Source organism: Netta rufina (genome assembly GCF_964035555.1).
Source record: "Netta rufina genome assembly, chromosome: 1".
NCBI lineage: Eukaryota > Metazoa > Chordata > Aves > Anseriformes > Anatidae > Netta > Netta rufina.
In genome coordinates, this window is record NC_140123.1 from 191,798,255 (window position 1) to 191,904,219 (window position 105,965).

The following is a 105,965-nucleotide window of genomic DNA, read 5'->3' on the forward strand; positions in this document are numbered from 1 at the left end:
TCACTGTAGCACACCAGGCTCTCCGTGGTTGTGGCAAATGAGAGAAACTGAAGGAGCATGAAAGTCTGGTGGCCCCTTATAGCTTTCTCTACCTATGGCTGCTGAAACAGGGGGCTATTCTCCCGTGTTCTGAATGGGACTGTGTGAAACAAGCCTATGTGGAGCCTGTAAAATCTGAAATGCTCTGAATGCCTTTGTTTCTTAAGTGACGAGTTCCTCTAGTCTGCCACACTGGGGTATTTCATCTTAGCTCATGCAGGGAGGGTAGTGACAGTCGCATGAAGGTGAGGAACAAGAACAGATCCAAGAAGCAGCACATTGGTGTGCTTGCATGGGGACACCTCGGGAAACAGCTGCATCAGGACACGCTGGTCCCGCTGATGCCTACAGATGAAGAAATAGATGGAAGGCACAGATCTGGAGTCAGGCTGGGGTTTGGGAGCTCTACTTGGTGACTAAATGCTGGGTCATCTTTCCATCCATGTCTGCCCTCTCTTTACCCAATAGAGTTTTTGTGTTGGCAAATGATATCTTCCTCCATGTGAGTGGTAAGAGGAAGGATGTGAAGTAAAAACCACAATCAACCTGCCTTGGGTTCCAGCTGAGCACTCCTCTATACAAGTATTTTGCACTGATACTGACATTACCCATTTTTCCTCACTTCACTTAAAGATTAATTTTATAATTTCTAATTATAATTTTGTTACAATTCTGTCTCTGATGAGGCCAAAATTCGTAGCACCCGACTTCAGGCATTTCTTGGTAGCATCTACATTAGGACCACTGGCTTTGTTTGAAGTCAGTGCAAAGAAACAAGAAACAAGAGAAGGAGTTAGGTGTCTTCAAACAGCCCTGTTGAATCTAGTTAGGGTTAAGTAGCTGATATTCAAACACTACCATGTTTTTGCTGATAGCATTTTTTTTATTATTATTTCAAACTATCTGAATATGCTTTTATGGTCTTCTGCTAAACCACATACGAGGTGTCCCTATGCTTTGATCTCATTCTGAGCACTGAAAACTGTCATGAGAAATTTCTTCTAGAACAAAATCATAACTAGGGTTTCCTTTCAGTCATGATGTTTTTATTTTGTTCCTTCATTTTGCTGAAGGATAGCCCTGCAGAAGGTGTGCCCTTGTGCAGCGGAGCACTGCGTGACCCACCATCATCAGACCACCCTGAGCTCCACGCAGAGGCATGAGGCTTGGGCTGGCCCTTCTGTTGTTTCACAGTAAGTACAAATGTTACAGTCATTGGAGCCAATTTTGAAATATTATCATGTCATTTATGTGTCAATCCAAGATTTTTTTGGAGGACTTCTTTTACATACACAGTTAAATGCATGAGATATGGAGTCCTTGTTCCCCACTCTCCTGCCTAGGAGCTATGAGTGATGTGAGAGCTTTAAATACAAAGAAAAGATACACATTGTGATTGAATCTGAAACAGGTCCTGAAGTGGGCAATCAATGCCTGCTAACAGCTAATACATAAATAAAGAATAATAAATAAAGATAAATAAATAATTTATTAAAATAAATAAATAAATATGGATAAATAAAGGCAAGCCAACCAAACATATTTATTGTTTTATACTTAATGAGTCAAGCTTCATTGATCGCCTGAAGTATAGCCTGAGCCACAAACTGAAATCTGGATGTTGCAGCAGTTTCTACAACCATTCGTAGTAAATAATGCATATTTACTGCTGTAATTGCATTACTGCTCCTCATATCCCTGTGGGATCTTCATGTATTGATTCTATTTTTTTAACTGCACTTTTTATAACAAGTTGAGCCAAGTAAAGCTGAGCAGATAAAGCCTCCAAGGTACCCATTCCTGTTCAGGGTTTCAGGACAGAACTTGTTTAAAAGGACAAGCCCTGTAAGGGAAGTCTTGACATAATGGAAAAAAAAAAATAAATTCTTGTCAGACAAAATAAACTGAAAAAACTGACAATTATTTACAGAACTCTAAATTATGCTGATTAATTATTAATGACCATTCCATGGGTTCCAAACAGAGGGCGCTGGGACTGGATCAGGATGTTCATTGCAGATCACCAGAAAATCATAAGGACCCCTGACTTCATACCTGTACTCAGTTCCATCAGTACAACTTGGACAACTCAGCAGAAAGCAGCAGAATGAATCAGAATCTGGTCCTGCTCACAAAGCCAGAGAATCACAGAATCATTGAATGGTTTGGGATAGAAAGGACCTTAAAGCCCACCCAGTTCCAGCCCCATGCCATGGGCAGGGACACCTCCCACCAGACCAGGTTGCCCAAAGCCCCATCCAGCCTGGCCTTGAGCACCTCCAGAGATGTAGCAGCCACAGCTTCTCTGGGCAGCCTGTGCCAGGGCCTCACCACACTCATAATAAGGAATTTCTTCTTTCCTTCCTATCTAAGCTGATTGCAATGCCTGTGATTCTGCTGCAGTAGTGCTGTCTCTGGGTACACCAGGATAGGACACATCATCTGTTATTACTCCTAGCAGACTGGCATGTTTGATGAGCAATAAAGTGCAGATTATTTAAGTTTTAGCATAAATTTTCAGTATGCGTGGTATATTTTTTTATGATTTTGCAGCAGGTGTGTTCATGAACAAAGCTCTTCCAGGTTCAGAGAGGATATCACAGAATCACAGAATCACAGAATTTCTAGGTTGGAAGAGACCTCAAGATCATCGAGTCCAACCTCTGACCTAACGCTAGCAGTCCCCACTAAACCATATCCCTAAGCTCTACATCTAAACGTCTTTTGAAGACTTCCAGGGATGGTGACTCCGCCACTTCCCTGGGCAGCCTGTTCCAATGCCTCACAACCCTTTCAGTGAAGAAGTTCTTCCTAACATCTAACCTAAAACTCCCCTGGCTCAACTTAAGCCCATTCCCCCTCGTCCTGTCACCAGGCACGTGGGAGAACAGACCAACCCCCACCTCGCTACAGCCTCCCTTGAGGTACCTATAGAGAGCGATAAGGTCGCCCCTGAGCCTCCTCTTCTCCAGGCTGAACAAGCCCAGCTCCCTCAGCCGCTCCTCGTAGGACTTGTTCTCCAGGCCCCTCACCAGCTTCGTCGCCCTTCTCTGCACCCGCTCAAGCACCTCGATGTCCTTCTTGTAGCGAGGGGCCCAAAACTGAACACAGTACTCGAGGTGCGGCCTCACCAGAGCCGAGTACAGGGGGACGATCACCTCCCTAGCCCTGCTGGTCACACTGTTCCTGATACAAGCCAGGATGCCGTTGGCCTTCTTGGCCACCTGAGCACACTGCTGGCTCATATTCAGCCGACTATCCACCATCACTTCCAGGTCCTTCTCTGCCTGGCAGCTCTCCAACCATTCCTCTCCCAGCCTGTAGCTCTGCTTGGGGTTATTGCGCCCCAGGTGCAGGACCCGGCACTTGGCCTTGTTGAACTTCATGCAGTTGACCTCAGCCCATCGGTGCAGCCTATCCAGATCCTCCTGCAGAGCTTTCCTACCCTCAAGCAGATCGACACACGCACCTAACTTGGTGTCATCTGCAAACTTACTGAGGGTGCACTCGATGCCCTCGTCCAGATCATCGATGAAGATATTAAAGAGGACCGGCCCCAGCACCGAGCTGTACTTTTGTACTTTTGTACTTAATATGATTAAGTACAAAAGGAAAATAGACAAAGAATTTACTTTTCTGCTGATGTCAGAACATAACCGATTTTCTCTGCAGAGTATTGCTGAGTACATGAACTAATTTCAACTCTCTGATTTTCTTCGATGCTCAGTGCTGATAAGACCCCAGCAGGCACAGGATGACTGTGGTGCCGGGTCCTGCCACCCAGCCATTGGGGACCTCCTCCTGGGTCGCAGCAAGCAATTAACAGCCTCATCTACCTGTGGATTGAAGAACCCTCAGAAGTACTGCATTATAGGCTACCTCGAGGTTGGTTTGCTCTTCTTCTTTAGTAAACTGAGCTCTGCTTACTAACGATGTTCTTGTCTGTAAAAGAAGTTGACCAGACTGTGAAGCTTCTACTGGAGTTGTTTGAATGATCATCAGACAGCATGAAATATGCCTGGTGTGAGGCTGTGCCTTATTGCAGCACATATGGAGGGTTTGGCGAAAGCAGCACACAGCCTGCCCAGTGATGCACAGCTTCTCCAGAGGGAGAAATATCCATGAGATGCAAATGAGCACGGGGATTTCTGAGCGAGCTTTGGTCTGCCAGTCTTTCCCCGCTTGGAGATGAAGACCACAGTTTGCATGTGTGTGAGTGCTTAGCAGGATGAACGTGGTCCTTGACATGTCTTTATTGAGGGACACGTCCCATACAGTGCTGAGAGCTGAGGCAGCCTGTTCAGAGATTCGTACTGCATCCTCTCATGTTGTTTGATCTGAAGTAAGACCAACATCAATGAAAGCAAAAAAAAAAACATTTCTGGCAGATGAAAAGCTGCAGTCTTTGGCCATGTGGGTAGGTAGGTAGACACAAAATATGGGCAATTAAATGGATCCCTCTTGGGGAAGCAGCTGTGGAGACCCTGTGGGTCCATTGAACATGTTCCCACACTGTCCAGCAGAAACAGACTCCCCTACAGCACATCCTGGAGGACTTGGCCCCACTGAGCTAATAAATTCTTGCAAGCAGAAGTATTTTCACTAAATACCATCTGTAGGCTAAAGAGGAAGTTAATAAAATGCCACTTCATTTATAAGCAATTTAAAATATTTAGTTTATGACCTTCTGGCAAAATGCTGTGACACATTTACAGTGTGAAGCTCTGCCATGCTGAGATGACACCGAGCACTGCTCCAAGTTACTCTGCAAAACTTAAATATCTTTTTTCCCTTCTGAAAGGTTGTTTGAGCTGCTCTTCACTCTTTGCAGTTTTTCCCCAGGTTGTTTGAACAAATGGATCCTGGGCACTAAACTGCTGGCTGTGCTCCAAGCCTTGGTGCAGCTTGGTTGTGAGGCACAAAGAGTCATCTCTGAGACGTTGCATTTCTGGCCCTTGGCTGTACGGCTGCCTTTTTTGTCTTTTTAAGAGGAGATCAAAGAGTGATCAAAAATTAATATTTTCACTTGCCTGTACTTATCCTTTGTATTATGTAAATACAGACTCGAAAAGGAACAGCTGTTCCTGCAATACTCCCAGTGATTTAATGCTGCCTTGATACATCTTGACCCTTGGTGACTGTCTCCTGAAGACAACGAGTCACAAGTCCTGCTGCTTCCCAGAGATGTTTTTATATTCCAGCAATGCAATCTGCTGTACCAGCTCCCCTTAAACGTGCGTGCCACCTAAAGTATATAGAGAGTCCTGCTGAAATCAATTCTCTTCCCCACCAGCACACCCTTGAGCACTTTGCTGGAGGCAAGCCAGGAAGCTTCATGCCTCGCAAAGTTGAGTTCTTCCTCCCCAAATTCCCCTCCCAATGACCTGTGCCATGACAAGAGCACCGTGACGAGAGCAGTCCCGGCGTGTGGAAGTTTGTCAGGCAGCGTGGCAAGCTGCCAACAGCCCAGGCTTGGTTAGGATGTTTAATGAAAATTCAGATTGAAAAAAAAAAAAGTAGAGTTTGACTTCTTTGTGTTTGAAAAGAAGCACTTTAAATAGTTGTCAGTCTTGCTTAGAATAACGTCTCTGTTTCTAAATGTAGGTTAAGTGGGTTTTGGCCCTATGATTGCACTTTATGTCTAGAAAGGAAAAGAAAGAGAACTCGGTGCTGAGGAGGGTGTAAAGCTGCGTGCTTCAGAGGCAGATGGGATCTGGCAGACCTGCCCACGGGGACATGCACATGCTTGTCATTTGGGGCACAGAAAGGTTGTTACGGTGCAACCTTAAACATAAGTTGAATGAGTGTCATGCTGAGTGTGTCTGTATAAGCCAGAGCGTGGGTGTGCACAGTCCTGCCAAATGCTGAGATAACCGAGCTCTCCTTTCCAGAGCTTTGTAAAATGAGATGACTGAGTATTTTTTGTACTTCTGTCTTGTCTTATAAGTTGAATTTTCATCACAGGCCGCAAAGTGCAATGTCGAATGGCTAAATATGACGTATATTTATCATAATGTTTAAGTATATATTTATTGTAGTATTTAAAACATATGGATCATAGCACACCTGCAAACCTGTATCTCTTTATTCGTTTAAATGTGAATAATTCCCAGGTGATTTCATAATACATGAAAGCTGGCTACTTGGCCTACCTGATCTGGTGGGTGGCATCCTTGCTCGTGGCAGGGGGGCTGGAGTTAGATGACCTTTAAGGTCCCTTCCAACCCAAGCCATTCTGTGATACATGTGCAAACCATTCCTAGTGTTTCCCTGTAAATCCTGAGTGTGCTGGGCAGGCACCTCTGCCCCAGTCCCATCCCAGTCATTTCCAGCCTGGCCTCTGACCATTTCCAGCCACTAAAGTCAACTTTGTGCTGTCAGCCTCATCCAAGGCGCTGAATCCTTGCCTCCTCCTTCCTTCCCTGTAGGGTGCCGGGCCATGCCCAGCTCCCTGCTGCATTCCTGCTGTCACAGCTTGTGCTGGTCCACGCAGCTCAGCATGACTCATCTGCCCACCTGACATGTTCACCTTGTCACCTCTCCTCACGTCTTCCCTGTCACCCTACTGACCTCCCAGTTTTGCTTACAGAAGGCACCAGCAGTGGTTCAGTTGGTGGTGTCAGCCCAGGCCACTTACATTTACCTGGATCTAGCCTTGCTTTCCATTTGCACAATTGCACCTGGCTGCTGCTCCTGGCAACACCTCCAAGGTGCTAGGAAATATGCAAAAAAGAGAAGGGAAAAAAAAAGAAAAAGAGTGATGTAGTGAATGATCCTCTTCAAGGCTTCGTCAGTCCCTGAAGGAGCCAGTCCTCCCTTGCATCCCCTCTGTGATCTCACTCCAGGCTAGAGCCTGCAATCACATAAATACATGTGAATCCAGCTGGTCTTTAGAGTAGAGACTGAACTCATCCTTTATTCTGCTTGTTTTGTTTTCTAGGCTGAACAGAAGTGCTTTCTCTGTGATTCCAGGTACCCATACAACCCCTATACGCAGCACAACAGCCACATGATTGAAAACGTTATCACAACTTTTGAGCCTGATAGGAAAAAAAAGTGGTGGCAGTCAGAAAACGGTAAGTTTCCTTCACAAAACATTTCTGCATGAGGTTAGATTCACTTCTGTAACTGTTATCAACCATTTGGCCTTCATGAAGACCACGTGTGCTCTTTGATTCAGCAGTACAAGGTGCATTTGCCTACAAACGCATAGTGACAGAGTAGGCAAAACACAAAGACACATTTAACACAAGTAGTGCTTGCAGTGAAAAGTACTTGTATTTTAGTGAATAATTAAATAAAGCTTGGCTACCATACCAGTACCTTTATTGCCCCATGTTAATTTTGTCACAAGCTTCTTCGTAGTAGTTCGTCACACAATTGATATATTCTTACATCTTCTCTGTGAAAGCATAGTAGGAGGAATGTCATTTACTCTATCTTATTTGACATTTTGTTTGTTTGTTTGTTTGTGTTTTTTGTTTTGTTTTGTTTATCTATATCTGTTGTACTTTTGGAAAATGTCTGGTGTGGTGGCTTTGCTCACAACACTTTCAGGTCTGTCAGTATAGAAGGGTTTAACAGGTCAATTTAGCATGAAGAAAACCCCATATTTTGTATTGTTTTGCATTTCTGTCAGAAATAAGCAAATAATTTGAGTGGAATTAAGAAAAATCTAAGTGGTTACAGTAAGACATGAACCCAGAACCTTACGATCACTGTCATTTTCAGTCTGAATGGTCTGAGCAGGACCTTCAACCATCTCATGCAGCCTCTGACTCACAGCATTGTGGATCCCATTCTGGGTTTGTGCTCACAGGATGCCCCAAAGAGCAGGGCTGCTGTGTTGGAAAAGGCATCTTTAAATTCCCCAAGGAAAGCTGCCTGTGTGTTGTGCTCTTCACTTCATTTTCCTTCTCTTTTCAGGTATTGACCATGTCAGCATTCGACTGGACCTGGAAACCTTATTCCAGTTCAGCCATCTTATCCTGACCTTTAAGGTACTACACACACACCTTTTACCAGAGCTTTCATGTAATTTATACACTAATTATTTAACCACAGGAATAATTGCTTAGAGAAGCAGTGAAAGCATCATCTGTTTAGAGGTTTGTAAGAGCAGGTTAGATAAACACCTGTCAAGTATGGTTATAGTTGATCCTGCCTTAGGGGAGGCGGATAGACTGAATAGCTTCCCATTCATGTGCCTTCTGGTCCTGTTTTCTATAAATCCGAGAATTAAAGCTTAAAAAAAAAAAAAGCAACATTAAGCCCAAACATTTTAGGACATTTCTGAACTGAGGTTGCTCTTTCAAGTTTAATTCAGTCTTCTTATGCATGCCTATTATGATCCATCGAGGTGGTTACACAGTTTTTTTCTATAGAATTCCTACACTGTTAATGTAGATTTCCTTATTTAGAAAGCAATCTTCTCCCTCTACAGGAGGTTGCCCTGCCCTTTTGCTTAGAAGGTTTGTATGAGGAATCTGGCTTCTTTAGAGACTCCTGTAAGCAGCACAGTATCCCCATAGGGCACCTGCAAGATCCAAGCACAGAATTTTAGCTGCAGATGTTGGCATCCCCCAAGCAGGAATGTCAGTACAACAGCTCCTGAGATGTCTTATCAATGTCTGGTTAAGAAATTCATGAAATAATGTTTTTTTTTTGCAGACATTTCGGCCTGCAGCAATGCTGGTTGAACGCTCCACTGACTTTGGACAGACCTGGAAAGCATTTAGATATTTTGCACAAGACTGCGCAGCTTCTTTTCCCAACATCTCTCCTGGTCCAGCAAAGGGTGTGGGGGACGTCATTTGTGATTCGAGATATTCAGACATCGAGCCCTCCACTGAAGGCGAGGTATTGCTAGGAGTCTGTGTTTGAGATCATACGTGGCCAGTTTTCTGGAGCTGAGGGACTCACTTCTGTACCCATCAGATCCACTTATACAAACCCTGGGACATGAAGTGGTGTTGACTTTACTGAAGTAGGAGGGAAAGAAAACCACAGTGTTTTACTCATAGTTTCATATCCAAATGAACTCGTAAAACAACTGTGCAAGGCCTTCTAGTGGTTTATCCTGGTTTTCAAATTAATGTGAAAGTCCCTCCTCATCAGAGTTCTTCAACCTCTATGGCTGAAGGGCACACACCTAATCCTGACACATCAATCTGACAAAAAGGCTTTTTGCCTCGCAAAGCCAGGGTGAAAGAGTGAGAGTACTTGCTGAACCAGGGCCACCACCTGGTTTTAAGTTCTATGGTATCTGTGAAGTGCAATAAGTATCAAATGGGTCTCGGGTAACAGACTTTATGTCCAAAAAGAATAGCTTCCATGACTTATAGAGCTGTTTTTAATTTGTTTTTCAGGTTGTCTTAAAAGCTTTGGATCCCAGCTTTGAAATAGAAAACCCATACGTGCCATATATCCAAGGTAAGAACAGTGCAGGTTTCCTCTGAAGACACTTTGTACGCTGAGAGGGTCAAAAGCTCAGCTGGTGTAAATCAGGGATATTGAAAATTTATCCCTAAAGATTATAGGGAGACATCTGTATTAAAAAATTAAGTGGGCTGGTCTTGTCCCCTAGCCCAGCAGGCAAACAGCCCAACTCTGAACAGCTCCATGCAGCTGTGCTCTGTTTCCCTCAGGGAGGGGGTGGCCTAATCTTCACTGCCTTTTGGGAGCAGCCCCAGAGCTGTGCATGGGCCCAGGAGGCATTGGATGGGGAGACACAGCTTGGCCAGGCCAAGGCTGTGCCAGGGAAAGTGTGAATGCTATGCAGCTGTGTGCCAGGAGTGTGTCCGTGCCCCGACACTGTGTGGATTACTGGTCATGGCCAATATCATTTTAACTATTTCTTCAGTATGGGGGAATTACTGGATGTTTGATGCAAGCTGAAGATTTTGACCCACTTCATTTCCAAATGAACTTGGGCTCTTGATTTCTTTTCTTTCCCTGCAGAGCTCATTACGATGACAAACCTAAGGATCAACTTCACCAAACTCCACACCCTCGGGGATGCTCTGCTTGGAAGAAGGCACGGTGACCCCCTCAAGAAGTACTACTACGCTGTCTATGAGGTGGTTGTGCGGGGCAGCTGCTTTTGCAATGGTCACGCCAGCCACTGTGATCCCATGCAGAATCTGCGGGGTGATGCCTTCCATCAGCCTGGGATGGTATGGCATTAACACCATCTCCAACAAGGGCAGTCCCTACCTGGTATTCTGGGGGAAGGAAGGGGTGAAAGGAGGGAGGGAGAGGAAGGAAGGTCCCTGATGACCTTTGGATTGACCATTTGCATCTCTAGTGCACAGCTTCTTCCTTTAGAGCTCTGGGCCAGATAGCTCAGAAGTTGTTTCTTTGTTGGCACCGGTGTGGTGTTTCAAAAGCAACCAGGTCGTGACACGTTGAGAATAGCAGCAAAATACCAGAGCTGTAATGGTGCAAATATAACGTGGTAAGTAGCCCGCGCTGTGTGCGGACTTGACTGGCCGCTTGCTGGGTGCATTCCACTCTCCAACTGGGCTCAGGGGCTCTGCAGCAGGGAAGGAGATGCTGGCACAAAGAATGGCTGATAGTGCAAAGCTAACCCATGAAAAAAGGATTATTAAAAAAATTAGGAATGTTATTGCAAATTCTTTCTGGGAACAAGAGTGTTTTGTTTCTTTTTTATTATTATTATTTTTTATTTTTTTTTCCCCTAGAAAATATGTATTTCAGAACAGAGACATGTAGGGAGAGAGATACAGAAATAAAAAAGTTGAAGTCTCCATTGGAATCACTAGAAATCTTTTTTTTTTTTTCCTCATTGTTGCTTAGCATTTTTAAAACTGGTTAAATCTTACAGGTATTCTCCAGACCTTTTTTTCAAATAAATGAGCATTTTGTCAGCTGAGGGAGCCAAAGAGCTTTGAATTTCCATGATCTTGCTGGTGTACCTCAAGCAGATTACTACCGACTGGATTTGCAGATAAGCCTTTTAACATAGCATAAGCAGCTCAGGAGGGGCTCTATCCCTTCTTATGAATACAGATATAATTCCTGGAATGATAAAACTTGATTTAGGAGTTCTTGCTGGAGATTAGTGGCCATTTTGTAGCATTAAGACTTGCAGTAGTAGAAAAAGAAAAGATCACTTTGAATCTATTACTTAAGGTAGGCAACAGAGCCATCAGGAACACATTACTTCAGCAGACATAGAGAAAACATCATTTTGATCCACATCTGTTTCACTTGAGAGAGGAAAAGATGCTTTTATATTTCACTTCAAATTCCACAAATCTGAATAGAGTCATTATCTTCTTCTCTTCTCTTCTCTTCTTTTCTCTTCTCTTCTCTTCTCTTCTCTTCTCTTCTCTTCTCTTCTCTTCTCTTCTCTTCTCTTCTCTTCTCTTCTCTTCTCTTCTCTTCTCTTCTCTTCTCTTCTCTTCTCTTCTCTTCTCTTCTCTTCTCTTCTCTTCTCTTCTCTTCTCTTCTCTTCTCTTCTCTTCTCTTCTCTTCTCTTCTCTTCATCTTCTCCTATCTTCTCTTCTCCTTTCTTGTCATCTTATCTCTTCTCACCATACTGCAGGTCCATGGGAGATGTATCTGCCACCATAACACTGAAGGCCCATCCTGCGAAAGATGTAAAGACTTCTACAATGATGCTCCCTGGAGGCCAGCTGAAGGGGCACAAGATAACGCCTGCAAACGTAACTCAAAAACATCATTTTCCTTTTTAATTACAGGGGGGTGAGGGTGGGGTGCAGCACAGTCCCAGCACAATGGATTATGTGATGGTTTTCCATGCTTCATCTAGAAAAACAGATGGATTTGTGCATCCGTCAGTGTTGTGTAGCCCTACAGGAAGGAGAACTGTTTTACATTCCTATTTTTCATAAAAAGAAATTAAAAAAAGAAAAAGAAAAAGACAATAATGCAAAAAAGACCATTCATTGTTTAGCATAAGATCTTTCCCTTGCAAATGGAAGAAGTATTAGACAAGACTGAATTATTTATTTCCACAGTGGTGAATAATGTAGGACATGCAAGAATAATACATGAGGATCTGTAGCAAACATTCAGCTAGATCTTTCGTTGGTGGAGCAATGTTCCCCACTCCATGTCAGGCACAGACCCCTGCATGGATACTTCTCAAAGTATAAGGCCAATTCTGACTTGGGTAAGGCTCCAGCTACCCCACAGAGAAGGAGGCGATGGAGGAGGTTACCTTACCTCACTGTCTCTCCTACCTTACCCTCCCCAGGGTGCCTGTGGGGTGTTTTATGGGAGGATGCTGCCTCCTCCTTGGGGCAGCTGCTGCTCTCTGGAGGGGAGGATCCTTCCTGAGGCAGGATCGGAAGCACCCAGAGTTTCTCACAGCGTCTGGCAGCTGGTATGTCAGCCTGAAATGGTGCCACTCACGTAATGAGGTGCAGGAGCCTGCTGTCATGTTTCTCCTGGCAGCTCATTTGACTTGGTTTGACTCTAAGACATGAACACATGCCCAAGACAAGACTTTGAAATGACTCAGAGCCACCTCCTGTGCAGACTGCTAACTTCTGCAGCCAAGATATTTAATTTTCTTCACCTTTGGTCTTGCTCCCCCTTCTCTCCAACTTTTTTCCACAGTCTTGTGTTTCTTTTTTTTTTTTCCAATTTGTCCCCAATCTTAGCATCATTATATTCCTACCTAATAGGTGTAAACCCTATAAACTTTGTTGACAGCAGCAAAACAAACTTGCAATAGAAGCATCATTATTTGCACAACCTGGACTCTGTGATTTTTCGACCCCACTGTAAAGCGCAAGGCCTCGGACGCTGTAGTCTGTCTGGGACATTGAAATGATGTGAATGACAAGTAACTCAGTGTTAAAGGTAGACAGCAATGGTGCCAAGGCCAGGAACCGTGGTGCTAAATATCTCCTGTCTGTTTTTGTTTGCAGGCTGTAACTGCAATGGCCATTCTGGCAGATGCCACTTTGACATGGACGTGTACCAGGCCAGTGGTGGGGTCAGCGGCGGGGTCTGCGAGGACTGCCAGGACAACACCACGGGGCAACACTGTGACCAGTGCAAGCTTTTCTTTTACCAGGACCCACGCAAAGCCATCTCAGACCCTCACGCGTGCCTCCGTAAGCTTCCCTTTTTTAGCTTCTAGTTGCTTCTGTTGCATCCCCACACCTGAATGCTAATGTGGTTGTAAAAATGTCACCAAGCCTATAACATCCAAACCACCTTACAAAATAGCTGCATGACTCCATTCTTGAAAGAGCATTGTACCAGGAGCTGCATTGTTGCCAAACTGAGGTTTGAAATCCAGCAGGGGCACCATCTTTCCTGAATAACATCAGTATAAATATCCCTACAGTAGTGCTGTCGCTTCTGTGGTAGTAAGGGATTACAGAAGCGGTGTGAAATGGTGGAAAGAGAAGCATCTTTTACTAGGTCATATATAGAAAAAACAAGCTTTCAGGCATGCAAACCCTTCTTTGGAAAGATGAGCTAAATTCAGTATTAGCATAGGATGGGAAAAATTCTTTGAATATAATTTAATTTTAGTAATTGATTGGTGTGGAAAATCCTTAAGGAGCTAAGGGCAGGTTACAAAGGGAAGTGCTGTGGTAGATTTTAATGCTGCTGTGAGAAACAGCAAGTGCCAAAGCAGAAAATGGAATGAATCTTGAAGGCAGCATCCCCTGCTGATCCCATCCTTTCTAGTGAATAGTTCAGCCATGGCCAGCTCAGACCAGCTCTGGGGAAGTGTGGTACCCCCTGTAACTTTACCGCTTTCACAAGAACATCCTCGAGAGTACAGGGCCTGCTCCTCCCCACGTGCTCTGGACAGGGTATGGAGCAGGTGAGTGACACCTATTACTACCTAAAGCAAAAGATAAACTTCTACCAAAATGAAGACTGGAACTTTCCTCCAGAGAAAAAGTAGATCTTGGAAACCCTCTTGAAATACTTCTTGGTGTGGCTGTGCATTAACTGTGAAGCATCCAACACAGCAGACATGGACGATCATCTCTAATCTTTACAAGAACACTGAATTTTTGACAGCCTGGAGTTCTCTAATTACATTTTCATGCCTCTATCTAAATATGCCTTTTTATGTCTCTTTGCCCCTGTCTGCAGCCTGCAGCTGTGACCCAGAAGGCACGCTGCACAACGGCGTGTGCGAAAGCCGCACGGATCCTGCTCTGGGGACGGTGGCAGGTCGGTGCCCGTGCAAGGAGAACGTGGAGGGCGTCCGCTGCGACCGCTGCAGGGCGAACCACTACGGGCTGAGCAGCAGTGACCCCCTGGGCTGCCAGCGTATGTAGAGCACTGCTTTTGTTCTTCTTGCCAAAGCATTTCAAAGGGATGAAGGTATTTGAATGTACAGATGCACATGCTAACACACAGACGCTGTCCTCATTACAAAATACTCAGTTGCTGACTGTAATTTTATGTCAAGGACATGTCCCTGGTAAAGCATGTGGGAAAAGCAAGGGTTATCAGGACAGAAAATACATGAAATCACTTGCAGAACACGTAGTATTTTATAATAGATTGGGCTGTTGTTAATAGAAAGATCATTAAATATGCATTTTAATTGGGAAGGGAGGTTAAAACACATGGAAACTATTTTTTTTTGTACAAAAATCAGCACAAGAGTCATTCCTCTGAGCAAGGGTTGCTGGCAAACACATCCCATCCCTACTCAGGCATGCTGTGGGTTTGCAAGCCCATTGTGCCCAGCACATGGTCCTCAGCCACATGGAAGGACCATGCAGTGCAGATCAGCCTGCAGGAACACATGGCAAACCACCACATCAAGCTGCTGCTGGCTCTCCCTGTCCCCCCTGAGGGTCCCCACCGAGGAAGCTGCAGGGTGTCAGGACATGTCCACCCAGAGGATGGAGACTGCCTGCCATGCTGCTGCCACATCTAAAGCCAATGCCAGTCCTGCTGCGGTCACCGGAGCCAGCAGAGCTAACCAGACATTTCTCTCCCTGCAGCCTGCAGCTGTGATGCCTTTGGCACTTTGCCTTTCTCCATCTGCGACCCTGCCACCGGCGAGTGCCTCTGCCAGCAGTTCGCCACAGGCCGACGCTGTGAGAAATGCGTTGTATGTACACAAAGAGTTTTGTTGATGCTGGCTCTCCTTGCATGTGGTTGTAGAAGTCTCCTCTCCCATCCCCTGCCATCCTGTGGGCTCCGGGGTGGCATTTCATCAAAGGAGGAAATGGTATCTGTTCTGTGCATGAGACGTCATTTCTTGTGTAGTGACACTATTTGGGGAATATGAAGTCCATCTGGTTTTACCAAGGGAGTGCCTCCACCCTGGCATGGGACAGTTTGGGGGTTTGCCTTTGGTGATGTCTCCATTGTCTTCACTCTGTGTTCATGGACTGGGATCGTGCCCACAGATGAGGGAAACAGCAGGAGCTGAGTCCCTGAAAGTGTCCTTCATTCAAAGCCTGAAACTGTCCTGAGATTCATTCAAAGCCTTTCCTTAACAGACTCTGGATGGGAAAATGTGTCCTCTCTGCAGTAGGCTGTGAACTGCTGCTACCCTGACCTGCAGGGGAGGATGGGGAAGCTGTGGATTTAGCTGCTCTCAAAATATTTGTAGCCAGTATCCTCACAAAAAAAAAAAAAAAAAAAAAAAAAAAAAAAAAAAAAAAAAAACGATATCATAGTCTTTTTGTCCTGTATAAGGGAACAGTCATTGCCAAAAAAAAGTAAACAATTAGATTTACTTGAAATTAATTTTATAGTGATACACTTCCATTTTGTGTGGACACATTTGTTTCTTCTCTTTTACCTCATCCAAACATTTGTGCAATCAAATTGGACTAGGAGCAACACTCAGAAAGAAAAGGAAATGCAAGGTCAAATCCTCAGACCATCTCTGCTGTTTCCAGAACAACTTGCCTGCACAAATGCATAAATATCTGGCCCTTTTTGCAGTGTCTGTGTACCCATGCAGTCAGTAGCCCACTCAGTCAGTAGCCACTCAGTACCCATGCAATGGTAGAAGAAGCAATCTCACATGGCCAAGCACAGGCAGGCATCTCAGGAATGGTCCAGAGCATCAGTCATCCAAGTGAATAAATTATGTTGCTGTAAATAATTGCCATTTATATATATATATGTTTCACTTTCTTTTTATCTCAGGTGGGATACTGGGGTCTTGGCAAGAGCTTGTATGGCTGTTCTCCATGTGACTGTGACATTGGCGGATCCCAGAATAACTTGTGAGTTAATGTTCTTCATCAAGATTGGTCCTATTTTTAATTTTTACAAGCTCTTGGGCTAGACTTCCTAATTAGGTTAACAGAGTCTCGGTGCAAGTGGAAAAACAGTCTGTCAACATAATTTAATCACATATGAAGAGTATAAAGTCATGGTGGGATCATGGAGATTTGGTTGTGATTTTAAGTGGGATTTACCTTTTACCTTCAAAGGTAAAGGATCAGCTAGAATAAAGACTAGTTTAATATAAAATACAAACTGTAGAGTTTGAGAGAAACAGAGGCCCTAATTTCAGTAGAAATTAGTAGTTATGGGTGACATTTTTAACTTAGCTTTCTATATATTCTTCAAAGCTTCAAAAGCTATAAATATATATATATATATATGTTTTGTTTGTTTGTTTGTTTGCTTGCTTTTTTCCTAAAGCACGGCCTTGTATTCAAAATATATCAGTTTAGAGGCCAGTTTTGTTTCAGTTGGGCTGCTCCAGTCTGTCAGGCAGGGGTCTTAACTGTTAGACTTCAGACACATCCTTCTCAGACATCCTTCAGACATCCTTCTCAGACTTCAGACACAGAAGCACATAGCCCAATACCACGCATAGTCAGCAGCTCCTCAGCATGTTTGGCATGTACTTGTCAGTAAGTTAATCAAAGCTAGTGATCATTTAACATGTTAAGGAAGAGTGCAAGTACATGAAAACTACCGTATCACTCAAACCAAAGGTCCTTCTGACCTCATGTCGTGTTTCTAAAAATGTGTGAGAGGTGCTTACGAAAGGATACTGCAATAGATATAGAAACAGATATGAGAAATGGATGCAGGAATAGATGGGAATAGAGGCTCAGGGAAGAAAGGGATCTGTGCTCCTGGTTATAGGCTGGGTGGAGAAAGACAAGGCATGTCATGTCTCCTAAGTGAGGAAAAAGAAGCACTAAATAAATACGGCATTGGAAAGAGGAAACAGAGAGGGTTGTTGGTGGAAATCCTCTTCCACAATGGAAGTGGATTAAATAACTCACAATGGAAGAAATGAAACAGAGCTTAAGCAAGGGTGGAGCTGAGCAGCTCTCTTTACCAACTCTTGCCCCAGGTGCTCACCAGAGGACGGTCAGTGCCAGTGCCTTCCCAACATCGTGAGCCGCCAGTGTAATGAGCCAGCCCCAGGATACTTCTTTTTACCCCTGGATTATTACATTTATGAAGCTGAGCATGCAACGTCCCTTTCTGGCTCTGCACCCTTGGTATGTACCTGGATTTTTGGGTGTCACATGGATAATGCATCCATATGGTGGTTGATATCAAGCAAGTCCCTTGACCATCCTTAGGACATTCTTGTCTTCCATGTCTCCCATAACTGTGGCTGTTACCCAGGGACAGTCACTACAAATTAATCAAATTAATTTGATTATTTAAATTAGAAGAAAATGACTGAGTTGCCAACAGCTTGAGGAGAAGCTGTCACTAATTGTGATACTTCTGGAAAGCTCTAACAAGGGAAGAAACAAATCCCTCTCTGCGTCATTGGGCTGATTACTGCTGCCCTGTATAAAGGTACTGATGGTAGCCCTAAAGAATTTGGCATTAATTCCACAACATTTTTAGAATTATTTTTTTCGCCTCAAAACTGGGGTAGCTGTTCCCCGTGCAAAGTACAAGTCTCGCCTTGCTGGAATGTGTCCCTTCCGCTGCCTACATTTTTAATAATGTTTTTTAATTTGATGTGTTGTCCAGAAGCTATGGAGAAGGAATAATAATAAAAATGTTTATTTTCAGGTCACATCCACAAATATTTTGCTATAATCACAGCCAGTAATCATCCTACAGTCCAATAATTAAATGGAAAACAGATGTCTGCGACAAAGCTAATTTTAAGAGTGAGGGAAAAAGGTTTCCAGCAGTTGCTGGGCTGTGTTTCAGGGTTTCACCCAGCAGAGAACACAGCTTATTTTAAAATTGGGTTTTCCATTTAGTTGCTTACCAATCCTTCACAACTGTTGAGACAGTGATACCTCCTATCTCTTTACTTCTACCTGATAGGTTAAACCAACTGCTCTTCCAAGGTGTGATGTCTACTTCCAGAAGCAAGGATATGAGTTCACAATTGAAAATGGAAAGATTGTGTTAAACAGGAGCAAAAAACGAAGCGTAAGAAAAACTGGACTTGGGCAGGTAAATAGGTGCTTTGGTATTTAAGGAAAGATTACAACAAATACTAAATTGAATCTTGCAACAGGGAGAGAAAATGTCAGATCATGTGGAATTCACAGTCCTAAACATTAGTATTCTGACACAAGTGAAATCATTTTTTTTTTTTTATACAGTTTAGCTCTATTTTTTATAATTCCCACAGACAGGTTTGTTTTGCTATATTCAATGCCACTGTAGGCTCGGGTTCAATTAATTGTTTAGAAGGGAAGAGCCTCAAGAATGGTAAAATCCCCTCCACCACCACCTTTTTATTTGGTTTTGTTTGCAAGACATCTACAACATCTAAGTGTATCTAGATACTAACATGGTACCTTCTGTATGTAAATTCTCCATCATGGCAAGTCAGCTAAGTCATTTTAAGTATTGATATTTATTCATTCAGCTTAAAATGATAAATCATATACAAAATCCAGTTTAATCTGTTTAAGGTTTGCAGTGTGAATGCCTTGAGGTGCCAAATATACAGAGATGGATGGATTATTCTAGTCTTTCTCATTGCTCTTGTAGCAAAGCTATAGGAAGCTTTCCTCTATCTGTGACCCTAAACATCCTACATGTGGGAGAGTTCTTAGCATGCAGATTACAGAATCATAGAATCATCGAGGTTGGAAAAGCCCTCCAAGACCATCTGGCCCAACCACCCCCCACACCAATGCCACCACTAACCCATGTCCCCAGGCACCACGTCCAGCCTCTCCTTGAACACCCCCAGGGACGGTGACTCCACCACCTCCCTGGGCAACCCGTCCCAGTGCCTGACTGCTCTTTCTGAGCAGAAATGGCTCCTCATTGCCAGCCTGAACCTCCCCTGGCACAACTCGAGGCCATTCCCTCTGGTCCTATTGCTAGTTCAAGAGTGTGTTCAGAAAATGAGGCTGATCAGTGGCTGAAATAAATATATAATATGGCAAAAAGCATCTCCTTTCATTTTTTTCTGAGTTTGCCTGTTTGTAACTTGCAATGTTGAAAACATCAATGTGTCTTTGCAGGATGCCATTCAGCTGGGACAGGGCTCGGCTGTGGCAGTGGTTTTCAGGCAGCCCAGCGCTGGCCGGTCCGTCACATGGACAGGAGCTGGCTTTGCCCGTGTCCTCAGTGGAGCTGGGCTGAGATTTGCCATCAACAATATTCCCTTCGCCATGGACTTTGATATCGTGATCCGTTATGAGCCTGAGGTATTTGTGATGACTTATGTGTCTTGTGATGTGATAGATGCAGGGTCTGTTTTGCCAATAATAGGCAACTCCTCCTGCTCTTTATTACTAAAATGAAAATTGTTTGCCTGTTCATCCTTAACAACAGAGAAACATGCACTCTACTGACTCCCTTAACTCCTTGCACTCATACTAAAAAAAAAAAAAAAGTGTTGTCTAACATCAGTCAAATTTTCATCTTCTGGAGCTCCTCATTTGCTCTCTTTGCTTGTACTGCACTTTTGTTCATGGGTCAGACACCTGCAAAATGCCAGCTCCTTCTGGATGGGCATCTCATATTTCTATCTGAGATTTTCTGGGCAGGAGAATGTGCACAGGCAGGAGTGTGCTGATCTGTGCATACACACAAGGTATTTATCCAGGACCTTTGTAGGCATCCAGCTTCCCAGTTGCTCCAGCTGGGCTCTGAGATGTGTGAAAACTGTTGGATATTAACCAAAATCATAGAATCATTAAGGCTGGAAAAGACCTTCAAGATCATCTGTTCTTATTTTATGTCTGGACAAAATTTCTCAGTGATGAAGATATGTCTAGGGAAACCCATTAACCCAAATCTGGTTAAATCCAAGTCCATAGCCATGTGTTCAAAGACACATGCAAGTGTTTTATCCATACCAGTTATACATACATGCTTTGTTCCTTCCCTTCCCAGCTCCCTGGGACTATCCCACCACTCAAGATACTCCTTCTGTCTATTGTATTCTGCTCTTTTCCTGTCATTCTGAGGAAAACAAAACTCCCATTGACTTAAAACATGAGAATAATTTCGCAGTGGGCTCGTTTGACGTTTCTTTTTCCTTCTAAGGACTGGGTGAAACAGCTGAATCTGTAAGACTTGTGTAACAAAGTCATTTATGTTTATTATTCCTTATTAGATGTGAGGGGAGGCACACAGTGAGGGATATCTGTGGGACAACACAGTGCTGAGAAAGGAAGCAACTCCAATGGCTTTAACAGAGCTGTTTCCATTTGCACCAGCTGAAGTCCCATTTCCGCTACTGCTATTCAATTAGCCCTTGCAAATACAATCCTTTTTTCACCAATAACCTTATTTTAAATCCTATAAAGAACAAAGGGGAAACCTTTTTTCATCCCTGCTATTTGCAACCACTCAGTTGGCTTTCACAAACCATGGCAGGGAGAAAGAGGGTTTGTCAGGTATGAAAAGTGATCATAATTCTTGTCTTTTGTTTATAGACCTTAGAAGACTGGCTAGCAAGTGTCGCCGTTCAGCCCACTGGTGCTTTGTCAAGTCAACGCTGCAGAACCCAGGGCTTTTCACAGGAGCCACATGCGTTGGCTCTCCCAGCTGCAAAGAGGTCCAGCTATTCCTCTCCTTTCACTGTAGATTTCCTGTGTACAAATCCTTCGCTGAACCACTGCAGGACGTTAAATCTGTGGGAAAGCGGGGATATTGGAAACACATGTGTGGCCTTTCCTGTTGCTGCTGTACCACTGCACCAGGCAGGCCGAAGGAGGGCAGGAAGAAGCAGATGCTCCAGTCTGGCAATGGCTCGCCAGAGCTGGGAGAGCAGTCTTGGGTCCTGCTGGGGCTAATTGCTTTGGCTGAGATCCAGCTGAAGCTATTTCCATACAGGAAGGAAATACTGACCTAAAGACACTGCCATAGCCTGTTCTCAAAACCAGGTTTTCAGTTTGCACCTGTGTGAAGAACAGAGAGGAGCTGGGAGGGCAGGGAGAGCTCACAGCATCCCGGCAACTTGCCCTGTCCTGCTCTGGTGAGGGAACGAGCAGAGAACTATGCTCTGTCCGTAACTGTGCTTTGTTTCTGCTAAACAGGATTGCCCTTCTGCAAACTCCAGTCTGCCTGGAGCCAAGAACAGAGTATTCTGTGGACGTGTATTTCTCTCAGTCCTCTGCCTCTGGCCCAAAGGCTAAGTCGTTCATCTTGATTGACTCTGTAAGTAATGCTGTCATAATTCCCTCTGGACTGGATTTATACCACTTTGAAATGTGTTTGTTTGTTTGTTTTTAACATAAACTCATCCAAATATGTTTAAATCATTTATGGTGTGTTTTATCAGAAACCCAGGGAAACTTGCTCAATTACCTCCATTGGCACTCTTTCCATGCTTATATATGGAAAGACGGGATTGCATCATTTACCATTTTTATGGAGCAATGTTATAATAGCTCATCAAATCATACATGTTGTGTGTGTTAATAGCCAGAGTGTGTACCTCTAGAGGTTGCTCGTTTATTATGAGCACATTCCGCATATGCTGACAAGGTGGCGTGGTTAGGGACACACATTTTTCAATTCTTCATTCACCTATTTTTTTTTTTTAATCTATATAATATAACTGAACCTAATTAAAAAATCATGGGGATTTCGAGGTGGGTCCTGTCACTGGAGAAGTAAAATTAGTTCTGTGTTGTCCTGGGAATTATGTCCAGACATTTCCCATGTTTTCACCAAGGCAGAAACTGGGTGTTAGTTTTGGGTCTTTCTCTTGATAAAAATATTTGAAAATTCATTCCTCTAATTACTTCTGTAGAACCGGAGCTGACAAAGGCTGGCCATACTTGGACATACAGCCTCCAGATTATTTTTTCCCTATCTCAGTAACACAAGTAAAAATTTTGGCCTGCTTTTGGAGTCGTAAACATGGTACCTCTTAGCAGCAAAAACAGTTCTGAGCATATATCTGAGGTCTTATTATAATCTGACTTTTTTGTACACAGTCTCTTTTATTTGAAGAACGTGGGGAATGTCTGGACCTTCTGAATAAATGTGAATTTAGATTTAGAAATCCAGTGCTCCGGGCCCCTGTCCTTACCATGCGCACCACAGTCAGGGAATGTGGGAAATTCTGTTTTTCACTATATCTAAGCAAAAATATTTTCTTTTCCTCTTTACGCCACAGCTTGGACTTATTCCCAGAATCAGCTCTGTGGAAAACTTATGCAGTAAGAAGGATTTAGATGACTACCAAAAGTATCGCTGCATTGAAATTGCAGCAGAAGTTGGACCTCACATCCTGCCCGAGGCATGCTCACGGCTGATCGCCAGCATGTCTGCCCGCATTCACCACGGCGCCGTTGGTAAGGGGCAACCTGCACAGACACCTGCTGTGGTCAGTTGCTGTTTTTCCCTTGAGTTCATTGGGCATGTTGACTGGAGAGCTTTCAGTCCATGGTGGTGTAGGTAAGTGAAGCTGATTGGTATGGGCATGCAGGATACATCCCATTGGATCCCGAGTGTGCTGCAAACATCTGTGGGTGGTGTGGCTCTGGAATAGCCATGGATCTTGAAGCCCATCACATGTTGAGCTTGGTGGAGCAGCAGATGGAGCAGTGCTTATGTGCTTTCTGAAGAGCATTGCAATCAGAAGCAGCTTTATCAGATGCCCAAAGCAGTAACTTGGCTAATTTTTGCTACCAGAAAATAACAGGGGAGTTGTTAAGCCCTCTCTACAGATCCTGCAAGACAGCTGGATGCCCTGGTGGAGCTCCAGGCCTGATGCACACAAGTTGATGTGCTGAAACAAGTTCTCCAAGAAAACCTCAGCGGTGTCCCATTGAGAGTGCAGTGGCAGGTGGACTTTGAAGCCCCTGGCAGTATCCTGGCCCCACTGCAGGAACAGCTGCTGGGCTCTTTGGTTCAGGGAACTTCTTTGATGTTGGGCACAGAGTGACAGAGCTTCTCTGCACTTCCATTGACAGGAGTTGTTCGTCTGGATACCTTCGGTGTTCACACCCCCTGTGGAGTTAGCTTTGATCCTTGCCAAGACCTATCAGCATCTCCTTAGTTTGTGCTGTCTTTAGAAGAACAGATGCATCACTCACACATCATGCCATGTGGCCATGGCCACACAGCTACAATCTTCTCCTCAATTAAATTTGGGCTGCACTGATTCTGTGTAAACCTTCCAGTACAGCTCCCCATAGTGATGGGACTCTCACTTTGGCTTTCTAGCACTGGCATCCGAGCATCCTGGACACACATCTTCTGTGAGTTAGCAGACCACCTTTGTTCAGCAGGACAGTCCAAGCTGTCCACAAAGTAGCAGACAATGCACGGGTTCAGGCTAAGTGCTGCTTGCAGGCCGTGTCCAGTGCTGCAGCTAGAGCATGGCTGTAGGTGGTTAGTGAATCCCTGATGAGAGGTCATCAAGCTCTTCCCTTCCTGTCCTTATGTGCAAAAACTGCAAGTTTATGAGAACGGTCAGACCCCTTTGTGTTTTTTTTTTTAACCAAGCCTGGTTTGATTTTCTTTCCCACTGGCAGCATGCAAGTGCAATCCCCAAGGGTCGCTGAACGCCAGCTGCAGCAGGCTGGGGGGGCAGTGTCACTGCAAAGCCAACGTCGTGGGACGCTGCTGCGACACCTGTGCTGCAGGCAGCTACGGCTTTGGCTTCCACGGCTGCTACCGTGAGTACTTAACAGCCAGTCCAACACCAGTCCCAGCACCAGTATCATCACTAGTAACAGTATTGTGCCCTCCATGGACATCACATCCTTGTAGAGCTTTGAAGCCACTGATATGCATGACGTGATAAAAAAATTATTTCCACATATAACAAATTTGCCATCCCCATTGCTCATCCTGTCTCTGAGCAGTCTCAGTGATGGGTGGGTTGGTGGGGACATGCTGATGACACAGCTTCTCTTTGGTGTTTTCCAGCATGCGAGTGCCACCCACAAGGCTCGGTGAGCTCGCTGTGCGACCAGGTGACGGGGCAGTGCGCCTGCCGCCAGGACGTCGATGGGCAGCGCTGCAGCCGGTGCCTGCCTGGGTATTTTGGGTTTCCCCACTGCCGCCCATGCCCGTGTAATGGCTATGCAGAGCTTTGCGACACGGTGACCGGAGACTGCCTCAACTGCAGCAGGTCTACGGCTGGAAGCCGCTGTGAAAGGTAAGGTGATGGGCGGCACTGCACCACTCACCCCAAAAGCAGCTCTCTGAATTGCATATTTCTCTGAAACATGCCCTATTTGCTGGCTTGTATCATTTCCATATGACCAGCAAATTACTTCACCCATGTGTTTCCATCTCTGCTAAAAACAGTACTCCTTTTTTTCATTTATATCCTTGCAGAATTATCAGAGGGTTCAGCATGGATGTCAGAATTAAATTTGTTGGCTGGCTAGTTTGGTTTGGCTGGATTGTGCCTTATCATTCCCTTTTAAGAGGATTTCCCCATGAAGCCTGTTGAGCTTCTCTTGCGATGCATTTGGACAATGTGTCCCTTCACTATTGTGGTTGTAGATGTCAAATAGATTAAAAATGGGAGACTGAAACACTTGTTGCCCTGCACCTCCACAGGAGCTCCATTACCCAGGTCAGGGATAATTGGAAAGCCAAGACTTTTAAACTGGCTTGTATAAATATACAGAATTGTGTTCCCATTTGCCATAGTAAAGCAGATTAAAGACTGAGGATGCTTCAGAAGTGGCTCCATTGCCTGCCTGTCCGGGTAATGCCACAGCTGCCAGCACCTTGAAGCAGCCATCACCCCAGGTTTGCAGAATGTTTCAGACAGAGCATTTCTACATGTATGTCACGCCTGAAATATGCAATATTCCCTGAGTGCTCTGAATGAATATTTGCTCTTTCACCCATGCTGGGACTTTCTAATGTCATGTCAATCACTCCTTGTGTGTACATATGGCAAAATACACGTGAAAGAGGAATACACATAGTCAGAGCTAGATATGAAGAATTTTTCTGTGATTTTACAGAATCACAGAATGGTTGATTCTGTAATCTAAATGATAGTGTATATATGACATATCACACATGCTCTGCACATACAGCTAAAAGCTACCATGCAAAAATTCTGCATATCCAGCTCTTATTACATGTATTCCTCTCTCTCTTGTATTTTGCCATATACACACACAAAGAGTTAAAATTATTTCAGAGTAGGTGCAAGTTTTCAGGAATATTCCTTGAAAAGAAAACAATTTTTTTATTTTTGTTTTTGTTTTCGCCAGATCTTCAGAATGCAGCTCTGATTTTACATTTTAGACCAAGTTTGAAGCTGCATACATGTGTACCAACTAATGGGGATAGCATTACAATGGCCTGGAATCCTAAATTAATTATAGATATATATAAATTGATTCACAAGCCAGGACTGAAAGGAGCATTTGACAATTCCTGCTGCTTTGTGTTGACTGCTTTGACAGGTGCATGGATGGCTATTATGGAAACCCCCTGAACAGAGAACCCTGCCGCCCATGCATGTGCCCAGGGGCACCTACAAGCAAGAGTTTTTTTGCACGTTCCTGTTACCAGGACTCCCAGACTGCAGAATTAGTCTGCAACTGTCTCGAGGGATATTCAGGTAACAAGCAAAATAAAGACTGGTTTTGATTATATTAAAACTGATGTAAAACAAAAATGATGATCCTCTGCCCACCCTCTATTCAGAAATGACAAGTGAAATAATGGTAAAATAGGTAAGAAAAGTTAATGCCCAACTTTACTGAACTTCAGTGAGAATATCCCAAAAGTGAAATTTGTGCAGTTAGTATTCAAAAAAGGGATTCATTTATTCATATTCAGTGAAGTCATTCATTAATCTAACGTCACTCGCTGGAAACCTCCCCCTTTCCTGGGGTACCTGGTGGAGGGAACTCCAGTTGCTCATCACCTCTGAGAAACAAGCATTGGAAGCCCACATCAGAAAGATCAGGGCACCAAAAAGGAAGTGTTTCAGTGTTTGAATGGCCACTGCACTGGAGAAAGAGCCATTCTCAGCTATCTCAAATCTTTGCAGCAAACTGATGTCTCTCTTCCAGAGATACCATTGACTTAGCTTGAATTTCTGCAGCGAAAAACTGAAGTTATTTCCCTTCCCTTGGGCATTACAAAGATTTCCAGCAATGGAGCCAATGCTAAACCAATGCTGTTATATTTATTTAGGCCATGTTCCTTTATAAGTGAAGAGCAGTTTTGTCCAAGGAATCATTGTAGGGCCAAAATGATCCCTGTTGGTACTTACCCAGAGGATTGCTGTCCTTGGAAACAACTGATATCCTCAGTTCAGGACTTTCTTCCTCTTGCTCCTTCCTGGCAAGGTTCTTGTTCACCTCTGGGGCACCAGGTTCACTGTCCTTGAGACTGGGAAAGGCTCTGGTCCTGGGGACAGTGGTGAAGGAGCAAAGAGCATTTAGCCAAGGATGAGCTCGTGGACAAGGTCCCAGTGACACCAGCCTGCCCAGAAAGGCTTATGAGATGCAGCGTGGTAGCACCTTGATTGGGGGGTGGTGGTAAAGCTTTGGCATGGATGCAGACAGAACTGCAATGCCAGAAAGCAAGGACAGAATGTCCCAGAGCTCCTCTGACCTCCTGGAGATCCTCTGTTAGAGAAGGGAAGGCAGGTCTGGTGGGCTCTGCGTCACTCCAGAATAGGGCACATCCCACCTTCCTGTTACATTGGGGTGAAGGCACCAGGGAAAATCCTGCAAAATGGCCTAACTCCAACTACAGTTTTGTTCTCTACAACTTTCCAAGGAGGAGAAGTGGAGACAGAGGTGCTCATCTGTTTTCCCTCCTGTAAAGCAGCATTGGGGGAGGTTCAGACTAGACATTAGGAAATCCTTCTTTACTGAGAGGGTGGTTAGACACTGCAATGGGCTTCCTGGAGAGGTGGTTGACGCCCCATGCCTGTCCGTGTTTAACAGTCACTTGGATAGTGCTCTTAATGATAGGTTTTAACTTTGGGTCAGCCGCAAAGTAGTCTTAGAGTTGGCCTTGATTGTCTTTGTAAGTGTCTTCAAACTAAAACCTCTTCTCTTCTCTTCTCTTCTCTTCTCTTCTCTTCTCTTCTCTTCTCTTCTCTTCTCTTCTCTTCTCTTCTCTTCTCTTCTCTTCTCTTCTCTTCTCTTCTCTTCTCTTCTCTTCTCTTCTCTTCTCTTCTCTTCTCTTCTCTTCTCTTCTCTTCTCTTCTCTTCTCTTCTCTTCTCTTTTCTCTTCTCTGTGAGAGGGATGTGTTTCCGACAGATTGCCGTATGGGAGATATAATTTTAATGGATCACAGGATTAAAAGGCACCAGTCTCAAACCAATGGGTATCTTCCATTCAAAATCTGAATTCGAACAGGCAGCCTTTTATTGTTACAAATTATATGACTCGATTGAATTCTCACCAGCCAGCACATCTTTACCTTTCTCTCCGACAGGCCGGCAGTGTGATGAGTGTCCTAGTGGGTTCTACAAAAACCCAGGAAGCCCAATGGAGGGCTGTGCACCATGCCCCTGTAACAACAACATTGACATGACCGACCCAGAGTCCTGTAACAGAGTCACCGGGGAATGCATCAAGTGTTTGCACAACACCCACGGAGCACACTGCCAGTTCTGCAAACCCGGTTATTTTGGCTCAGCCCTTGCTCAGGACTGCCAAAGTAAGTGAACAACAGCACTGCAATTGCATGTTATCATTGAGAAAAGATTGAAACAAATTAGGCTATAGGGAGAAGTTAGCCCTTAGGGGGATGATAAAACTGAAGCAGGCCAATGGAGCAGTATATGAGAGTCCTGAATAAATTTCTACCCAGTGATACGTATAACTGCTAATATGGCATCTATTAAACTCTATGTTTGTCATCCAAGTCTCTCTAAATCTTATACTGAATACCACTCCTAGGAAATGACTATTTGTGAACTGAAATCAGTATTAGCTGTCAGAAAAATAAATGTGCATTCTTCCCATTCAGGAAGGAATCAAAATTAAAGGAATCAAAGATAATCAAGAGCAATGCTGAGTTAGCCAGATGATCTCTTGCTGAGCTCCCTGCCTTCCCAGTTGTTTTGATGATATTATTAGAAATAGGGACTGTTCAGGCAGTTTAATAGACTGCATGAGGACACCGTCAATAACTCAGCATTTTGAAAGGAAAGGAAAGAGTGTAAGAACACGCAGCTCATAAGTTTCTTCACAAAGTTTCTCAAAGACCATTTTCACAAATGTGGCTGATTGAGGGTCTAATTTCTACAGGCCAGAAAAACATAACTATTTTCAAGAAGCTCTTTTTTTCTGGGATTCTCTGAAATATAGTACAAACCAATTCCTCATTCATTCTTGAAAGATGTCACCCAGAAATGGTTTAGCAAGAACTTTTGGCTCCTCAGAAGGAAAGCTTCTTATGTTACTCAGCTTGCCATTAACTGGGGGTTCCCACACTGTCCAGTGCCTACTGTAAATCAGTTTTGCCTTATCCAACATATTTAACATTTCATTACAATAAGATTCAAAATTCACTACACCTTCATTTTTATGCCTGTATTAAAAATAGTAAAAGCTCCCAGTAAGTTTGCTCAAAGCCACGTTTCAAGGCCAAGCTGTGCTTTATGTACAATTCTGATTTCCCATCAGCTATAGCAGCATCTGCTGTAGTAATTGTCCTTTTTTTTCTTTCAGTCTGCACGTGCAATCTCACAGGTGTCCTCCCTGCCATGTGCCCAGGGAGGGACACAGCCTGCCTGTGTGACCCGGCCACTGGTGCTTGCCCCTGCCTGCCCAATGTGGTGGGCATGATGTGCAACCAGTGTGCACCTGGCTACTGGGACCTGGCTAGCGGAAAAGGATGTCAGCTCTGCGACTGTGAACCGAAAAACACCCAAAGCAACCAGTGCAACCAGGCAAGGAAATTATTCTGCTCTCTGGGAACTGGGATGGTGACATTTTGGCCTGGCACGGTTGGGATCTGCCCCTATGAGAATGTTTTTCTGTCTTGCACCCTGAAAACAACGAGTCTTTGGAAGTTTGCAGTTGTTGCAACCAGGCTTGGAGTCATTACATCAAACGTTCTATTCTGATATTGTGACTTCACTTGCAAGCAATTTCTCTTTGCTTGTGTGTTTTTTTGCAAAGTGGATTGTAGAAGTAGAAGAGAAAATGATATATAGGAAAAAATGCCTCATAAACATATGTACAGGGAAAGAGGAAGTCCAGGCTTGGGCCCAAGAGACTTGCATGTATTTTTTTAAGTGTTTCCTTTCGTAAAGTAGCAGCTGTTGCCATTGCATTAATCATGCATCATCAATCAGACTGCTGGGGTATCTTTTCTCACCTTTAATTCCTGTGCACTTTCTAGAGCAAGAATGTAGAAAAAATAAAACAACGCTGCAGAATAGAGAGCTAAAACTGTGGTCCCATGGAGAAAACTGCAATTTTGCTCTTGACTTCATAGCCCCAGGACCTTATGCCAAGCTCTTGCTGATATGCTTTCACATTTTCCCTTCAATATGCCTTCTGTTTGTTCTGGTTTATTTAGCGGATTTATTATTTTTCCCAGGAAATGTAGCTCTTAACATGACAGAACTACACCACTACTGCTTTTCTGAGTTATACCAGTTATCAGGGCTGTAATTCCCTGCAGTTTAATTTTGCTGCTGAATTCCAAAATAAATTTTCTAGGGCAATGTGCATAGTATACCCTGGAGGTTTTCTGTTACAGCTAATATATCATGTAGTTAAAAGCTGAAATGTTAAGCTTTTTTCAAGCAAAAATAAGACATTAATCTGTTTTGCAAAAGAAAAAAAAATCCTCTTTCAGATAATAGTCAGAGGGTGAATTCTCTAAGATCATCTATAGGCTGGACCATACAAAACTTTTCATATCAGTAAAGAAAAACCAGCTCTCCATGCCCACTTTGTTTTCACGACCTTCAGGAGGAATATGGGAAAACAACATGTATAAACCATGTTGTTTGCAGAACATATGGAAGCTCTGTTGCTGCAGTCCCCATGCAGCTGTATAACAGAGCGAAAAGGAAACCCAGCAAATAATGTCTGTCCAGTCATTCTGTGTGGTCAGCTGTTTAATCCTGACCTCTCTTTACAGCTTACAGGCCAGTGTCCATGTAAGCCTGGCTATGGTGGAAGACGTTGTGACGAATGTGAGGAAAATTACTTTGGCAATCCCCAGGTGCACTGCATTTGTAAGTATTACTACGTGGGGACAACCAGATTAGAAATTGCTTCAAAAAGAACGTTTGGCTCGTACATTCATAGAGGAGACAGGACTTATATCTAGAGAAACAGACTTTATTACATTTGAGTGTATGAGATGGATAAAATTGTTTATATTATTTATCAGTACTTTTCCCTCTGCAGTTATGACGTGAATATGGATGCAAGAGGTAAAGAAGAGATGTTAGACATGTAGTCCCCTTCACTCTAACTTGAACACTGGTTTCACCCTCTGCTGTTTAGAAATGGCCTACACTAGCTGAAGGCTGCAGAAGTGGCGTGTAGTGCAGCTCTCAACAGACAGCTCCCCAACCCAGGGAGTACCAGGGTGAAGTTTCGGGAGAGCTATATCTCACCTGACTTTAGCTGTCCCAAAGCCAGGGACCAGGTCTGAGCTCCTCTGATCAGTGTTGCTGATTTCCAGGTTGTTCAGGCTGATAAGTGTCTCCAAATAATATTTTATGTCCATTTTTTGTCGTTCAGATCGGATGTTAGGAAAACGTTCTTTACTGAGAGGTGTCACAGAGACACAATGCTAGAGGAGCAGAGCTGCACACAGTGGGGTAAACCTCCAACATGGGCAAAGGAGCAATTAGCAGTAGAATCACATCAAGAAAAAGAAACCCCATGTATCAGTGGTCTGTTCAGCAGGATAATGTTGATCCATTGATCGACATTGGTCATTAATCAATGATTAATGTTGACCCAGCCTAGCAGGCTCAAACAGCAGCAGAGAGAACCAGTTTCTGTTTGCAGTGTTGAAGCACACGATCGGGTCTCCTGTATGTGCTACTCCTGCAGAGAAGGGACAACTGTGTGTGACTTGCTGTCCCTTTCCTGCAGCATGTGCGTGTAACCTGGAGGGAACCAGCCAGCCCCAGTGCGACAAAGCCACTGGCGCGTGCAACTGCCGTGCTGGTGTCACGGGGTGGTTCTGCAACCAGTGTGGCCGTGGCTTCGAGAAAGACTTTCCTTCTTGCCGTCAGTGTCACCTGTGTTTTGATCAGTGGGACGCCGAAATTACTGCCCTCGCCCAGACTGTTCAAGGGCTAATGAGATTTGCTGCAAGTCTGGAGGATAAAGGAGGACGAATGCCCAGCTGTGACATGCGCTTCAAAGCCTTTGAAGATGCCATTTCTGAAACTGAACGAATTTTGAAGCATCCTGTTCTTTCACTGGAGGCACTCGCAGGCATCAAGGATTTTCATGGCTATGTTCAGTAAGAGTTGGCTGCTGCGTTAAAACCTCTTGGCTAAGAAAGCAATCTTCCCCCAAACTTCACCAGCCTTACCTTTCCTTACCCTTACCTTCAAATCCTGTTTCTGATCAGCACACAGATGTTGGAGTGCGAAGTCACCGTTTCCAACAGATCTGTGAACAAAATAATCTTTATATATAATATCCCCCCACCCCAGGCATGTACTTAAATGCAGGAATTTTCCAGTTCCTAAAAGATTCCTAAATAAGCCATTACAAGTAAATTTCTGGTCATTTAGAAATTTATCTCTTGTCATCTAAAATATTGTGTATCTCAATTGTAGTTTAAGAACATTTCAATCTGATTACTGACAACTGCCATTTCCCTTGTAGAGAAAAAGTTGCACAAATGGGTCCCCTTCCTAGAATGCTGCATGAATTTCCTGACCTTAATGAGAACATTGAAGATATTAGGGAAGAAGCTGACCTTGTCTACGAACTTCTGCAACAGAAAAGACATCTGCATCACAGTTTTCATTACTTGAACCTCAAAGGTAAGTCAGCCAGAAATTAACTGGAATAAGTAAACATAATTCAGGAAATTTCACAGTGTTTTGAACCATTGAACCACACATTTCGAAGATCCCTAGATTTTAGTTCCATGCAGTAGAGAAAAAAATCAAATACTAAGAACATCATTATACTAATTTCCAGACTCTCTTTTGTCGTAAAATGCCATGACTTCTAGAATCATAAATTTCAGATGCATGCACCAGGGTCATCTCAGTCAAAAATCCCATGAGTCCTGATGTTTACATCAGGATTTCAAGGCCACCCAGTTTCACATTATAGACTCACAAATCATACAGTAGATGAGCAAAAGATTTTCTTTTTCACTGCTTCTGACTCCTATTGCTCTTAGCAATACTTAAAAAATGTACAGCAATAGTTTGTTTAATTAAAGCAGAGAGTCATAGTGCAACTTCTCAGTGTTCCCATGGGAAAAATGCAGGACTTTATGTGGTAAGGAACTCGCTCTCCATCATCAAAAAATATGAAATCAGAACTGAGTTGTTTGACATTTTTTTAAATAATTACACCATCTCTGCTAATGGCAGTAATGACAGTATCACAGGCTGAATTCTGGAGAAAGATGGGAATGTATCAGTCAGGGATCTTGAGCAGATACTAGACCATCCACAACAGCAGATTTTCGGCAGTGTACACTCTGCCAAATGACCAAAGAGATGGCTGCCAAGACATGAACCCCAAGAAGACATGGTAAGCACTGCAGAAGACAGCAGCTACAGGCAGTGCACCCCCACTTTGAGTTCCTCTGTGTTTCGTTTAAGCAAGAAGAAAGTTGGACTAAAAAAGATCGAATAAAATGAAGGAAAGCTCAATGGAATGTAAAGTAAAGGGAAAGGAAGAGGGAAAAAGAGGGATTAATTAAGATTTAGGGCTCCCTGCACTGTTATGCTTGGCAGTGCCCCCAGGACCAGCTCCTCCACTCAGATCCTGCATGAGAGGTCAGCAGCTCTCCCAGGCACCAGGTCCCAATTTGATCGGGTCTTGTGCTGACTCTGAGGAAAGCAGGAAGGCAAAGAGACAATAAATCCCAATGAGATCAGTGGATGCACAGCTGAAGCATCCGCACTGCTCTCTGGTCATGTTCCAGTTCCGCTTTAGCTTTTGGCCTCCAGAGGCAGATAAACAGACCTATAAAAAGCACACAGGGGTGTGGGGAGGGGAAGACCTTGAATATAAGTTGAATTGCTGGTTGGAACCACAAATACTCATTGGTCCTGCTAACAAACGTCTAGCAGCACAGAAACTACTTTTCCCTCAAGACGACCTCATTCCCTGATGTCTGGGAGAAAGCCTCTTCCTTTCTTCATTCCAGGACCAGCAGCAAATCCTAGCAATGGCTCTGCCTGCTTTGTCCTGACCGAAGCAAGTGGGGTAGGGCAGGATGGAGGACATGCCATGTACCCCATCTGGGGCACATTTGACACTTGTGCTCCAGACACACATGGGGAATGGGCTCCTACCTACCTCTCCTTGCAGAGGATCAAGTGAAATGAGTTCAGGACTCTTCCTGAGCTCCTCATGGGCGTATACTCAGCTGCCTGACCTGGAAACGTCAATATCTAATGATGAATTAAAATCCCTGGAAAAAACAAAATGCACACGTCCTTAAAAGAAGGCTTGCAGCGTATGAAATCTCATTAAATTACCTCCTCCAGCCTTGGCCCCTGGCTTTGCAGCCACTGTGGCATGGTAGTGTGGTGAGTGTGCCTTCCTAGGCTGTTAATCAAGCTATGTTTAACGTAAAGGAACTTGGAAACTCTACAGCTCCATCACAAACCGAGCATGAAAAATGTATTTGGGCCACTTAATGAAGAGCTGAACCACTGTAAAATATTCCTGCAATGGAAATGTTGCATAGAAAACAGCCTCATGCTTAGATATGGAGTCACAGCAGCCCCTTGCCAGGTATTTCGTATTAGTATCTAACTTTAAACTGCGCGTTGTTTCCAAGAGTTACGAGATAAAACAAACAGCTCTGCTTCCACATAGTAATTAAACATTGGTCAGCTTCAGCCAAAGCAAGGCCAAGAGCTTTAGTGCCTGGTAGAAAGCAGTCAGGACTTGATGAGAGTCTTCTTACTGACTTCAACCAGTAACTGAGCCATTATCAGCACAGAGGGATGCTAGTCAATGACCTCTCATGCTTTTTCAGTGCTGACACATCAGTTCTGGCTCATTGCACATCCTTCTGCATGGGGATGTGCAGAAATCTTTGGGTTCCCTGGAGATCTGGGAAGCCTTGATAGCAGCAACTTCAAATTGTGAGTTTCACAAAAGGCCTGAGTCCTTTCTTTAGGCTAAAAAATGTTTAAAAAAAATCATTAAAAAAAAGAAAAAGAAAAAGAATATTCTCCATGCCTTTTGAGTCTCTCCTAGAGAAAAAGCTTACACTAAGTAAACAAGAAAATGCTTGTTTCTTGGCCTACAGGCTTATCGTGGAAATGCATTTTTTTTTTAGCACATCAGTCCTGCAACTGAATTTTTCCAGAGCCAAAGAAAACTCATAAATTCCCATTTGCAATCTATGTTTTGGGCTTAGTTAAGCTGACTGTTTAACTTTTGGGTACTATGCTGAACAAGGAGAGGACAAATGCTTTCCTGAGGCACAGATCCAGTGCATTTGCATCTATTTTAGAAGGCTTTATGGGTATCAATTCCTGTTTGGTAGCTGGCTGAGTAAAGGAATTAAAAATCTGCCCGAGGAAATCACAGTTCCTGTCCCTCCCTGCTGTCATCAGTGTCATCACACATCAACCACCAGTGACACAGACTTAATTATTTGTCATTCACCATTCGTCTAGAATTCAAGTAAATGCATGAATTAAATGCCACCAAAATACATTTCGTACTAACCACTATTTCTATTGCTACAGAGGCCATCAGCAACATTAGGAAACACTTTGAAATGTCATTGCTGGCAGAAGAGAAAAGCAGAGAGACAACCCCAATCATAAGATACTCGGAGTACACCAGGAACAGCACGCTCGCTGTGATGGGCCAGCAGGCCTTGAAAGGAAGCAATGTGCTGGAGCAGCTCAAGATGATCAAGATCCCTGACATCCAAAACTTAAATGAAAAGGTAAGCGCTGTGGGTTTTTAACAGGAAATAAATAAAACCAGCTTTTTTTTTTCTTTTCTTTTTTTTTTTTTTTTTGATGCTGCTATTAGTTTTTGTTTTAAAAGGGTGGTTACATGCATTTTAAATCTGGAAAAGGCCACTTTCCTGGCATGGGTGTTCAGTCACGTCAGAAACAGCTGTACCTCTCAGCTGTGGTTGCTACCACCCTTCTGGCAGCCATTGCTCCCAGGGCAGACCCACCAGGAGGGACTGTTTCAATCTCAAGCACTTTCTAATCTCAAGAGGACTTCCGTGTAAATTCTAAAAAATTAACACCAACCTCCACCATCAGTGGCTTAATCTAAGCAGAGCAACTTTGCCCTGGAGTGGACGAGGAATGTTCACTTGTCCTTTGCAGCACCTGTGGGACGGGAAGGCCAGAACCCTTCTGCTGGGCAGCAATGAATACCTGACAGCATCCATAGCCAACACTGACAGCTGGCAGAGCACATCCACCTCAACCTTTAGTCTTGACTGACATCTGTGTCAAAATACTTAGAGGCCTAGGCATGGTGCTGTGCTCTGTGAGACGTGATCTGGGTTCTTCAGAACAAACAGGATGGGTTTGGATGCCCCATGGACTGGATATGGCCAGGGGACGGTTTCAGTCCTTTTGCCATAGAGTGAAACAAACCTCTACATATAACACAAAGAGCCCACAAAATGGCTCCTGCAAGGAGGAGGTTGGAGCTGGGGGCTGCCATTGCATTCTTTGGGTCAGGGAAAGGGGTCCTGTTACAGTCCGTGAGCCTGTCTTTGGAGATATTAAACCGTGTGTTTCAGGGAAAATCCCATGCAATATTCAACGTTCACATTATGCCCAACATCCTTCCCACAGGAGGTTATTTCAGATGCCCAGAGGAGTCCTGACATGAACATCTTCTTTATTTCAGATCTGCGGGGTGCCAGGGAACCTGCCCTGTGCTGCAGCAGCCTGTGGTGGTGGCCCAAACTGCAGCGGAGCTCTTCCCCTCTCCTCCTCAGCCTTCAGGAAGGCTGAGGAGACTGCTGTCCTGTTGACCAACTTGACTACTCAGCTACAGGAACCTGAGAATCAGGTACGCATATCAAACTTATATTTGTTTAATGCAATGGGCAGAGGATGGGAAACAGGGCATTCCCCTCCAGGGAAACACCATGCATGAGCAGTGTCCTGTCTGTGAGTCCACAGTTATGCTAAAACCCTCAAAACCCAGGGAGTTTTGTGCTTCCCACAGCATTGCTGTCTTTGCAAAGTAAGCTTTTCCTCTGCTCTCCCTGGATGCTTTGTCACATTAGGGGGGAAAAGCTGTTCCTGGGAATCAGAAAAGGCCAATTTGCTTCTAGAACTTATAATCAGAGAGGGAGCTGAGGATTGGGGTCCTGCCACCTCCCTTCACAGGGATGGAGTTGGCTACATCACAGCCAGTCACCCACACTCCTTTTATAATCAGTGGAAATTGTCAGACAACTCCATCTTCATTTTCTCCATACCAGCTATATGTCTGTCGTTGCCTGAAGGTACTGGTTTTCTGTTTTATTTTTTTTCACTTTTCAAGAACAGCTGGCTTAGATTTGGATGGGTGAATTGTGGATAGCTAAATTGAGCAAAGATGTAGTAGTAAGTCCCAAATCTACAAAAACTCAGCTGCTCCTTGGACAAAGAGCAGTGAGCTGGTCATGGACTCCGTCCCAGCACAATAGATGTATCATGGGTCAGTGCCGTGAGTATTAGAGGCAGTCCCACCAAACAACTATGTCTATCAATGCCTTCCTCCTCCTCACAACTTCCAAGATCTCATGGGTCATGGTGTCCTGTGCCTATGGAAGTTGGTAGCATGAGGCTAGTGTTGTCTATAATTTTATTGGGAAAGGTTGAAATGGAGCCCTTTGTCAGTAGCCTGAGCACGGCCCACGTTTATTGCATTGATATTATTGCTCTGCATATCATTAAGCTCAATTTATACAGCTTCATTTTACTATTATGGTTGCCATTAAGGAATTATTGCAGATAATTTCAAGCTGAAGCTTTTCTGCCCCCCCTCCACCCCCCATAATGTTTATAAGGGCATCGAGTATTTGGCTGCTCCACTTTACTACAGAGGAGCACTGAAAATAACTCAAAGCATGTCCAATGCACATGTGCAAAGGAAGCAAAACAGACAAGTCCCCAGATGACAACGAAGACAGTTTGTTCTCATTAACAATCAGAGAGAACACCAGTTACAGTGATAGGCAAAAACCATTTTCCAACAGAAACATCATTCTGCTGCGGCTTTGTCCCCTCCCTGCAGGGTGTCTGGGCATCCATTTCCTCCTTCTAGAGTCCACACAACATTGCTCTGCAGCTATCAGGGGGAGAAATGAGCCATCAGGGCACACACTGAGGCCCCAAAACATGCAGGGACAGCAGTGAAGTAAAAACATCATTGTTTTTTTTGCTTCCTAAGGTAACAGTGAATCTCTTCCCTCCATCCCTGTGCATTTCCTTAAGAGTAAAGCACAGCCCCCAGCAAAGCAAAATACTGTTGCAGTTTGGTAATTAAGCTAATTACTAACTAAAGATCAGTTAAATAATCAAATATACTAATTTAATGGCAAAAATTAATTTTAAAAGACAATCATTAATTCTAGCTTTTTTACTTGTGTCATTTTAAGAGCATTTTTAGCAGCAATTCCAGTGTGAAAAGGCAAATGAAATTATATGCTTTTTCTGTACTGAATCTGATCAATGACACGGCGCAATACTGCAACAGAAAATAAGTCAGCACCTTCTTTTAGAAACAGAAGTGGTTGTCTTTTAGTTTTTTTCTAAGGCCAAAGGCCATGATGTAACAGCTTTCAGAGCTCCCAAAGTGGTCTCCTACTACAGATTTTTCAAAAGCTCGACAAGTGACTCCAGCTGAGGCTTGTATCAAAAGTACCTGTCAGAGCTCAACTTGCCAAGCAATGATATACAGCCTCCAGAAAATGGCACTGCTGTTTCTGATAGTATTTCCAGGTTGAAAGCATCAGAAAGATTGCAGAAGACACCAAGCTGAAAGGTTCACTGTTTAATGGGGAACTGGAGAGAGCTAAGAACCAGATTGAAGTTGACCAAGAAATCACAAAGGAGTTCATCAAAAAAGTGAAAGACTTCTTGATAGGTAAATATGCAAGGAAAGTTCTTTCTGACTCTTTATATATATATATATGTATATATATTTCAATGTAATGTTAACATAACAGATGGCTAGAAAGTGGTCTAGCTGCAGGCATATCAAATTTCTTGTCTACGTCCTGATCTGTGCATCTTTTTTTGATTGTGGTGTTCCTTTTTCCCAGATGATGGTATTTTGTACTAATTTTCCCATAGATTGCTATGTTCTGATTGTCATCTTTTATTAATTTACTTAATTTGAAGCAGGCAAGTAATTCCCTCGGTTCCTGGTTCATCTGAGAAAAGGTCCGCTAATGTAATTTCATACAACATATAACATCCAGGCATCTTCAATGCACCCTCAAATTGTTATTCCACCCTCTTCTTCCTGGCCCATAAATAGAGGCTCTCTGTAGGGAGCGTGGGAATTAGGACACAAATTGACAAACTGCTCCATCTTCTCCATAAAACTGTAACTTTAGGAATCAAAGGATTCTGGTAGGACTTCAGCCCTCACAAAAAAAAATAAAATAAAATAACAAAATAACAATACATGCCCTAAAACTTTTTCCACCCTCACAATTGCAGAAATGTCTTTTACCAGACGCACATAAAAGGAGTTCAACTGTGTTAGTATAATCTCTTGAATGTAGCTGATCTCATAATTCTCTACGGACTGCATGTTGGCATTCCTTTGGCATTCATACCTCCATATCCAAACAGCAGCGAGGGAGTAAGGGCAGAGGACTTCCTTTGTTCAGGAACATTGAAGTTATTCTTCTGAATTTGAAGGAAAAAGTCAATTTAAGTCCTTAGTGGACTCGTATTTTTATTTGGTTGCAACTGAGAATTTCATCTTTGGCTCTTCTTTTATGTGTCTTAGAAGACATGGTATTTACTAATAATTGTAAAGGATTTATTCATCAATTTTTGGTTTGTAAATTGAAGTTTCTGCACCATAGCAGCTAAAATGCGTACAATTACATCAAAGCTGCTGTACTCTACAGCAACGGGCATAGTGGTTTTAGATTAATGCATTCTGACAGAAGATAGCTCTCAGAAATACTTGCCTGGTTGCACAGTAACTGCCTTTTATTTAATTCTTGGGAAGTTACTTTGGAGAGTTAGCACATGTAGCATGTTTCAACTGCCTTATCACCTCAGGTCTTGTCTACAAGGGGAAGGGAGCAGAAAGCAGAAGTGATGATGGGACTTTGCAAGGCGTTAGCTACTCAAACCCTGAGTACCTGCACCTCAGCGCAGTTTGTATTGGGGTGAGAGCATTTGGAAGAGGGGTTGTTAAAGTATGTTTTTCCTACTGTAAATTCCCATCCCATCTCAGTCTGTCCCAAATTCCCCTCTGCAGCTGAGCTTTCCTCATTAAGCAGCGGAGGAACCACTTTCTGAGCACTGTGGCAACTCCAGGGAAGGGATTACTCCCACCAGCTGGCTTGGAAAGCTTCCTTCACACCCCGGTCTTCTCAGCGCCTCTTTGATCTGGGGACCGAGGGAGAAATGGGCTCTGACACATCTGGCTGTGCCTCATGCCGACTTAAAACCTTCCATGGGTTCAGTTCTGCATCAGAATTTTAATAACCCAGTTCAAAGTGGGTTCAAATCCTCAGCTCAGTCAGCTCTGACAACACCAACAGCAGTACCTGGAAGCGTTAATATTAAATCACAAAATGTCGGAGATAATTCTCTTACCCCCTTGCTGTGCTTGTCAGCTTTATTCTGCCACATAACTCGACGTCCAGGCAACCCTAACGATCCTTTACATTTTGCTGGGAGGAAGCCTCCACTTCAGACCATCCCAAGCTCAGTTTCTGTTGCAGATGAGAGCGCGCCTCCAGAAGACATTGAGAAGGTGGCGAGTTACGTCCTGGAAATCAACCTGCCCCTGACTCCACGAGAGCTAACGAGCATGCTTGGCAAAATCCAAAGCATTATGGCCCACTGTCAGAAGTACAAACTGAACGCAAGTAAGAGAAACAGAAAAATGGAAGCGGCTCAGACACTGCTGGGGGACGCACAAGATGCTGAGTGAGTAGGCTGACTCCAGCTGAGATGGCACTGCATGCTGAAGGACTGCTCCGTACCCCAGGCACTGAGTATCCTGGGAACTCCGGAGGGAAAGTCCAGATTTCAGCACATTTCAGATTGCCATTTTGCACCAGCAAGCAGCCATGTTGGCCTGGGCTGCAGGATCTGATCTGCTGCAAGAGGTGGCAGCTCCCCAGGACTCCTGGTCCTGCCTGCTGAATGCAAAGGACCGAGGCAGCTACACTTCCATGTGGGTCATTACACCTGGTTCACTGGGAGGCTTAAATATGGGTGAGGAAGAAGAGCCAGAACTGGGGAGGGAGGAAATATGTTCACCTCATAAATGAGCTTTCCTTACCAGCACTGCACTCCCACACAAGGCCCTTTACTGGCGTTGTGCTTTGCCAGCTAACAAATCACACTTTTAATAGCTGCTGGTGGACTTGAAGGAACATTTCTGCCCGTGAGCATGGGTGCATTTGCAACATGTTCTTGCTTTGCCTCCTCTCCACACCACAATACTACACACACTTTTATTTTTCCTTTTTCAGCAAAGCAGCTAAAGCTCTTCCACCTGTGCGTGAAATTAATGAGAAACTAAAAAATGCTGTGAGCTCCCAAGGACGCTCCAAAAACACCTTCATAAAGTTGAATGAAGAAATAAAAGGAATCAGAACACAAATCTCACAGGTATCTTGCTTTAAATCTTTTAATTTATTTGCAACACACATCTTAGAAAAAGATGGTTCATCTCAAATTTTCCTCAACGTATATGTAAAAATAAATAAAACCAGAATGTGTCTCAGATACAATTTCAGTACCACAACGTATAAGGGTCTCCTCTTGTTTATCAGTTGTCGTTCACCTCCTTCATTACCAAGCCTCCTTCTGTTCTAGGCTGAGAACCAACTGGACAAGACAGGCGATGAACTCAATGACTTTTCAGCAAAGCAGTCCAAAGTGGAAGATGGAATTGCCACGTTGCGGATGAAAATGCTGATGAACAGGAATCAAGCTATGAGTGCAAGAGCAGGGGCAGAAGCAGCATTCAAGCGAGCTCAGAAAATTGACAACGTAAGCCATTCTGTCACAGATTAAAGGAAAAAAAGGTTGCGTACATGTTTGATAGTAATTTTGATTCAGAATTGTAATTGTGCTACCTTGCTCTCCTCAAAACTCTAAGCTGTCCTTATGCCACACAGTGTGCAATCCCCCAGGTTAAGTCTAATTTCCTTATTGCTTTAAGGTTTCTAGAGGTTCTCCAAACTTCTGTTTGCTTGAATGAAAGAAAACACATTTCTCTAGCTACTCTGTGACATTCTTCCTCGCTCTGTGTATAAGACTCGTAGTCACCATGGGCACCAGTAAACACAACAGAGCAAATCACAAAACCAAATATTAAAATATGTGAGCGATGGAAGCAGTCTGGCCATTCATCTTGTGCTGATCTCCTTCAGGGAAAATTGTGGTGGGAGTTATGTGGAGGTTGTGGCTGGCTGCTGCTCCATAGCTCCAGTTTTTGAGGCAGCTGAAAATTTACTAAAATGCTGTGTGAACCAGCATTTCAGAACCAGGTACCCACAGCTCTGAAGGGAGAACACAACTACGTGGCCAGGTTATAAGAAACGCAGTAGAAATCTAAACTGCAGCCTCCAAGGCACCCTAAATCAGCATGGAATGGAGATAGCCAGTAAATATTCCTACACCCAAAATTGTTTAAAAAATCGATGCTACAGGTAATTCATTCCGTTTGATTCAAGCTTCATGGAAAATAAAAGAAATCTACAGAAAAGGCCTATCAAAAGAAGTAGTAACAGCATAAGTTTTAAAAATCTTACACTGTATTTTCTTTACATCCTCACCCTCCATTGACACTCTAGATTGCTCCACTGGCAGTGTGTTTAATCAAATTATACCTGGTTTTGCAAAGCACTGTTCAATGTATACTTATTATGGATTTCTTTTTTTTTTTTTTTCTTTAAATTTAAGAGATATTAAGTTTGGTTCAAACAGGATATTCATATACCAAAACTGTCTAAAAATCACCTTGGGTATGCCAGGTTAATTATGAGGTGCTGCTTCTAAACCAATAAATGTTTTTTTTTTGTTACAGGAATTTGCTGCCATTAAAAGGAAGTACACCATTCTTCAAGACAGGCTGAAAGACAAAGGGCCTCCTAAAGCAACTCTAGCGAAAGTGAAGCAGCTGAAAGAAGAAGCGGAAAAACTGGCTGAAGAGATTGAAAAAAAAATTAGAAGAGTAACAGGTGGTGTTCTCCCTTTCATAGTGAGCAGTAGAAATTGTGGAACTTTAACTGAAAGCCATTCTGAGATACCAGCAGACTAGATTCACCTGAAATTGCGTTTAAAGCAATTTAGCTAGTGAAAATCCATGCTTGAAGCTTCTCAGTTTCCAAGTAGTTGATTTGCTTTGGCTTATGTACATTTTCTGACATACATTGGTTGCTATAAGCAGAGGTCAAGAGGTGTGCACAGAGGGACTTGCAGTGATTTGACTCAGAGAGTGAAAAACTAGGACAAGCACAAAATCTGTGCCACCTGTCCCAGGATCTCAGATGGGCTCTGAAAAACTTAGCTGCAGCTTTAGCTGGGAGCTTTGATTTATGTCCTTGCTTTGGGCATTTGGGCCTTCAATCCTTCCTCTGCATTCTGCCTTTTCTTACACGACCGGAGTGATGACTTATATTACAGAGAGCTGCATGGAGCTGTCTTTCCATCCAAAGGGAGAAGGCACACATGCATGTGCAGACCAAATCTCTGCATCTTGGGTGTCAGTTTAACTCCCCTGACCTCAATTCCTTGATTTGATCACATCTGCACAGACAGGTAACTTTGTCCGTCCAGCTTTGCCTGAGAAGGAAAACATTGAAAAAGTTTTGATTTTAGGTCAGGGGGTCATCTGTGGCTAACACTGAGGGGCCAGCATGTGTCAGGATCTGGCCTATTAGCACCCTGCCCCTTCTGGTGGGTGAGGGTCTGAGACCTGCAGGAAGGCAAACTTCCAGTATGGCTCATGTAATTGCACAGGGGGGAGCTATTTCTGCTTGTAGTGAAGGTCTGGGCAACTCCACTGGGAATCCTTCAGCATAGGATGCTGCTCAACATCCAAAACCTCCACATAACATCAGCAGAACTGAAGCAGAAATTGCACCCTGGGAGCAAATCCTTCAGGGCAGGAGCTGAATAAATATTTTGAGCAGATACTTTGAGAAGAAGCATTAAAAGCACTCCAGTCTCTCCAAACACCCAGGTGATAGATGAATTGGAAACGGGCAGTGAATAATGTGTTGTTGACTCACTAACAATATATTCGCATCGGTGTAGCTTCACAGGGACCAGCAAAAAAACAGTAAAGGAGGATGACCTAAGGCCATTACATCCAATTTTTCTAGGCTTTACACACATGGACGGACATGCTGTTCCTCTCAGTGTTTCCATTTAAACAACTGCTTTTAGAGCTCCGTGTCCTGCCCCATCCTAGCTGATGGACAAAAGCACGTGCTGAGAAAAAGCTGTTTTAAGGCTGTCCTGTTTCTCTTGCTGTCCAGAAGCCAGGCTTTTCCCTCCAGTTGCATATATAACATTCCCCATTTGCAATGGGCTTGTTGCCTCCAGAACTGCTGGGAAAAGGAGCACAGTTAATCCCTGGATTTTACTTACACAATAAATATGTGTATCACTGCATGTCACTTTGCTCTTACAGATTTGGAGAAGAAGCTTCAGGACCTGAATCAAACCAAGCAAGACAAGGCAGAGCAACTCAGACAACTCGAGGAGCAAGTGATAGCCATCACAAATGAAATTACAGAGCAGGAAAGCAAGTATGCAACATGCAAAAGCTAAGGGCTGAGCAGACCATGAGGTAAAGTGCAACTGAGTCACCTCCTGAGCACGGGGTGGCCATCGTCTGTACATAAATCTGAAGGTGTATGCAGTATTTTGGCACAGGGAATAATGTAACTTTCTCTTGTTTTTTTTTTAACCTGGTTGGGTATATATGGGAAGAGGAAATACCTTTTAATAAAACACCTGATGAAGTAATCAGGATGCTGTCCTGGAGGGGTCTCAAAACCACACTGCTGCCCACAGCCTGGGACTTCTCATTGCCTGGGGTGGGAATCCAAAAGGGGGATTTCTAAGAGACCTCCAGATAAGTTTCTCAAAGAGCCTCCCAACACCCTCAGTCTCACTGCTGAACCCCACAACAGCCTGGGGCTGCACGAGGACGGTGATGGGGCCACACAGATCATAGGATCACAGATTCACTGAGGTTGGAAAGCCCTCCAAGATCATCTGGCCCAACCACCCCCTACCACCAATGTCACCCACTAAAACATGCCCCTAAGCACCACTTATGATGGGCTTCTGCAGCCATCCCTGCTGACAGCCAGCATCTCCCCCATGGTACCACCTCTCCCCGATCCCCATCGCCTTGCTGAGGCAGATCAGGGACCTCCAGCAACCCCTGACCATGAGGGGGTCCCCAAATATTCGCCAAAACCACTCCTCAGTGCTGGGCCACCTGAAGAGATGTGTGACAGGGAGCAAAGTCCCCAGTGCCCACTGGATGGCAGTGCACAGATGCTCAATACTGAAATCAGCTCCAACCTCGCTTCTCCTCCTGCCATACCTCTTTTTTTTTGTGTGTGTGTTCAGTGAGGGGCTGCCCACGATTTTCATCAATGCAGCCCCCACACGGTGCTGCACAGGAGTCAGGGTTCACACCGCTGTGTCTTCTAGCCACACACAACACCACAGGATTTGTCCTAAATTTTAGTTTAGAACTTGTGTTTCATATAACAATGAGGCTGGGGATAGGTAAACACTACAGGAGGGCTGGGGTTTTAAAAAGACCGGGCGGAGGAAAACCTCCATTTCGAAATCCTGCCCTGCAGAGTAATGCTGGCTCTTCCTCATAAAAATGAGTCACCTTGTCCCCTTCTGGACTGCCTGACACCAGCCCCAGAGAGCCCAGAGGCAGCCCTGTGCCAGCAGCACGTTCAGAACAAGCCTTACCTGAGGGCAACCTCGTGTTGATCCATCAAGAGATAAAACCTCCACAGTTAGGAGAGCCAAAGCAGCACCTGCACGTGGTGGGGGGCTCAGCTGGGAGCAGATCTCAGGGATGTTCCTGGAGCTCCAAGCAGTGCGTGCTTGCCACGTGCACTACCCGTGTAGCAGCTCCTCCTGTGAAAATGGTTGGGCCAAATTAAAACCTTGATACAATCTAGCAACTGCACCTGGATGCAGGTGTGCGCAGAATTTGTGCTTTACCTTTCTTTTTCCTGAGTTTTAGCACTTTAAAAAAATCACCTGTGAGGTGCAAGGTTTCTCTGCAAGTCCCCAGGCTGTAATCAGACGAGCATATGACAGATTGACTTTGCCATAATTAAAGGGAGCACCTCCACCAGCCAGAGGGCACAGCTCAGCTAGCTGCTCACGTGAAGGTCTCTAGGTAATGCCAGGGAAGGAGCCTGGATTTCCTGCAGGTTTGTGTGGCTGCCACACTGCACCTGAGCAAGGCAAGCTGGAGCTCTCACATTAAAATTTCAATTGTGTATAAAACAAAAGTGCTTCATTCATGGCTTCAAAAACCTGAATTCACAAGCAGAAAGCTGACGAATTTCCTCCTAAAATGCCACTGCTGGCTGGGCTGCTCAGTGAGGTGGTTGCCACACGGCTGCCAGGATGAAATGTCCTTGAACACAAGGCAGTAAAACAGGCCTGGAGAGGAAAGGTATCCGTGGGAGGAACAGAAATTGCTGGGAGAAAAGCAGGAATGGAAAGAAAAAAGCCTGCATGGAGTCCCAGTTGTGTGCTCAGAGCACACCAACCAAGCAGGACAGGTTGCCACAGGCCACCAGGTCCATTTGTGGCAACTTCTGAGGTCTAAAACTGTGTAGCATTCCCCGCTGGAAGTGGCACAAAACCTTTTAAGGTGTTTTTGAAAAGTCAATCTGTGTGAAAATGCTTGATCTGGATCAAAACCACTTGTTTGTAGTTCTCCCTCCCAGTTCCCTTTCTTGTGGATAGAAGTGGCTTCCAAAAACTGTTTATTGAAAAAAATAATAATGAAAAAGGGATCGTCTTACACAGCATTTTGACTTCAATGATATTAAGCACAATACAAACAACATTTAACCAATACCACATACTATCAGAGACATTTAATCAAATATTTCACCAGCTCTGTTTGCTGAGCACTCAGCCACTGTGGTGGTACAAGAGAACAGGTAGTAAATTGGGTCCCACTGAGGTCAGAGACAGCTCCAAACTTTGGTTCTTGGAGGAAACTTGCAGCCACACAGAAGCACAACACCAGCAATGCCAGCAGCCCGACCACAGCATGAAGTGCTCCAAAGAGCCAGCTGAGCCCATTTAGATTCAGGGAAGGACAGCACTTCTGCAAGGCTAAGAAAGAGAATAAGGAGGAGAATATTTCAATAAAAAAATAAAAATAAAATGAAAAAATATGGGACAGAAAAGAAGCCAGTGGAAGTGAAACACGCTGCTGTGGCACAGGGAGGATGCTGCGGAGCACCGCTGCCTTTCTGCTGTTTACTGGTGCAGCTCGCCAACCACAGAAAAGTAAAACATTTCTTCTGAGTAAGACAAACATATTTGTTGTATTGACACCTAAATGCAAAGCCAAGCTGTGAGTTACATGACAGGATTGTGAAATTCTGTGAGTTTTGTGAATCCAAAAGACCACATTGCAAAAGAGGTTTAGAATAACAATACCTGCCCGGGCAGCTAGAATGGTTTAATTTCCTGGGCATCTTTAATGAAACTCAGCCACTGCTTCTTCAGTCGAAGGGCCTGGGTTATGTTTCGGACGTGGTGTTTAACCTTTAGGGCAAGTCGCTCACTATCTCTCTGTTTCTGCTTACCCATCTGTAAAACGAGGGCGAGCATATTTACCCAGCGGCAGGGTTTTGTGGCACACACAGCCCGCCGCGTGGTTCCATTCAGGGACCGCAAACAGCGAGGGCAAAGTGTTCCCGAGGCACCCCGGTGCCTGATGAAGGTTTACACACCAGCTCACGTGCTACGTGTGGGCTACAAAACTCACGCAGACCGACTCGGGCGCCCATTTCGGCGTGTGCTGAGCCAGGGCTGCGCTCTGGAGCCCTCCGTTTCCCACCTCCACGCTGGTTTCTCCATTTATCTCAGAGCATCAGGAGGGCAAACACAGGCAGACAAAACCCCACTGAAACACCAAACGGTTTGGTTCGCCCCAACATCTCCATCCCAGCACCGCAGTGGTGCCTCGACCTAATGGCAAACGGGCTGGTGGCCCCTTGGGCTGCTTGGTGGCCATCGAGCGCCGCACGCGGTGCCTGTGGCCCTTCACCTCGCCACGCAGGGTGGCCCCCTTCATCCACCCTTACGGGGTGCTGAGCCCCCCCAGCACCCCCTGAAGGGCTGGGGACCCCGGCGTGGAGGCAGAACGGGGCCGAGCACCCCCAACCCCACAGCGCTGCCCCACATCAAGCCCGTCCCGCTGGCCCCGTCGGTGGTGCCCGCTCCATCGGGGGGTCCTGGGGAGGGTTCTGGGGGGGGTCCCCCTCGCCCTAAGCGCTCCCCCCGGGCTTCCCCTTTCCCCGCAGCCCTGGCAGCAGCGGCGAGAGGGGAAGGGAAGGGGCCGGGCCGGGAGCTCGGCGGGGAGGGGACGAGGGGGAGGGCCGGGGGGGGCCGCCCGGCGGCTCGGAGCCGCTCCCGGGGAGCCGCGGCGCCTGCGTGGAGCCCGGTGGCGGCGGGGGAAGCTTCCGGAGCGGGGGTCCGGTCCCGTCCCGTCCCGTCCCCTCCTGTCCCATCCCGTCCCGTCCCGACCCGACCCGTCCCGTGCCGTCGGTGCTCGCCATGCGGCTCCTCCCGCTCTACCTCGGTAACCACCGCCCGGCCCCGCTCCCACCGCCGTCGGGGCAGGGGGCTGCGGGCTCGGCTTCACCGCGTGTCCCCCCTTCTTCTTCTTCTTCTCTCCCTTCTCCCCCTGTCTCCCACCCCCCGGCCCCGCAGCGCTGTGGGTGGCGGCGGCTCAGGAGCCCGAGTACAGCTCCGGCTGCGCCGAGGGCAGCTGCTACCCGGCCACCGGCGACCTCCTCATCGGCCGCGCCGCCCGCCTCTCCGCCTCCTCCACGTGTGGCCTCCGGCAGCCCGAGCCCTACTGCATCGTCAGCCACCTCCAGGTGAGCCCCCTGACGGCGAGGGGGGTGCCCGGGGACCGGCCGGTGGCACCGAGCGACCCCCGGAGCTCCCCGAGCCCCGACGGGGAGGGGGACGCGGCGGGGACGGGGACGGGTTTGGGGGAGCCCCCCCGGGGCTTAACGGGGAAGAAACCCCGGGGTACGCCCACTTAACACTCGGTGTAAGTTTAATTAACACTGGGTGTAAGTCCGATTAACACTCGGGGTAGGTTCAATTAATGCTCGGGGGGTTTTTGCAGCCTTAACGCGGAGCCGTCTAGACAGCTTCCTGACGGCAAGTGGTGTGTAGGAGCCGGTTGTAATGGCTTGGCGGCCGTCCTCATAATATAATTACATCTGGATGGTCTCCGGGTGAAAGCAGGCAGATCGGCTCGGCTGGTGGAAGGCAGAGAGGTTTTTAGGATTTAAGAGACGGCTATAAGGGAGTATTGAAGGTCCCTGAGACAGCAGGGGTAGGGGACGGGAGCGGGATCTCCGCTGGGTTAGGTGGAAAGTGAGGGAATTGCCCCAGGCTGAAGTGGCTGCCGAGACAATGGGGACGGATCCTGACACCGGGAAGGAAAACGCCTCCCGTTTGTGCCCTGAGGTTACAAATCTCCCCGCCACACGGTTTTACCACGCTGCCCTGTCTGCCGGGGGTAATTCTGGGTTTAACACAGCGGGTAGCCTTGCTGCAACATTTTCAGCATTTTGGGGTTGCTTTCTTTGCATCTCTCCTCCAAAGAAGTAACAAAGGCGCCTTGTTAGTTTTATTGTCCCAGAAAACGCTGAAGTTCCCAGGTGGTTTATGTTAAAACGCGCTGCCTCAGATGGTTTTAACGTGCCCTCGTTCCCGATCTCACAGCCCCGTTTCAGTGGTTGCCTGATATTTCCGTACTGTGAGTGGTACTGGGGAAATCTGCCAGGCTGTGGGTGCAGGAAGGTGCCCCGTAACCACACGGGGCCGAGCACTTTGCAGGACGGGACCTTTCGGTGTTGGGCAGTGATTTGGTGGGAGAAGGACGAGTGGCTGCAGGGGGCTGAGGCTGCGGGATGGGACAGGAGGGGACGGGAGGGGACGGGTGCCTTCCCAGCCCCGCAGGACTCAATGAAATAGTAAATCCGCATGGCACAGACCTGCCAGCTCACGTGTTCCTGGCTGGCAAAGCACCACGCGTTCGTCTCCCCAGCCACGCTGCAGGGATGGAGCCTGCAGCACTCAGCTGCTGCCGTGCTGGGGCTGAGAGCCCCTGCCGTGTTAGGAGCCCCTCTGTCCCCCCTGCACTGCCACACCTGGGTTATTTGGGGCAGAAACCCTCCCTTTCGGTTCAGCTTGAGTCTTACCTTGCAAGCTTTGCATGGTTTAGGCAGCACTGTGTAAAAATAGTGTACATAGCACTAGTCACGGTGGGTTTTTGTCCTTTTGGTGAAGAAACGCTTGTCCATTTTCCCAAAAAAACACGTGCCAGGCTTGTGCCCAGCTGTCTTGTGGGGTGTGCAGGCTGGGGTTGCGTGCATAGCTTCAGATTGCAAACATGGTTGAAGGTGCCTGGATGCGGTGTAGGTAGGAGCCTGAAGAGCTGGATTCAGCATAGAGCTAACCCCACAGGAAAAAGAGCCAGTCACTAAATCACCCATGGGCTACACGAGCACTGAGCCTGCCTGGAGATGTCCCTACAGTGGAGAAGTTACATCTCAAAGCCAGCTCCTAAAAGCAGGGTTACATCACTCAGGTTTTTGAAGGTGCAGTTTTGCGTGCGTACATTTCAGTTCAGGGATTGTCTGGAGATGCTGCCGCCGGTTGTGAGCTCTGCTGGGGAATCGGCATGCAGGCAGGGATTTCCTGAACCCGCAGCGTGCTCTCACGGAAACACAGTGTATGGAATTCCTGGCATAGCTTCCACCGGGCAATTTGCATTAATGCGAAAAGGTAAATACACTTATCAATTAAAAAAAAACAAAGCCAACACCACACCTTCGATGCCTCCTGCAGGCAAAATTCAGAGGAATGTGATATGGATGGAAAATACTCTTATCTGCAGGAAACAACTACTGCCCCGTGGATAAAATTGGTAATGCCAGTTATCTTGTTGTTTCAGGAGGACAAAAAATGTTTCACATGCGACTCAGAGGATCCCTTCCACGACACCCTCAATCCCAACAGCCACCGCATCGAAAATGTGGTCACCACGTTTGCTCCCAATCGCCTGAAGCTCTGGTGGCAGTCAGAAAACGGTATGCAGCTTGGTGGGGAGACATTCCCTGGGCTGGGAGTTGCTTTCCCTTCTTTTGTCTGCGGGTACCTCTGCGTCTGCTGTTAGCTCAGGGCTGGTAATTGCTGCTGTGGGAGGGATCGTGCTGGTAGCAGTGGGCTGAGTAAAGCTGGCTGCTTTTGTGTGCCCGTAACGAAGCCCCGCGAACCCTCCAGGAGTGCTGGAAAGAGCTCTCTCCTGCTGCTCTGTGAGAATCCTTTCCTAAAAAGAGAAGTTTCCCACCCCGGCTCCAGATCTGCCTCATGTTTGGGCAGAGGCAGCGGCGCAGCCTGCCAGCGGCGAGCATCCCAGGGCAGCGCTGCCAAGCCAGGAGGCGCCGCAGGGCTTCCCCACGCTGCTGGGGGAACCGGGGGAAGGAGGTGGGCTGGGGGCTGCAGGGCCGTGGTCCTGCCCTCAGACCTCCACCTTCCTGCTTTCCCTTCCCCAGGCACCCTACATTCCTGTACTCGCGTGCCAAACGGTAAAATGAACTCCAGAAATGAGCCAGCAATTTTTATTTTTTTTTTCACAATATATTGCGTGTCCGTTTGGTGGCCCTTTATTTTATTTTTCACCCTTCCTCTGCCCTTTTTTTGCTTTTATGGTTTTGCTTTTGGCGGGCTTCCCTACACAAAGCGAGGCATCTAGATTTTCATCCTGCCCTAAAGCCTTAAAGCCAGATGGACAGGATGGGATTTCTGCAAAAGCAGTGGCAGGAACTATCCGACTCTACGTTAAAATAACATGGTAATACTTGTAACATTTCTGTTGTCCAGTAAAGAAAGATTTTCTCTAAATCCTTTTTCTCTAAATCCTTTTTAACCATTTCTTTTTAACAATGTAGATCAGACTGGCGAGCTGCTCATCTCTAGTGGCTCTCTTGTAGCGTTCCAAATAATTCATGTTTTTTGCAACAAGCTTGGCAGCACTCGGACAGAAAAGTTCTTAGCGCATAAGGTCATGAAAATGTCCTTCAAGAGTGAAAAACAAATGATTCTTTCTGTCCAATTCATGTTTTCTTCCACTCAGGCACACAGCAGAAGGGACCATCACTGCACACTCTACATGAAGTCACAGCTAGTTGAAAATTTAAGTGTTTTATCAGTTTGTGCTTGTCATTTCTTAGCCTTCCTCCTCTCTGCAAATCTCACTGGATTTTTGTTTTGTTTCTAACTTCAGCATAATTAGTATCCAGCTGTTCTGAGAGGTCTTTTCACATGGCAAAGTAATATTTCTGTTTTGCTTCCTTTCTGCACAGTCTTTGACTGTAGGTAGTTGTGCAGCACAGCTGGGAAAACCTTTCACTTGTCGTGGTTTCCTGCGGGGGCAGGGCAGGGCTGGGATAGCTGGCTTAGGGGTACTCCAAAAAACAGGTTATAAAGAAACAGTTCCTGCATCTGGATTAACAGGAGAATCCAGAGTGAGAGAAAAAAGATGGGGAACAGTCCCTACCAGCAGTTGGTGAGATTTGGGGTGCCAGGGCTGGGTTGCAGCCCCCATGGGCTGTGTTGTGTGAGGACAGCATGGGGCTGGGCTCAGCATCCTCGCCCGTACCAGCCACCGAGCACCTTGGTGCCAGGATGCAGCCTGTAGCAGTCCTTGTCTTCATCCTACATCTGGCAATGTTACACGCTCTGAGATCACAACAGTGCAGGCTCACGCTTCGGTTTTAGCTGCAGGGTGTCTCTGCAGGTGGTGCATGGCACTCCCTGTGCAATACGGTCCTCAGCAGCCCCTTTCTGTCTCCTTGTACCTTACTAAAGCACTAAATCCCTTTTTTGACATCAGATCCAGATGGCAAAGGGAAGAGGCCCTGTGCCACCAGAGCACAGGGCCTCAGCAAAATGTTGCTGCAGAGGCTGGTGGTGTCCTTGATTGTTGCAGTTCCTTTGCTCTGCCCCTGCAGGTCTGGAAAATGTGACTATCCAGCTGAACCTGGAGGCCGAGTTTCATTTCACTCATCTCATCATGACCTTCAAGGTAAGGACACCACAGCCTTACCCACACCCTCACTAGGGGCCCTGCACAGAGCCCCGCAAGTCCCCTAAAACACAAGGAAGCGAGAGTCCTTTGCATCCAGGTGATGTTTGGGACAGGGGCTCTGTTTGAGCTGTTTAGCCTGATTTTTAGATCTGTCAGCCATTAACTCCTGAAGTCATGCAGGAGTGACTTGTGACTTGAGTTGTGTTTAAACTTCAAGTGTGGGGCCGCAGAAGGAGTCACACAAAATCCTTGCCGTTTGCCTCTCTGCAGTGATTGTGTTGCTAGAAGATCATTACCTAAGTCATATAGTAGCAAGGGTTTTTATTTAAAAAAAAAAATAAAATTGGCCATGCTATCAGTTTTCATTTGGCAAATGTAAAGGTCTTCAGGAAGAAGAAACATCTGTACACAAAGTGTCTTTGTTTCCTTCCAAACAGATGTCTTGGAATGGCAGATTGTGTCCTGTACATCCTAAATCACAGGCAGCCTTCAGCTGAGGTTTCAGGGCCCGCAGGGCTAAATCTCTTTGTATGTAAACAAATTAATCTCTTAATTTATACCCGTCAGCTTTCCAGGAGAGCCAGCTCCTTTGCCTTGAGGCATCGGATTGGGTTTCTTCCCTTGCCTTGAGGTGGTGTCCGAGGTGGAAGGTGGTCACCTCGGGTCCCCTCTGCGGGGCCCCAGCAGTGAGGTACCCTCACCAGGTACCGGTGCCTCTGGGCTCATCAGGAGCTTGGTCAGGAGGAAGGCTGCAGGGGAAAAAGATGGTTTTAGGGATTATTTGCTGGCTTTGTGGGATAGCTGCTCGAGCTGCCTTACCCTGGTGTGCATTTTCTGTCGGGTGAGATACCAGTCTGTAAGGCGGGTGGTGTTTTCAGCCAGGAAGCAGGAAAAAAGGACTTATTTCCAGCTGTGACTGAAATGTTTTTTATGCTTGGCTCCTTGAGCACCTTGTCTGAATCCATCTGGTTGATGAAGGGGCTGCTGGCACTTCTTGCTGCAAGCCAGGTACTACGTTAGTGTCTGTGTTTTGGAATGCGGTTGATGGAAACATTACTGTTGCCACAAGGTTTGGGGATCAAAGGGATTCAAAATCTTTTTAAAAAAATCTCATTAGCTAATTGTTCTGGAGTGGAATACATGCAGGGAAGAAGGAAGGTAGAGTAGGGTTTTGGGACTCAGGGGAAGCTGGGTACAGTACGAGTGAATGAAGCTCAACACCTCGGGTTCCTTAAGGAGATCCCTGCTCAGGGGACAGGAGGTGAGACCCGGTATGTCTCTGTGGAAGATCAGTTGAAGAGGTATGGCAAGGAAGAAGGCTGTGCTGCTTTCCACAAGCAGTGGAAAAAATCCCTTTGTCTCCCCAGAGCCCTGCTTTAATCTCCAGTTTTGAGAAAGGATTTGGAATCTGAGAAACTTGCAAGTTTGGGTGCTTGATTGCTGAATGCTGTCTGGTCTGTGGTTTGATGTGTGTTATTTTGAAGGTCTGCCTCTGAGCAGAATGTAAAATACCAGCAGTAAAGGCTGGTAGAAAAAAAAAAAAAAAAGTAAATATTGGAAATAATCACTGCAGAGAGAGAAGAGATTAAAATCCAGATGTGTGGATAGCTCATACTTAAAAATGTTCAGTGTAAATGCAAACAACTATTAACCAAGTACAATCTCCTTTGGTTTTCCCATCACTAGACATTCCGTCCTGCCGCAATGTTGATAGAAAGATCATCTGATTTTGGAAAAACATGGCAAGTATATAGGTATTTTGCATATGACTGTGAGAGCTCGTTTCCTGGGATTTCAACTGGACCCATGAAGAAAGTGGATGATATCATTTGTGATTCCCGGTACTCCGACATTGAACCTTCAACTGAGGGAGAGGTCAGAGGGTTTTTTTCAATATGCTGATTGTGTAGGCTTTTTCCATACAAATCCTGATTCTCTGAATCTTCTGTTGTTCTGTCTTTCCTCCAGGTAATATATCGTGTTTTAGATCCTGCTTTTAGAATTGAAGATCCGTACAGTCCAAGGATTCAAAGTATGTATGCAGTTATCTTCCAGGCTTATTTGAAAGGGTTTCTGTTCTTAGTTATTTGCTATTTTAAAAAAAATAAGCCACAAATAAGGTCATGCGTTTGCCTTGGTAATAATTTTGAAGTTGTGTGAATACATTTCTGCTATAGCTTCTTTTCCTGACTCAGACAGTGATCTACTGGGAAATAACAATCACTGGTGTCAATTCAAGTGATTGTTCTTATGCACATCATTGTAGTTGGTCCTTTTCTTATTTGTTGAGGGAAATATTTTTGCTAAAGAACCTCCTCCCCAAAATTCATGCAGTTGCTGAGAGAAACCTTGGACATGATCACGTCATTGCAGGGTTCTCAGAAAGCAGAGAAACAGAACTACAAATGTACTTATCTAGAAATGCAAAGTGATGTTAAAATCAACAGGGTTGTGTTTTATGTTTTAGATTTCAGAACATGTAAATCACAGCTTCTGGATGACTGGCCTTGGTAGCAGTGAATGGCTGGTCCATGCAGACGTGGTCATAAACCAAAAATGCCTGTAGCGGGCAAGTAAATCTGAAGTGAAAAAAATCTGAAGAAAAAGAGTGTCTGCTAGTTGCTATATTGCTTGAATCTTTTTTTATACAAAGTTTTAAAGGAGAGAGGGTCTGCTTTCATTGGTTTGAAGTGCTTTTTCAAGCCTTGTTTCGAGTTCATAAGAAAATATGCATAATATCCAAGTGGACGTGTAGATTGAATTAATTACCACATTATTGCCTTTACGCAGATTATCCCTTGAGAACTCCTTTGTGTTTGGTCACTGATGAAGTGTTGCCTCTTTTAACAGAATACGACTAATTAAATCTGGGCAAGTTGGGTGTGTGAAAAAGAAGAATATGTTTGTGTCTTGTTGCCAACTAAGATTTCGGTCCAAAAGGCTCATAACTTTTAAAGCTTCTGGTCCATTTGTCAGCAGTTCCTTAATATCACCCCCATTTTATACTTTAAACCCAAAGTGTAGAAAGAATCAGTGTCTCCTCGGTGGTGCTGGTGTACATGCATTTAATATTTGTGCTTGTGTGTGTGTGTGCCTGCAGTAAAACAGACTAGAACTTTGAATTAAGCTTAAACTAACTTTCACGGTGATCAGCATGTAGTAAATTAATGCAATTTTTGGATGTTAGGGATGTGAAGTGATACGATGTGTAGTACATTAAGTGCTGAAATTAAACCTGATCTAATCTGCCCGTAGGAAGCGTGTTTGGGAAGTCACTGCTGGCTTCCTCCCATTCAGTACAATATCTGGTAAATAACTCCAAAACATGTTTTTTTTTTCTGGTGTCCCCTGCAGACCTCTTAAAGATCACGAATCTGAGAATCAAGTTTGTCAAGCTGCACACGCTGGGAGATAACCTCCTGGACTCACGGATGGAGATCAGGGAGAAGTACTACTACGCCATCTACGACATGGTGGTGCGCGGGAACTGCTTCTGCTACGGGCACGCCAGCGAGTGTGCCCCGGTGGAGGGCTTCGACGAGGAGGTGGAAGGAATGGTGAATATGCTCACTTTTCTCCCCAAAGCTGTTCCTGATTTTTTTTAAGTGATTTAAAAACAATGAAGTGAAGAGATGTGATAGGAGAAATGTGAGTCGCCCTCTGCCCTCAACTTTCAAACAAGAAAACCATTGAAAACTGCTCTTTGTCGGTCAACCTTTCTGCCATTATTGACATTAATCAAGTACAGAGAGCTCAGATTCAGTGAAAGTAGTTCTAGCATTCCTTTTCTAATTATGTTAAAGAGCTGATGGAATTAAAAGGCAGGAAGGCAGAAAGGGAGGGTATTTGTATGGGGCTGGAGATGTGTGTATTGTCTTGGTTGCCCTAAGATTGAAGTAAGTAGGGGCTTCAAAGGATGAAGCACTTTGATGAATCAAAGAAAATCTGCATTTGTATCAATCCTTATCTGCTGAGAAGTGGGGGCTATAGATTTGTATAGTTTTAGCCCTCATCAACAGGAAGTTCTGGAGGAAAATCCTGCTGCCTGCCTTGCATGCTGTTGTGTGAGTGCCCCATCCCTTCTGGCTTGTGGGTTTGCCCATGATTTTTGCCTGAGAGTGGTAAGAGCAGCCCTGTTAATGAGTGAGTTATTAACTGCATGGAAGTGCGGAAGCATAGGGGGAGGTTGTGTGGGTTGCCCCAGGGGCCGCAGGATGCAGGTACGCTCCATTGCTCCGAGCTTTCTCCCAAGGTCTCCTCCACCTGACCAGCAGCAAGACCAGCTTTGCCTCTGAAACTGTGGGTCAGGTGCTGGTAATCCCCGGCATCAAGGGCAGTGGCTGTCACACAATCACTGTTCAGTGCTTATGTGTTGAAGGCAAAGTTGGGCTGATGGATAAAACCCATCCAGACTGTGGTGGTCTCTGCTCTTGGCTTCCAGAAGGATGGCAGGGTGACAGTGGGCTAGAATTGACATGCTTATTTAACTAGATGAGTGTTAACGTCTAATTAACAGATAACAAACAGCTAATTCTTAGCTCTAAGATGCTTTTGTAATTATTTAGGTGGAACTGTGCTGTTCTTGTTAGTGTCAGAAAGCATTTTTCATGCATTTGTTTCAGAAAGGAAAGAAGGACAAGTTTGCATGAGGACATTCCTACCTAGGCAGGCAAGGGATGCTCCTGTGGCCCTTTGTCTTGTTATGCACATTAAAGTCTCCAAAAGTATGTCCATTATGTACTGGCTGCAGGTTGGATTATCTACTTTTTTATCAGCTTTTTTTGTTTCCCCGTCCTCTTAAACCAACTATATTCCTCTCATTTATGTATATATATATTTTTAATGACAGGTCCACGGGCACTGCATGTGCAGGCATAATACCAAAGGCTTAAACTGTGAGCAGTGTTTGGATTTCTACCACGACTTACCCTGGCGACCTGCCGAAGGCCGCAATACTAACGCATGCAAAAGTGAGTTTGGGTAAACTGCAGATGATATTTCTTGCTTTTTGTCTGATATTCCTTGCTTTTAGAGCATTAACGTGTTTTTTGTGTGAGTGGGTTGTGGGATTTGTGACGCTCCGTGAAGTTCTGCATGTTCTCCAGTAGACTTTGGCCTGCCTTTTCTGCAGGCTCGCATCTCCCCTGGGGCTAAGCAGTGCTTTTTGTCATTGTCACAGAGTGCAACTGCAACGGCCACTCCACGCAGTGCCACTTCGACATGGCCGTGTACATGGCCACGGGGAACACCAGCGGGGGGGTTTGTGACGACTGCCAGCACAACACCGTGGGACGCAACTGCGAGCAGTGCAAGCCCTTCTACTTCCAGCACCCCGAGAGGGACCTGCGGGACCCGGACGTCTGCGAGCGTAAGTGCAGCCCTGCTCCTGGGGTAGGGTGGTTGTGGTGCTTGGGCCAGCATCCCTAGGCCTTGCTCTGGAAGATTTAGGGTTTACCGTAGCTCCTGCTCTCTTCTCCAACCCTTTTTTCATCCCAAAGATCCCGGAGAGGAGGTGTTTATCTTGGAGGTCTTGAGTGAGCCTGGCTGTGTTTTGTTTTCTCTTCAAAAATCTGGAAATGCGTTTGGCCGCTACATGTTCAACCCATGTCATGTCTAATCCTTGCGGTAACGGTGCCTGCTCTCTACACAGCAGGCGAGTTTAAATAATTCCGTGTGAGACTTGGCCTTTTCCGCTGCAGCAGTCAATAAAATGTGCCCAATGCTTCCTTCTTAGCCTGCAACTGTGACCCAGCTGGCTCCCAGAATGGTGGCATATGTGATCGCTACACCGATTTCTCTACTGGCCTCATTGCTGGACAGTGCCGTTGTAAATTATTTGTCGAAGGGGAGCGTTGTGACCTCTGCAAAGAAGGTTTCTATGGTCTGAGTGCTGATGACCCAGCGGGCTGTCAGTGTGAGTAAAAACATATGTTCCTTTCTGTGGGATCAAAAGCTCTTTGAGGAGCTGCTAGTGCTGGGAGAGCTTGGTTTCTGGGGTGGTTTTTCTCTTCCTTTCTTTCATGTTTTGCGAAAGGAAAAACATTCCTGGAGATTTGCTGCAGCCTGGAGTCCACCCTCCACTAAAGCTCAGCCCCCCAGCTGATCCTGGTGGAAATAGCAGAACCCTCCGTGTTTGTTTTTAAGCCTCTAAGCCAGGGAAGTTTTACTGGGATGGGTGGTGGGCAAAGTATGCAATTAATCTCTGACCTGGGAAATGAGAGGAAGCTTAAATATAAATATTTAAATGGGATGCTGTCTAAAAGGTAACCGAAGCCCTGTGTTTTGACCTGCTTATTTGTATTTCCCCATCTAGCTTGTGCATGTAATCCTCTGGGTACCCATCCCGGAGGGAATCCTTGTGATTCAGAGACAGGAAACTGCTATTGTAAGCGCCTGGTGACAGGAAAGCAGTGCGGTCAGTGCCTGGTAAGTAGATTATGCTAAGAATAATTAGAAGACGCTGGTGTGAGGGATGCTGGTATGCGGAAAGCAGGGGGCAAGATGCTGGCCTCAGTCTGTGCTCTCCTGCAAGCAGGCGCCTGAGGTCCAGGCTGCAGCAGGCACCTCAGGGTGTGAGGAGCTGTGGAGCATGCTGTGTTATGGATGGGGACCTGGGATGTGTGCTAGGGGAGAGTCGAGGCAGGTGAGAGCATCTGGAAATTAATTCTGGTACTGCAGTGCAAGGAGTAAGACATTAGGGCACCTATCGCAGTTGCTCTGTGAAAATGAGAAATCTGGGGCAGTTCTGCCAGAGCCCATATGTTGCAAAAGACAAAAAGGTCTGAGAAGCAGTGCTACCCAAAAAAAAGAAAAAAAAGATTCTCTATGCTGGCCATTTTTCAGGCAGTGATTAATTCCTACACATATGTTTCCATACATTGTTTACAAGTGCTGGAGTGTTACAGAAACAGCCTGTCAAATAAAGGGATGTGTTTGTATAAACATTGACAGGCTCTCTTATCTGACAGTAAACTATATGGTAAAGCTAAACAAGGCTGGCTGGCTGCTGAGCCAGCTGTAGGGGAACAGCCCTGCACGGGCAGAGCCCGGAGCAAAGCCCCAGCAGCCCACGTGCTGCTCTCTGCTCAGGCACGGTGTGCTGGGCTGTCGTTCTCCCAGCCCTTTGTGGGTCAGGAGCCCACATCCAAAGTAAATGGATAAAAAATAGGGGTGAAACCAGAAAGCTGGAGTCCTCTGGAAGCTTTCTTTTAAAGCTGGGTGGAAAAGGGGTTTGTTTCCAAGCTCCTGAACCAGCCAGAAGGACGGAGGAGAGTGGGTGAGGGTGGTTTTGGCTCTTAAGGATGACAGCCTGGGGTGGCTTATACTGAGTATTGCAAAATAATGCTGTGCTTTTGGGGTGGATGGGGTTAAATCGGTGATGTCTCCTCCTGCAGCCGGAGCACTGGGGCCTGAGCAATGACATGGATGGATGTCGGCCCTGCGACTGCGACCAGGGGGGAGCACTGCACAACAAGTGAGTCCCAGCTCAGTTCCTCTCCTGCAATCATTCACCCCAGCAAGTTTCGCTTCGTTTGCCACCACACCACCTCAGTGTTTTCTGGAGGGCAGCATTTGGGATCGTCTTTCTGCTCTGGCATGCAGAAAGTAGCAGATCTTGATTGCTGCAAGGGGCGATAGAGGCGTCTGCATCTCTTCTGTGCTGAGCCTGCTCTTGGTTTTCTCCCCCACTGGCCCTTTAGCCAGTCTGTCTGTCTGTCTGGAGGGAAACAGTTAGCTGCAGGGCGTTGGATGTGGATCTGCACTGGGGAAGTGGAGGTTGTTCAGACAGAAATGTAGGTTTTGGAGATGCATCCATTGGTAAGAGCATGGAAAGTCCTGCCTTAAATGTCCAGTTCAGGCATTTTGGGCCACCAGACCGCTCCTCCCATCAGAGCAGCTTCCCCTGCTTTAGGTTCATGGCTTTTCAACAGCAGCACATTCCTTTGTCCTCTTTTCTTCTTCCTTCCCTCCGCAGACCCTGTGAAATGTCTGGGTTTTGTCTGAAACCACAGCAGTTTCCCGGGGGGATGGATTAATGCCACGTTGCCTGGTTTGCTCTCTACCATTTCTTGGTTGCCACCACCTGGCTCCCGCCCAGGGCGTGGGATGCAGCACCTGGGGCAGCCACACCTCACCCCAAATTCATCCCCACGCAAACCGCAGAGGTTGCAGCCTTGGCGTCCCCGGAGGGGAAACTTTCCAGCTCCCCTTCTGGGGCAGCTGGGGCACTTCAGCACCTAAAAGCAGACACTGAAGTGAATCTCCATAATTTCAAAAGTTATTTCAGGTATAAATTACCTTTAGACTAGGTTTAAAAAGCCTGGAGATTTTCCAGGAAACCCAGAGAGTTGTGATTTTAGAAAAGATTTCTACATTAAATTTAAAATTTAAGGAAAGCAACATCTTTTGGTGGACTAACAAACCCTCCCATGAGACAGTGTAAGCAGGTCTCTTCAAAAATAAAACCTACCCGCTCGTTCTTCATAGTGCAGGGTGGACTCTGGGGACAATAAAAATGTGAAAAGGCAGTTTGGGGATAAAGCTACACTGAGAAAATAAAATGGCTTGTTATGGAGGAAGTGGACCTGTCCATGCCATTGTGGACAGACCTTCGTTGTCCCACGTCTTTGGCTGTGTCCATCTCTGTCTGAAGGAGCTCAGCATGGTCGGGGCTGGTAGTGCCGTGCAGAGCTACCTTGGGCAACCTCCTGGGACGTGCTTTGTCACGTACAAGAGCAGCCTGACATCCTGGGGCGTGCAGGGTCGTGCATGTTCTTGTTCTGCACAAGCCCAGACGAGCAGATCGGCTGCTTGCATGGCCTGCACGCCTGGAGCCAAAGGACAGACGTGCCTCTTGGCTGTGGATGACTGTAAAAGCAAGCGAAGCTCTCTCAGGACTGTTGTGTGGCCCCGAGGAACTCCTCACATCTGCAGCATTCAGTCCTCTCACCATCCAGACAGGGGAAACCACGCAGGCTGTCTGTTGGAAATGGTCCCTGGCTCGTGCTCACTCCGAGGCCGTGCCTGGGCCCTGGTTGGGGGAACACCAGCTGGGCTGAGCCCTTGGCAGCGCGGATGAGCCAGCTGTAGAGCTTGGGATTAGGTCCTGGTACCACCTCCTGTCTAGATGCTTCTACAACCAGGAGCACTTCTCTGGTGTCACTTAAAATGTAAAAGCTGGAGGTGGCTCTAGCAGTGCCTTGTTGGAGCCAAGCTGCACTCTACATTCACCATTTTTCCATTTTAGCTGCTCGAGTGAATCTGGCCAGTGTGAGTGCCGGCCCCACATGTTTGGACGTCAGTGCAATCAAGTAGAGCCTGGCTATTACTTCATCTCGCTCGACCATTACATCTATGAGGCAGAGGAAGCCAACTTGGGTCCCGTGAGTAGCAGTTTGAGCGTGCCGCTCTGTGGGAAAGCTCCGTTGCACTGTTTGGGTGGTGGAAAGAGGCTGGTTTATGACTTGAGTGTTGTGCGAAGACCATGTGGAAAGATGCCAGACTGAATTCTATGAGAACACTGCCCATCTGTAGCTGTTCGGTCTTAGTATCAATAAATCATGTGGTAATTTAGGGGAGGAAACTTTCCTTTTTTAGTAAGTTTAGAATCACAGAATATCCCAAGTTGGAAGGGACCCTTAAGGATCATCGAGTCAAGTTTCTTTGATCACAACCATACAGTTTAATGTCTTCATCCCTTCTTTACCCCCGGCATATACGCCCATTTCTCTTCTCCCTCTTATCTCACGTGTGGTGGGTCACCAACACTGCCTCTTTCCTTCGGTGCCAGTGACTGGGAGGGATCAGCACACATTTAAACATGTTGCTGTGTGATTTAGGGTTTCTGTGTATCAGTGGCATTTCTTTTATTAATGACCAATGACCAAGCTTAATCATGCAAAAAACTGATTTGTAAGTGAGGATCACTCTCGTTTGTTTTGCCCGCTGGCATGGTACATCGGGGTCTCTGGCTTTTTCCTGTCCCCAAGAACGCAGCCTTGCTTTTAATTCATTAAAAGAAGCTGGGTGATTACATCAATTATCCTTGCCTCCAGCAAGGAGACAGCAATGAGATAATGGTTTCTCTGAAGCAGCAGATTGCAGTCTGCCTGTAATTGGGGCACTAACTCCTAATTTATTTGTTTCAGGCAGAGTGTGGTCACTTTGCTGTTTCAGCCAAGACCGAGCAGTTTGGCTGTCAGATAGCAGTGCGGAGCTCAACTTGGACTGCAGCAAGGGCACTTGAGCTGGCACGAGATTTTGGGTGAATTTGTGTCTGCCCAAGTGGAAGGGCAGTGCCAGGGGCTCGTGGTGCCCAGGGTTGAGGGGCTCAGCTGAAAACCTGCCATGCCAAGCAGAGAGGGAATCATGCCTCATTTTACCTTTTGAAACTGCCTGAACAAACCATTTTAAACAGTGCCAATTTAGGGGAAAAAGATTTCTTCTTCTTTTCTTCTTAATCTGGTGGCAGAATAAGATTTGAATTTCCAGGCAGAGACCCAAGAGGAGACAAAATGAAATGGCACAGAGTTACGGGGGTTTTCAGACGGTGCCAAGTCCCGGTGCACAATCCCCGCATGCTCTCACTCATGTCCTGCCTGAAATCCTTTCTGGGAGCTCCAACCCTTTGTCCAAAGCCAAAGGGTAATAATTTATAGCCTGGCTCTCTTCAAAGAGTGTGAGAATACATGAAGGGACATCCTGGAGTGATAGACGTATTGACATTTCCTTACATTTTATCCCTTTCTACTGAAGCAGCTTCCGTAGGAATGCACAGGATGTTGTTTTATAGCGAGAGCTATTCGTGGATGCAGATATATTTGAAACGGGAAGTTTGAGCATCACAGATTGCCATTTTCTGTTGCCTTTTTCTTTTTTTGCCTTATATAAAGAGTAACAGATAAAAACCTGATGTCTCAGACTGAAAGGAATGGCCAGTATGAGTTTGGGTGCTTAATGGCTAATGATAATTAGGGTCTCTGTTATTCAGTGACACCCTCCAGCAGCTCGATAGCTTCGGTCTGCTCTCTAAATGTTGTTCCAACTAGTGATTTGGCTTGGCCTGGCCTGGTGTAATCAGGAAGCAGTTAGCACTCAGCTCGGGCAGTTAGCGGAGCAGTTTGGTGCCTTTGCAGTAAATCCTTCTGCTACAAACGTGATGTGTGAGTTATTATGACAGAAGAGTTATATCCTGTGCTGGCACAAATCATGCGTCTCTTCAGGGTGAAGTAGATGGTCAATGAGTAACTCACAGAAGGTTTTTAAATTTAATTGCCCACCGCAACAGAGAAGTGGATGAAGAATCGTGCAGTATCATTGAATCTGTCTTTCTCTTAGTGGGCTGTTACATGGAAGGTGTCTGTGCTGTGGCCTCAGAGAGTGGTGAGGCCCTGGCACAGGCTGCCCAGAGAAGCTGTGGATGCCCCATCCCTGGAAGTGTCCAAGGCCAGGCTCGATGGGGCTTTGGACAGCCTGAGCTGGTGGGAGGTGTCCCTGCCCATGGCAGGGGGTTGGAATTACATGATTTTTAAGGTCCCTTCCAACCCAAACCATTCTGTGGTTCTAAGTAGAAAGACAACAGTGTGCATGCACATGTGTTTAAAAGAGAGAACTTCTGTTTTCTGGGATGGAAATCATGGATATGGCGATCCAGAAATGATCCACCAACAGAGCTCATCAGTTCACATGTTCTAGTGGGGCTCACAAATTCAGCATATTGGTATTAAAATCTCTGCTCCCTCTTTCCGTAGGGCGTAAATATAATAGAGCGCCAGTCCACGCAGGACCGCACACCATCGTGGACAGGCATAGGATTTGTGAGGGTCCCTGAGGGGGCGTACCTGGAGTTCTACATCGACAATATCCCCTACTCCATGGAGTACGACATCGTGGTCCGCTATGAGCCACAGGTAGGTCTGTGGGTGCTGTGCCACTGCCCTGTGCACAACTGGTGGGAGACGAGGGCTTCCTGGAGGAATCAGAACTCAAAGACAAGGACAGGAGCTCTTATTTGTTTTTATTATCCCCAATATTATTTGCTTCACGGTTTTATTCAGTACAGGTGCTGCAGCACCTGTTTAATCAGCAAATTACAACATGACAAGTCAGAGGATGGCTGGAGCACTTGGCTCTCCCAGAGCTTACAGCCCTTGCTTGATGCTGATCAGCCTTTTTCTCTCCAGTTGCCGGATCAGTGGGAAAAAGCATTGATCACTGTGTCGCGCCCAGGCAAGATTCCCACAGGTAGCCGATGTGGCAACACGGTTCCTGATGATGATAATCAGGTGGTCTCACTGCCTCCCGGCTCCAGGTGTGTATAACAGGATGGGACAGAAAGAGAAAACCTTTTTAAAAAAGAAAAATGGTGAATTCACCAAAAGCAGGCATCTGTGAGGCACCCAAACCTGCAGTGTTGAATGAATGTGCCAAAGCAGTTTCAGTCCAGCTGAAAGAGAATCATCATGTCTTCAGTTTGCTGTGGCCCCTATGAAATTAATGAAATTTCATTATCAACGGGTTGTAAAAACATATATGCAGTACTGTGTCTGTAGTCTCAAAGCTTTTAAGTTTATTCCTGTCGTCTGACTTTTGTTCACTGAGTACAGGGGGGAAAACTTGGTGTTTGCACAGCCCGTGAGCGAACATCGCCGTTACTCTTTACCTTGCCGATAAGCTTTTCCGGCTCTGACTCACGCGAGCCTCTGAAGCGCCTCTTTGCATCGTAGCTTTTGTTCTGCCCACTCTTGGCTGCTCTCTGCTATCTCGATTGCTTTATAGGGCTACCTGAAATGCCTGACGGTGCTGGGCATTTGAAGTGAGGCATATTTCCTGTTCCCAATCCAGATACGTCGTTCTCCCACGGCCAGTCTGCTTTGAGAAGGGGCTGAATTACACCATCCGCCTGGAGCTGTCGCAGTACTCCTCGGTGGACACCGAGATGGAGAGCCCGTACACGCTTATCGACTCTGTGAGCACAAATTACCTCAGGGGTGCTTTGGTGGACAAGCATTCTTAAAATCCTGAAAATTTGCATCTTTTCTGGGATGGGTCTGTGTAAATCCCAAGTGCTACCTCACAGAGTTGTTGCTTAGGGCTCAATTCAGATTTTAACTGAATGGTTTAAAGCAAGGTAGATTTCTTCAGGCTCAAAGTTGTTTTTCTGCTAAGAGGCTTTTGCTGTCTTTTACAGGACTGCAGATAGTTCCACAGAGCTGGACTTTTGCAGCATAATATATGTTGTGAATATCAAACTGTTTCTTTTGAAATGATAGGGTTTGGTAAGAATTTGTTAGATACCAGAACTATGCCACAGAAAAGTACAAAAATTCTGTCACTTTCCTTCCAAATTCAGTCAGTCTCTCCTTTTTGGCCTAAGAAGCATGATAGAAATTGAGATAATCACAAGTTTTCACAGTTTTAATAGAGGCTATTTATAAATAGTGACACGTGGCCGTTGTAAAATTGTTTTATAGCTCGTTCTCATGCCGTACTGCAAATCACTGGACATATTCACAGTGGGAGGCTCAGGCGAAGACGTGGTCACAAACAGCGCTTGGGAGACTTTCCAAAGATACCGGTGCCTGGAAAACAGTAGGAGTGTTGTGAAAACCCCGATGACGGATGTCTGCAAGAACATCATATTCAGCATTTCTGCACTATTACACGAGACCGCCTTATGTACGTAGCTACCCACTTGTGGAGGAAACCATACCTGGAGGCCTGATGGTGCTTCCAGGTTTGCATGGGGAGCACGTGCATATGGGAAGAGCCATGGGGTGAGTGTCCTGCAACACAATTCTCACTGCTCCCTAATGCTTCTCTCTTCCTAGCCTGCCAGTGTGACCCCCAGGGCTCGCTGAGCTCGGTGTGCGACCCCAGCGGAGGACAGTGCCAGTGTCGGCCCAACGTGGTGGGAAGGCAGTGCGACAGATGTGCCCCCGGCACCTTTGGGTTTGGGCCCAGCGGATGCAGGCGTACGTGAGACCCCATCCTTTGCGCTGGGCTGCCAATGGGGCTGGGCACTGGGCACTGAAGCACAGCCCCTTTCCTCCTCTCCTTGCAGCTTGCGAGTGCCATGTCCGAGGTTCGTACAACGCCTTCTGCGACGCAGAGACGGGCCAGTGCCACTGCTTCCCCGGCGTGTACGGGCGACAGTGCGACCGATGCCTGCCCGGCTTCTGGGGCTTCCCCAGCTGCCAGCCCTGCCACTGCAACGGCCATGCTGACGACTGCAGCCCCTACACCGGGGAGTGCCTGCACTGCCGGGACCACACGGCCGGCCACAACTGCGAGAGGTATTTGTAACAGCGCTCCTTGGATGGCCCGTGGTGGCAGTCACAGCCAGCGGGGCCTTTGCTGTGAAATGTAGGATGTATGGAGGGAGGCAAGTCTGTGTGCCCCGGGAGCCAGGGAGTAAGGAGCACGCTGCCTGTGGCTTCCCATCTCCCACCAGAGAGCGCGTTGTGGGACCCCAAGGCTTTCCCCATTGAAACCCTCCTAAGAAGCATCTGCCTTGGGTCTCCAGCTTTTAGGCTGGAGCGAGCTGAATTTTCTCCACTGGCACAACTGCTCTGAGCTTGGGTGGCACCGGAGAGCCGCAAGGGTCTGTCTGCCTTTGGGTTCTTCACTGTCCTGTAATGGTTTAAAATGTGAGTGTGTGTGTCTGCCTATGGTCCCCTGCATGCTGTACCCCACTGCACAGGTGCGAGGCCGGCTACTACGGAGACCCCGTCCTGGGCTCGGGCGACCACTGCCGCCCCTGCCCGTGCCCTGACGGCCCCGAGAGCGGACGCCAGTTTGCCAGCGGCTGTTACCAGGATCCGGTCACTCTGCAAGTCATGTGTGTCTGTAGCACAGGATACATAGGTACTGCCTCTGCTTTGAGTGCGATCCGATTAATCCCCCCTTTAGTTAATGGCCCTTATTGTCTCGTATTGCCATTTACGGGGCTGTGAGCCATGCTGGTAATTCCTGCCGTGCCTGCTTGTTCAAACAGGCAGTCGATGTGATGAATGTGCGTCTGGCTTCTTCGGCAGCCCCGACGAGGTCGGCGGCGCCTGCCAGCCCTGCCAGTGCAACAACAACATCGACACCACTGACCCGGAGGCCTGCGACAAGAGGACGGGGACGTGCGTGAAGTGCCTGTACCACACGGAGGGCGAAAACTGCCAGCTCTGCAAGGAGGGCTACTACGGGAGCGCCCTGCAGCAGGACTGCAGGAGTGAGTGGAGATGTGCCTGTGTTCCCCTCCTCGGCCACCCACCACGTGGTGGGGCGGCAGCAGCCACCATAGCTCTTTATAATTGACCTGGGACCATTTGGGGTAGTGGGGAATACGAATTGCCTCCAGTTGGGCTTGTGTGCAGCTGCCCTGCCGCTCAGTGGGGCTGCTAGAGGGCAGGGGAGCCCTTTGCCTTCTGGGGGGAGAGAAGGGGCAGCATTTGCATGTGCAGAAAGGATGAGGCTTGGGTCAGAGAAGGGTTTCTTGCCCTCTTGTTAGTGGTCTTTGTTTCCCTCTTATCTGGAGATCACCCGTGGCAGGGTGAGGATTTGCCTTTTGTTGACACAAAGGTTCCTGCAGATGTGGCTGAGCAGCAGGAGCCGAGTCCTGCCCCAGAAGCAGACTCGTCTTCCTCGGTGGCCTGATGCAGCCCTCCCTGCTCCACTGCACAACAGGACCGGGGTGGGGACATTTTGCTGCTGCTCCCCATCCAGTGCAGCAAAAGGATTGCAGGGCAAGGAAGCCGAGTCCTGCTCTGCTTTGCACATCACCACTCTGAGCAGGATGATAGGAGCTGGGAAGGCTTGGGTTTCCTTAGTAAAGGAGGAGACAAGAGGAGGAAGGCTGGAGGGCCAGCACGGGGTCACAGAGAGCTGCTGCCACCTCACGCTGGGGCAGCAGCCCGAAAGGTGGGGATTTCCATCTTGAGACCCAAGGATGGCTGAGGGGTGTGTGTCATGGTGCTGTGCCACACACACACACAAGCTGCCACCTCTTCTTGCAGAGTGTGTCTGCAACTACCTGGGCACGGTGCGGGAGGACTGCGACAGCGCGGAGAGCTGCCGCTGCGAGGCGGCCACGGGGCAGTGCCGCTGCCTGCCCGGCGTGGTGGGGCAGACCTGCGACCGCTGCGCGCCCCACACCTGGAGGCTGGCCAGCGGCACTGGCTGCGAGCCCTGCGACTGCGACACCACCCGCTCCCTCGGGCTGGCCTGCAACGAGGTGAGGGGAAGGCTGCTGGAAGCCACCTGCAGCCTTTCTGCAGCTGGGCTGGGGTAGGATGTGTGCATGGGCTGGGTGGAGCCCACCAAAAGGTGTCAGAGCCATGGGTTGCCCTGCTTGTCCCGTAGCACCTTGCTTGTGTGGCACCTGGGGGCTGAGGGGTGAGCGAGGCGGGGGATAGAGTTAGGTGGTCATGGTTCGTTGGCTGCCACCACAGCTTGGTGTCCAAGAACATGGAGCATGATCAGAGGGCTGGGGCACCTCTCCTGTGAAGAGAGGCTGAGAGCCTGAAGAGAAGGCTCTGGGGAGACCTTCCAGTACTTAATGGGGGCCTGCAGGAAAGCTGGGGAGGGACTCTTTATGAGGGGTGTAGTGATAGGATAAGGGCAAATGGCTTTAAACTAAATGAGGGGAGATGTAGATGAGACATTAGGAAGAAATTCTTTGCTCTGAGGGTGGTGAGGCACCCAGAGGCTGCCCAGAGAAGCTGTGGATGCCCCATCCCTGGAGGTGCTCAAGGCCAGGCTGGATGGGGCTTTGGGCAACCTGGTCTGGTGGGAGGTGTCCCTGCCCATGGCAGGGGGGTGGAATTAGGTGATCTTTAACAACCCTTCCAACCCAACCAACTCCATGGTTCTGTGACTCTGCACGCCCTGCTCCATTAGCAATGTCCATGTGGGTTACAGGTGCTGGGTGGGGAGGGGGAAGAGCCTTCAGGCTGCGGCAGCCCCACTGAGGTGGCCGTGTCCCTGTTTCTGGCAGTTCACGGGGCAGTGCCACTGCATGCCAGGCTTCGGAGGCCGGACCTGCCGGGAGTGCCAGGAGCTCTTCTGGGGCGACCCGGCTGTGGAGTGCCGAGGTGAGTGCTGATGCTGCGTGGCCTTCGTACGGGAGGTGTGGTGGCGGCCATCTCGGCGCTCTGCCGCCTGCCTATGTCAGTCTGGAGACGTGACAGGAGCCCGGTGTGGCACTCGTGGTTTATTATATTTCTTGTCAGCCCCTTGCTTGGAGACCAACTTCTCTGCTTAGAAGCTAACTCTTCAACCTTTACTTCGCAATGTTGGCAGGTAGACCGGTGTGGTTAGAAAAAAACTCGTTTGGGTTCGAGAAATGATCTGGAAATAAGTTTATTTGCCTTTTGATTTTACTTACTAGAAGACTCCTGTCCCTCTTTGTGTTTTGTTAGGGAGACTGTAATTGAAAAAGTTTTTGATTTAGCAGAAGATTTTCCTTTTATTTCAGATTAAAGTAGAAGAGTGAGCAGAGACTGTAGAGCTAGTTAGCCGTAGCTGCATATGGGAAAACAGAGTGCCATGAAGTCAATTGTTTAGAAAACTGGATTCTCTCTGTCCTTTCATTATAAACAAGTCTGTTCATTAGCTGGAAAAGAAACTTCAAACACTGTCCAGACCAGAACAAACTTGTATCTCTGATCTGTTCAAATAGGAGTCTTTGCCAGGAGGGTTTGCAATAGATTAAGGTATTTTTTCCTGCAGGGAGGAATGTGCTTGCTGTGGTCTTTAATAAATCCTTTACAATAGAGATACCTCAGAGCCCATTATCGAGGCAGGTAGGAAGGTCACAGTTACCTGGTTAATGCTGCAGATGAAAGGGCTGGGGAATTGTCCTGGTTCCTGAGTACATATTAAGTTTCTCATTTCGGAGGCTGTGTGTGTTCTGGCCGTGCCGGCTGCCTCCCGCTGCTCCAGGGCAGTGGTTGTCTGCTGGTATCAGCTGTCTCCATCAGGGTTTATTGATGGAGTCCATCTGCATACCTTATCAGTAAGATTTTGCTGCGTACCAGCATTTCTGACCTCTCATCAAGTTTCTGCTGTCTTTAGAGCATGTGAAAACCTGCTTTTTAGCCTTTATGAAGTAAAAAGAGGATGTATTCCTTCAAACTCAAACTCATTTTTCTTACAAAAGCACCGCGCTTTCCTTCAGACCTGTCACCCCTTCTGCTTCCAAGTGACACAGCCTCCGAGGGAGGGGAACAATCTCCTCTCAGCCCTCGTTCAGTCCTGACCGGTGGAAGGGTGGTGTTCAGGCTGGCAGAGACGCAACCGCGGCGTGGGAAGGTCATAGCCTTCTGTGATGAGTGGTTTGCAGGCAACCTGGAAAACTGTGCCCTTTACAGAGTTACAGAGTTGCAGAGCAGTGCCCTGGAAAATAGCTTAAATGGGGCCTATAGCCAAGACGAAGCTGAAACAGAGACAGAAGGGGGTTTGTCACAAAGGCAAGCCCTTGCTCAGCCCAGGCAGCCAGATTGGCCCCGTTCTGTATTGCATCTGGGAAAAAAAACACGAACTAGTCTGGATTGGGGGCTGTCAGAGAGCTCTGAACCATGTGAGTACTGATGAACAAGCTTCACTGCAGGCACCAAGCTGATGTGGAGGTGTGTACATCCATCCTGATGTCTCCACAGTGAGTTCTTCCACCAGCCTGGGCAAGCAGCCTCTGCCCAAGGTTGGAAATTACAGGGTGAATCACTCAAGGGATGGTAATGTCAGACCTCTTCACAGGAGGTCTTCGGCCTGCTGGCACCAATAGATACCAGCTCCTGTTGAGAAATCAGGACTGTGCTGCCCACGCTGCTGTGACACCCTTTAAAATGTTTGAGTTAGTAAGAGGGAAAATTAAAAAATTACAGGGATATGTGGATGTGGCCCTGGGTCCCAACACGATCTGCTGGAAACCAGACTCCAGGGCGTGCTTCCCCACTATCCCTGTTGGCGGCTGTGACTGCTGCAGGCTGATGTCTGTGGTTTGTCTTTGTCTGTAAATCATTGTGAAATGGGAGACGGTGAAGCAGGAGATGGAAGAGGTTGGGGTCCTGGTGCCGTGGCAATCAGGAGGGAAGTTTTTGTACCTGTTTGGGGTGCTTGGATTTGCAGTCTGCTCCCTGCAGTGGAGAAAAAGCATCTCCTGATGTCTCTCCTCTGCATTTCCTCAGTGCTCACAGTGGAACCAGGCTGCTGGGGCAAGCAAAGCTACAGTTGGGTAGCTCCTCAGCCCCTCAGTACTCGTGCCACCACCTGCAGGTGTCCACTGGGGATTACACACCTCAAAGAGCACCCCAGAGTCTGTAGGGCTGTGTCCTTGGAGACTGCTTACCCCATATGTAAGCACAGCACGACAATTATTCATCTAATTGAACGTAATTCCTGAAAATGGCTCAAGAGCCTGCTTGTGGGGCAGAGCCAGCCCCTCTGCCAGACTGTTCCTTCAGCCACGATTCTGCCCAAGCGTGCACGTGAGTGTGTGTGCGTGCACATAAAAATCCTTGCTAAGGTAGTAAATGACAGGATTACAAATTTCATGAAACTCAAGGCTCCTAGGCGCCCTGCTGGAGTTTTTCCAAAGCCTGGCAACCAAACTGCAGGACTCAGCACGCTGAGCTCCGCGCCGACTGCAGCCCACGTAGCACGTTTCTGGCAGCAGACTCCAGGCTCCCGAGATGCCTCTGAGATACCCCGTGGCAGCAGATGCAGCTGGAACGGTGTGTTTGTGTGGTATACGTGTGAAGTTTGTGTGTCTCATAAAATACAAATGACGTGACAATTTTAGTATCATTAGGGTTTTAATAAACTGAACAAAGAGAACAGACCCCAGTTAGGAAAGGGCACTGTAGGAGGTTGAAAGTTAGGTTGTATTGCTAGGTCCCGTTTACATGAAGTACATACGTGTCAATATTCTTCTGTGTTGGACCTGAGTATCTTAAAAAGTAGACTCTAACAGAGCTAAGACGAAAGGAGTGTTGTTTTTATTGAGCGTTCATTACCGACGTTGGCAGAAGGTTGCTTTTCTCAGTTTTTGTTGATCTTTGTTGAGTTCCTGGTGCTGAAAATACCTGCTTTAAAAAAAAAAAAAAAAACTTCATTGAAAGTTATCCCATTGTCATTTAAGAATAGGCTTCGTAGTCTTAATTTAACATCTAAGTCTTAATTTAACATCTGAATCTTAAACCAGGCACGTAGGCTGCTTTTATAGGAGGTTTTAGTGGTGTGGAGAGAGAGATCAGCAAACATTTCATCTCCTCCTGTTTGAAGCCTCTAAAGGAAGTCAGGCAAGTTCAACGCTAAAGGAAGTACAATTTTCACTTTCTTAATTTTAATTGACCTGTGGTCTTAAAATATTGCAACGTGTATTGGCTGTTTCCAGAAAATTGCCCTTCTGGCACAGCCTGCTAGCATGTTAAAATGCAGAACAGCTCTGGTAATTCTAAGCTGGAACGGATCTTATCTTAACACTTGTACAGAAAATCGTAGTGCTGAGGAGTTAGCAATATGCTTACGGTGTAATTTGAGTCAATAGCTGATTATTCAGAAGAAATTTGCTAGCTCTGCAAAACTTCCAACCTTACAAATTGCTGAATGGTTTTATCATCATAGTGCCTCGCTACCACCAGGAGATGATGCCAGGAAATCGTGTTTGAACAAACTCATTGTTTTCCTTTTTTTTTTTTTTGCTGTGGAGGAGTTAAACATTTGGTGCTCTCTGTCCCTGATCTCAAGCAGTAAAGAAAATATTTCTGCAAAATGCTTTCTCTTCAGTGCTGTGTAGGATTATGTAAGACTCTCGCTTGTTCCCTATCATCCCTTAATAAGCCTTTAAACACCATGACTGCCCTTTGTACAGCCCTTGTGTGATCCACTGGATCATCTCAGCTGTGGTAGCAATATGCTAAGTTGCAGCTGTTGAATCAGAAGTGAGTTGTGAATATTTAACATCAGTGGGAAAGGTAGCAGAGCTGTCAGAGCAACTGGAAGAAAAATAAAGGAAAAAAAATAGTAAAAATGAAATGTATTGATCAAGATGGTAGGAAAATAACCCATGGATACTCTGTGTGTGCGTGTTCATGTGTGTACACGTGTTTGTGAGTCGATGCAGCTGCAGTCTTTTGTAGTCACAAATTGCTCATCAGCAGATCCTGCCTAAGAATTTGGCTAGAAAATTTTCCTGCCAAAAACGTGATTTCATTTATATTGGAGTATGCCCCAGCAGAATGTCTGATGGAGTTAAACACTCCATTAAAGGAAACAATACATCCAGGTCCAAAATGACATTTCAAAACGCAAAACTGTTATTTAATATGGTAAATCCTCCTTTGAAAACCCTTGAATGGCCAGTGATTTCAAAAGACTTCTTTTACTCCCCTGTATTTTCCATGGGAGGTACTTGAGTTTCCAGCCCTGCTTACATGGGGACAGATTCGATGTGTGTCTAACAGTGGTCTTCAAAGCAGCCCAGTCCCTATAACCTTGCTGTCCTTCACCACGGCCTTCTTCCCCCTCTGTCACTGAAAGAATAGCTGTTTGTCAAGAAGGCCATTCCCAACCCAAAGAGGTTAAGGTATCTAGATCTCTCCTAGTAAACTCAGTGTCTGTGTGGTTTTATAGTGCAAACTGAACCTCTCTTCCCAATTTCTGCTCTGGAGGTTGTGCTTGGCTCAGCCTGTGTGAGTATATCAGAAGAAAAACTCCTGCAACAAAGGGCATCGTTGACCACACAGGAACTGAGTCGCAGGGTGGCCAGAGGAATATCTGGATATTAATGTGATGCTGGGGTATTTTCACCAAAAAATGCACTGGGCGGGGCGTGCTGGCTCATTGTGGCACGGCATTCACTTCATACCAGCAGCTGATAAGAATCGAGGCGTCTCCTGTTTTCACATCCCCACTCATCGGCGGTGATAATCAAATGTCTTATTAATTCTTTTGGTGGTGGTGCACCCACCGTCACGGATGGTGGATGTGCACTCAGCACGTGGTTATTCCTCCATGAGCTATTTGCAATCCTCTGCTTCTCCAGTCCCCACGAGGACCAGGAAAGGTCTTTTTCTTTCCTTTCCCATGGATCCTGGCTTTGTCACCGCGCTTTTCTCCCTTCAGGACAAGTGTTTTGAGAACTGGCCACAGCTAAAGTCAGTGCTAAAGGTGTTGAAGATGGTGGAGGTCCTGTGTCACAGGGCCTCAGAGAGCAGAAAAACAGTTTCTATGGGTTTCTGGCTGGCCAAATATCATTGTTAGTGCAGTGCCTAGAAATGGGACCCCACTGTCTGATAGAGGTACTCACGAGACTGACTAGCGAGGAATGGAGCTGGTTCCAGCACTTGGCTGAGGTCACCTAGACTCTAAAAAAGATGCCATGCAACCAAACACCGGCACGTGCATGGCATTTGTGAGATGAAAGGTTTGTTCACAAGGTGTGAGCTGTAAGAGGAGCAGTGGTGCTTTCGTGAGAACCTCAGAAATGTTGCAGTCAGGGTTGCAGTAAAGATGTCTGTGGGCTGCAGCTAGAGAGACCGTGCCACAAATGTAGAAACGCCTGAAAAATATACAAAAGGGAAGGAAAAAATGGCTGGAATCTTCTTAGCCCAGTGCCAAGGGAGGCTTTTTCTTTAAACTACCTGATTTTACTAAAAAATGCAGATAAAATTGTCTTCACTTCCACCTTTTATTTTGAAAGCTGGTCTTCTGTGTGGTTTATGTCTTGTGTAGATCATGAAAAAGAGGACATCCAATGCTTTTGAAAGCTTTCTTTATATATATATATATGTATGTTGCATTCACACAGCTGGACTAACTCAGAGCCAGCAGTGCCTGCTTCTGGGCTTGATGCAGAATCCCAAAATGAGGAAATAACCCATAGTAATGTTTCTTTCCGCCTTGTGTAATTTTCTTGTGGGTCCCACAAAGCTCAGTTCAGACATTTCGTAGAACTCCAGAAGTGTAATTCTCCCAGCTGCTCTGCTGTATTTGGGATAAATTACTTCTTTCCCTTCTATCACCTCCCCGCAGGCAGCTGTGGAGTTTTGACTTTGCAAATGAGCTAGTGCTTAAATGCTCCTCTCCTCGTGCCCAGCATTTTGTGGCTGCATAGATTCTGTAATCTCCATTACCATGTCAATGTTCCCAAAGCCGGGTCTGCCTTTCCCGAACATGCAGGTATTCAGGAGTAGAATTACCAAAATGTGGTGGTTTTTTCTTTCCACTTTAAGCTTTTTAAATCCACAAGTAAATACAGCGAGCTCGTTTGCCAGCAGCAAGGATTCGTGTAACTTGATCAGATCTCGGCCCCTTTGAGAAAACCCACACGTTGCTCAGCCCCTCTCTGTGCAGCGGAATTTGGACAATCCATCATTGTGGCGCGGGCCCTGTTGGCTGACAGCAGGGTTAACTGACCTCCTTCCAACAGGAACTCCGCAGTTTGCCTGCAGGGAACATATTCCAGGGCGAGCTGACTACTTAAAGCACTCTGGATGTAAAGGAAAAACAATCTCTTGTGTCAGGGTATAGCTCGAAGAACAAAGGCCCATTTTGCTCGACCGTGCAGGCAGCAGAAGTTATTTTTGTCTCTGGCCGATCGTATTCAGGCTGTACAAGAAAAGTCATTTTGCTGAGGGCCCATTTGTTCTGCCCAGGCTCTTTGTGCGCTTCTTGAACCCAAGACCACCACCGTGGGCTGACATTGAAGCAAACAATGCCCAAGCTTGAGAACGGCTTTGTGCCGTGCCCTTTTCCAAGGGGGCATGTGCTTGGGGTGTGCGACTTGATTTATGGGCCGCTTGGAGCCATTAACCTCCTCCAGGGATGCCTGGTAAATGGATGTGTAAGCGAAGGCTTTTATCAGGCCCCGATCCTCTCCCTGTCAGAGGAATGTGTGCTTGGCCTGCCTCCTTTTTACTGTACCACCAGGAGAAGCGGACGATCTGCGCGTTTGCAAGGCCTCTCTTATTCTTCAGAGGGCTGCTGGAAACGACTGTGCTTCAGGAATTAATTGAGTAACTTCTCTTCCTGCAGGCTGGTGCCGAAGAAGTGCATCGCTCTCCCAAAAAGCTCGTTAAAAAAGCTGTTGCTCAAACATTATCCCTCTAATTTGGCAGGCACCAGGAGCCCCTGGGTCTCGCCTGATAGCACAGGGAGATAGGCAGGTGTTCGCAGTTGCAAACTAAGACTAAAATAAGAACGAAAATACCTTTCAGGAAGGTGTAAATACTAACTGCGGTGCTAACAGTGTGAATTAATTTACCAAAAATCTGTTAATCGGCCTCATTGCCACCTGAGGGGGCTGAGCAATGTGTAGTAGGGCTCACATCCACAGGGGAGGGCTTTACTCGTCCATCCAGTCAGGCAGGGCTGCCCATGACCTCGTTCTTCATTTTGCAGCTTTCTGCCTGATTTTTACACGTCTTCCCTGTTCTCCAAACACTAGCCCAGGCTCCTCGATGCTTCTCTGTGTACGCTGTTGGGGTTGCATTCACATTCCTTCCCTGAATATTCTCCCAGCACCCGTGGTAGGAGCACGTCCTGCGCCAGGCCTTTGTGTAGGAGATCTCTGAAGGGACGTTAGCCTGTGGATTTGTCCCATTCTTCCCTGAAACCACCTCAATTTTAGCACCCCCGGTATCCTGCAGCATGGAGCTCTGTGGCTCGGAGATGCAGAGGATGGTTGTTCCTCGTTCGCTTTCCCCTTTCACTCAGGTTTTGCTCTTAAACCCTCTGCTGTGCGCCTGCCTGCCATTTCTTTTCCAGCCTGGGAGGCCTTGCCCTACTGATCCTCAGTGTAGGAGGGAAACTGGGGTCCCTGTCTTCGGTTGCTGTCAGCTTTTCAGGATGAATTCATACTGTGCCCATTTCTAAGAGGTGCAAGCCAGGCCCTCCTGCTCTGCCCTAGAGTTGCTGCCCTGTCCCACCCCTTTCAACCCGTCCTGGTTCCCCCATACGCAGCACATCCATAATTAGCTGACTGTAACCCAGCCACAGCCCGTTTCCACACTCGTTTCACCACATCACAGCCATTTTTTTCCATTTTGTCTCCCTGCCACCCTCACCTGTGCCTTTTTTTCTCCTGGCAGCGTGTGACTGCAACCCCCGCGGCATCCAGACCCCGCAGTGCGATCGCGCCACGGGGCAGTGCATCTGCAACGAGGGGGTGGAGGGGCCGCGCTGCGACAAGTGCTCCCGGGGCTACTCGGGCTTCTTCCCCGACTGCGTGCCCTGCCACCAGTGCTTCGCCCTCTGGGATGTGGTCATCGGCGAGCTGGCTAACAGGACCCAGCAGTTCCTGGACAGGGCTAACGCCCTGAAAATCACCGGGGTCACTGGGCCATACCAGCAGACACTCAGCACCCTGGAGGAGAAGCTCGGGGAGATTAAAACCATCATTGCTCAGAACCCGGCCGCCGAGCCCCTGAAGAACATCGGGAATCTCTTTGAGGAAGCAGAGTGAGTGCAGTGGGTGTTATGGGGGTAAATCCAGCTTGGGGAGGAGAGGGAACACCAAGGAGCTGGGGTGTAGCGGAGTGGCTGATGTTGTTCCCACACTGGGCTTGAGGACACCCTGCTGAGGTACACCACGGCTCCTGGTGCTGGAGTGCACCTCGCCACGTGGAGCATCCCTCCCCTGGGCACAAACCTGGCCAGGGCAGGCAGGAGCAGCACAGGCAGTGAGCCCTGGCAGGGGTGTCCCCGCTCCCGCTGCGCAGCCGATTGCCAGCCAGCCGCTCGCGCTTGCCTTACGCTCCCCCGGGGCAAAGGCCAAACACTGCTATTGTGCGAGAGAAGCAAGGGGGAGAGATTAAATTCCTGGATTTCCCTATGGAGCCGATGAGCTGGAAACTTCCAAGCTTGGGGTGGGGGGAGCACCAGCTTTCTAACAGCTCTCGTCTCCGTTCTTCTCACAGTAAAAGCCCCGCATTTTCTTTTAAAGGTAGGTGTACTAAAGAAGGCAGTTTGGGCTTTTGCACATCAGGCAGCTGTGCAACCGTGCCAGGCTTGCTTATGCACTGCGAGGGGACTGCACGGAGCAAAGGGGAGAGGATTAAACCACAAATGTCTCAATTAGGGATACGCCGTGCCCTGCAACTCCCCCCCTCCAGCTGCAGAGCTGGGGTTGGGCTCTGAGTACCAAGGGAGCTGAGAGCAGCCAAGGAGCTGCTTCTCCCTAACATCTGCTTGTGTCTGCTCTTGTTCTTCCTCTTCTTGAGGAAAGATTGGGCTTGAGGACCGCTGGAAAGCAGCAGGCTGCTGAGCTATCGAAGGATGTACACCGGCTGTAAAGATTAAACACTGCCCGATTCCTTCAGAGTGAGGAATAACTGGGGATGGTGGGATCACCACGGATGGGAACAGCTTCCAATGCCCAGCTCTGTTCTGCAGCAGCTCTGCCTTGGATCGTGCGTTTGCCTTTCCTTTTAGGGTTATCCCACCAGCTGAGACCTGCTCGCTGAGGCTGACTGCAGGAGGTTTTCCTTCTTAGTCCTAGAGAAGCAGCTGGTGAGGAGAGATCTTTATGGAGGAGTTAAAAGGATCCATTGTATTAAAACTGGCTTTCCCCCCTCCTTCCCGAAGTTCAAATCTGTCCCATGAGCTCGTAGTAATCAAAACTGCATTTGTAGCTGTGTGGGATGAGAAGCAAATTATGTATGGATCATAGTAGTCAACTTTGACCTGTGCAGTTGCCATGATACCAGAGCATTACAGCAGCCCTCTGGAATCTGCCTCCAGTTAATCTTACACAAAGCAGCTGTTTGGTGCTTTGAGTTTATAAACGTGCTGTAGATTAAAAAGTAGTTTTGTGTGATAAAGGAAACAAAACAGTACTCTAGGTAGGCATGTTGCTACAAATCACTTCTGGCTCCACCGAGGGAGGACAGGGCCTGCCGTGGGAGAAGCGTGGCCCAGCTCTCACTGTTACTCTTCACTGAAGGCAAGCACTGGGGCTCACAACACAGAATCACAACCTCCCCCGGTAAGTCCTGCTGCTCTGTTTTCCAGGAAGCTGACAGCAGATGTTACGGTTAAGATAGCTGACTTAGAAGAAAGCCTATCAACCTTAGCAGAGAAGAGCAACAGCTCGGACAGTGACCTGAGCGCGCTGGAGACGGATGCCAAAAGCCTAGACCGTGTGGTGAAAGAGCTTGCAGAGCAGCTAGAGTTCATCAAGATCTCTGATGTGCGGGGTAAGTGGCGCAGGGAGGGGGAGAAAGCAGTGGGGTGGCTGAAGATTTAATTAGTGCACGGCTTTAAATACTGGGTTAATCTTCTAACGTGTAATAAAGTCAGCTCTTAGGAGGGCAGCTTCTCCCCGTGCGTTAGCCGAGTTGCTGATGCAGCAGGAGCTTTGTTTTGCCCCCTCACCCCTTCTTTCTCTCCCTCTGTGTATTGCAAAGCTGGCTCAAGTTCTTGGGGCACAAGAACTTAGGAAACTTTAAGACTTTAATTAAAGCATTTTAGATGAGGCACAACGGCTGAAAGCGAGGCTGATTCCAAGATACACCTGCACGTTTCGTTTGCTCTCCCCAGGCTGTGAAATTGCTTGAAACTGTTTGAAAAACTACCCGTGTCTTTAGGGGCACACCATAAAAGAGCCCCATTCTTCCAAGGCACCCAAGCCTGGTGTACCCATTGGCACGATGAAGTGCCAAACCCCCACCACAGAATCAGAGCTGGCTGGGGAAAGAGGCAAATCACAAAGTTATTAGGAAGCTTCCAAAGCTGACTTAATTCCGACTTAAAACACATTTGAATACACTATACATACATATATATACACAGAAATATACATTTGCAGCTTCGCAGGTAGTCTGGGATTGTTTCTGGTGAATGTGGGATTTCACCCAGTGTGGCAAAAAGGATGTAAAAACCGGGGAGTCCCTGGCTTGTGGCATTCTCTGGAAGAAGGCTGCCCCGTGGGGTCCCTCACACCCTCTCAGGGCCTCTCCAGCAGTTGTCCGAAACTAACGCTTACAGAAATCAGGATCTTTCATCAAAAAGTTGTTTCTTGGGAAAGCTCTGACCGGTTTCCAAGCAGCGACTGTGAGCCAGACATCCTAGGGCAAGCAACAAGAGCAAATGGCATAGGTGAATCCCTAAAAAAAATAATTGGTATCCTGAGAACCTAAAAGGCTGGGGCTCCGTCTGCCCTCAGCATGAGCAGAGTTCAGTCAATCCCTGGGGTCAGAGAACCGCTCAACTTTAAAATCCAACAAATTTGACACACTTTCAACGAGGGAAAAAATGATTTTTTTTTAAAACCAGGCCAAATTCTGTCCCCTTTACAACAGCACTGACCACAGCTGTGGAGGCTGTGGTTGCTTTAAGGTGCTGCTCAGCTTGCTAACCCAGCTGTGCGTCTGCCCACCTCCGTGACACAAATTATTTGGTGTCAGTTAACAGATTTCTGAGCAGCTCTGTCTGATTCCTGCAGGAGCCCTGGACAGCATCACCAAGTATTTCCAGATGTCCCTGGAGGCAGAGGAAAGGGTCAATGCTTCCACTGTCCACCCCGATAGCGCCGTGGAGCTGTCAGCAAAAACGCGGCAGGAAGTGGAAGACTTAATCAAGGAGAAGGAGGCCCAGTTCAAGGCTAAGCAAGAGGAGCACTCTCGCCTCCTGGATGAACTCGCAGGCAAACTGCAAAGCCTGGATCTCGCCGACATGTCAACAAAGGTACACAGCTAGGATCTGCTGGTAGAAAACCCACAGCGAAAGTAAGATGGTTTTTTTTTTGAAGAAGTGACAGGCAGGGAAAAACTGTTCAGAGCTGGACAGTGTGAAAGACAGGGTTTGTTGCTGAAACACACACATTTCACTGATTTTTGAGGTATTCTGTGGGCTCTGAGACACCTGTGGGCTTTCAGGCAGCAGGCCTTCATGTCATTCTCCCTCTTACTTCACCCCAGCCCTGAGAGAGCATCCGTCTTTTCCTCACCTCCTAAGCCAGATCCCTTTGCTGTGGGCAGAGCTCTCAAGTGCAGCAAAGTTCAGCAAGTCCAGTGGACTGAGAGCCAGCCTGTTAAGCCTTAGCTCACACGCTTGCTTTCTTCATTTTGCAGTTTCCCAGAGCACACGGCAGGGCTGCCCTCCTGGGCATCGCCACGCTCCCATCCTCCTGCTTGGGGCAGAGCAGCACTTGCAGGGAGCTGGAATCCAAAGGGCACAGTCTGTGTTGAAGCTGCCTGCTCATCTGTAAATACGACCGAGGATGGCTTTTTCTGGGAGAGGCAGGGTGTTTGCTGGGTTTCCCTTTGAAGCCAGGCAGCTGCATTCAGAGAACAATCCCGCTTGAAGTCCCGACTGGAGGGGAGAGCTCATTAACTCCTCGGGGCAGGGCCAGCCCTGTGTGTGGGGACGAGGTCTTCACACAGGGAATTGTCCCCGGTCCTTTACAACTGCAGTCACCCCACCCGGCCTTTTTTCTTGGGAGGGGAAGAAAGAGGCAGCTTTTTGTTTAGCTTCCCTTGCCCTGCATTCCTGCCTAATGCGTTCTTGAGGACTGAAAGGCTGGGGTAGATGTTTATCGAGGCAGTAAACACGGAGTTGCTCGGAGGTGTAATCACAGGATGCCAAAAAAAAAAAAAAGTTTGCTTTCTAGCTACTGCGGGATTGCATGCCAAGCAGGTAAGAGGGAATCGTTTACACTTCACAGGAGCCAGCTGCAGCTCACTTGGTTTTCCCAGTGAGATTTGAGGCTGCAAAGTACGTGTCAGTTAGCAACTATCATTTGGCATAAGGAGGGTGGTGGAAAGGGAAAAGTACCTCACAGGAACAGGGAATTTTCCGATTTGCCACCTGGCTACAGCTTTTAAGTGATTTCATTGTCCAAGCAGTGGATATTCCCAGTAAAATCTGCTGACTGAAGTAGTTTTGCTTAAAAAGTCAAACCTGATATCTTCTTTGGGAACACTTCATTGACACAAGTCATAAATTGGAAGTTATTATGGAAAGATGAAACCAGAGCAAACACTTCATGGCTGGGAAGGGAACAGCTTTTCCTGTTCAGCTTGGAGCATTTCAGCTTCTTACTGTTTTATCTTTTCCTTTGCTCTCCTTAGAGAGCAAAGGAAAAAAAAAATAACACTATGTTGCACAGAATACATTCTTCCTTTTAAAAAGCTGCTTGGGATGGCCAGTTTTTCCTCCAAGAGTAGTGAAGACCAGCTTCAAACAAAAGGAATACAGGCAGGGGTAGCTTCCAGCTTGAAATCAAAGCCCAAAGGCAGCTTTCCAGTTCAAGATGATATTTGGCAGAAGAGGACAATGAAAGCAAAGCTTCCCTCCTACCCTCCCTTTACTTCAGCAGCTGGGAGCTAGCTGGTTGTTACCCAGTTAAGGCAGGAAGGAGTGGAAGGGGCACAGAACAAGGATTAATATCGTGTTGGTATGGACCCGATGCAGCTCTCCTTCAGCTTCCTTTGCTTTGGTACTTGAGGCCCTACTTGGAAGGGGTAGGAACAATGTCAGAGCAGCATCCTATTCATCACCCTCGCAGCTCAGCGATGGGAATAAAGCCGGCACTGTTGCACTTGTCTCCTCTGTCTGCTGCAGACGTGTGGCACCCCCGCAGGAGCCTCTTGTGCCGAGTCCGAGTGCGGCGGCTTGAACTGCCGGAGCGATGACGGGCAGAAGAAGTGCGGAGGACCTGGCTGCAAGGGGCTGGTGACCGTGGCACACAACGCCTGGCAGAAAGCCATGGACTTCGACAGAGACATTCTCAGCGCCTTAGCAGAAGTTGAGCAACTCTCCAGAATGGTAATATGCAGAATCCATTGTTACAATACCAAAAAAAAAAAAAATCTTTTAATTGTAACACAAGTTTAGGCACTAATTGACAAAGTATGTGCCTGGCTTACTGCAGAATATTCCTTCCAGTTGCGTAACATCATCCCACTCAGAAAGGGAGCTCGCTAAAGTAAAGCTTCATGCGTAACTCTAAACATTAGCTTGAGTTGTTTAAACTAGCATTGGTGGTGTGGATCAGGGCCAGCTTTTAAAAGTGTTCTGTGAGTTTTATGAGACGAAGCATTTCTCATTACTGTTACCTCTGACTCCAGGAGAATTTTTTGTTGTAAAACAGGCCTTAAAGCAGAAGCCAATATGCATTCAAGCCTTCCATTTCATTCTCTCCAGGTTTCTGAAGCAAAACAGAGAGCTGACGAAGCCAAACAAAACGCACAAGAAGTTTTGCTCAAAACCAATGCTACAAAAGAGCAAGTGGACAGAAGCAATGAAGATCTGAGAAATCTCATTAAACAGATCAGAGACTTCCTAATGCGTAAAAACCTTACACTTATATTACCTACTTCAATTCTTCCTTGGTGAAAACTGTCTTTATTTTTAAATCATCCTCCACAGGGTAATGCAATAGCTGTCATCCCCTGCTCCTTTCAGCCAGATTTAATGGGTATGATGAAATCTGGAAACAGAAAACCAAGACAATAGGAAAACGAGGCCAATCTGTAGTACTTTGTTGTGTTCATTTCAGCTGAGAGCATTGTACGTCTGTAGCTTGCCAAGTCTGTTCATAAGCTCTGGCTGGAAAGACCCACAGTACTATTAAAGGGGAGGAAAGTCAGAAACGGTGAGGTTATCTCCCTGCAAGAAAGCAGTAAAGGTTAAATGAGGCCCTTGTTCGCTAATGAGTGGCAGTGTGGCAAACCCATTCCTTCTCTGTTTGCACAGGGCTGTGTACTGGTAGCACAATTACATTTACGTGCAGCTGTTGGCTTCCTCTCCTGTGGGCTTGCATCCCCTTCCCCCAGCCCCAGCACGGTGTAGCTAATCACTGAGATCTTCAAAAGGCTTCCAAGAGAGTGATGCCAGCAGGGCCTACGCGCCGGCTGGGCCTCTTATCAGAGGGAAGTTTCACCCTAAGGAAGCGGTTTTTACATCTTGATTTGCTGCTAGTCTGGGGGAGAAAGATTTTTTCCATTATTTTGCTTCTTGAGGGAGCAGTTGGATGAGAATTGGAGTACTGAGACTTGACAGTTCGAAGCCTTTACTCACATCTTTGTCATGTGTGTGCATCTTGTAGAAGACAGTGCTGATCTGGACAGCATCGAGGCAGTGGCTAACGAAGTCCTCAACATGGAGATGCCAAGCACTCCCCAGCAGCTACAGGCCCTGACAGAGGACATCCGTGAGCGCGTGGAAAGCCTTTCTGATGTTGAAGTCATTCTACAGCAGAGCGCTGGAGACATTGCCAGAGCAGAAATGCTACTGGAAGAAGCTAAAAAAGCAAGGTATGCAACCCTGTTCTGTATTGGGTGTCTCCAATGACCAGGAACTGGAATGAGGCTTTGATTTCACTATCAGGAAATGCAGTTTACCTTACCCCAAGGTTGATTCCCCATTCCTTCACTAAAGGGCAAAAATAGCCCTTTGCAGTATATGACTAGTGCTTTTCCCTGTACCAAAGTAAAGCATTTTTAGTGTTTTTAGTTTTTACTGTTAACATAGTTTTGTTCCACAGCAAAGGTGCAACAGATGTTAAAGTCACTGCAGACATGGTGAAAGCAGCACTAGAAGAAGCTGAAAAGGCACAAAATGCAGCTGAAAAAGCCATAAAACAAGCTGATGAAGATATTAAAGGAACCCAAGATCTGCTGACCTCAGTAAGTTGTTTCCTTATTTCCAAGATTTTTTTCTTAAGATACAGAAACAGCAACACATCTGAAACTGATGTAAGGGTGTCTAGGCAAGGCTCTTGTGTACTACAAATAAAAGATTGCACTTAAAATGAATCTAAACCATTCATAACTAGAGGATTAGGGAGCTACAAGCCTGCTGATTTGACTTCAGTGGCTTAAAGTATGGATGGGAGTGAGAAAAGCCTTTTTCTTAGGGCTTTCTCTAACACAGCAGGTGTGCCAAGATCTCTACAAAGTCATACACGTTGACCCCATTGTTGTTTGTTGTAGTGTGTTGGCAGAACCGTGCTATCTAGCACTGGCATCCACTGCAGCAGGGGACTAAGAAAACTAATGCTGTACTGAAGTGGTAATTGCTGTAGTCTCATCAGATAATGTATTTTTAGACTTTAACTCTGTACCCTGGTCTCATGAGAGCAATATCTATATCCATGAAGTGTGGCTAGCTTAGAGACAGGCAGCTTCAGCCATTTAACACTAGCATTTAATAATGAACTCGTGAAGTTCTGTTTGCAGATTAAGGAATTCTTGCACGTGTAATGCAATCGAGTCATTTTTTAAGAGGTTCTGTAATGCTTTTGCAGCCCTCTATACACTTGATCTTCAAGCAGTGGGTTTTTTCACCCTGACTGCAGTTGTCCATTTTTAATGAAACTGTAACACTTTTTATATCAGATCTATGGATGTGACCTAGTTAGTTGATCGGGGCTTACTCAGAAAGTTTTTGTGTTATATTTAGAAACTTTTGAAAGCATATCTTTGTCCCTCCTTCTGTTAGATTGAATCTGAAAATGCAGCATCTGAAGAAACGCTGAACAATGCCACTTTACGTCTGTTTGAGCTAGAGAGGAGCGTTGAAGATCTGAAGCAAAAGGCTGCTACAAATTCAGTGAATGCGGACAAGATAGAAGAAAAAGCTGGCACTGCAAAACAAAATGCTGAAGAAGTTAAGCAGGTGAGGAGATTGGGAAAAATGCTAAAGAAAAGCCAGTAAAACACACCCCAGGTCTCTGCAGGGGAACTTTACTTCAGTCATTGGCCAAGTACTGAGGACAAAAAGAGTGCTTAATGCACTTACCACAGATACCTGCTTTTACTCATTTTGGTACCAAATACAAAGAGAAGTATTAGGAAGTTATCAGTTTCTAGAAGAGTTGCATAAAACACATCTTGCTGTTGCACTGTCAGCCTTTCATACATTTGGTTCTGTCTCTCTGCTTTGCTATCTGCCACAAACACATTGGCTTTTTTTCCCCATCTATATTTTTGTTTCTGCAGTGATGTTCAGGCTAAACACATCAAAGTTTGGCATATACAGAATCAAACGGCAAAGATTCCTTAGCTCAATATCAAACCAGTCTCATTTCTAAATATCAGAGATGCAAAATTCACTCTGACCATATGCAGGCACTCCCAGTGTCTGCTCTACACCTTCGTAATACCAAAAGAATGTTAACCAAACAGTTGACAACTCTGCCAAAGGAAGTTTAATTCCCGCAATCTTTTGGCTGAAATTAGCCCACCAGTCTCAAGAGAGAGAGGTTTTCTGTCAAGGCAGGGACACATTATCCACCAAATCAATTATTTCCACACACTAAGTAGGATTTCAGGTGGCTGTCAAGTAAACCCAAGAGACTCCCAGCACTGCTGCAGAACGTGAACTTGCTTGCTAGTTGAATTCATCTGGGTGCTAGTACTCCTTAACCTCACAGAGGAAAAAAAGCACAGCTGAGAAGCCAACCTGATGTCTTTTCCAGCACGTTCACCTACGCAAACCAGGCAGCTGCTCTCTTCTTTCTGAAAGGGCAGCAAGGTTGTTCCTCCCTAAACGCATACATTCAACCAGGAGCATGGCCAGTTCCTTAACCTCAGCTGTGCTAGGGGCCATAGCTTCCATGAGTTACACAACTGTGTAACTGAATCCTGTAAATCCTTGCCAAGTATTAAAGCTGTAGAATTGCCACAGATCTGCAAGAGGGCAACTCAGTCTTCGTGCCAGCTCTTAAAACCTTGAGTATTAAGCAGGCCATACCCCGACCTTGTTTCTGCCTTTGTTACCTGAGCTAACAGCCTGTGCTCTGCTTACCCCGAATATCGAGCAACTCCCCTTGCACTGTCTTTTGAACGGCTCCATCTTGTGTTTGCATCTGGAACAACAGGTCCTCAACACCGAGCTGAACAGCAAGTACAAAACGGTGGAGGAGCTCATTGCCAAGAAGACAGAGGAGTCCGCCAGCGCTCGGAGGAAAGCTGACATGTTGCAAGATGAAGCTAAAGCCCTGCTGGCTCAAGCAAACAGCAAACTCCAGCTGCTCAAAGGTAAGGCTGTTCTGAGCAGGCGAGTCCTTACCTTAAGAATACAAAGCACTAACATGCTGTTAAACCAAGTATTCATCAGCAACAGGAAAAGAAAAAGGAAATTAATTCTTTGTTGCTGAGGTCTGAACAGCTTTTCTTATCCTTAGGGACACAACATAGTCTTGAATCAAAGATTTGTATTAAAAAGAAGAGCTAAAACTTACAGTGAGACACAAACTTTTGGTATGGCACCTCTCAGTGCCCAAAGAATCCTTACAGAGTGGAATTAAAATGTAGCTACCATGATTCGGATGAGGACTAACCCATCTGGCAGCACTAAAAGCAGCCCACTTCTTGACAGACTACCCACAACACCATCTTCAAACAGTATTCCCCTTACCCCACCCTAGAATGCCGTTAAAAAGGCAATCTTAATAAAAGGCAATTAGGTTGAAATAAAATGCAATTAGGATACAGAAGTTGCAGTTTACAGAAGAATTTAACATTTACAATTGCCACTTGAAGTCGGCTGAAGCAGGAGGGGGCAGCCTGCCCGTAATTGCCAGGGAGGAAGCTGAGTTTTCCTCCTGTTTTTGCCAGTCCAGGAACCTGCTCTTCCCCTTAGTCGCTCCTGCACAATTAAAATGAATCACTGAATAGTTTTGGCTTGTCATAATCAAGATATTTCAGGTCAACACAAAAATGGCAGTTATTTTCAACTTGAATCAAAGTATATCTTTTCCACTTACAGAAAATTACTTCCACGTTGCTTTATGTCCCAATATTAGGGAAACAAGAAGTGCCATTCCAGCCTTTGCTATTTTTTTTGTCAGATTTTCTTCCACAAGAAAATAATCCTGAGGTAGTTTACTCCTAACAGCTATGGTTTATATTTTACTGCATTAAAACATACCTAATTACGCTGTTTTTCCTCTTCCTTTGCTGACAGACTTGGAAAATACGTATGAAAACAATCAAAAAGTTCTCGAAGACAAAGCCAAGCAGCTGGTGGAGCTGGAAGAGACAGTTCGCTCCCTCTTACAGACAATCAGCCAGAAAGTTGCTGTTTACAGCACTTGCTTATAAATGGGAACAGAAAATGCTTACGTTCAGGATAGGGCTTTTTTTTTTTTTTAAATAAGTATTACACTAGTGTTTGTGGGTTTTTTTTGACATTACACTAAGACCTGATAAAGTGAACAGGTTTTATATTGACTTTTAAGTCACAGAACCAAAGACAAGTAACTTTTTGACATTGAAAATAAACAGTACTTTTGTATCACTGTATGTACCTGGTATGACTCACTAAGTTCCTTGTTATTTTCAGTAGCTGAAATGGTAAATCAATTAATCTTTTAGGTTCTGCAAGTCTTGCTTTTAAAATAGCTAGAGATCTAATAAAATATTGGTTCCAACTACAGCATGACAACAGAACAGTTAGTAGTGAAAGAAGAAGTACCATCTTTGTGGGGTTTGCTAGCATTTATACCCTACTACTTACTGCACAAGGAATATTTAACCTCTGGATGATATCCATTTAGGCTTAAAACAAGTTTAATTTACTTGAAATACTTGATTTTAGAGGTCAGCACTGAAGGGGTGACTGGTTTACATTCTGCAAACCACATTTATGTGATGAACCATCATTGGAGGATCGAGACTCTCTAGAAAAAAGCTACCAAGTTCATAGGGCACTTAATGTGAAGCAGTTAAGGAGTTGTACACAGTCTCTTAAAGCAGCACACTGAATCTCCCTAAGAGCAGCTTGTGCTTAACAAAACACAAATAAGACTTCTTTTTTGAAGTGCAAGAGTGATATCCAGTTCATATAAACTGTGTGCTTCAGTTCAAACTTACTACAGCACAGTGTACCTTCAGCCAACCACATAGTAATCGTAATAATTGATCTGTAGTATTCCTTAATTTACGTGCAAGTTAGCATCCTCAGCTGCAGCAGGCTTTTACATATCCTGACTGCTAACTCCGACCTGAGAAATGTATTTGGATATGTTCTTTGATCAACAATTTAGCTCACCTTGACTGTCAGCAGAAGCTGGTCGGGGCAACTACAGCAGAATTACAGCGCCACCTATGGAAACTGGAGAGCAGCACATTTAAATAATCATCCAACCTTCACAGTTACAGACACTAGAATAAAAAAATCCAAAACAGGAATTGATTACTACAGCACATCATACGTTATGTCACTGATGGTATATTTAACAGCTGTTAAAAATAAAATCTTCAAACTTTGCAACATACAGACATATTTCTGCCTCTACAAGCACCTTTGGTATATTTAACTAGAGCAGAAATGAGACTGGGAAGTAACAATACCGTAACAAGCCCAGGCCTTAAATTTTATTTTCGAGTGTCTGGGAGACAAATCTCTGAAGACTGCTACTGAAATTGTACCAAGGTGTTCCAAACTCCAAAAATTTATGAAGAACAAAACAACATACAAGAATTTGTAACTGATGAATCCCAAGGCTGAACCACAGCAAGACGGCCAAAAACTGCCACAATTATTGGGTGAGAGGGGGGAGTGCACAGGAGTATTTCTTAGAGAATAGGGAACTTACAAAAAGTTAGAACTTACAAAGTGCCAGATGAACACTTGATAGAATTTACCCACAGGAAGAAGTGATTCTGAGATGCCTAGATCTGTAAGGAGAATCGGGTTCTCCCTCCCTCATTCTGTTCTTACCTTTGCTTTATTTAAGCAGCTTCCTACTAACACCCACCTGAAAGGAGATTCACATTAATTCACTTGCTCCTCTAATTCAAGGATACAGTGCAGCATCTCTTAGCCTGGTGGTGAGCTTAAAGACCCTAGTTGATTCCTATCTACTTTTCAAACAGAGGTTATAAAAACAAAATGAAGAATAGTACTACAGGTGTTTATAGATTAACTGATATCTTAAGGAAATTGTACATTTCATAGAATCATACAATGGTTTGGGTTGAAAAAGGGATCTTTAAACATCACCTAGTCCCTGCAGAGGGTTGGACATCTTCTACTTGGTCTGGTTGCTCAAAGCCCCATTCAACCTGACTTTGAATCTTCCATCTCTTAGCCCAGACAGCAGTTCAATACTTGAATTAGAAGCTCTAACAAAAGGCAAAATGGTATAACCATCTTGTCTACACATAAAGTCAAGTAGTTTTTGCAGAACGTTTTTGGAGAGCATTTCTCCATTTATCATCCCAATGGCGTAATGGAAAAGGATATGTACAGTATCAGCACATAGTAAGATTTTCTTCAAGGCAGAAAAGCATAACAAAAAAAAGGCACCCTGCAAAACAAGTGAGCTACTGGAATTGGGCACATTCCCTGTACACGTTAGGGATATTCCAAAGATGCTATTTGTGACAAACAAAACCCAATACAACCCTCCAGCCATGTTAAATATTTATTAAGCTCTCTTGCTACAGCAGAGACACAAAGAGAGCACAAAATAGAAAACAAGGAGAGAACAAAGTACGTCTCAACTGTGTGCAGAGCTGATGCTGCAGCCCTTGTGTGTGGAAGGTGCAGAAGAATAACCCTCACGTTATCACACTTAACTGTGAGCGCTGCTTTGCTATCCAGTTCTAGCATTTTGACATTGAAGAGAATTGGACAATGGAAGCTTTAAAAACAAGATTAAGTAGCAGAACGATTAAATTTTTCTTCATTTTTTTCATTTCCCTACCAGCACTTGATTTTTCCCGACGAGTTTTCAATATGAAAACATGATGTGTGGATAATCACACACACAGAGATTTTCTCTTAAAAAAGTTAATATAGTTTTAATTGATCTATACAAGCCCCTCTTCTCCCAGCACCCTAACATTACTAGATCAAACCAAATTTTGGTATTTGTATGCAAGAAGAAGTAGGTTAAATACTTAGTTAATCCTTTCAGAAGGACATATGTTTTTGTGCGGAAGTGACAGTGGCATTTTAAGTGCCAGCGGCATTCCAAGTGCCAGCATTCAACTGTTTTAGTCTATCACTACTTCAAATAAGAACACACCAGGTATGCTGGACACTTGTTCAGACTTTTGACCAACACACTTTATAATCCCATGCAGCAGCGAAATGCTTGGTTTTGAAGAAAAAAAGTTCTGTCAGGCTGTTTTTCTGCAACATTCAAAATGTAAATAAACATGTAAGTATTTAATTTACAGAGACCGGATAATTCCACTTGTTCCAAACTCTACTTGTTTAAATATGATGGCTAAAATGAAGAGATTCACTTAATTCAGTCCTAACATCCTCAAACTCAGCCTTCCACAAGGGACCACAGTCCACTTCCAGACATGTGCTATGCATGTACAGAGAACTGGTCTTTCATTTTAGAAGTTGATAGCTTTGCCAAAAGATGCTGCTAGGTTTGCTTCCCTGAAGGCTTCTGACACCGTCTGCAGAGAACAGGCAGAAAAGGTACAAATCATTAATATTTAAATGTAGTTATAGCATGTCTGTACAACTGTGGTGTTCAACAGTTTGTTTAGAAAAAACTTACTGGATGGGCATGGCAAACTCTGGCTACATCTTCACACGATGCTCCGTACTCCATAGCAAGAGCAGCTTCATTAACCATTTCGCCAGCACCCTGTAATTGAATGTTCTTTGTAGTTAAAAATATCTTCATGCAGTTGTGTAGATTCTTTAAAATTACTGACTAGAAGTATCCAGCTTGTAAATTCTATCTTGCTAAAAAATAAACAAACACTGTCATAATATGACTAACACTTCAGCTGTGTCCTAATGCCACTTTTAACTGTAGATTTGCAGATTTTTAATTATAGATTTACACTCAAACAGTGTAAATCTAAACATAATGCTCTTATCATATAATACTTGCTCTTATTACTGAGGGTTGTGTAAAACCTGGGCTTTTTCCCACAAAATACTGGTCAGATACTACCCACATTCTGATCAAAGGTACTGTATATTATCACTACTAAAAACACAAAACTTCTTTACGAAAGCTGTATACAAAGATCTATGGAAATGTTTCTGCATAAATCTTTAGGGGAAAGAATAAAAGAAGAGCATTTACACCTTTACAGCTAAGAAAACCAAGCCAAGCCAAAGAGTGAGGTTAGGGTCTAAGATGCAACTTCTGACGTGGTAATGGAGAAAAAGATATTTAAAAAAAAAATCTGATTTCAAATTTTGAAAAAAAGATTTTACTTTTTTTAATCAAGTTCCGTCACTGACCCCAGACTTAGCAAATGCCAAATAAGGTTACCAACTTTGCTGAAGCTGGAATATCAGAGGAGGAAAAAAAAAAAAGCAATGAAAACCAGTCCATTCAGCTCCCCAACTTCTAGAACTTGAGTCAATTTTTGCTGTTCTCTCAATTATTTGGTAACGCTCATAAAGAAAAAAAAATAGAGAGTAACTGAATAACCCTAGCAATTCTAGGGAATCAATTTAAAAAAAGCTGGGCCTGACACCAAAGTAACAGAAAAGCTTTGGGGATGAGGCCAGGAGGGTATGGCTGCAGAAGACAACAGCAAAATTGAAGTGATTTGGAGAAATTCAAATCTTCCTTTTTACAAGAACTGTGCAACACAACAAAAAAACCTTAAACCACCAAAACAGCACAATTTATAATACTTACTGCGCCTAAAATGTGAGCACCCAACATCCTGTCTGTTGATTTTTGACTAAGTATCTTCACCATGCCATCTGTGTCAGCATTTGTCTTTGCTCTACTGTTAGCAGCAAATGGAAATTTCCCAATTTTGTATTCTACCCCCTACAAAACAGATACGTGTTACTGACAGAGTTAATGACCTAAAAACTCAACAGGAATGATGTAACCATACAGATAAGTCTAAAAATAGAACTAATACAAAAATAGAAGACAGATAAGACAAACAGATCAATGCATGAAGATAACAGGTATAAAGCTGTGTTAGAGAAGAAAAATTAGCAGCAAATCAGTATTAATTTCCCAAAACAAGTTATTAAATAAGACTGTGGTCCTTGTGAGGGTGGCATGCAGGAAGGAATCAATCATATACCCTACACAATAAATTCAGATAGAGAAATTCTCCTGCACAAAGTAGCCAGATAAACTAATAGCTACTACTAGATTATGAAACTACATCCAAGATGGAAAAAGATTTGTCTGAGAAGAAAACAAGCTGTACCTCTTCTTTCAGTTGTTCTTCGGATTTGCCAACCCAGGCCACTTCAGGGTGAGTGTATATCACAGAGGGTACGCAGTTATAATCGATGTGAACTGCTCCCCCAGCCATCCCTTCAACACAGAGAATGCCTTCATCCTCAGCTTTGTGGGCCAGCATCGGTCCAGCAACTACATCACCAATAGCATAGATGCTATCAGACCAATGAAACAAAATAAGATACTGTTTAAGAAGTCCTAATACACCTAGGCTACTTTATATAACGGTCATTTTAAAACATACTCCAATCATATCAGATTCAAACATTAATTTTCAGAAGACGTATAGAGACTACAAAAGAAAGGCTTCCACCAAATGACCACACTTGAAGAATTAGTACCAACACACAGTGACTTTTAAATTACAAAACTTTAAGGGTTGACTACAAATCTTCAACTGCAGAAATAATCAGAAATTTCAGGTTTTCCTTTCAGGAAAAAAAAGCTATATTCAGCAATTAAAGAGTGTTTTAATAGGTTAAACTTTTAAAAATAAGAGTTGTGTTTCAAATAAAGTCAAAAATACTGTTAAATTATTACTTACTTTGGAATTTTGGTTTGGAATCTGTTATTGACTGGGATTCTCCCCTTCTTATCAAGTTCAATTCCAATTTCTTCGAGACCTAGATTTTTTGTGAAAGGACGCCTACCGATACAGACTAGGAGCACATCACAGGTTATTACTTCTGCCTTGCCACCAGCTGCTGCTTCAACACTATGGGAAAACAAACAGCAAAAATGCAAAGCTGTAAACTTGCAGCACTGTATTTCACTGACTAGCAATTAACATGATCCAGATGGTGACCTACTGGCTCAATCTGGCATCCAAAAACACCTGCCTTCAGTCCACCCTTCACTTCTTCCTTACAAGAGTTGATGAGCAGGAGAGAGAACAAGGGCCAGTCGTTCCTACCCCACTTGTTAACAACTCCTAGATACAGACATTCAGGCTACATATCCATGAACAAATAGCACGGCCTGCTAAAAGCAAATCTGTACAGCAAAGCAATTGGTGCTGAGTACTCAACATCCAAACTGTTTCTATTTCAGGGTGAGGTAGGACCACGTATTCTAGGAAAGCTTTCTTCTGGCCCAAAACTGCAGATCGATCTTGCATAAAGTACATCCCCCAAGTTCATCTTCATGTTTAGTTGCATCCAGAACAAGTTCAGTTTATGTGCTCAGAGTGCAAGAAAGAACCAAAGCATGGCAAGTGAGGATAATTAGGAAGCGTGTCTGAAAAGCACACTCCCTTGAGTATGAAACATTAAATAAATACAGAAAGAGACTACATCAGAGAACCAGCCAGCATCAGCATGGGACATAAAGAGGCCCAAAGCTAGGACCTCTACAATGGTGAAGCACAGACTGTCCTGAGGCATGGAGATAGAGCAAACAATTCATCATATTAAGATTCCATTTAAGCTTAAGTTTGGTAAGTAATATTCAATTGTAGTTTTAAGAAAATGCTTATGTAACCAGTCTGCACAGAGAATGTGTAGACAAGAAAAGGAACAGAAGTAGCATAAGGACGTTTACAAAGAAAATTTGCTTTATATTTTTCTGTATCAGAATCTTCAACAGGCTCAAGTCTGGCTATTTAAAACATTCCAGGACAATTTCATTTATTTCTAATGAGAAACAAATCTCTATTATGCTTACTTGGAGACAAGGGAAGGAAAGGACAAAAGATCCTTTCCAGTAAGCATCCAAGAATTAATGGCTTAAAAATGATCCTAACCATTTATGTTAATTATACCAGAAGCAGAGAACTTCCATGAAAAGCACAATTAAGGATTTTTTTTTTCTTTCTTCTTTTTAAATCATCTCACTAAAACAAACAAAAAACCTGTTTTTTTACACTAGTGCACCAACTCAAGTCAGTGGAACCTTTCCTATACAAACAATTTAGAATTCAATAAAGCCAAAATTATGAACATCAAGTTAGGATACAAGATGAAAATTAAATTCCACTGAAGAATTAAGTTTCATTTCTTCCTGTTTGAAGAATAGTAAGACTGTATTTTCAAACTGATCTGAAGGACTGGGTGGAGGAATGTAACTTGTAATCCTTTAGTTTTATGATAAATACTTACGCTACATCAATTTTTCCATCTGGTTTCTTGGTAGCACCGGTAACTTTGGTGTTTAGCTTAAACTTAAGTCCCTGTTTCTGCAGAATGCGTTGGAAATTTTTAGAGATCTCCATGTCAATTCCCATTCCACCAACATGGCCCATGAACTCCACAGCTGTCACATCCGCACCAAGGCGCTGCCAAACTGACCCCTGCAGTCACAACAATACACGTAAGGGAAGAGAAGGTTTTGAAAGGAAAATTTCCTGTTTCTTTACTGCAGTATTTACCACAAACAGCAAACTCTGCAAAAGGGGGTCAAAACATTACAGCAAACTGATCAGTTTTTATAAACATAGCGTAGGATAATGCATCTGTCCTACCCAACATGAGCCTTTCAGAAAGAATGGATTTATCACTGCTTGCACATCTAAAACTATTGTGATGTGACCCATGGAATTAAGCTTTTAAATAAACAGTTAAAATAATTAGGTGTATTTTAGGTTATAGGAATAGAAAAATTAAAACTCAAATAAATGGCATGCAGCTCAGAAAACCCAACAGAAGTTGTGGTGTCCTTATACCACCAAATCACACTACATCAAAACAGTAAGACATTATGTAAGTTTTATGCAATAAAATATAAACTACCACTACTTCTGCATGTATTTCTAACTATAACCATTATCATCAGCTTCACAAAATTCATATAAACTTTATTTACCCCATAACCATCAAAACAGATTACACTTTGCTTACTTTTTCCTTGCTTAATGGTCAGCAAGCTAAATCAACCACTAAGAAGATGTGCAAATGCTCAAGCATTTGCAGGACCAGCAACTAAACATACTTATTAAACTACGTAGGTGTGAGGCAAAAGGACTACAAAGTCTTCACTCCTTTGTTTTTTAAGATATAATACATGTAATTGTATCACATAAGAGTTTTGGGATTAATCGCTACAAACAGGAATTTAGGATGGTTTAAAATGAACTTCCCTTAAAAGAGGAAGTTCCCCTATCTAGACACAGAGCAAGTACAAACCTCCGTGGAAGTTAAACAACCCAAAAAAACTGTATGTGAGCCCTGGATGTCCCTCTCTCATTTCTCCTCTTAGCTAACCAGATACAGGAATGCTGATCCAACACACCCTTATCCCAGCTTCTCAGGTAGGAAAGGGAACTAGCAGGCCATAGATTGAGATTTCACAACAACTCACACAACATCTGTTAAATCACAGAAATATTGTTAAGTACAATGAAAAAATAACATCCTGTTCCTTTATAAATTAAGGACCAAGTGGTTTAAATATTCTCTCACCAGTTCCACGCCGATGACTCCTGCACCAATGACAACCATCTTTTCAGGGACTTTTTTTAGTGACAGTGCACCAGTGGATGACACGATATTATCTTCATCAATCTAACAACAGGCAAAGAAATCCACAAAGAGAGGTTTACAATATGTACAGCTCACAGAAAACGAAGGCCAATCAGATGCAAAAAGTTATTATACAATAAATGATGCGGATATTATCCACTGAAAGACAGTAGCACCAAGATTTCAGATACGTACAGTAATTCCAGGGAAGGGAGCAACTTCTGAGCCTGTGGCTATAAGAATGTTCTTTGTGTTGATAACTTGTGTGCTGCCATCGTCTTTGGTTGCGGTGACTTGGTTTTTGCCAGTTATTTTTCCAAACCCAGATACATGTGTAACCTTTGATAATCAGAACACAGTAAATTAAGATTTAAATTACTTATGTAAGTTATGCTACACTTAATTTGAATTTCACTGCTTTAGAGAAGCCGCAAACACTAACCTTTGCATCACCATCTGGTACAAGTACCACAGTAAGTTACTAGTATTCTTTTAATTAGATTTAAGAATGAAAGAGCTGTTCATTTAAAATACCCTAAAAGTGAAGCATTCAGAATCTGTCCTTGCTGAGTCAGTCACTCAAATTTATTTATGTGGCAAGAACATGAGAATGCAAGAAGTAACAAATTTAGATCAGAAAAAAATACAGATACATTGCAGTATATAATCCAAACTAACCTTGTTTTGTTTAAATAAATGAGCGATTCCACCTGTTAAGGCCTTTACTGCTCCACTCTTCTGTTCCATCATCTTCTCTAGATTCAAGCGGATTCCTGTAACTAAGGTTAAAAAACTTCAATTAGGCATCCCAGTTTATTTATTTATAGGAGCTAACCTACACAATTAACAGGTTTGATACAGTAAGATGCACTGAAGGCCTCAACTAAACAATAAAGGTTACATTCAACAACTGGTATGTTATACTTGAAAAGAGTAATACTGCTGTTTAACTTCTCTACTCAGGACTCAAGGAATAGATGAATAGAATTTTATGTCCCTAAACCTCCAGTTGACAGAGAAAGGGTATTGTTTGCAAGTCAGTTAGGTTTCCTGAATAACTTTCCTACAGTTATAACAATATGATTTGAACTGTTATACTTGTTTGTTGATGGAAACCATTTGTTGTACCAGGCACTGACAAGTTGCTCTGCATACTCACTTTCAATTCCTCTATTAGCAAAATCTTTTCCATGGGCCAAATGATACAGATGGGAGTTGTTCAGCAAGGCCTAAAGTATACACACAAAAACATGAATTGGGACATACACCTGCAATTGAATTCGTTATTTATTACACTGCTAGTATAGTAGAAAAACAGGCGGTATTTGCAGAACATTCTCTAATAAGTCTGATATTGATATTTTAAAAGGTGCATTTCAAAATCACAGCTGCACAGCTAGTTGTAGTTGATGGCTTAGAGCTAGTTCAGGTCACTGGACACTCACAGTTCAGAAGAAGTTAGAATAGCTCCTTTGTAAGTATGTTTATAAATGAGCAGCTTGAAATGCAGAACCTCCAGAATGGTATTTTGATTAGAAGCAACAATATTATTAGGGAGGGATCTCAGAAAGAAAAATTATGTCTTTTATGATAACTATCACAAGCACAGAACTATCAGTATCTGCACAAGAAATAAAAACTGTGCACTCTGCACAGACTGAACCCTAAAGAAGGTACAATATATTCAAAGAATATACTGAGACACTAGCCTTATATACACAGACTTGAGTAAAATACTGTTGGACCAAGATAGTTTCATTTTTCTGAATAACTCGTACTAGCTCTCAGTGTTTAAAATTTGTCCCTTTTACCTAACTGCTACAACCCTGAACCTGTAACTACCAAAACATTAACTGGAGACACAGCCACTACATAAGACTTCAGCAATTACAAAGGGAAAAAAATCCATGACCAGTATATTATTTCGAGTGGCTTTTTGGAGACGAGTATCTGAAATTTTTACTGTTTCAGTGTACACAGCCTACATATCCACTTCTTAAGAAGTTTATTGCCACCTGAAAATATTCTGGATAGCATCCAGGCTTAACCGTGGGTTCAGAACCATTTTTGTAAGAACCTTGAGGATAAAAATAATAATCAAGGACTCAAGAAGAAAAGTCAATTAAATAGATCCTAGCAAAGTTCCAAGCGTGCATAGTAATGATGGGTTGCTCTACATCTAGTTTTTGAGTTTTTCCTCAATATATATTTTGAACGCCGTTAGAAGTATTTCTCAAATATCTAGGCAAAACAATGTATCATTTAAGAAGCTTTGTATTTATACTGTATTTCCTCCTACAATGCTAATGGAACCTCTCTGAGCAAACTGATTAAAAACAGCAATATTGTTAGGAGGGATCTTTGTAAGAAAATTCTATCTTTTACTATGGTCATCACAAGCCTGACTGTCAGTATCTTCCCTCACCTGCCGGTGACAGTGAAGATGACTCCTTTCATCTAGCAGTAGCACTGCTCTTACAAGGCTCTAGTTTTGAGGTTACTTAAAACAGGATGGACACCATCAAAAAAATATTAGAGGAAATATTAGCTACTTCTGAATTTCTTCTTTCTCCTTCCTTAGGAGCACATCTTAGGTTCTCCCTTTTCTCTCCCCATCAGCACTACTCCACAAAAGCACTACCAGCCCCACTCTCCAGGTTATTTTTTTGGGCCAGCGAGAATACTATTTAAGCTTAGATTAATATTTCAAGAACTAATCAATGAGGCTCTTCCTTCAGTCATTGGAAAGAGACAGTTATCTTCAGAGCGTGGTGTGTCCAATCAAAACCAGACAAAGTTAATCATTTTTCAGGGGTGCCTCTATCCCTGTAATTTCTAGTGACTGAACAGGGAACAGCTCGGCATCCCTTTAACATAAGTACATCACCTTGGACAAAAAACACAGGTTTATTTGAAAAAAAATTGGAAGGATCTGGAATTTCACACGGCATACTGCAAACTCACCAGAGTGAGAAGATACATCTGTATGCATGCCCTGTTTTCATCCCTCTTCCTCTCTTTGATTTGGGAAACCCCATAAAACAGTTTGTAAACAAAAGATTTCTACTTATATTTATGAAGCTCCTCAGTTCATTTGGATTATAAATTCAATTTCTAAACAAAGTGTGTCAATCTTGGAAAAAGACTAAGTAATGCTTTCTGAAGTGATACATGTAGGTACTGTTCTTTTTTTAATGAAGTTGTGACAAACTCTGTACACTTACCTTGGAGGGAATACATCCAACATTCAGACAGGTTCCACCCAACGTTTCATTTTTTTCTACACAGACAGTCTGAGGGAAAAAAAGGAGGGAGAGGTGAAGAACATTGTAAACCTTTCCGTAGAGGCAAAAATAACTGGCATCACCTCCTTTGTAATGGGCGTACATACTCAAAATACGAGCTCCTTGGATTACATTCTAAGAATTCAAATCTGCTGAGAAGTGCAGGTGAAACCCTTTCACCATTCCTCTAAGTTGCTGCTTTTGAGCTAAAGTAGATGGTAACATGAAGAACAGGACTCATTCTACCAAATCAATGACACACACTGAGACATGCTGATCCCCTGTTCACCCTGCCTCCTGTTTTAAGCAAGTGAGGGCATGTGAAATGAAGCACGGGTTTTAAAAGCCACACTATGGATCAAACAGCACAGGCTGCTCCTTCATTGACCTGACAACGTTCTGCCTCGTCCACTTTAAATGAACTCCACTGATTAGACCAAGCGAAATTGTTCAGAAGCCAATGCCCAGAGAACGTTGTTGGTAACTGTGGTGGTTCTACTCAGGTGGGCAGCCAGACTCCACCACAACCCCTCTCTCATTCCCTTTCTTCAAAGGGAAAGGGGGAGAAAATACAATGGAAAGGGCTCACGGGTTGAGATAAGGCTAGGGAGTTCACTCAAAAGTTATCATCACAGGGAAAACAGACTCAGCCTAAAAGAGATTAATGTAATTTATTACCTATTACGAACAAGCTAGAACAGTGAGAAACTAAAGAAACAAACTAAAAACACCTTCCGGCCATCCAACCTCTTCCACCTCTCCCACCAAGAAGCGCAGGGGGAACGGGGACTGTGGTCAGTCCCTAACTCTTCATTTCCACCGCTCTCTCTGTCCCTGCTCCACCTGGGGTCTCTACTGTCCTTCCCAAACTGATCCTGCAGGGGCTTCCCACAGGCAGCAGCTCTTCAGGAACTGCTCCCACACGGCTCTGTCCCATGGGGTCCATCCCCCAGGAGCAAACTGCTCCAGCACGGGTCCCCGCACATGCAGCAGCTCCCCCCAGACCCCTGCTCCTGCGTGGGCTCCTCTCCACGGGCTGCAGCTCCGGCCCGGGGCCTGCTCCTGCGGGGGCTCTCCATGGGCCACAGCCTCCTCCAGGCCACATCCACCTGCTCCACCAGGGGCTCCTCCACCCCTGGGGGGGCTGCAGCGTGGAGATCTGCACCATGTGGGACCCATGGGCTGCAGGGGGACAGCCTGCTCTGGCCAGTGGTGGATCCGTTTTAAAGTTATCTAGAACTGGCCCTTATCTGACACAGGGCAGCTTCACAGAGGCCACCCCTGCAGCCCCCAGTACCAAAACCTTGCCATGTAAACCCAATACAGCAGTAACATGGGAGGTTGTAGTCATGATATAAAGACTTAACACTTGTGCTAGCAGAGGTACCACTAAAATTGAAGGTTCAAAGTTCCGTAGAGCAGACTCAGCTTTGTCTGCGGATGGACAGACAGATTCTACCTCTTTGCCAGCCTTACAAAACCATGGCATTACATTCCTCAGCATAAATATTCAAGTTTCTTCAATGCTACAGGTGATGAACACAAGCCTCCCCAGAACCTTTGCCCACTCTACCTGTAAAGCAGCATAAAAAATTGTTTGCCAAGACAAAACAACAGAATGAACAATGAGCGCTTTTTAATCTCCCTGTATATGATATCCTCCTACTGGCCACATATATAAAAAAACTTGAGTAAAGTCTTGCTCCAGGAAAAGCAGACATCCAACCACAAAAAATAGCCTTAGAATAAATAAATATGAAACTATAAAGCAGATGGCCTAAATCTCAATTAAAACCTGTAGCACTGAGTACCTTTTTTTTTTTCTCTCCACATGCTAATAGCTCAGTGGCAACATATATATAAAGGCAGGAATATTTATTAAACAAGACAAAAAAGGTTTTGCAAACAAGGATTGACATTTCAATTATCTTCACTAGGGTCACAGGCAGATGCAAAACCTCTTAATGAAACCTCAAATATTTATATTTTTGGTACTGTTACACATTAGAAGGCTGAAATATACCCCAAAAGACATCACTGAAAGCCAGTTGTTGGCATAATGACCAAAGTAAAACAACATTCAGGAATTAAAAAAAAAAAAAGTTGAAGGCACCATCTTTGGAGACCATCTAGACAAACTCCCTTCTCCAAACACAGTTAACATCAAAGGTGTATCAGGTGGCTCAGGGCCTTTTACAGTTAAGTCCTGAAAACCTCCAGGGATGAAGACTACACATAACCTAGGCCCCTGTCCCAGTGTTTGACTGAACTCCACTCATAAACGGGAGCTCCTGTCCTTCCCAGGGGGTCTGTCCAACTTGTTCTGTCATGAAGTCCAGCTGTCGAAGCACTGGGACATACCAGCCAGCAGGAGCACGCACAAGTCTGCCAGCACTGCCTTCCTTCTCAGATTTCAAAATACTTGAGAATAATGCCATGCCAGGAGAGCAAATCGGGCTCAGATTAAGGAGTAAAGGTAAACAACCACCTCGCTGAAGTCACACTCGTTTATGAATGAAAATGAAACTTACGGAAATACCCGTTTTCACCTCTAAAATTCTCAGATGGCAATGGAATTCACCCACTCACATTCAAAAAGCCTATCAGCTGAATACTGTTTTTCTTTTCCCCACAGAATCACAGAACGGTTGAGGTGGGAAGGGACCTCTGGAGGTCATCTGGTCCAACCTCCCTGCTCAGTTTGCTCACAACCATTTGAATCCCCTCTGTCTCCTCTTCACGATTTCAGATTAGTTTTTAAATGGCCTTTTTGTCACTGTCTCAATTTCTTTTTCTTTGTTGGGAGAGTTTCCTTCCCAGCATTCTTCTCCTACCTTTTCCCTCAGAAGAGAATGTAAGCCCGTCTCAACTCTCTCTTCCAGCCAGAAGCACGCTGACCTGAGCAGCTTTGTCAGTAGCCTCCCAACAGTCTAGACTGTAATACCTTCCTCATTTCAACTCATGCCTTCACCTCAACTTCCACACAATATAGGTAAGCAAGGTAAAGTTTATGTTTATGTCAACAGCATCTGGTAGCCCAAGATGGAACATAAGAATTTCAGTTTCCCCAGTTTCACACAGACACCTTCCTCTGGATGACCATTCTGCTCAGCAACCAAAAGGTCTGGTCTTACCTTAAATCCGAGCTGAGCTGCTTTGATTGCAGCAACATACCCTCCAGGGCCAGAACCAATAACCGTGACATCGGCATCCACTGAAAGAGGAAACATCTCAGTTATTTTTGCTTAGCAACTGCTGCAGGAGCACCAACTTATCTCTGAAGTAATTCGTATTTGACAGTATTGAAACACGGAAAAGTCACTATTAAAAATTATGTCATTTAATACGTTGGGTAAATTATATTTTGCATCTGAGAACAGATATCCAGACAAAAGGAAAAGCTGTGTGGATGCATTCGTTCTGCAATAAAAACAACCTCCCTTGAACTTGACAGGGAAAATAATGTAAAATGGAACTAAATAACTAGATTTGGTCTGGCGTGTCCCTGCTGCTATAAAACTTTTAGGAATTTAACCCAAGATGTCTAAATGTCTTATTTTTTCAACACTGCTTCTACTGACATTTAGCACAAAGGACAAATGCAAGTTAGTAGTTTATAATGCAAAAAATGTTGCTAAAAGATATCTGTGTAGGCACTATTGATTATGAATATTGCAGAAACCATGAACTTTGTACCGAAGTCGTTAAAACCACAGCCTCCTCTATTAATTAGTGTCACCGTTCTGATGATATGAAGTTCAAGTTCTGTGCATGCTTCTGGTTTGACAGCAAATGTGACAAATAAGCACTTTTTAACTAAAACCCTGACATAGACTCCACCACCGCCACCGGGGAGCCCGCCCTGCCTCTCCCCCGGGGGTTACCTTGCTCGGCATAGCTCCTCCTCGGCACCGCGCAAACCCCCTGCAGACCGCGATGAACCCGCTCAAAATGGCTCCTCTGCGAGAAAAATCACACCGCGATTTTTAGAAACCGAGGCGCAGGGGGGGCGGCCCGGGGCAGCCCCGTTACCCGCACCAACGGGAGCCGGCGGCGCAGCCCCTCCTCCCTCCTCCCTCCCGCCCTCCCTCGCCGTGTCCGGGTGGGGTGGGGGAAGCCCCGGCGGCCGGGATCGCCTCGTCCCGGCTCAGCCCAGCCCGTCGCGGCTCGTCCCGTCCCGTCCCGTCCCGGTCCCACCCCGGTCTGGTCCCGGTCCCGTCCCAGCCGTACCCGAGCGAGCGCGCAGCAGACGCGCCCCCACCGCTGCATCATGGCCGCCGCCGCCGCCACCCTCCAAGGACTCCGCGGACTCGCGCAGGCGCGCTGAGAGCGGGAGCCGCCGCAGCGCCCCCTGCTGGAGGACTTCGGGGGGGAGGGGGCGTGGTCATCAGGAGAAGGGCGGGGTTATGCAAATGAGGTTTTAAAGAGGCAGGACTCCTGCCACGGGCCTTGCAACCCAGTGCGCCCAGAAATAACATTTGGGAACGTATTGAAGCAGTCTAATTACTTCATTTTTCGGAATAAACCCCTTCTTTTCTTCTACGTGACAGCCAAATGGGCATATAGTCAAATTTTAAAATAAAAATATGAAAGTGAAGGTATTTCATTTTGCAAATGAATTGAATTAGAATATCGATTTTTTCTTTTTCTTTTTCTTTTTCTTTTTCTTTTTCTTTTTCTTTTTCTTTTTCTTTTTCTTTTTCTTTTTCTTTTTCTTTTTCTTTTTCTTTCCCTTTTTCTTTCCCCTTTTCTTTCCCTTTTTCTTTCCCTTTTTCTTTTTCTTTCCCTTTTTCTTTTTCTTTCCCTTTTTCCTTTTCCCTTTTTCCTTTTCCCTTTTTCCTTTCCCTTCCCGTTTGACAGAGTTTAATTTCATTGCATCGCTATTCTTCCCGCCTATTTGTTCTCTAGAAATCAGGCCGCATACCCCGCTGACCCATTACCTGC

The 105,965-nt window shown here is 45.4% G+C and overlaps 3 protein-coding genes across 3 annotated transcripts; 2 read left to right on the forward strand and 1 right to left on the reverse strand.

Moving 5' to 3' along the window:
* Positions 1–1,198: 1,198 nt before the first annotated feature.
* On the forward strand, positions 1,199–44,564 carry LAMB4 (laminin subunit beta 4; the record flags this gene model as incomplete). Its single annotated transcript, XM_084284804.1, has 34 exons — positions 1,199–1,232; positions 3,767–3,924; positions 6,980–7,115; positions 7,966–8,039; positions 8,710–8,898; positions 9,408–9,471; positions 10,000–10,214; positions 11,609–11,729; positions 12,963–13,151; positions 14,155–14,334; positions 15,021–15,130; positions 16,183–16,262; positions 17,354–17,504; positions 18,301–18,432; positions 19,461–19,646; positions 20,883–21,004; positions 21,486–21,606; positions 22,574–22,751; positions 23,937–24,080; positions 24,334–24,565; positions 25,842–25,999; positions 27,839–28,063; positions 29,080–29,300; positions 30,506–30,602; positions 31,477–31,852; positions 32,224–32,384; positions 35,295–35,500; positions 36,433–36,597; positions 38,520–38,664; positions 40,493–40,700; positions 41,252–41,390; positions 41,598–41,774; positions 42,814–42,967; positions 44,425–44,564. The coding sequence occupies 34 exons, from the start codon at positions 1,199–1,201 to the stop codon at positions 44,562–44,564; spliced, it is 5,388 nt and encodes a 1,795-aa protein (XP_084140930.1).
* A 3,913-nt stretch (positions 44,565–48,477) lies between these two features.
* LAMB1 (laminin subunit beta 1) lies at positions 48,478–89,317 on the forward strand. The gene is made up of 33 exons (XM_084284788.1): positions 48,478–48,609; positions 48,741–48,910; positions 51,007–51,142; positions 53,066–53,139; positions 54,829–55,017; positions 55,111–55,174; positions 56,497–56,699; positions 57,992–58,112; positions 58,322–58,510; positions 58,877–59,056; positions 59,456–59,568; positions 60,537–60,616; positions 62,390–62,525; positions 64,893–65,051; positions 65,325–65,452; positions 65,986–66,109; positions 66,615–66,819; positions 66,972–67,115; positions 67,205–67,436; positions 67,844–68,007; positions 68,138–68,362; positions 69,147–69,364; positions 70,127–70,223; positions 78,222–78,591; positions 80,143–80,327; positions 81,575–81,816; positions 83,695–83,898; positions 84,277–84,421; positions 85,181–85,388; positions 85,619–85,760; positions 86,575–86,751; positions 87,956–88,115; positions 89,044–89,317. Exons 1-33 carry the CDS (start codon positions 48,585–48,587, stop codon positions 89,178–89,180), a joined length of 5,346 nt encoding a protein of 1,781 aa, XP_084140914.1. The 5' UTR covers positions 48,478–48,584; the 3' UTR covers positions 89,181–89,317.
* Positions 89,318–91,493: 2,176 nt separating this feature from the next.
* DLD (dihydrolipoamide dehydrogenase) lies at positions 91,494–105,365 on the reverse strand. Its single transcript, XM_084305882.1, has 14 exons — positions 105,252–105,365; positions 104,906–104,981; positions 104,156–104,235; positions 100,962–101,030; positions 98,897–98,966; positions 98,416–98,516; positions 97,933–98,076; positions 97,678–97,779; positions 96,379–96,569; positions 94,827–94,997; positions 94,248–94,437; positions 93,713–93,850; positions 92,606–92,695; positions 91,494–92,501 (listed from the first exon to the last, which is right to left on the reverse strand). The coding sequence occupies exons 1-14, from the start codon at positions 105,291–105,293 to the stop codon at positions 92,436–92,438; spliced, it is 1,530 nt and encodes a 509-aa protein (XP_084162008.1). The 5' UTR covers positions 105,294–105,365; the 3' UTR covers positions 91,494–92,435.
* Between the last annotated feature and the right edge of the window lie 600 nt (positions 105,366–105,965).

Coding starts and splice junctions, on each gene's coding strand:
- LAMB1 (XM_084284788.1), top strand. CDS start 48,585: ATGCGGCTCCTCCCGCTCTACCTCG. Junction 66,110..66,614: donor CGTACACGCTTATCGACTCT/GTGAGCACAAAT, acceptor ATTGTTTTATAG/CTCGTTCTCATGCCGTACTG. Junction 84,422..85,180: donor GATCAGAGACTTCCTAATGC/GTAAAAACCTTA, acceptor TGCATCTTGTAG/AAGACAGTGCTGATCTGGAC.
- DLD (XM_084305882.1), bottom strand. CDS start 105,293: ATGATGCAGCGGTGGGGGCGCGTCTGCTGCGCGCTCGCTCGG. Junction 101,031..104,155: donor CAGCTCAGCTCGGATTTAAG/GTAAGACCAGAC, acceptor TTTTTCCCTCAG/ACTGTCTGTGTAGAAAAAAA. Junction 98,077..98,415: donor ATTTATTTAAACAAAACAAG/GTTAGTTTGGAT, acceptor TGATTATCAAAG/GTTACACATGTATCTGGGTT.